At 48.8% G+C, this 140,314-nt stretch overlaps 6 protein-coding genes across 21 annotated transcripts in view; 1 reads left to right on the top strand and 5 right to left on the bottom strand.

Annotated features, from left to right (window-relative positions):
* Positions 1-21,282: 21,282 nt before the first annotated feature.
* Positions 21,283-52,288, bottom strand: Ciroz (ciliated left-right organizer protein containing ZP-N domains). The gene is made up of 12 exons (XM_075945278.1): positions 52,263-52,288; positions 44,359-44,459; positions 41,625-41,723; positions 38,100-38,227; positions 36,914-37,057; positions 32,033-32,071; positions 30,609-30,746; positions 30,018-30,102; positions 28,616-28,812; positions 28,258-28,381; positions 23,597-23,790; positions 21,283-23,142 (listed from the first exon to the last, which is right to left on the bottom strand). Exons 1-12 carry the CDS (start codon positions 52,286-52,288, stop codon positions 22,120-22,122), a joined length of 2,298 nt encoding a protein of 765 aa, XP_075801393.1. The 3' UTR covers positions 21,283-22,119.
* Positions 52,289-69,264: 16,976 nt separating this feature from the next.
* Tardbp (TAR DNA binding protein) lies at positions 69,265-82,717 on the top strand. Of its 14 annotated transcripts, none has more exons than XR_012907530.1 (8): positions 69,265-69,388; positions 70,503-70,754; positions 73,390-73,553; positions 74,026-74,166; positions 75,475-75,645; positions 76,026-76,143; positions 77,106-77,245; positions 77,963-82,717. XR_012907530.1 is itself a non-coding variant. In XM_075946449.1 (7 exons), exons 2-7 carry the CDS (start codon positions 70,517-70,519, stop codon positions 77,159-77,161), a joined length of 888 nt encoding a protein of 295 aa, XP_075802564.1. In that variant the 5' UTR covers positions 69,447-69,551; positions 70,503-70,516; the 3' UTR covers positions 77,162-77,942. The 14 variants fall into 14 exon arrangements, 7 of the variants coding, with proteins under 7 accessions (XP_075802561.1, XP_075802564.1, XP_075802567.1 ...); XR_012907528.1 differs by having other exon boundaries at positions 76,026-76,152; XR_012907526.1 differs by having other exon boundaries at positions 76,026-76,170.
* On the bottom strand, positions 80,237-93,728 carry Masp2 (MBL associated serine protease 2). Of its 3 annotated transcripts, XM_075946443.1 has the most exons (11): positions 93,699-93,728; positions 93,389-93,617; positions 93,108-93,285; positions 92,450-92,578; positions 90,616-90,812; positions 90,197-90,344; positions 89,258-89,376; positions 85,418-85,496; positions 82,938-83,069; positions 82,378-82,452; positions 80,237-81,122 (listed from the first exon to the last, which is right to left on the bottom strand). In XM_075946443.1, the coding sequence occupies exons 1-11, from the start codon at positions 93,701-93,703 to the stop codon at positions 80,359-80,361; spliced, it is 2,055 nt and encodes a 684-aa protein (XP_075802558.1). In that variant the 5' UTR covers positions 93,704-93,728; the 3' UTR covers positions 80,237-80,358. The 3 variants fall into 3 exon arrangements, with proteins under 3 accessions (XP_075802558.1, XP_075802557.1, XP_075802559.1); XM_075946442.1 differs by lacking the exon at positions 93,699-93,728 and having other exon boundaries at positions 93,389-93,690; XM_075946444.1 differs by lacking the exons at positions 80,237-81,122; positions 82,378-82,452; positions 82,938-83,069; ... (3 more) ...; positions 90,616-90,812; positions 93,699-93,728 and adding an exon at positions 91,950-92,110 and having other exon boundaries at positions 93,389-93,690.
* A 9,543-nt stretch (positions 93,729-103,271) lies between these two features.
* On the bottom strand, positions 103,272-106,680 carry Srm (spermidine synthase). The gene is made up of 8 exons (XM_075946784.1): positions 106,413-106,680; positions 106,005-106,125; positions 105,618-105,710; positions 104,447-104,600; positions 104,094-104,177; positions 103,869-104,014; positions 103,663-103,785; positions 103,272-103,579 (listed from the first exon to the last, which is right to left on the bottom strand). The coding sequence occupies exons 1-8, from the start codon at positions 106,577-106,579 to the stop codon at positions 103,559-103,561; spliced, it is 909 nt and encodes a 302-aa protein (XP_075802899.1). The 5' UTR covers positions 106,580-106,680; the 3' UTR covers positions 103,272-103,558.
* A 7,020-nt stretch (positions 106,681-113,700) lies between these two features.
* Positions 113,701-136,525, bottom strand: Exosc10 (exosome component 10). The gene is made up of 25 exons (XM_075945033.1): positions 136,382-136,525; positions 135,246-135,382; positions 133,564-133,687; positions 133,053-133,157; positions 132,642-132,807; positions 132,367-132,481; positions 131,756-131,831; positions 131,481-131,591; positions 131,089-131,232; positions 130,038-130,228; positions 129,358-129,514; positions 126,857-127,005; positions 126,670-126,720; positions 125,743-125,854; positions 122,786-122,836; positions 122,566-122,644; positions 122,362-122,468; positions 119,496-119,591; positions 119,219-119,293; positions 118,698-118,779; positions 116,979-117,055; positions 115,582-115,753; positions 115,012-115,073; positions 114,332-114,408; positions 113,701-113,823 (listed from the first exon to the last, which is right to left on the bottom strand). The coding sequence occupies exons 1-25, from the start codon at positions 136,490-136,492 to the stop codon at positions 113,793-113,795; spliced, it is 2,658 nt and encodes an 885-aa protein (XP_075801148.1). The 5' UTR covers positions 136,493-136,525; the 3' UTR covers positions 113,701-113,792.
* A 1,552-nt stretch (positions 136,526-138,077) lies between these two features.
* The window catches only part of Mtor (mechanistic target of rapamycin kinase), a 111,632-nt gene continuing 109,395 nt past the window's right edge, over positions 138,078-140,314 (bottom strand). Inside the window, exons 57-58 of the mRNA XM_075946393.1 lie at positions 139,488-139,593; positions 138,078-138,998 (exon numbers count right to left, since the gene is read on the bottom strand). Of these exons, the coding sequence (XP_075802508.1) occupies positions 138,983-138,998; positions 139,488-139,593 (122 nt within the window). The 3' untranslated portion in view covers positions 138,078-138,982. The remainder of the gene's footprint in view (positions 138,999-139,487; positions 139,594-140,314) is intronic.

Genomic DNA, 140,314 nt, shown 5'->3' with positions numbered 1-140,314 from the left:
CAAATGACCCCCATTCTGTCATTGTGTCCCCAAATACTGGTCCTAGGCCAGAGAAGAGAGGCTCCTACCTCCTCTACTCAGGATGAATTGTGGGAAGGGGGTGAGCTTAGCCAAGCCATTCAGAAGGTTCAGTGAGATCAGAAAATGCTTAAATGGGGCACAGAAATCACCCGCCTGTCTCTAGCAATCTCATTCTTAACTCTAACTTCCTTAGTCCTCATGGCAGTCCTGCCCCTCCTCACACAACCTCTGGAAACTTCTTCTAAGGGGTTCTGTAAAGCCACGCCTCCCTCTGTCCCTGAGAGCCTACAGAGCACTGTTGAAAGCCTCGACCTAGGCACTCAATGGCTGGGATTACAGTCACACATCACTGCATAGGACTTCCGCGGTGCCGCAGTGGGCAGGAAACCACCTTCACTGGTGCCCTGAGAAATCTTCAGTCTGGACTGGGGGCAAAGTTTAGTTGACAGGATTCCTTCATAGCATGCACAAAGCCTGTGGTCAGTCACCAAAACAGCATCAACTGGTGCGGTGGCAAACGCCTGTAAACCCAGCACTGGGGTGATGGGGGCAAGAGGATCATAAGTGCACACCTTCAATCCCAGCATTCGGGAGGCAGAGGCAGCAGATCTCTGTGAGTTCGAGGCCAGCCTGGTCTACAAAGAGAGTTCCAGGACAGGCTTCAAAGCTTCACAGAGAAACTCTTGTCTCGAAAACCATAGAAGAAGAAGAGGAGGAGGAGAAGGAGGAGGAGAAGAGGAAGAAGAAGAGGAGGAGGAGGAGGAGGAAGAAGAAGAAGAGGAGGAGGAGAGGGGGGAGATTGGATAACATAGAAACCCTCAAGGCTATCCTGAGCTACATGAGATCTTGTTTGAAAAAAATAGGGGGGAGTGAAAAGGGAGTGAAGGAGAGAGGGGGAGAGGGAAGAGGGGGAGAAGAGAGGAAGGAAGAAAAAAAGGAGCTCATTTCTATTCCACAGACCAGGAAGCTGTGCTCGAAGGAACATGTCCACCACATGGGGAGCTGGGAAGCAGAATGAAAGGCTGATTGAGACCCCGCCACCACCAGCAAGTGTTCTTTGCCCGTGCAGAGACCAGGTCCCTCAAACACCACCCTCTGCCCGAATGCCAGCCCCAGCTGCGCCTCGGAATAGTGCTCCTCAAGCCTCACACTGGCTGCACCTGCAACTTTACTTAGAGCCATGAATGTCCAGATTTGAGATTTTCTGGGTGCTGCTCAGGGGCAGGGAGTGTTTTAAACATCAGGTGACTCTAACGTTGGGTGTTGAGCTCACTAAACTTATCCTACCGAAGCTTAGCACTCTTAAGGCTCTCCAGCCATGATGTACATACAAATCAGAGGTCTTTTTCCTTTTTATACATCCTTTTAAGGTTACTTTACTTTTTATTGTTTTTTATATGTGCGTGTGTGTGTGTGTGCGCGCGCGCGCCTGTGTGAGTTTAAATGGGCAACTACCCATGGAGGTCAGAGAACACCAGATCCCCAGAACTCAAGTAACAGACTGTTGTGAGCTGCCTGATGTGCTCACTGGGAACTGAACCCGGGTCTTCTGTAAGAATGGCAAGCCCTCTTAACTGCTACACCATCTCTCTAGGCCTCTGTGGGGTTCCTAAGGCCCAGATTCTGGGCATGAAGCCCCAGGTTCTATCCCCAACGCCACATGGTGAGGTAGTAATACACACCTGTAATTCTAACACTGGGTAGGTGAAGTCAGGAGGGCCAGAAGTTCAAGGTCATCGTCAGCTGCATTTTGTGTTTGAGGCCATTCTGGAACACATCAGACCCTATCTCAGAGAGAGAGAGAGAGAGAGAGAGAGAGAGAGAGAGAGAGAGAGAGAGAGAGAGAGAGAGAGAGAGAGGGAGGATAGAAGGAGGGAGGAAGGAAGAAAAAAGGACATTGGGGCACACATCTTTAATCCTGGCTCTCAGGAGGCAGAGACAGGAAGATCTCTGTGAGTTGAGGACAGACTGATCTACATATCAATCCAGCCATGGTTACATTACAAGATCTTGTCTCAAACAGGCAGGGGGCGGGGGAAAGCTGGAGAGATGGATCAGCACTTCAGAGCCCTGGCTGCTCTTTCTGAAGACCCAGGTTCAATTCCCAGTTCCCACAAGATGGCTCACACCCATCTTCCCTGCAGTTTCAGGGATCTAACACACTCTGCGGGCCCTCCTCAGATGAAAGGCATGCACGTGGTATACATACATATATATATACATACATACATACAGGCAGGCAGGCAAAACATACATATAAAATGAAATAAATAAATAAATCTACAAAAATATTTAAAGGAGAAAAAGAAGGAAAGAGAATAAAGTGTAGGCCCTGTCAGTGTGGGTCTGGACGGGAACCTGTGATTCTAGCAAGTCTCCTGTCATCGATTCCGATGCTGTGACCACAACACGCCAGGTTTGTCTGAATGTTCCAGTCATCAGAGGGATTTACAGGTAGCAGTGTTCCAGCCCAGAGACACTGATGGCATTTCAATGGGAGACCAGCAGTTTTCAGACGTGGGTACGGGTATGCTAGTATCATTTTGGTGGCTGGTGAAATGGCTCAGTGGGTAAAGGTTCCTGTGCCCAAGCATGGCAACCTGAGCTCAATCCCTGGAACTCACATGAAGGTGGGAGAAGGGATCCAGCACTGCAAAGATGTCCTCTGACCTCTACATGTGTGCCTTGGTGCATGTGTGTGCACACACACTAGTAATAATAATAAAAAGTCTTCCACGTGTTTTGAAACAATATCAACACTACCAGTACTAAGGCACATACATTCCTTGCCCGGTGTTTTGGGGAGTTTATTTTATTAAGTACCCAGGTGATTCTAAGGGAAAGTGAGTTGAGCAACACAGCTCTGAACGGTACCCCAAACCCTGAAAAACTCAGGTTTCATTCCCTTCATCAAAGGATTCAGATACAACAGATTTGGGGTAGAACCTGAGAATCAGCATTCTTTTATCTAAAAAATACGTGTGTGTGTGTGTGTGTGTGTGTGTGTGTGTGTGTGTGTGTGTGTGAGTATTTGCATGGATGGATGTATACCTGGTGCCCTTAAAGACGAGAAGAGGGTATCTGATCCCCTAGAACTGGAGTTACAGTTGGTCGTGAGCCACCTCATGGAGCAAAACCAATCCTCTAGAAGACCAGCTATGACTCTTAACCACTGAGCCATCCTGCCAGGCCCTAAGAGTCAGTATTCTTAAACTCCACTGAGGAGGCTGTAGCAGCTCGTCCTCATCCTCTGGTCTACAGCCTGCATCAGTACCATCCACCCTCCATCTTGTAGGGAATCCTCACAGGCCTTGGGGAACTCCACAGGGAAAACATAGACCAGAGGGAAAACTGATGTGGCCCAGACCACAACCTCCAGCCACCTCCCTGTGGCTGAACAGCTTGGCCCAGGGGACAAGCAAGAAAACAAGAGTCCTGGTTTCTTAATAGCACGGGGTGGAGCAAAGCCTGGGAATCCAGGCAGGAGACTTCTACACAGCAAGTTCCTCGCTGTGGCTCCCTGGGCTACCCACCTGGGCAAGTCAAGACAGCACCGCCCCTGCGTGTCTCCATGTCCTGATCTCTAAAGTGAGAGCATCAGCTCGCCGCACCTCACCTTGTGTGTGTGTTCGTGTGTGGTTTTTATTTTTAGATTAAAGTCACTGCTCAAGGCAAAGAACTCGAGGAGATCAGAGGCGCTCACAGCGAAACTCTCTTTTGGAAATAACTCTATTCATCGCTCTGCGTGTGTGGCTCCAGACATGCACTTTGCATGTGCAAACAAAGGTCTGTGTACATTTTCGTAAACGGACTTGCGTGGATTGTTGCGAGTTGCTTTTAACATTTCGCCATGCGTCGTGGAGTTCTCCCTCGGCTCGCCATAAATATCGGCCTCGTTCTTTTTGAAGTCTGCATAGTATTTCACAACGTGGACGGACTTTTTTTAAATCCCACCATATTTATTTATATATCTATCTATCTATTTATTTATTCTACCATTCTCCTGTCGATGGATATTCAAGATATTTCTATCCCCCCACCATAAAAGACAATATAGCAATGGATGCCCTTGCACAGGAGCCTTTGAATACATCTTTGTGGGTGCGTGCGTGCATGCATGTGTGCGTGTGTGTTCAGCATATGTGTGTGTTCCCATGGATGTGTGCCCATGCATGTGGTTGCTTGAGCCCTTGCGTGCATGTGACGGTCAAAGGTCAGGTTGACATCAGCTGTCTTCCTCAGTTACCCTCCTCTCACCTCTCTTTGGCGGGGAGGCTCTTCCTGAGAAACTATTCATCTTCTTTTTCTGGGCACTGAACTCAGAGCGCCACGCGTGTTAAGCACATGTTCCATCGCGGGGCTATCCCTCTCCTGCCAGGCCCCTGGAATCTTGATAGGCGTTGAATCGAATCAACAGATTTGGGGGTGGGGCAGTATAGCTTTCTGTGTTTGCGCGCGTGCACATGTGGAGGCCAGAGGCTGACATCAGGTGGTGCTGAGCTCGCTCCAGCTTTTTCTTAGCTGCACTCATTCACTCCTTCACGCCTCCACTTATAGAAGTGTGCGCATGACTTTGTCAAGGCCCGCACGTGGAGGTCAGAGGGCAGCTTTCAGGGTCGGTTTTCTCCTCTCACCATGTGGGTCCTGGAGCTGAACTGGGGTCTTGGGCTTGGTAGCATGTACCCTTGCCCACTGAGTTGTCCCCCTAACCCTCCATCTAGATTTTTTTGAGAAGGGTCTGTCCCTGAACCTGAAGTTCATCTGTTTGGCTAGGCTCACTGGCCAATGAGCTCAGCAGATCCTCCTGTCTCTGCCTCCCAGCGCTGGGATTAAAGATGGACACCAGGCCTGGCACTTTAATCCCAGCACTCAGGAGGCAGAGTCAGGTGGGTCTCTGTGAGTTTGAGGCCAGCCTGGGCTACAGAGTGAGTTCCAGAATAGTCAGGCCACATATGAGACCCTGTTTCAAACAAACAAACAAACAAACACCCTGTATTGTGGAACTCAGGGTAGGACTCAGTGGTAGACCAGTTGCCAAACATGTCCAAAGCTCTGGGGTGAATCTCCAGCATCAAATGGGGTGATACCTATATCTTCTTGCTCTATCCAGCAATCCTGCATTGTTTTATTATGACCTAGTCAAGCTTCAGTACCTATCTCTCTCTCTCTCTCTCTCTCTCTCTCTCTCTCTCTCTTTCTCTCCCATTCTTTTTGATTTAGGGTCTCATTATGTAGCCCTTGGCCAGCATAAGTATACCATCACATCTGGTTCAGAAAAACCCTCCTTAAAACAAGCTTCCAAGCCCAGTAGTGGTAACACACGCCTTTAATCCCAGCACTTGGGAGGCAGAGACAGGCAGATCTCTGTGAGTTCAAGCCAGTCTGGAATACAGAGTGAGTTCCAGGACAGGCACCAAAGCTAGACAGAGAAACCCTGTTTCGAAAAACAAAAACAAAAAACCAAGCTTCCAGCTCTCGATTAACTCCATCTTGGCCTCCTCACTCAGAGGCCCTCCCAGAGCTTGCGGAAGTGATGTTCCCCTTGCCACGATCAGCCATAAAGCTCAGTTGTGTTTGCTGAATGACAGCACAGGAACTATTTACAGAGCCATCACTTGACAAGACAAGAAGAAAACAGCAAAGACATATGTCCAAACTTCATTCATTCCTCGTGCATGTGAGTGGCACTTGGCTGAATCAGATGATGGGTTTTACATCCGGAAAGAATAGTTCCTTGATAGTGTGTGTGTGTGTGTGTGTGTGTGTGTGTGTGTGTGTGATATGTGTGTGCTTGCTTGCATGCTCTGTTCAGAGTGAACGGCTTCAGGGACAACACACTTTTAAATTTCATCTGCACTGTCCACTTCCCCTCCACTGATTTCTCCTGTCTAGACAATAAGCAAAGCAATCAATCTAACTCAGATTTGTGGCACTGCCAATTTCTCCGGTGTAAATACTTCTACCATGGCCCACATCAGCCTGCCAACATGCAGTCTGCGCCAGAGCTGAGAAAAGCTGCCCAGTGGCACATCTTTCCGTGGGGTTCTTGTCGTTACACATCAAAGACCAGTATCCAGAGGGGATGAAGACGTAGGGAATAGTCTCAAAAGAACTCAGAGCTGAGGAGTTCATTGGCTTAACTGCCTGCTCACAAAGTTTCTAAAATAATGTCTTACTTTGTTTCTCGGGACAAGATTTCTCTAGGTATCCCTAGCTGTCCTGGAACTCACTCTGTAGACCAGTCTGACATCGAACTCACAGAGATCTGCCTGCTTCTGCCTCCTAAGTGCTGGGATTAAAGGCATGCACAACCACCGCCTGGTTTTGCAAATCTCACTGTATGTAAATATTATTTCAGTAACCCTATAGCAAAAAAGAAATGGGGATGAGCGGCCCCGAGAGATGGTTCAGGGTTAAGAGCACTTGCTGTTCTTCCGGAGGACCAGAGTTCAGTCCCTAGCACGCATGTTGGACTGCTCATAACTACAAATCCAGCTCTAGGGGATCTGGAGCCCGCTATGGGCTTCTGAAAACACTCATACATACATGCGCGACACACACACACACAGAAACACAAACAAACGAAGCTTTTTTAACTTTATATTTACTTTTCAGTTGAAATGTGGGGTGTGGACCCACTGTCTTAGTCAGTGTCCTGCCGCAGAGCCAACACTCCACGGCCAAGGCCATTTATCAAAAGATGTTTAACGGGGCTTACAGTTTTGGAGGGTGTGTGTCCACGATGACGGAGCAAAGGCATGGTGGCGGGAGCAGCTGAGAGCTCACTTCTGGATCTGCAGAGATGGCACATGGAGAACGGGGGAAGTCTGGTGACAGATCTCAAAGCCCACCACAGGTGACAGATCTCCAGTGGAACAGCTCTGCTCCTTGGGGACCAAGTATTCAAATAAATGAACCTACAGGGACCATTCTCATTCAGACCACACTCTCCTGACTCACACGTGGAAAATGGCCAGGCACCCAGGGCTGCTTTGATGGAGAGACTTCAGCTTGTCTCTAAGCACAGAAAAGACAATTCAATCACAACAGGTGTCAGGATGCCCCTGCTATGACCCACTCCTTAACCACTTCCTCTGGTGTCTGGTTGTAACTCTACCAAGTTCCTGCAGGAGCTCGTCAGCACCAAGCCATCCCAGGGACTCTTTCAAGTAAAAATCGTAGGCTGTACCTGATTGGTAGAGGCTTGGTCACATGAATCTAGCCTAGCTGCAAGGGAAGCTGGAAAAGAAAGACAGTTGTGGATTTCTGCTTTGCTCCTTGGGAGAGCATAATGTGAGAGGCGACTCAAATCTGAAGTATCAGGGGGCCGCATGGTTATGAAACTGTCCTCTGGATGACCACTGGTTTCTGTCACTAGCATATCAACACTATGTCATGATATTTCATTTATATTTTAATAAATAAAACTTGCCTGAGGCTCAGAAAAGTAAAAGAGCCAGCCACATTGCCCAGTCTTACAGACCAGGCAGCAATAACACATGCCTTTAATTCCAGTAGCCACACTAGTTGCCATAGAAACCGGGTGGTGCATGCCTTTAATCCCAGCACTAGAGAGGATTATAAAATGGGAGGAGGGAGGCGGATCTCTGTGAGTTCGAGACCAGCCTGGTCTACTAGAGCTAGTGCCAGGACAGGCTCCAAAGCTACAGAGAAACCCTGTCTCGAAAAAACTAAAAAAAAAAAAAAAAAAAAAAAAAAAAGAAATGGGAGGAGGGGACTGGAGAGATGGCTCAGTGGTTAAGAGCATTGCTGATGCCAAAATGTAGGTGGTGTTTTTCAGAATTCTTGACCAGGACTTCAGAGGAGGAAAGACATTGTAAGGGCTCAGGAGAGGAATCAGTCCATCAAGTGCTCGCCTTGTAAGCCTGAGGATCTGAGTCCAATCCTTAGAGCCCATGAAAAGCTGCTAGGCCTGGTGGTACACACGGTGCTGAGCTGGCAGAGGCAGGAGGATGGATCCTGGGGTTCACTCCTAGCTGGGCTAGTGTAGTCAGGGAGCTCTAGGCCAACAAGAGAACTTGCCTTAAAGGAGGTAGACACCATTCCTCAAGATGACACCTGATTTGTCCTCTGGCCACCACATGTTGATGCGTACACATGTATCAGCCCAACACATACATGAACATGCACATACATCTGTACATGAACATGTATGTTCACATGCACTCCTAATAAAAGTGGAAATATGCTTTATGTTCAAACAGCATATATTCTGTACTTACCCATGTAGACATGCCAGGATGCTTACACATGGCAGCCTCGTAGCTCGTAGCTGTGTGCCACCACACCCAGCCTATGCAGTGCTGGCGTGGAATCCAGGGCTTCCTGCATGCTTGCCAAACTCTACCAATTGAGCTACATCCCCAAAGTGCCTTTTTTGTAAGATTTAGGAGGAAATGCTGACACCTGCCACAACACAGGGAGTCTGGGGGATAGTTCCCTAGGTGATACCGTCCAAACACAGAAGGTAGGGACTGTGACTCTGCTGTCATGAAGTGTCCAGAGTGGTCAGGTTTCACCGAGGCAGAAACTAAAGCAGCGGGCTGAGAGGGGCAGTGGGGAGCGAGCTCTGCCCTGGGCAGCATTTCAGTGGCAGACGGAAAGGAACTAGAGACAGACCTTGGTGGCGAGCCCACAGCAACGGTATCGTTGATGCCATTGAAATGTATTCTTCTTTCCTCTTCTTTTCAAGACAGGGTTTATCTGTGTAGCTTTGCAGCCTGTCGGAACTTGCTCCTATAAGACCAGGCTGGCCTCGAACCCCAAGGTTGAGAACCATCAACTTAGGAGGTGAAGTAGGAGGGTTGGAGGTTCAAAGTCATCCTCAACTACATAGCAAAAAGGCCAGTCTGGATTCCAAAAGACCCTGTCTCAATCAATCAACCAATAGACAGAGCACAGAAAGACTGGGCTTGGCAGTGCACATCTATAATCTCAGCACTTAGAAAGTAGAGGCTGAAGGATGGCTTCAAGTTCAAGGCCAACCGATCTACACAGTGAGTTCCAGGCTAGCCACAAAACCCTGCCTCAAAACAAAACAGCAACAAAACAAAACAAAAAAAAACCACAAAGAAACAAGAAAATACACTAAGAGCACTGGGAATCCAGATTGGACACGTGATCCAACCTAAGGACCCAAGAGGACTTCTTGGAAGAAGCATCTAGAACCAAGCACAGAACCTAGACTCTCAGGCCAACCAGCAAGGAACCTTCAATACCAGCAAGCGACTAGGGTGAGCACCTGAGTCCCCCAAGAACCCCTACAGAGGCAGACAGAGGCCAGGGTGGGAGGTCCCTGCCCTGCCCCACGTCCTGGAGATTGTCTGTGGGGCAGGTTGGGAACAGTATCCTTCCCACCCCATCCCACTCCCCACCCCCAGCTGTGGCTTTCCTTGCCTGTTAGTGACTGGTGCTTTGTCTTAAGCTCCCAATGCCACTCTGGGCCAAAGGTGGAGATAGAGTGGGGGTGGGGCTGAGGATGCCACAGCAGGCTTCTCCCTCTCCCCTTCCCCCAGTCGCAGCTTGGAAGGAAAGGGAAAACATCTCCCCCTGCAAGAGCCCCCAACCCTAATCACATCTGGTTCCCATTGGCCCTGTTTGGTTCTAATTGACTCACTTCCTGCTACCACCTCTGGGAACCCCCATTCTCCAGCTGTGGGAGCGGCTCCCCCTCCTTCAGCCTTTAGCGAGTTCTGCACCGTGGGGTTCCCAGTGACCTGACCTTGCTTCTTGGCCCCCACCAGGAACATGTTTCATCTTGTTGCCCCTCAGACCTTTACTGTGGTTGCTTTCCCGAGTTCTTGGGGTGTCCTGGACTTTCATGGTGTCCACTACAACCTTCTAGGTCTCATCCAGACCTTCCGGAACCTCCTTAGCCTGGCCCCTCCACTCCATCATGGGAGCTTCCGTGTACCCTAGGTGGATAGCATGTTGTGTTACTTCTGTCCTCTCCCAGGTCCTGGGAGAGCAGCACAGGGGTGTGTCTACCTGAGAGCTGTCCAATTTAAAGTCCCAGTGGTACCCTCAGGAACCACAGGGCCCTCAGGAGCAGAGCAGATGGTCCTGGGATATGGACGGCATGTGGACAGTATGCAGATGGGGTTGGAGAGGGTCAGGGAAAAAAATGACAGTTCCAGAAGGCAGGAAGGAATCAGTGATGGGAGAAGGGACCCGAGGCCCATGTGGACCCAGAGAAGCGATGGAGGGGAAGTTAGAGTCTTCACCACTGGGTATGGTAACAGTCCCCCGGCAGGCAGCTCTCTTCCGTGCAGGTTCATGTCCTCAGTCCTGGTCCAATGGTAGGAGGGTATGGTTATAGTGACAGTTAGACTCCAGCTCTCTGAGCAATAGGGATGGGGGTGCCACAGGGCTCCTGGGCCCAGACCCTGGCTTTGCTGCTTATCTGTTGTGTGACCTTGGGTGATGGATGTCCCTCAGGACAGTCACAGTGTGTCTCTTAATTATGAAGCTCTGTTCTGTGTAAGTGGAAGGAGGGATGCTCTCCAGTCCTCACAGCCCTCTCCCTAGGAAAGAGTTGAGATAATAAGCACTATTATTATTATTATTATTATTATTATTATTTATTAATATTCATCTTACAGAGTCAGAATGGCTAGGGCCGCAGCATGGTTAGCAGAGTATTTGCCTAGCAGACCCAAAGCCCTGTGTTCTGTCCCCAGCACAAGGCGACAGGGCTTATAATCCTATATCCCACCTCTACTCCCAGCACTCAGGGGTAAAGGCAGGGGGATAAAAAGTTCAAGATCACTTTCCTCTACCTAGTGAGTTTAAGACCAGCCTGGGTAATAAAAGACACTGTCTCAAAACAAACAGATAATAAAAAACAAACAAATCCCGATCCAAGGTCACACAACAGGTAAGAAGCAAAACCCAGAATCTGAATCCAAGAGCCTCTTGTCATCTGTCCCTGCTGTTCAGAGGCCAGAAATGTCCCAGAGACGCGGGATCTATTCTGCGGTCTCATCCCTCAGGCTTTGGACCAGATTCTGGACTGTCTGCTCATGAACAAGGTTCATCTGTGTCCCCCAGACAACGGCATTAAACACCTTGCCCCAGCCGCCAACCCATAGATGAGCGTCACCTGGGGCCACATGATGAAACCCCCTGAGCTTCAGACCCCTCGTCTGCAGAATGGGACTGCAGCCCAGAGCCAAATGTTCCCAGAAGAGCAAAAGGGACCCCGTGCCATTTTCAACTTCCTTGTGACACATTCATAGGGAGTAAAAGGAACCTTTTGGTGAAGCTCATCTTAGAAACATTTTAAACCCAATAGTGCATATTGTTTCCATTTCCATGAGAGGACTGATGTAAATATGACCAATGAACTATGCCACACCCTTCTGTCATTATCAATGCATGCCGAACTCTCAGGGACATGTCCATTTGGTCTAGCCCCGGGAGCCACTCATGACCATCATCCTGAGCCCTGCAGCTCTTGACTGAAAGGTTCTATTCAGTGTGCGAGCCATCAGACCCCAGGCTGGCCCACCGTGGGAAAGCATGCTGACGAAGGATCTCAGTCACCTTGGCCCTACCTGACAGATCTCCCTTTAGCTACACAGGGGCCCCTGCCTCGCGCTGCTTACTCCACCAGTAGTCAGGGCTCTCTGGGCACCCTGGGACCAGGTCTGGGGCCCTGTCTTCCTTCTGGGAAAGAGGAGAAGATGGGGAAGGACAGGCTGGGGCCATAAGCAGCGAGCTGCTGCAGCGCCGGGCATGGGGACAGGGTTTGTTTGCACGCCTTTGAAGCTGGGAGATGAAAGTGGGGGCCCACATGGCCTGCCTTTGATTCTTTCCTCTCCGGGCCCCAAGCAGCTGTAGCAGGGCCAGCGCCCAGCCCTTCACTGCCCTGGGGGACAGAAGGGGCCCCGGCCCAGGGCTGTTCTCCCCTGAATGACTTGGGGGTGAGTGGACAGACTCACCCAAAAGGAACTGAGGGGGCAGCAGGTGTGACACTTAGAACTGCGTCGTAATTCTGCTGGGGACAGCTTTTCGGCAGGAGATGGAGCACCCACCGTCAGCAACCATTCCTGGGACAGAAACACGAGAGGATTATGATCGGCCATTGGTGGTCATCCGCCCTCGATAAATCATTGTACTTCAGTAACTGTGTACGCATGTATGCGCGCCTGTAGGGGCCAGAGGTCAACGTAACTCTTCAGCTTACTTTTTGAGACACTATCTCTCACTGAACCTGAACTTAATGATTTGGCTAAACCAGCAAGCTGCAGGCCTCCTGCTCTCTCTACCTCCCCAGCTCTGGGATTCCAGCACTCTGCCACACCCGACTTTTCCTCGTGTGTACTGGGAGGTCAGGTCCCCATGCTTGTTCAACAGCCGTCTACTGACCGAACCATCTTCCCAGTCCTAGTGAATCTTTTGGGGGGGTTACCATGTACCAGACACTGCTCTGGATTCCCCCCTTGAGTGATATAGGACAGAGAAAAAAAGTGTCACATTGGAATTGTCTGGCCACGTCACCCCAACACCACCACCACCGTCATTATCACCACTTCTTCAGAATCTACTGACCACTGGTGACCGTTGAGGAAAGGGATCAAGCTCTGGGAAAAGCACTCACTGCCAAGACCTCATCAGGTAAGTGAAGAGGAGGGGGAGGGCACTGGCTGTTGAGGGCCGTAACTCAGAGCTGGGGCACTATGCCTAGGCTCCAGGGTGTAAGCAGTTGGAGGTCATGGAAGGCCCACAAAACTTTGGAGCCAGCAAGGGTGAAAGCAAAAGCAAATCCTTGATAGAGTCCTGCACAGCTTTTGTAGTCCAGGACCTCTTTCACCTCCCACGGTGTAGGTCAATCACCCCAGGCCAAACACCTGTCTGAATATCTCAGGTCTGCCCTCAGGCCGTTCAGGACCGGGGGAACCAGCCCTCTGGCCTTGCTCTTCTACGCCCAGCTCTTGCTGCCTCTTGTGGAGAAGGCAGGACCCATGACAAAGCCAAGGCCGGGGACAGAAACAAGGTAGCTCAGAACGAGGGTCCCAGGCTCCCAAACAACCAGAAGCTGACAATGGCCCTCTCTTGCCTCACTGTCTCCACCCAATGCTGCTGCTCCCGCATCACTAAAGCCCTGAGACTCTGGAACTCACCCACAGTAACACTCTTAGGAGGAAGCACAGCCAGGACCGCAGCCAAAGTCTGTTCTTTCCACCGAATTCACTGTCTGCAAGTTTGGTCCTTTTCCTTGCTGCACTCAGAGCAAACCCAGGCCTGAAGCCTGAAGGCCTCCAGACCAGGCCAAAGGAAGAAGAGTGGTGACCATCAGGTGGTCAACTCCATGACATCCCCCCACCACCAGACATGGCAAACCCACGGGGCTTCATACACCCCAACTTCAGATGGAGCCCCAACACAAAGACATATTGCGCAGTCCTCAAGTGTTGCTTTGTCAAAAGGCTGAACGCACTTAGTGTCTACACTATCCTCTTCAGGCTGCAGAGACGGCTCAGCAGTAAAGCTGCTCCCACCGAGCCCAGTGTCCTGAGGGTCCCACATGGTGGAAGGCAAGACCTGACTCCTGCAAGCTATCCTCTGGCTTCCATGCTCCCCTCTCCAAAATAAATAATTTTTTTAACTGAATTTTTAAAAATTGTCTTCTTTTCTGAAAAAGGGCACATATTTGTACTGATTTACCTGAAACACACATGGCAATGGTGTGACTTTAGCGTTTTCTTTTCATTTAAAAATTACAGTGTGTGTGCGTGTGAAATATAACTGAAATACTAAACTGACCATTTGCTTGCTATTTCTGCTTAGGTTGAGTCTGTGTGAGGGGAAAAAGCTAAGTACCTAACAGCACAGGATGCTGGTGGGTAAGGCCCACAGTGTGCAGGCGTGCAAAGGCCAGTGTCCTCCTGCCTAAACGAAGCACCTGATGGGAGGGGTACTGAGACCCTGTACTGCTGACCATGGCGAAGACCACGCACAGGTAAGTCTGTTTGTGAGAAAACAGTGGAAGTCGTTCACAACACCCAGGCCCCGGTCCATATCCACCCAAGCGCCCGTCTGCATCCTCCCAGGCCCTGTCTGCATCCTCCCAAGCTCCCATCCATATCCACCCAAGTGCCCATCCGCATCCCCCCAGGCCCCGTCTGCATTCTCCCAAGCTCCCATCCATATCCACCTCCCAAGCCCCCATCCATATCCACCCAGGCCCCCGTCTGCATCCACCCAGGCCCCCGTCCGCATCTACCCAGGCTCCCGGCCACATCCATCCAGGCTCTGTGTTGGGGAGCCTGGAGGCCACATTGCCGCCTCTCCTCCCTGGGCTGCGTGGCCCCGCAGCTGGCTGGTGTAGAGCACACATGTTTTGACTGAAACCCCCCCTCCACCTCTTGAACACGCCAACATTAAAGGGAGCGTAGCTTTGTAAAACTGAAACTATAAAACGCTTCTGAAACCCAGCCCGGGGGATTAAAGAAACCACATGAAAAGGGACTCGGGACGACCTGGACGCTGACTTCCTGTTCAGAAGTTCGTTCAACATGTGCCTCCCACCCGGGCTGCTGGTGTGGATAAGGAGGACGTGGAAGGAGGATGGCCAGGGCTGGTGGAGGCATCCAGGAGCCTCCAGTAGTCCAAAGACTGACTAAAGGGCCTGCCCTGGTGACCTCAGCAGGGCCCTTCCAGGCCTCCAGCCTCCAGAGGTTCTGAGAAGGGCAGACACTGACTTTGGCTTTGAGACCCTGCCCTGTAGTAACAGGCAGACCAGGAGTCATCCTGTGACCGACCGTCTCCCCAGCTTCTGCCAGTCTCCTCTGCTGTCACACTATGGTGTCCACAGGCCTGGATAGGAAGTCCCTGGAGCTTCCTCCTGGTTCATCCTCCTGTCCGGCCACAATGAGCCTCTCTGCCAGGGGCTAGGGAAATGGTTCATTGAATAAAGTGTTTGCCATGCAACCATGAGAATCTAATTTAGATCATCAGACCCACGGGGGGAAAAAACCTGGGTATGGGGGCTAAAGAGATGGCTCCATGGTTAAGGGTACTGACTGCTCTTCCAGAGGACCTGAGTTCAATCCCCAGCACCCACAGCAGGTGCCTCATAGCTGCTTGTGATGATCCAGCATGCCTGACGCTTCTGGCCTCCACAGATACCTGCATTCATGCACACACACACGCACACACACACACACACACACACACACACACACACACACACACACAAGTCTCCACTAGCCACAGGAGCTGACTGCAGATTCAAATATCATCTCTGCTACTTCTCGACTGTGGGTCCATTCCAAGATCCTAAAGCACTTACCCTACAGTGTTACTTAGGGGAAAGTGGCCAGCTAAATGCCAGGTATGTGGTAAGAGCACCACAGGGGCAGATGCCTGCCAATGCTTCTCACATTATTGGGCAGGGCAGGGTTAGGACAGCCCTGTAGGATGCTAGGTCCAGCTGGCACAGGCAGAGCCTTGGGCTGGAAAGGGAAGAAAGGATGCTCCACACTCTGGCCTCACAAGCCCGAGGTTTGAGTTCTGTCTTGCTTGTGGTCCCTCTCTGAGCCCAGGGCATTTGGTCTTAGAAAAGGCGGGAGATGACAAGCTGCTCAGAGGTCTCCTCGGGGTCAGATGTTCCCATTTGGGGCTGGAAAACAAAGGGGGCTCTGGTCTGCCTCCTTCATAGATCCTTGATTTAGTGGCCAAAGAAGGGCCCGCAGAGATTGCTGGTCTCGAGGCTGCACGCATCCTGAGTTCACTCCCTATGGACACAACACCCACACCCTCTACATCCCACACACACATAAAATGCAGCCCCCTTACACGCCACACACCACAGGCCACTTGCCAGCCACTCCCAGCCCCCAGCTCACTAGAGCCCTCCCTGTGTTCCATAAACTCCCCGTGCCCTCCAGTGTCCCCCGCAATCACTTACCTAATATTAGGATATTAAAAAATATGGCAAGATTTTAAGAGACTTATTAAAATGCAATTAGCAGCATGTACAACCTAAGCAGGGAGATTATTTTTAAAAATGACTTGATTGTGCGGAATACCGCGCACCTTTCTGAGGCCGTAAACCTGCCAATCACACGCTCTCAGACGAGAAGTTTCCCTTGCTTTCTCTTTGTCCTTCAGGATTCTCTCACACTTCCAGTAACTATGAAGGCGGTGCCCCCCCAACCCGCAAAATCTGCCCCAAAATCTGCCCGTTTACACGTAGTTACACTAAGACCATCTGAGAGACCCCATGGAAGGAAGTCAAGGGTGAGTCAAGTCCAGAGCCAAACCTGGAGACGCTTAAGTCAGCCAGAGGGTGAGCAAGAGATGGAAAGGCCCCTACCCTCACCGCTACTGCTTAGATGAGGGCGCAAGCTTCTGCTTATGGGAAACTATTCTTTGATAGGAAAAAGTTGAAGACAGAAACGAGGAGGAAGGCGTTCTGCGGGGAGAGCTACGGCTGACCTCTTCTGAGGGTTGCACCCCAGAGGCCTTCCCCACACCCAAGCCCCCCTACCCCCTCCAGCAGCCACGGGTCAAGTTGGAACAGGGTGTTATGCTGCCCTCTGCTGACTGCTCCCCACATTGCCACTCTGCTCTTAGGACCTGGGGACCCAGTGGCAGGCTGTCTCCTTGGGTCCGGTGTCAATCATTCTCACACAGGTCGGGCCACGAGGACCTCCCGAGATCTCTCCCATGACCTGAACCTGCAGGGAAACACGAACTGGAGTTGTGTGAGGACTTCTGCCAGACCACGGCCTCCCATGCCGCCCCGCCCGGCTTAAGGAGTTTATCAAATGTGCTTGCTACTTCCTGGCATTAGGCTCCCCCTGGCACTTTTATTCCAGCCATAAAAAGGCTATTTCATTGAGAAATAAAGTCCCATCTCCCTGACGTGTAACTCCTTTCAGCACTCTTACTCAACTGCCAGGCAAAATTTATGCTTCCTGGATGCTCTCTCTCGTGATTACAACTGGAAACCGGGCAGAAAGCTGGAAGGCGGATCTCCTTCCTGGCCAAGGGACGTGTGTTGGTGTCTGTGGTCTAAGAATCCTGAGAACCCAAGGTGTGCTAGAAGGATTCCTTGCCTCAGAATAACAAGACCATGGTCTTCCAACTATGTGACCTTGGGTAAGATCATGAGCCTCAGTTTCCTCACCCATAAAATGGGCAGAAGCATTTCTTACTCAAAGGGAGTGGTTCTGCATGCAGACGGAGGTGGCCAGTCTTTGGAAACAGAATGTCACCTTTATTCTGGAGGCAGGGGAGTTAGGTCTCCTTCTTTCCCTCTCTCCCTCTCTGAAGCTTTTGTTTTCAAGTGTGCAACGGGGCAGTCGAATCCTCTAGAGCCTTGTTAGAACACAAACTGCTAGACTGGACTGACTGAATGTCTCCATCTGTCATCTGGGGCGTGGTCCAATTTGTTCTCTTCAGCAGTGGCCATGCTAGACAGTGGTAACTGAGGTACATTCCCAGCTTAAGAATTTGCATTTTGCCAGGCACTGGTGGCACATGTCTTTAATCCCAGCACTTGGGAGGCAGAGGTAGGAGGATCTCTGTGAGTTCAAGGGCGGCCTGGTCTACAAAGTGAGTTCCAAGAGAGCTAGAGCTGATTCACAGAGAAATCCTGTCTCAAAAAAAAAAAATGCATTTCTAAGCTGAGCATGGTGGGGAGTGGCTGTCATATATCTCATCGACTGGGAGGTGGAAACAGGAGGATCGGGTTTCAAGATCAGGCCTCTGCTACACAGTGGATGCAAGAGTAGCCTGGCCTACATGACACCCTGTCTCAAATAAATTAGTAATTTGCATTTCTAGTATATTCCAGGGAATGCTGATGTCGCTGGCTGGGAACCTCACTGTGAGAACCATGTCTGAGGGCCATGGCGCTGGAAAGAGGTGTGGCTCACCCTAGGTCTCAGGAGAGGAGAGAGGAGAGAGGGCTGAGATGTAGTCCAGATGGCAGAATTCTTGCCTAGCGTGCAGAAAGCCTTGGGTTCCATGTCCAGCCTTATGTGACCAGGCTCAGGAGGAGAGGCAGGAAGATCAGGGGTTCAAGTTCATGCTAAGTTACATAGTGAGTCTTAAGACTGTCTTTGGATATTTGTCAAAGAACAAGCTGGGGGAGGAAAAGGAAGTGGTTATGGAGAAAGGAAAAGGTGACCTCTGGCTGGGTCCATGAGAACAACCTTCTGTCCCTGTCGTCATCCTCCCTGCCTTGCCCTGATGTCTGTAGCAGCACACAGCACACTTACACGTATGCACTCACACACACACACACACACACGCACACACACACACATATATATATAGCAAGACCTGAAAGAAGCAGAGGCATGGGAACACGGCACAGCCTGGCCTGGCAAGGCCAGGGACCCTGCACAGTGCCTTCATTTCTACCAGCAGACGACCAGCCTTATCCTAGATCAGAGATTCCAGCCATCCTCCATCAACACTGCACAGCGGATCCAGGATCCAAGTGAACTGACCCGCTCAAGGTCACACCAGTCCTGGGCGTGACCAATCTGGTCCCCTGACAGCCAGAAGAGCGCTCTCCCCAGCACACACACAGACTCTCTGGTTACTCGGTAATTTGGAGAATTACTGAGTTGATAGCTACAGCGCCAGTTTAAGTAAGAGTCAAATACCCAACAGAGACTCGCGGCCAACCCTAAAAAGGCGTGCTGCGACAGAAACCATCACAGGAAGCTTTGAAAATCTGAGTCCAGAGTCACAGGCTTGGAGCTCACAGAGGCAAACCCAGGCGGGCCCTGGCCCTGTGCTGACCACTCCACTGAACAGACAGGGAGAGAAATACAATGCATGCGTACTAACTGTGGACTCCACATAGTCACTGGGGAGAAGATGAGAACCCAAGGCACCTATGATGTCCTATCACATCGAAGAGCCTGGGCTGGCTAGGACCCCCAGCCCCAACCCTAGTACAAACATCCCTTCCAAGACGTCACGGCACATAGATATGTCAGGCATAAACAGATGCTTGCAAGGCCTGGGAGGTCTCAGTACGGAATTAGATGTCCCCAAGGCAGGGGCAATGTTCACGAATATGCCTGCCATAGCCCCAGCATTGGTCATGGGTACCATTCTGGCCGTGGTACATCAAGAGTGGGGGAGGGGGCGCAGAGTAGGCGTTATCACATGTTAAAAGAGAACAGGAGCCCTGCGCAGAACCCCAAGCACTTTCTAATTAAAGAAGACTGTCCCACTTCTGAGGCAATGAGGCGAGGGAGGCAAGGGGCAGGGAAAGTCTGCCTATGGTTTGTTCTGGCGGCAAAGGGCACCCAGAACCAAGTCAGTTCATGCCTAGGCTCCTCCCGCCTTGGGACTTCCTGAACCATTTATAGCGACTTGCTTTGATTTTACTATTTAGACACAGTCTCGTCTATCACACTTTGGTCATTGGTCTCGAATGTGCCAGGTAGCTTAGAAGGACCCTGAGCGTCCACCTCTGGAGGGCTGGGATTCCAGGCGTGTGCCACCGCACCCAGTTATCCACTGCTGGGGATTGAACCTACAGCCTCATGCTAGGTGAGGCCACTACCTACTGGAGCTATATCCTCACCCTAAGCTGGATGACTCCATTAACTCCATCTCCTTCGTCTAGTGTCTGAGGATGCAGGTGGTATCACGCATAGAGGACTCGGGAGAGAGCGCTAGTTCACAGATCTGCAGGGTGTGCTCATGCCTTGGTCTGTGATGTCCCAAAACTAGGTGACCTTGAAGTGGAGAAGAGGAAGAGTGAGCGGTGGCAGAAACAGAGTAAGGCACAAAATGACTCTGAGGAGTAACACTGTAGCAAGGGTGAAGATCTGGCAGATGCCCTGTTTCTTAGCAGACACATCTCATGCCTGTTAGAATACAGGAGTGGCACAGGATCCACAAGGGACCTTGGGAATCACTTCCCTCTAGTAGGGCAGGCATGTCCTGAGCTAACCCCTGATCTCCATGCTCCTGGCTACTGCTCTTGTCCCTGTGACCAACCACCTAGTAATGGCCACCTTTATGAGGCCCCTACCTAAGGCCATTTGTCTCCTAAAGGTCTAGATTCATGAGATGCCCACTGAGGGCAGAGTGGAACTCAGTCTCCTTCTAGGCATCCAAGCCCTGCAGTTCCTTCCCTTCTTCACCGTCCGCTCAAATGCCTTGTCCAGTGACCTTTCTGTCCCCGGACCATCTCAGCGCCCTTGTCATTTCTGTCACTTAGCCTAGATGACCTCACCGGACTATTTCTATTCTTTTGGCTGTGGGAAGGATTGTTTGTGCTTACCATTTTTGAGATAGGCTCTCATTTTGTAGCCCCATGCTGGCCTCAGATCCTGAGGGCTAGGGTCAGAGACCTGTGCCACTGGGCTGGCTCCCCTGGCTCTTTCTGAGTTTACCTCTGACCTTCTCCTTAGTGCGTTCTGTCACTCAATGCAAGCCCCACCCCCAGCTGTTTGCTTGGTTCTCTTCTGAGCACTGGGAAACATCTGAATTTGCCCCATGTGGTTATTGCATCTCCAACCCTAGAAGAGAGAGAGAGAGAGAGAGAGAGAGAGAGAGAGAGAGAGAGAGAGAGAGAGAGAGAGAGAGGACTTTCCCCTGTCAGGAGGATCTCCTTGCATCTGGAATAGTACCTGGTACAGAGGAGTGGCTCCATAGACATCTGTGAAGGGATGGAGTCTTGAACACACATGGTAGGGCAGGGGGCATTGTCTGCAGAATGACCGAGAGCCCAGTGCATCATGCTGGGCTCTGAACACTGACCTCACTAGCACCTGAAGGTCTGCCATTGTGGGATCCCTGTGAGCTGACATAGACCCAGGAGAAGCCAAGACCACCCAGTGGTGTGTTCAGGATGTGGGACCCGGGCTGCCTTCTATTGGCTTCCCCCTGTAGGTGTCAGGCTTGCCTTGGCACGGGGGCCACCATCCCTGGGCAGCAGTTACCCACAGGGGGCGCGCCTCGTTGGGGGCAGGGGAGGGGGCTGGCCTTGGAGTCACGGTTCAGATTCAAGAAGGGAAATCATCCGAGCTTTTAAAAAATTAAATGGAGTCAGTAATTTGATTTCAGAGAGAAGCTGAAAACCCCGTAATGGCAGGAGCAGCTCAATTCCGTGGTGAAAAGGAAAAGCCTTAAATGGGGCTATTAAGCTTTTGCCTGGGATGGATCTGCCCGGAGAAAGAGGAAGGAGGGGGGCACGCAGGGGGGAGAAGTCATCTTCGAGGTAGGGACCGTTTATCAGCCAAGACAACCCTGATTATTTATTTATTTATTTAGTTCGCGTTCTGGGCGGGCACGGCTGCCCGGCCTCCTCTTCTTGGCTGCGTTTCAAACCCCACTTCCAGCCACAGTCGGCCTGGAGGGGGTGAGGCATTGCCCTCGCAGGGAAGCACGGAGTGGGGTTCCGGCCCAGGCCACAGCTGGGCTCCTGGGCCACTGAGTTTGGGAGCTCTGGGTCACTGCAGGTCAATGGGTCTGTCCAAGCCAGAAGGGTACCAGCTGCTGCCATAGAAACCATAGTTTGTGCTGACACTCCATCCTCCCTCCCCAGGGATTCCAGCATGCTTGCTCGGGGCTCGGTACCCAAGGCTTTATGTGATTCTTGTTCACCTCCTTCAATAACCCCACCAGGGAGGAATGAGTATCATTTCCCCTCCATTGATGAGGAAACTAAGGCTCAGGAAGGCTAGTGCCCTGCTAAGGTTACAAAGCTAATGAGGAGACAATGGGGCCAGAGCCCTAGACACGGGTGGGCCTGGCTATAGGCCTGCACGCTGCCCAGATGCCTTCCCAGATTTAATAGTGAGATGTGAAGTACAGCTGGGCCAGCTCAGGGAGGCCGGGGGGCTCTGATCCTGTCGCAGCCGCCTTCTGAAGGGAAGTAGGAACATACCAAACCGCGTCCTCCCTTCCCTTTGTGCCTCCCCTCCCTGGACACTCTGACTCACTGCTGAAGTCTCTAGAAAGGCTCAGCACAGGGGCCTCTTGAGCACCCCCCTCCACATGCGCTAAAGCTCAGGAAGCTGATGGCTCTCAGGGGTTGGGGCCAACCTGGCCTCCATCAACTCCTGACCTTCAGGGAGGGGGAATCCAGCCTCACTGGGGCAGAGCAATCTGTTTTCTGGGGGAGCCAGAAGGCTTTGGGTGTGTGGAGGTAGGGGGCTGGCTGTATGTGGATGGCCAGGCCTCAGGCCATGTAGGCACTGACTCAAGCTGTAGGGTACTGTCTGCACTTTCAGAAGGGGTTGCAGGCTTCTCAGAGGTGGCAGTCAGAAGGTCCCTGGGAAGTACTATCTGAGGATCTGCTGAGCCCACACTGTGCCTCCCAGGGAGCTCTGAACTGGAGGTCTCCAGGTGGGCACTGGCATCTGGCTGTCTCCCTCTTTGGATAGTGAATCTGACATCAGTCTCTGGCAAGACAATGAGTCCCAGCCCTTCTGTGCCCTGCCTTGGTTCTGAGGTTGACAGATCCAGGTACCCTCTGACCCCTTCTCCAGATGGATCTTGCTCATTCTGCAGTGGCTCCTCAGCCTTGGTTATTGGTAGTATCTCCTGAGGCCTTCTGGGAGCACGGTGGAAAATCAACCCCTCTTCATCGAGGCGGCTCCTGAAGGGCCTTGTCCATGGTGGAAATTCCTCGCCGATGTGGGCAGGCTCCCTTGGGGTGGGATCCACAGGCTCTGTTGATTTCACAGTCTCCCTTGACAATTGTGCCAGTGGGAAGGGACTGCCTGACGGCTGGGCAGAGTCCTGCTTAGTCATCATGACTCTTGGAACTTTGGTTAGGGGAACAGATGGTTGAGAACCCAGCAGCGTTTGGGGCCCATCAGATCGCCAAGAAGACCACAGAGGAGAAGGGACTTCTGAAGACAAATGTGTGGTCATGGAAGCGTGAGACAGGAAGACCGCCTGTGAAGGTCTGGGGCCAGCCTGAGAAGCTTCCATGTGCTCTGAGGAGAGTGTAGCAGGAGCCCAGAGATGTGGAATTAAGTCTGCCTTTTTTGAAGGAGTCTGAGGACCACGATGCTCTTGGCTTGCACTGGTGGAAGAGAAGGCAGTGGACATCCAGCTTCCTCCTTCCGGTGGAGCCGTTTGCAAGAACGGTGCTTCTGGTTCCAGCTGCACAGAGAGGAAAAGCATCAGAAATAAAAGCGTATGGCCCTAGCAACCCTGTGAACCTCAGCCTAGAGAAGGATGTGGGGGCAGTGGCCTCAGGCTGAGCTTCTAGGCCTGCCTCCAGGACCCCCACCTCCACTGTTTGAGCATGCCTGCCTCAGTTTTCAACCCCCTTGTGAATACAGCAGCTGTTTCTACCGCTACCTTCTTCAATGTGAGCCAAGCAGGACAGATGCAAGGGCCCTACCCAGAGGTGGAGCACGTTAGGTCCCTGCTTTCCCTGGGAAACATTCTGAGTTTGAGGAAGAAATGTGACCAGGGGTTGTCAAAGTGTAGCTATCTGTGAATAAAGGGTAGTAAGAGAAAGGGCTTAGGCCCCATTAAAGCCATCCCCGCCTCGTGGGGACCAGACCCTTGGGTAGGGAACAGCATGCAGAGCACACGGCTGTGGATTTGCCTCGGTGGTTTCTTTAGCAGACTGGTGCACAAAACGCCGAAGGGGCTCATCCTGAGCAGCCACTCGCGGGATCTGGAACTGGGGAGAGGCAGCAGGCGGCGGCACTTCCGCTGAAACGGTGTCCCATCCAGGGGACAGGGTGGGTAGAGTTGCCCTCGGTGTGGCTGTTGAGACAAGTGAGTCTTCTCTTGACCCTTCCAAGTGGAAAGCAGAAGTCAGCCTTCCCCCTAGGGAAGTGAAATCTTCCTGCCACGGAAGCATTGATCCGTTCCCCCAAAGAAGAGAAGCCTGGTGGTCAGTGCCCAGCCCTGGCTTAGGAGCTGTCCTCACGGCTGAATCTCTCAGAGCTTTGAAATTAAATTATCTGTGCTAGAAACGCAGCTAAGTTGGCGGAATGCTTGCTTAACATCACAAGTCCCTGAGTTCAGCCTCCAGAATGATATAAGCCAAGTACTGTGGTTCACACCAGTAACCCCAGCAAGTCAGAAGGTGTTGGCAAAGGGATCAGAAGTTCAAGTTCATCCTTGACTAGAGAGCAAGGTCCTGGCTGGTCTGGATCTGAGACTCTGTTTCAGTGAACAGAGACTAATGAACTTAAAACACATAAACCCAGGTTTCTGCAGAGATCTCCTGACTCCATTCACTGCCCAGCCTGGATGCTACCAGCTGGCTTCATCGGAGAGCTATCTCCTATTTTGAGGTTTAATACATTGATAGGTCCAACCCCAGAAATCAATCAGAAATGGGTAATGTTGCCTGCTTGACCATCCTCAGGTTAGCCAGCCAAGCACTGCTGATATCCTAGACCAAACCATACTGTACCATGTTGGGGGGTGGAGGCATCTTGTACATTTTAAGATGGTCAGCAGCATCCCTGGCCTCTGGGGACCAGGTGCTGGTGGCATTCTCCCAACACTTCTCATCCACAGGTCTGGTACAACCATTTAGTATCCTTGGGGCAGGCTGCAAGGTGGTTAAAATGGTGAGATTTTGTAGGGATGTCGTTGTGTGGTTATATCTGAGATAGGCTTCCCATAAGTAGCCTAGGCTGTTCTTGAACTCAGCCTTCCTCCTGTTCAGCCCCTCAAGCTCTGCAAACGCAGATGCTTCCCCAGAGAAGTCAGGCCTGTCTCTTTGTGGGGAATCTGTTGACTCCTGCTGCCTGAACTGCCTGCCACTCCTTCTTATCCTAAACCCCACTGCTGCTTTGCCCCCCTTCCCCTGGGTCCTGGATGCCCTTACCCTCACTGGTTTATGCTTCTTACCTGACCCCCACCAGCATTTCCACCCAGCTCTTCTCACTCACATCTTGAGATGTTTTATCACAGGGAAACTACACATGCCACACTGCAGAGGTCAGAGGTCACTTCTTCCCTTTTGTTACATGGGTCCTGGAGATCAAACTCAGGCTAGCAGGCTGGGCAGCAAGCACCTTTACCTGCTGAGCCATTTTGCTAACCTTCACCCAGTCTTTGGAAGATGAAGGCACCCCTCACTGCCATGGCTACACCCCCACTGCCATGGCCACACCCCCACTGCCATTGACTTTTCTTTTCAGGGGTGGGCACCCTGCTTACTCCATTGTTCTCAGAAGCTGCCACCTGAAACTGTTAGGATGCTCTTGAACACCCTTTGGGTTTGGTTGTCATTTTGTAAGGGAGAGGGAGATTTTAAAAAATCTGTATCCTGAGGCTGAAGAGATGGCTTGGTGGTTAAGAGCACCTGTTGCTCTTTCAGAGGACCTGGGTTCAGTTCCCAGCGCCCACATGGTCTGTCACAACCACCCGTAACTCTAATTCATGGAGAGCTGATGCCCTCCTCTGACTCAGAGGGCACCAGGCATAAACATGGTATACAGACACACGTGCGGGCAAAACACCCACCCGCAAAAACTGAAACGAACCAAAGTCTAAAAGAAAAGTCCCAGAACTGCAGGCACGTAGGCGACCCATTCAGAGTCTGACTCACGAGTCACGGATTGACAGAGGAAAGACGTTTTGTAAAAATTCCTGGTGAAAATCGGATCTAACCGGTACTTGTAAGTAAGTGGTTGCTAAAAGCAAAAGCTGAAGAAGGAAAACTGTATGAGCCGCAGCCCCTGATCTCCACCCAGGCTTCTAGACTGCAGGGAAAGGCAGGAGCGAAGAGCAGAGACTATAAAAAGAACAGAAAGCTCTGGAAGCTGCAAGGAGGTACAGAGGAGGTGCACTGGGGACCAGGGAGGGGAGAGATTCATTCCGGCTGCTGATATGAAATTAATAAAACCAGAAAGGGAACATTCTTTCCCCGTGTAAATCTTTCCAGGGAGGGAGAAAAAAAAATCCTCCTAAAATGTTTTTATTGCTGTTGCTATTTTCGTATTTTATTCATTATCTCCCTGTGAACAACCTATCTACCCTTCCGAGGCTATAACAAAGTCCATCTCATCGCTGGCACCTCCTCCTGGGTCCACCTGCCCTCCACAAGGCTCCAGAGACACCTCCTATCTCCCCTTACAGGCTACTGGAGAGACCCCATCCGGTGGCCTCTGCTCCCTCCCTGCTCTCTCACCCATAGCCAGTGCCTGCTGAATCCTGGCCGGGTAGAGTTCCAACCCCCCCTTCCAAAATCAATATCAGTGCCGCAGGAAACTGCTAAAACAAAAGCAGCCGAAACATGTAAAAACTTTCGAGAAATATTTCCATTTTTAGCAGCCGGTTAGAACTCGACCCCGTCCTCACGCCCCACCCCCCAACCCATCCCGCCTTTGTCTTTGTTTCTGAGTTTGGGGCTAGATGTGGTAGGCAGTCCCCCTTTTAATCTTTAAATATAGTTCTGAATATAATTACATTTTTATGCAGCACCGAGACATCATATCCTGGTAACGGGGCATTCTTGCACTATTAACATCTGAGTTCAATCTCCTTCCCGTCTGTCTTCTATTGAGGACAGTTAGGAAGTCCTGAGATGAAAGTGATTGACATCATTTGTGAATTATGTGTATTTCCTCGTGCTGGATCTGAATGGGTTTTGCTCCTGGTGGTTTTGCATGTGTGAATACCAGGTTGCCTGGTTGTCCAGCATTCACCGAAAGCCCCTTCAAGACAGGGCGGCGGCATCCCTCACGCGGGAGCTTGCACGATGTTTATAGGGCAACTTGCCTCAGATGAAGGACACAGTGCAGAGGCTCGGGCTCGCTGCCAAGCAGTTGAGGCACTGGCCGACCTGAGGCACTGGAGCCCACACAGAGACGGTGGGACACACCAAAATGGAAATGGGACATCCTGTACCAGGTTCTCTCTGCGTCTAATGCAGCGTTGTGACAGGCTCTAGGATCCTTAGGTTCCAGATTGGAAAGAAAAGCCGAGGTGGGAACTAGGGATGTAGCCCAGTGGGCAGAGTGGTTGCCTAGTACAGGAAGCCTGGGTTGATCCCCAGTGCTTCATAAACTCAGCAGAGTGGCCGCTTCCTGTAACCTCAGCTCTTGAGGCCTGGAGGCAGAAGGGCCAGAAATTCAATGTGATCTTTGACTGTGTAGGGAGTTCAAGGCCAGCCTGGGCTAAATGAGTCTCTGATTGTCTCAAACAAAACAAAACCTGAGACAACACTCAGAGAAGTGGTACGCGCCTGCAAACCAAGCACCTGGGAGGCTGAGGGAATTTAACACCAGCCAAGGCTACACACTAAGACCTGGTCTCAAAATTAGAAACAAACAGGGCAGTGGCAGCGCACGCCTTTAATCCCAGCACTTGGGAGGCAGAGACAGGCGGATCTCTGTGAGTTCAAAGCCAGCCTGATCTACAGAGTGAGTTCCAGGACAGCCAGAGCTGTTATACAGAGAAACTCCATCTCAAAAAAACAAAATTAAATAATTAATTAAAAAATAAAAAGAGAGATCAATCAGTAAGGCGTTTACCACAGCAGAGTAAGAATGATCTGAGATCAGATATCTAGATCCCTTGTTTGAAAAATAAAAATAAAAAGGCCGTGGAGCCAGAGAGATGGCTCAGTGGTTAAAAGCACTGACTGCTCTTCCAGAGGACCTGGGTTCAATTCCTAGCACCCACATAGCGGCTCACAACTGTCTGTGATTCCAGTTCCGTGGGACCAGAGCAACTCCCTGTGCACCAGGAAAAAACATGCAGGAAAAACACTTAGGCACATAAAATTGAAAAAAAAAACAAGCAAACAAAAACAAAAAAAGTAAATGTTCTTAAAGCCCTGTGCACCTGTAATTCTAGTACTAGGGGGACAGAGACAGAAGATCCTTAACGTTTGCTAGCTGGTCAGAGCAGCTGTCAAGGTAGGCTCGAGGGCCAGTGAGAGACTGTTGAACGAGTAAGGTAGACACTGGACATTATCCTTTGGCTCCCATATCCATGTGCACACACACACACACCTACACATACACACACATACACATGCACACACATACACACACAGTCGAGGCTGAGCTGGGAAGCTGATGCACTTCTGCCTCTGTCTCCCTTTGCACCACTCAGGACCTAGGCCTCTCCAGTTCCAGCAGCGTACTTAACAGAATCACTCAGTTGCTGAGATGTGGGAGCTCTCGGTCCAGAGAATGAATACTGCCAAAGGAGAATGAAGCCAGGGCAGGGAGCGAGACCATGGGTGGCATGTACCTGTCACTAGCAAGTGTGTTTTCAGGGCTCCTCACTTACCCACACACTGGAAAAAGTTCTCCACTCTCCAGTGTACTGGGGAGACCATCTCCACAAAGGCAAGGCTCAGGTCCACCCTGTAGAACGCTTGTGTCCCTGGGGATTCTCTGGCTTCTGGGCATGGCTGTGGGACAGCAAGGCATTGGTTCCATGTGATGAGATACATCCCTTGTCCTCTGACTGTCCCTGCTGGGGCCACCTCCTAAACAAAGCAAAGCCTCTAGGACATAAACAGTAAGGCCAGCACAGAGCCAGCCCCCAAAGACCTGCTCTCTGAATTTCTGACTTCGGGCTCAACCAACAGCCCATTCAAGAGGTCTCTGAGGAAGAAGCAAGGCCATAACACCAGGATGCTGACCTGGTACTGGAGCAGCAGCGGGGCTGGGATGCTGACGACCACGAAGTCTCTGTCCTCGGTCACCGTGAAGGTGTTGGACTGGTGCACCCGCAGGAACCTGGGGCTCAGGGACTCTTCCACACGGAGTCCTCTCCTAACCAGACCCAGTCTCTGCTTGGGGATGTAAACTGAGACCTCCGACCCTGGCTGGGACGACACTGGAACCAGAAGGAAACGCGACCCAGAAAATGAGCTACAGGGATGCAGGGTCTTAGCCAGAGCCACACCTAAGGCCAGCCCACACACGACTCAGTTCACTTGGACTCTGGAACTTGATGTCCCAAGAAAAGAAGGAAGGTAGTGAGGGAGGAAGGAAGGAAGAGAAAGGGAGGAAGGAAGAGAAAGGAAGGAAGGAAGGAAGGAAGGAAGGAAGGAAGGAAGGAAGAAAGGAAGAAAGGAAGAAAGGAAGAAAGGAAGGGGAAGGGAAGAAAAGGGAAGGGAAGGGAAGGGAAGGGAAAGGAAAGGAAAGGAAAGGAAAGGAAAGGAAAGGAAAGGAAAGGAAAGGAAAGGAAAGGAAAGGAAAGGAAAAAGGGCCACCCTGTCTAGCTCTCGGAGAATACTGCCATTCGAGAAGGTTGCTGGAAAAGCAGTGCCAGGAGCAGGCTGGCAAAGGCCAAGACTGCAGTTCATGGCCCTGCCTGGCGCCCCTCCCATGGCAAGCTGCTGGTAGGGGACAGCCTGTATCAGTTGTTTACACTTTAGCAAGAACTTTGTTGTACCAGCCCTCTCATAAGGTGTTCTGAGCTGGCTCTGGAGTTGCTAAATGAAAAGCATTTGCCTCCAAATAAAGATATTTCAAATAGTACCAACAGGGCGGGAGTGTGTGGATTTGGCAAGGACATCCCCCAAGGCCGCTGGACTCCCCAGAGTTCTCATTCTGAGACTTACTTCATGATAAAATTCTCATCAAACCTGCCGTGTTCCTCATCTCTCACCTGCCCTCACAGGACAAAGCCTTTGATCCATCTAACTGTGCAGTGAGAGCTTTAGCCTTCAGATTCCCTGGAGGTCAGCAGAATGCTTCCAGATTCCTGGCCTCCTCACAATGAAGAGGTGCATGGGAAGGGAAGGTATCGCCTCAAAGTCTTGCAGAATATGACCACAGACCCTAAAGCCTGCCTGGGGCCCCCAGAAGTTCCCAGATCCCAGATTTGCAGCCCTCAGTAGATAGCACTGTTCACAGTCACACTTCACACTCCACTCAGACTGCTCCCACGTCCATAGTCACACTTCACACTCCGCTAAGAAGAGAGGCGGCAAAATGGGGCAGTGGGGACAAGGTGTTTGGCAGAGGGGAGAAAACAGGAGTTGACAGATAGTGCTAAAATCAGAGGTGGGCCTCAGGGGCACTCCTATATCTTACCCAGCGGGCACGCAGCCTTGAGGGAGTAGGCATAGGAACCGCTCACCAGCCAGAGTGGCAGGAGCTCCAGGGAAGTGTTCCATACCTGGGGAAGCAGGGAGGTCCCCACTGTGGCCACTGTTCCTCCTAGAGGCACTCTCCCTCCTTAAGGGCCTATCCTCTCTACTCCACCCTTTCATCTCATCTCTGAACAAAGCCCCAAGCGTCAGGGCCCAGGCCAGGGCCTGTTGCTCCAGCACAACCAGGAAATATTATTTAGCCAGGATATTTTTAGCAGGAAGCAAGCTCGGAGCAAATGTCATGTGAGCCGTCTTCTCTTACACGGCAACTTTGGGCTATTTAAAGAGATGGCAATTATGATCCTGCCACCATGATCAGGACGCGCTGAATACATGATTGCCGGAGCCCCTCATCTGCCGAGAAGAGCACTTTACGCTAATGGGGCCCAATTTTCAAAGCCGCCTGCCTAAATCTGTCCAGTCTCACAGGTGGACACGTGAACTGGCACTGCGGGATGACAAAGTGCTCCTGGGGGTGTGCCAGGCTGTGGGGACCCCCTCAAGCCCGGCCTGGCCATTGTCCACCACTGACCTCCTGTCTCTGAAGAAGTTCTTGTCGTGGGCTTTGGACGGTGACCGTGGTGGCACCAATGTCCACATCTAATCCCATCAAGCTGGCGTCCTCCAGAGAAGCCACCAGCTCCCCTCGAAGGGACAGCATCCACGGGGTCTGATGACATAAGGCAAAGTCACAATCCAGCTGACCAGGAGACATGCTCATTTGGGGTCAAGGATCATGGGTACTTGGGGGTGGGACTCAAGATAGTGACGAGGTCATGGAAAGGCTCAGCTGACCAAGGGGTAGAACGGCAGCAACTTAAACATGCTGATGCTCTTATATTCCAGGGAAGCCGACCTCTTACAGGGGTGTTTAGAGCACAGATGAACATACTGGGCCCCCGAGAGCAGGGCCAGTCACTCAGCTTCTGTACCATCCAGGCCAGCGTAACTGACGGCCTGAAATGGGACACGATCAATGGGGGCTATGAATAAAGATTGGTATCTAATGACGCGAGAGGTTTGAAGAAGAAGCACAGCCCAGTCCAGACTGAGGGAAGACTCTAAGACAAATGGGATGCAAGGATTCCAAAGACTCAAAGGGGTGTAAGGGAGGCTCTCCCCAGGTGACTGTGAGAACCCCTAAGACCAGGAGAAAAAGTGGGTGCCTGGTGTAATGGTGTGATGGCTGTGTTCCTAACACTTGGGAGTGTGAAGCAGGGGGATTTACATGATTTAAATGACAGCCTAGGCTATGTAGTAAAATCTTGTCTCCAAACAATAGAAACTAGGGACTGGGGCATAGCTCAGTTAGTAGAGTAATTGCCTAGCACACCCTGGGTTTAATTCCACTTCCCGCCCAAACTATTAAAAAAGAAAAGCTGGACGGTGGTAGCAAATGCTTTTAATCCCAGCACTCTGGAGGCAGAGGCAGGCGGATCTCTGTGAGTTCAAGGCCAGCCTGATTTACATAGAAAATTCCAGCCAGTCAGGGTTATATAGTGAATATGTGTGTGTGTATATATATATATATATTCTGCCTCAAAACTAAAGAAGAGGAGAAGAGGAAGGGAAAGGAAAGAGGAGAGGAGTGAGGGAAATACAGAGGATGGCTGTGAACCACACAGGACGGCTGTGAACCACACAGGACTGGGTGGCCTTGCTAAGGATTCAGCTCCTGCCACTGGGAACCTTTCAGAGAGAATCTTACCATGGCAGGACCCGGAGGCTTTCTACCCCAGCAGGGTGCCACCAGATTCTTTTCCCCAGACAGCTTCAGGCCTCTGTGTGAGAGGGTGCCAGGGGGAGTTCCCATTCTGCCATGACCCAGGCCCACAAAACTACTGTCCACGGACATTCTCCACAGAAGGACCATGGAAGCGGCAACCTCCTGCCTCAGAGCCTCCCCAGCACCAGGCCTAGCAGAACCTTCCAGAACAATGCCCTTTCCTCACCTACCTGTCCACCGTTGATCCTTGGAGGCAAGGGCCTAGAGACCTGCGAGGAACAGAGAGGACGCAACAGCTGCAAACTGTGAGCAAAGGTGACGCTTCTGCAATCACCGCAGCAGGAGTCCAGCGAGAGAGTCCTGCCGCCCGACTGTTTGCTCATTAAGACAAGAAAATCATTTCTGTTCTGGGACTCAAGTGTCAACAGACCCAGGGAAATGTCGCCTCAGCTGCTGCCCTGGGCCAGGCCAGCAGGACAGCTAGCATGTGGCGCACAGCTGGCAAGGCAGAGGCTAGGTGTGCACATGACCCTGATGCTTGTGGTGGGCTGGTTCCCAGGCCTACACCTCCCGCCTCATCTCGCCCCCAGTCACCTATCTCTTATCGCCTTTCCTTTACCTGTGGACTCCAAGGAACAAAGGTAGAGGCGTGTGTTCACCCAAGTGCCATGCTTAGGATGCCCAATCATCTCGGGCTAAAATAAGGATGCTCTCAGGCAAACCCGGACAGCTGGTCCCTCACTGCACCTGAACCTCATGATGCCAGCAAGGGAACGGCCTGGGCCCCAGCTGCACCCATCTGTGCTCTTGCCTACACTTCCTTTATTGTATTATTTATGTATTTATTATATCAGTGTGTATGTTGTGGGCGTGCATCTGTCACGGTGTGCATGTAGGGGTCCAAGGACAACTTAGGGGCGTCATCTCTCCTCGGCCGTGCAGGTCCTGGAGATGGAACGCAAGCTGTTAGGCTTGGGCAAAAGTGCCTTTAGCTACTGAGCCATGGCACAGCCTCCTCTTACCTCCCATTGCCTCGACCCACCCTCACTCCCTTTGCCTTTGCTGCAAGCATGGGCAGGGATACTGAGGCACAGGACAGAATCATAGACCAACAGAGAGCAGCTACCCCCTCCCCTCATTCCTTAAAAGCTAAGAACACTGAGCCTCAAAAGACTAATGAGTCTGGACACCTCTCCCACATAGGGTTGTCTCCCCTTTCCCCGGCAAGTGCAGAATTCATTCTTCCTGGCCCAGAGATAAGTAGGTGGAGTTGAGGTAGCCTCTATCCCCTCAATCTTGCCAGTGCCTCAGCTCTGCTGCCCCTGGCCTCAGAGAGCTCAGCACCCCACAGAGAGCTCAGCACAGCCCACTGGGAGTCTGTTGTGTGAGAGCCGGTAATTCCCTCACCTTGGAGATGCTGCCTTCACTTAGGGAGCAGAGAGGAAGGAGACCAGAAAGGGATTCAACATTTCCCAGGTCAGCACCAAAGCCTCCCTCCAGTCTCTCCACCCCAGCCCCACAGCAACAAGGCAGCCCTGGAGGCTGCGCTCTTCTGTGGAGGGAGCCATTTTGTAGAAAGAAGGGAAAGGACGTGGGACCACGTGCACAGGCCAAACGCGCCATGCCCTTTAAATGGCCACGAGCAGACTATATTTAGGGCCTGCAGACATTCAGCAGGACCTCGGGTAGTCTTCCCTGGGAGCAATCGCTAATCACTGCATTGAGTTTACCGGTGCCCCTGGGCACACTTAACCCAGGGCAATGAATAGTTATTGCACAGCCTCCCTGCTCGGGGCTTGTGGGCACACTTAAGCAAGCTCGCAGATCGCTGCAAGCAGGGCATGGCTCGGGTACACCCTTGGGCACCCTGTGCCATCAGCGGGGAGAGGCAGAGTATTAAATATCTATGTGCCCTGTGCCCGCGGCTGCATTTAGCCAGGGGCAAGGCTGGTGTAACGGCTTTAATTAAAACTTGATGCAAGTTCAAGGTGCAGCCATGGAAGCGGCTGCAGAAGTCACCAGGAATGAATCAGTCAGTTCGATGAGGTGATGAGGTTCTATGATGGGTGAGAGAGAAACAGAGGAGATGGGGCGGGAGGCGGGTAAGAAGGGTGGCAGCTGAGACTCTTGCTCCCATACAGCCCAATTTTCTGCGACTCTGCCCAGGGAAATGGGGGTCCTGTTGTCCTGCAGGCCCCAACACCTACGCTGGGGAAGGATGCTGGGGACCTGAGCAGGTCAAAAAGGACAAAGTTGGCGCTTGACTGACCACTAGCTCTGCTCCGCTCCGGTTTCTGTCCAATGCTGTATGACAGGGGCAACCTTGTCCCCTGGTGGCCGCTCCCAAAATTACAGGCCAGTGTAAAGAGACGTGACCACCCCCAGACTGTCAAACCCACACCTCACTATGACCATGTTTGGGGATCTTTAGGAAGAGGCCTGTGACTCTCAGGAACAATAGCACTTTGCCTGACATGAGCAAAATGGGCCCTAAACATCCCTTGGCCTCAGGCGCTGCCCCTGAGCCTGTGCTCTGTTGGGTAGCAGAGAACTCCAGAGGCAAGATCACAGGGGGCAGGCACAGAGCTGGGGTCCCAGCCTCTGCTCAGCAATCCCTGTCTCAGCACATTTGCTTCAAAGGCCGGGACAGATGAGAATGGAACGGAACGCCCCTCCCGAGGCAGACTGGTGTCCGTGCAGATCTGATCATCGGCACCAGCACAGAGCTTGGCATCCAGCATGTGCTTCTCACGGATACTTCTCAAATGGATGGTTGCTGTCATCTGTAGGTCTTTCTCTCCATCCTCCCTTCAAGCATCTCCTCTCCTTTCCTCCTTTCTTGTGGCATCAGGCAACATTGAGCACTTGGGTTTTTAGCTGTTTGGGTTTGTTTTTTTTTTTATTTGTTTATTGTGTGGATGTGTGCATGTGCAAGGATCATGGTTCATGTGTGCCGGTCAGAGGGCAACTCACGGGAGTCAGTTCTCTCCTTCCACTACGTGGGTCCCAGGAAACAAGCTCAGGTTTAGCAGCAAGCACCTTTACCCATTTGCTGGCCAGGGCTGACTTCAAACGTACGGTCCCCTTGCCTTAAACTGCCTGTGTTCTGGATTCCAAGTGTGAGCCATCAAACCCAGCTCAACCTTCAACATCCTGTTTGGTGGCATGGTCCTTTCAAAGTTAAAGGGCATCGCACTTGTAACCCTAGCACTTGGGAGATGGAGGCAAGACAATCAGAAGTTCAGCCAGGCCATGGTGGGCCACGCCTGTAATCCCAGCACTCGGGAGGCAGAGGCAGGCTACACTAGTGCTCTACCACCGGACTACTTTCCCAGCTGAAGTCAACTCTCTAAAGTGTAATTTCACATGCAACTACAGATTTCCTGCTTCTCCTTTAAAAGCTGAAATTTCTAGCAAGATGAGGCAGAGGTTGAGTCTCTGCTCACCGAAGGGGCCTGTTCTAGGTTGGCCAGGGCCCGTTACACTTCCGGCTCCTAGCTGCATTCTGCCACTACCAGCCATGGAACCCTAGCAACTCACGTTTTGCCCTCTTGTCCACTCTGTAGCATGGGGTCATAGCAGCACTTCCTCCCAATGCTGCTGTAAAGGTGAGACAGTCGACATCCGCAGAGCAGGGGCAGGGACATGGCTCAGTGGCGGAGAACTGGCCTGGAATCTATCAGTGAGGGGCCAGGGGTGTGGCTCACGGACAGAACGGTTGCCTAATAGATGTAAAGTCCTGAGTTCCATCCTTAGCGCCAAAGTAAATAATTTACAAAGCAGCAGCCATAGCTATGCCCGGTGCAGCAGGGTGAGTGGGAGAGAAGCTTTGCTGAGGAAACGGAGGCTTGAGTTCAATTCCTTACTCCTTTCTCCGTCTGACACGTTCATTTCTGCTGTGAGTTTGCAACCCTCTCCTGTTCCCCGGTCAAGCCTCTCTCTAGTCCAGAGCTACAGAGGAACTTGAGTTTAAGGATGCCACCAAGCAATGACACACTGGAGGACACCATAGGCCTGTGTTCTTCCCAGTGAGGATGGTGCATCGCTCCTCGGTGCCGGGGATGGAACCTGGGGCCTTGCTCACCCCAAACCTGAAGGCTGTAATTCTTTGACATGATCTGGGTTAAATCAGGATCCAATGCTGCTGAAATTGCTCCGTGGATAAAACGTTTGCCTCAAAAGGGTAGGGAACTGAATTTGATCCTCAGAACCCCCACAAAACCAGATGCAGTAGCTGGAGTCTGTCATCTCAGCATGCCTATAGCAAGACAGGAGGCAGCGCCTAGAGGCTCCACAGAGGTGCAAGTGAGAGGCCCTGTCTCAAAGAAAAAAAGTTGAGAACTGACTGCTGAGGCTATCCTCCAAGCCTGACACACAAGGAACTCATCACATACGAGAGAGAGAGAGAGAGAGAGAGAGAGAGAGAGAGAGAGAGAGAGAGAACAGGAATGGGGAGAAGGATGAGGAGAGACTAGACTCTGATGTCAAGTCAGCAACTTTTCTTCTTTTTTTTTTTTTTTTAATGGTTCTTCGAGACAGGGTTTCTCTGTAGCTTTGGAGCCTGTCCTGGAACTAGCTCTTGTAGACCAGACTGGTTTCGAACTCACAGAGATCCACCTGCCTCTGCCTCCCAAGTGCTGGAATTAAAGGCATGCGCCACCACTGCCCAGCCTTTTTACTTTTTCTTTTTGCCAGCAATTTTCCTTAATCCAGAGAGAAAAACACAGAGAACACACTACACACTCCTGCTGTTCTGACGTTCACTGGATGACTTAAAGAACACAACGGCAGAGACTTTAGTTGTCACCACCCCTTGTCCCAACACATGACTCAATGCCCAAAAGCCCAGAGGGAGGTGATATCCAGTCAACACTAAATGTCCACAGAGAATGGGCCTACCCTGTGTCTCTAGCTGTCAGCTCTGCTGGACTACACCCCAAAGCTCAGGAACCACAGTCATCTCCTGGGCCTTTGAAGAGAAGCCAGCCCCCCCATGACCATCACCACTGTCGGAACCCTCCTGGACCCTTCCTGGCCCTCCCCACCCTTCTCCGTCCTCCCCAGTTCTCCCCAGCCCTCCCTGACCCTCCCAGGGCTTTCCAAGCTGTTACCTGAATGAATGAGGGGTGGCAGCGGACCCTCTGTTCACCCAGCCTCGACGTGATCACGGGACACTTCATTATGCAGAGATCACTCTGCTTCGACCTTTTTGTCCCTTTTTGAAACATTCTGATTTCCAACCTGTAATTTGCTTTCTGGACGTCGGGCAAAATTCACACGTTCAAACGAAAGAAGAACAAGCAGTTAATAGGCCACGATTATAGGTCAGCCTCCGCTCATGGCGGGCACCATGAACGCGGGCCTCCCAGAAGCCTGTCTCATGAAAGAGCTAAGAAGCAAGCCGAAGGGTCTCTGGCACAGGGGACCGTGGCAGATTCTGGCCTGTGACAGTTCAGCCCTGACAGGGAAAGTCCCTGGGGATGACCCCGGACCAGGGGATTGCTCTGTCTTTCAGAAGGTCACCCTTAAAGAGACAGCATGGGTTTTTATCTGCTCATTCCTGACAACAGACATATTGTTTCTTTCAACCCCAGTAAGAAATCCCTTGGTCCCATTCTACAGCTGAGGCAGTTGCGGCTCCGCACATGTGAGCAACTAAGCAAACAGCACATGGCTGTTTCTGCAACAGAGCTGCAACATGCCAGGCCAAGGGAACCCTGCAAGAAGCCCGAGTGTGAGCCCTGGAGTGGGGGGTGAAGTGAGGTACATGGGGGTGGGGGTGAGGGACTGTCAAGGAGGGCAGTGCTGACAAGAGAGGGGCAGGGGAGCTGCTGGAGAGAAGAGGATAAGCCAGGCATGGGGATACACACCTAGAACCCAGCACTCAGGAGGCTGAGGTAGGAGGAGCCAAGGGCTGCTTGGGCTACAGAGTGAGTTCGAAGCCAGCGTGTGCAGAGAGAGCCTGCCTCAAAATAAGATTGCTTTTTTTAAAGGGTGTGTGTGTGTGTGTGTGTGTGTGTGTATGTGTGTGTGTGTGGAACTGGTGGTGCACACCTTTAGTTCCAGCACTTGGGAGGCAGAGGCAGACAGCTCTCTGTGAGTTCGAGGCCAGCCTGGTCTACATAGGTGGTATGTTCCAGGCTAGGGTTCATAGGGAGACACTGTCTCAAAGCAACAACAAAAGAAGCTGGATGTGTAACTCAATAGCTGTTCACTTGCCTGTCATCCTAGCATACATGAGTTCTGACCCCTGAGCTCTGACCCCAGCACGGCAAAGCAATAGTTTCCCAAACCCACCTCTTTCTGCACAAAGCAGCCCGAGTACAAAGCTCGGAAGATGAAGAAGCCGCCCTCCTGAGCAGGACGCAAGAGGAAACCACATTTGGTAAGAAGAGAATCCAGGTGGTTGGGGGCCCTCGTGGTGCCTGTGACAGAAACAGACAGGACCATGGGAGAACAGCGGAGGCCAGGTCAGGAGCGTCCAACACCCAGACATAAGCCCATAGCTGCTCTGTTCTGGAGCGCGGGAGAACAGCAAAGATAGGAAGTCTGTTGTTTTTGCCAGATACCCATGCAGACGCTCCCATCCGACCCACCTCCCAGCTCTGGGCCCAGCCTGGTCTGTAGAAGCTGCCTTCTCATTCCTCTCCCACTCCTTCCCTCCACAGCAACCCACAGAGTCCCATTCAAGCCTGCCACAGATGGCTGTGCTCTCCATTCAGAGCCCCATGTGAGACACACCTCACTGCTCTTCCTCTGCCTTAGCCATACTGGCTGGCCTCCCTGTTACTTCTAATGCATCCTGGATAGACCCGGGACCTTTTCACTGGCAATATCTTCCGCCTGGACCGCTCTTCTAGATACCTGTGTGGCTCAGTCCACCACTCTCAAGTCTTTAAGTCAATCCCCCTTGTCAACAAGTCCTCTGCCAGCCGAGGCTCCATCACCCCCTCTTAACCTCGCCCTGCTCTCAGACCCCCTTTCCGCATCACAATTACCACCTCGCCTGCTGAAAAAACGTCTAGGACTACAGCAGTGGTCTTGTTGCCCTCCACCCAAATGCCAGCCCCATGGCGCCAAGAGTATTTATCTGTTTTGTTCTTCGCCGTATCCCTAGCGCCTTAAGCTGCATCTGGCGCGTAGAGGGTTCTCAGTAAACATTTATTGGATGAGGAAAACACAAAGAGGAATATCACTGAGCAGAGGGATTACAGGCAGTTTTCATTATCGTCTTTAGATTTCTTCTGTTTCCATAATTATCTTGTGTTGCTTTTGAGGTGATTTTTTTTTATCAAGTCCCCCACCCTCCCGCCCCAAAGCCCACACTTTTCATTCCCAGATAGTTGACAGAGGAGGAATACGCCCTTGCAGGAGACAGCTCCGGCAGCCTGGGTGCGGGGGGGGGGGGGGGGGGGACTCTCGGGTGACATGCCTCCCTTCTAAGGGCGTGCAGCCTTCACAGCTATCTTTAGCAGATCAAGGCCGAGCCTGTGGCTCTGAAAGGCACATCACTGGGGAAATAAAGTGTCTCAGCCTAGATGTGCAAATTGACCCGGGTCCCTTTAGTTCCCCATTCACGTCTGCACTTTGTAAATATTTGCCCGCATCCCCGCTGCTCGCACCTGCTTGCTGTCCCTTCAACTTTATGGAAGGCAGCAGGCAGCGTCGTTTCTGCATCCCCACCTGGCGCTGCCGACTAGAAGAAAAGCGCTTCCTCCGAAGCCACAGGTGTCTCTGACAGCGTCTAAAACTAATGGCCTGTGGCTGGCTGCTGTGACTAATTCCCTGATTATTGACTTTATGATTTTACACTTAAAACTTCTTTATAATAACACACAGAAGTGTTTAATGGGCTCTATCCAGAGCCATAAAAATTACTTATTGAACAAGCGTTTTAAAACTATTAATCTATTGTTTTCCATTAATAATGGCTTTCCAAAGAACAGGCGACAGCTTAATGTATCCTCCGCGTTTTCTCCTGGAAAAGTGGCCTTTTAATACACAAAGCCACTCCGGTTCCAGAGGCGTCGCCGGCTGACTGACCATCCCAGGGCCAGTTCAGGATTCAGGATTCAGGACACAGCAGTCCCAGACAACACTGTAGAATCCCAGACTAAGCCAGGCCTGATGGCTCACAACTCTAATTCCAATGCTGGAAAGACTGAGACAGGACTGCCGTGAGTCTGGGGCCAGCCTGGACCACATAGGGCAGCCTGGGCTACACCATATGATCCTGCCTTAAAAAAAATAAAGCAAGGTCAAAAAATCAAAAATAAGGAAGGGTGCCGGGCGGTGGTGGCGCACGCCTTTAATCCCAGCACTCGGGAGGCAGAGACAGGCAGATCTCTGAGAGTTCGAGACCTGCCTGGTCTATAAGAGCTAGTTCCAGGACAGGCACCAAAAGCTACAGAGAAACCCTGTCTCAAAAAAACCAAAAATAAATAAATAAATAAGGAAGGAAGGAAGGAAGGAAGGAAGGAAGGAAGGAAGGAAGGAAGGAAAGAAGGAAGGAAGGAAGGAAGGAAGGGGAGGGGAGGGGGAAACGAAGGAAAGGAAGGGAGGGAAGGAGAGAGGAAGGAAGAAAGGAAACAAGGAAAAGGCATTCTGAGATGGGAAGGCTTCCCTCCTTGATTTCTTTGTTTTTTTGTACAAAGGAAAGGAAACATTCTGGTGTCTTCCTTGCAGCTTCTGTGACCAAAGGCATCACAGGCAGTGCGCTTCAGGCATGTTTTCTCTATTCTGGATCCTTCCAGACATTTCCAGAAGGTCTTCCTCCTGGAAAACGGGAAAGCTCATGGCTCAAAGTTTTCTGAAAGCCATAATTTGCCGTCCATTTGGCTGTTTTAGGACTTTAGGTGAAAGTCCCCACCAAGCATGAGATAGTGGTTCCAGCGGGTAAGACCGTGGACCAGGGACTGGAGAGTGTACTCCGTGTCTAAGAGCCCCAGCTGCTGCTCTTCAGAGGACCTGGCTTAGCTCCCAATATTCACAGGGTAACCCACAACCATTTGCCACCCCAGTTCCAGGAGGCCGACGCCCTCTTCTGGATCCCACTAGCCGTGCAGGTACATGGTACAGGAACCCACATGCAGTAAAATGCCCATACATGTGCAATAGAAGTTTAAAGAGAAAAAAGAAAAGAATGCATGCCAGCAAGAAGGCTCGGTGGATAAAGGCACTTGTCACCAAGCCTGATGACCTGAGTTCAATATCTGGGATCCTCGTGGTTGAAGGAGAGAACCAAATCCTGCAAGTCATCCGCTGACCTTCCCATGCTCACTGTAGCACATTTCTGTAAACACTGCATTTTAGTGTGCATGCAAGCACATGCGCACACACACACACAACTAATGAAATAAACAGAAATTTTTAAAAATACATTTTTTAAATTGCCCCCATTAACTTCACAGTGTGATTTAAGTTTAGGGACATACTAGCACCTGATGGGCACTTCAATCCAAGCTTGGGGCCATTTGTTCACTGAGCAAATGTCTATTAGGAGTCTCCTAAGCATGAGACAGAGTCCTTAACCCTGGAGGAACCGTAGCTATCAACACGGAGCACATGGGCTGTGCGTGCTCCCTGTGACCTGCTGGTGGCACTGATGACAAGCATGTGAACAAGAGTAGGTCATTTTAAGTAGGAACCAGACTGAGAGAAACGGTGATGAGTGTGTGACCTTGGAGAAGGTCAGGGCAGGCCTGGGAAGGAGCAAGCTTGTAGCCCAACGATGCCTTTCAGGGAACTGCAGTGCCCGTGCCCTGGTGTGAGAAACGCATTGGAGAACGGGAGGGGGGGGGGTTGGTTGAGAAGATAGCTTACCCGGCGGGTGCAGGACCCATGCCAGCCACTGCCTCAAACCCTGCACGTGGCTCCTTGGAACCTGCAGGGTCATGTAGTCTGAGAAGCATTCGACCTTCCCTGTGGGGTAAAGAAGTTACTGCTGAGGAGGAGGAAGGACAAAAGGGAGAGCGGAAGGAAAGGAAGAAGAGTGGACAGGCTTCCTTCCAAGCCTGCTGCAGTGAGCAGCCAGGAGGGGCTCACCCCTGCATCTAGCCACAGTGATCAGCCAGGAGGGGCTCACCCCTGCATCTAGCCACAGTGATCAGCCAGGAGGGGCTCACCCCTGCATCTAGCCACAGTGACTGGCCAGGAGGGGGCTCACCCCTGCATCTAGCATCAGTGTTTTGTTTTTTGTTTTGTTTTGTTTTTGTTTTTTCAAGACAGGGTTTCTCTGAAGCTTTGGAGCCTGTCCTGAAACTAGCTTTTGTAGCCCAGGCTGGCCTCAAACTCACAGAGATCCGCCTGCCTCTGCCTCTCGAGTGCTGGGATTAAAGGCGTGCGTCACCACTGCCCGGCTTAGCCAGTGTCTTATGGGGAGACAAGAAGCACTGTGATTTCCTGGTGAGCACAGGCACCAGAGTCAGAACATCTGGGTCTAAAGCCCTACCGTGCGCGCGTGTGCGTGCGTGTGTGTGTGTGTGTGTGTGTGTGTCTGTCTGTCTGTCTGTCTGTCTGTCTGTCCATGTGTCTGTTGCTTAGTCAGTTTCTTCCTGGAATTGACTGTATAACAGTGATGATAGGGATATGGACAATGACGACCGAAGGTGACAGGGATGGTAGTGATGGTGACATGATGGGGACTCTGGCCTGTGTTCTCTCCCAAAGCCTGAATTTAGTCTTCATCTTTTCTCCAGGATGAACGGTAACCGCCAGCAAAACCTTTCCTGAGGGCTGAGAGTCCCTCTAGGGGACAAACAAACCTGAGGGTCCCACCCTGTTCTTATACATCCCCTCTCTCACGGATAAGCTCAATAATGGAAAACCTGGCTGAGAATGTGGCTTAGGGGACAAGAGTCCTGCTGAGCAAGCATGAGGATCTGAATTCAAGTCCCCAGTACCTATGTAAACAGCCACGCGTGGCCATACGCGCACCTCCCACTGAGTACTGGTGGATATAGAGACCAAGGTTGGCTGACCACCAGCTTAACTCCAGGTTCAGTGAAAGAGCCGGATAACTAACACCCTCCTCTGGCCTCCGTGTGTGAAGGGGCACACACACCCAGACACATGCATCTATCATACACATACACACAAAATAAACCACTTTGTAAAAGGGGGGGGCGGTGAGATGGCTTAGCAAGTACCTAGTGCTTGCCACCCAAACATGTTGATCTGCCAACCTCATTTAGATCCTCAGAACCTGTGTGCCGTAGGTTCCTGTCGCTGTGATAAAAGACTTGGTTAAAGGAGACTTGGGAAGGAAAGGGTTTATTAAATATAGGGCAGGAGTCTAGAGGCAGGAACAAAAGCAGGCCATGGAGGGAGGGATGCTGCTTACTGGCTTGTTGTACACACACACACACACACACACACACACACACACACCAGGATACCATATAAAGAGCGAAGGAGAGAACCAGCTCCACAAAACTGTCCTCTAGCAGGGCGATGGTGGCACACGCCTTTAATCCCAGCACTCGAGAGGCAGAGGCAGGCAGATCTCTGTGAGTTCGAGACCAGCCTGGTCTACAAGAGCTAATTCTAGGTCAGGCTCCAAAGCCACAGAGAAACCCTATCTCGAAAAAAAAAAATGTCCTCTAAGTATGCCATGGCACGTGTGCGCCCCCACTGCATACACATATACGCACACATGTACACTAACAATAATGAATAAAATTAGAAGTTATTTCTTTTTTAAAAAAAAATCAACAGGGAGTGTGGGAGAGGGCCACAACATAGGGCGTGGCCCAGGATGAATACTCAACAAATATCTATCTGTTCCCCTTGTAATGTCTTCTGTGTGGTGAGGGGCTGACGGTGGGGGCCCAGGGTTCTGCTGCCTGGCTGAAGTCAGGGCTCTTCTACTCATTGCTGGGGAGAAGACAAGTCCCTCACCCTTCCGGACTCTGATGTAAAAATGAGTTAGATTTCCCTGTGTGGTGGTACACATCTTTAATCCCAGCACTTGAGAGGCAAATCTCTATGTATTCAAAGCCAGCCAGGTCTGTATAATGAGTTCCAGGCCAGCCAAGGCTATATATTGAGACCCTATATCAAAACAAACAACAGCCGGGCGGTGGTGGCGCACGCCTTTAATCCCAGCACTCGGGAGGCAGAGGCAGGCGGATCTCTGTGAGTTCGAGACCAGCCTGGTCTACAAGAGCTAGTTCCAGGATAGGCTCCAAAACTACAGAGAAACCCTGTCTCGAAAAACCAAAAAAAACAACAAACAACAAAGGTCATAAGAGCAAAACAAATCAGTGGACCCCAAGACTGCATGCCAAGCCTGGTACGTGAGCCCGAGCCCGTGACGGCTATTTCAAAACAAGGGCTTCCTCAGTGAGAGGGAGCCCGGGCTCTAACTGAAGCCATCCCTGGGAACTCAAGCACTCGGCCAGGGCAGAGGTGGCAGAGGGGTCTGCCGTCCGGGCTAAGCACTGGCTATGAATGCTTCTGACTTCCATGTAACCACAGCAGGCAGGCAGGTTATCAGTCTGAGAAGAGGGGAACCGCCTGAAGCCTGGTGTGAACCAGAAAAGCGTGATTGATTTACCTGTCAGAGCTCCATGTGCCGGGCGAGGCCTGTCCTTGTTTGACCCGAAGGGGAGGACCCACGGGAACACAGCAGGCTGAATACAAGCCAGACAGATGGCCCTGTGAGGAAGGGAGAAGGGTGTGGAGCGGGTGCCCAGCCCAGCAGGGCTGCCTAGCCTGACTTTATTCACTCAGGCAATTATACCTCATCTCTGGTTTTGTTTTCTTTTACTTTTTATTGCTGTTTTGTCATGTTGTGTTTTAGGACAAGTTTCCACCATGTAGCCTAGGCTACCTTAACCTCACCATCTAGCCCAGACTGGCCTCTAACTTGTAACCCTCCCGTCTTTGCCTACCACACGCCCAGATCACAGGTGCACAATATCTCCGCTACACTTCATTCAGTCAATTATATTTATGCATCTATGGATTTTATTATTTTTTATTTTTGCTCTGCTAGGGGTCAAATCCGGGCCATTAGAATGCTAAGCAAGCGCTTTACCACTGAGTTACACCCTCGCCTTAGAGAGATATATCGTTTGCATGGTGCCTACCGTGGGCAGCAGCCAGGACAGAGACCAAGCAGCAATGTCAAGGAAAAAATGAATAGAGGAATCTCCCACAGCAAACACTGAAGCAGAAACAGGGATAAGACTCAGAAAGCCGGAGGTGGGGGATTGGGGGAGAGTGTTTCCTGGAAGATCAATGTAAAAAGATAATTTCCAAAAAGACAACATTGTGGTTCTCATACAAATTTTGTTTTGATTTTCTGTTTTTTTGTTTTTTCGAGATAGGGTTTCTCTGTGTAGCCCTGGCTGTCCTGGAACTCACTCTGTAGACCAGGCTGGCCTCGAATTCACAGAGATCCACTTGCCTCTGCCTCCCGAGTGCTGGGATTAAAAGGAGTGTGCCACCACCACCCTGCTCATACAGAATTCTTAAAATAAATCTGTCTGAAAATTTTTATTAAATAATTATTAATGAAGAAACCCTGCAGATTTACAGCCAGTTCAAAGGAGAGAGAGAAAAAAAAGAACAGGCATATTTTCTAGATCCAGGATGTCGGAAGGAATTTGCAAACAGACTGGAAACCAGCTCAGTCCACAGGAGGCAGAATTTCTGAATGAAAAGAGTCCTGGTCACATGCACCAGTCCCTGACAAGAATCCTTCGCAGGCCCCAGGGCTGTCCACAGCTTAAGGCTCCACAAGGGGTTGGACAGTCGGCTCCATTGGCTAAGTACCGGCCAGGCAAGCATGAGGACTTGAGTTTGGATTCCTAGTGTCCATGTTAGAAGCCAACCAGGGTGATACACGCCTGGGATCCTAGCACTGGGAGGAGGGGGCGGGGCTGAGTCATGTGGCTCTTATCAGCTCCCTGGCCAGCTCGTCTGTCTGGATTGGTGAGTCCCAGGTTCAGTGAGAAAAGGGGCCAGGTGGTGGTGCTGCATGCCTTAAATCCCAGCACTTGGGAGAGGTAGACGAATCTCTGAGTTCGAGCCCAGCCTGGTATACAGAGCAAGTTCTAGGACAGACTCCAAAGCTACACTACAAAACCCTGTCTCAGAAACAAAAAAGGGGGGGGGGGAGTATAATAGAAATCCCTAAATGCCTATATTCACAGTTTGCAAGTTATGGATAGCCTCAACCGAGGAATGGATAAAGAAAATGTTGTATTTGCAAATAATAGGATTTTTCATTGTTTCTCAACCTGACAAATAAGAAGATTGGAAGACTGGAAGATTGTGTCATTTGCAGGTATGGATAGATCAAATAAATCAGAGTCAGAAAAAAAAGTGAAGCCAGTATGGTGGTCACATCTTTAATCCCAGAACTGGGAATCAGAAGCAGGTAGAGCTCTGTGGGTTCAGGGTCAGCCTGGTCTGTGTAGTGAGTTCCAGTCCAGCCAGAGCTACATAGAGAGACCCTGCCTCAAAACACTCATAAAATAATTATAATAATAATGGCAATAATGAAGCAATGAGGAGATGGAGAATAATAAATAGATAAATAAATAAATAAATAAGCCAGTAGTTATGATGCACACTTTTTATCCCAGCACTCAGAGGCATGGGCAGAGTTCAAGGTAAGCCTGGTCTACAGAGCGAGTTCCAGGACAGCCAGGGCTACGACGAAGAGAGACCTTGTCTCAAAGAAAAAAGCAAAAAAAACAAAACAAAAAAATACAAATAAATAAAATAATGTGGAGAACAATAAAGACAATAAAGGAGGATCTCAGTGTCTACCTCTAGCCCCCCCCACACACACACAAGTACACACATCACCTCCATACACACTCTTGTATGTGCATGCCTCCCTTGACAAGGTATATTCACACATGTATACGCATATGTAACACATAAGTAATAAATAATAAAATAATAACAAAGCATCACAAACTAAGGAATGCTGGAGTCAGAGAGAGCAAATGTCAGCACTAAGCAAGCCACTTCCAACAGACAGAGCCTGCAACTGTTAAAAGTCTCAGGTTTGTGAGCCGGCTCATGGGGGAAAGTGCTCGCCACCAAGTCTGATAAACAGAGTGGGATCCCTGGAACCCACGTGGAGGAGGAGAGAACCAACTCTACAAAATTGTCTCTGACTCCCCCCCCATGTGTGCAGTAGCATACGGGTATATGTTAAAATATCAATAACCGATCAGTGACATAAATCAATGTTAAAAACAAATAAATAAGGCCTGAAGAGATGGCTCAGTGGTTAAGAGCATTGCCTGTTCTTCCAAAGGTCCTGAGTTCAATTCCCGGCAACCACATGGTGGCTCACAACCATCTGTAATGAGGTCTGGTGCCTCTTCTGGCCTACAGACATACACACAGACAGAATATTGTATGCAGAATAAATAAATAAATATTTTTAAAAACAAAAAAAACAAATAAATAACTCTTTCTGCTTATTTCAAAGTTTTTACATCAGATAAAACATCACTAATCGGGGCTGGAGAAATGAATGGCTCAACAGTTAAGAGCACCAGCTGCTCTTCCAGAGGTCCTGAGTTCAATTCCCAGCAACCACAGGGTGGCTCGTAACCATCTATAATGAGATCTGGCGCCCTCTTCTGGCACAGAGCCACATATGCTCATATTCAAGATAAACCTTCAAGAAAAATACCATCAGTTAGCTGTGGCATTTGAACTAAGATGGGCAGCAAAGAATTCCAGGTTTTCATCCAGAGAGGCATATTCCAGCCAGAGAGAGCAGGTTTTCATCCAGAGAGGTATATTCCAGCCAGAGAGAGCAGGAGGCACGAACCCACAAGCATGGGGGAACGATCTGATGCTTTCAAGGAACTAAACACAAAGGTCAGTACAAAAGTCTGACAAAGGGCCAGACAGCAGGCGTGTGGGGAGGGCAGATACACCCTAGAGCCAGGAGTACCGAGATTTGAACTTAGAGTAAATATCAGAAGTTCTGGAGACCCTAGGTGGGAAGGCAGAGATGCACTTCAGGGTTTCTCTCTGTAGCCGTGTCTGTCCTGGAACTCACCCTGTAGACCAGGCTGTCCTCGAACTCAGAGAGATCCCCCTCCTGCCTCGTCTCACGCATGCTGGGATCGAAGGTGTGCGCCACCACCTCCACATGATTTTTTGGCAGCTAAACAAGAGTGTGTAGTACTCTCGCAGAGGACTTCAGTTCCTGGCACACTCCCACACTGCGTACTCCACAACCATCTGCTCCAGAGACTCTGTGGCCTTCTTTTGACCTCTATGGGGTCTCATATTCACCTGCACATATCCCTACACAGACACACACACATAGGCAGGATCTTTTTAAAGATAAAATAGATGGGCATGGTGGTGCTTGCCTTTATTCCCAGCATTTGGGAGGCAGAGGCAGCTGGATCTCTGTGAGCTCTGCAATGTTGGGGATAGCTCTCAGAACTCTGTACAGTCTAGATAAATACTGCACCAACCAGAGCTACAGCCCTGGTCTCCAGAGCAAGCTTCAGGACAGCCATGGCTACATAGTGAGACCTGTCTCAAAAAAAAAATACATAAATCTTTTAAAAATGTATTTATTATGTATGTAGTGTTCTGTCTGTATGTTTGCCTGAACACCAGAAGAGGGCATCAGATCCCATTATAGATGGTTGTGAGCCACTATGTGGTTGCCGGGAATTGAACTCAAAACCTTTGGAAGAGCAGGCAATGCTCTTAACCTTTGAGTCCGTCTCTCCAGCCCTATAAATAAATGAATCTTTTAAAAAAGGGTGGGGGGGCAGTTTTGAAGGACTGCATCAAGAGCCTAAACACTCCTGAAAGGCAACCTCCTTAAAGTGGCATTTGAGAAATAGCCCTGGGGTGAAAGACAGCACCTGGAAGAGCTGGCAGAAGCCAAGCCAGCGAGAAAGCTCCAGCTCCCAGAAGCTAGGAGATAGGTCCAACCCACCACTTTCAGAAGCCAGCACCATCTGAGGCTGCTCCCACTGCAGCCTGTGACCAGCAATCTCGTTCCAACAGTGTCTCGGGCACGGTGCCCAAAAAGGCATGCATGAGGCTGTCCACAGAGCAAGGCTGTTTCCTCAGACTGGAAACCACCCAAATGCCTATCAGCACGGGAATGGGTGCACTGGGACCTGCTCACTCTATGAGATAGCAAAGCACAAGAAAAGGCAATACGCCTCACATAGTACATGTTCCGCTGAGAGACGTCAGACATGAGCGAGCATCTATCTCTCCTGTGACTGTATTTATAGAAAGATCAAAAATAGTTCTAGATGTTGCATTGGTGGTGCAGATAGTGGCTCCTCTAGGGAGGAAATCGGAAGTCACTGTGTGTGTGTGGGGGGGGGGTTCTAGTCATATGGGTACTAGAATAGCGAGTGTAAAGGAAAAATTGAAAACAGCTCCTGAATGGACCCTCCAAGTCACTATGCTTCTGCAAAAAAACTGGGAGTTCTCTAGAGTGTTACTCTTTCATTTTCTGTGAGGTATCACTGGAGCTATGGAGCTCTGAGCACTGGGAAAACTGTTCTGACCCAGAAAAATGTGAGAGGGTTTGGAGTTATAGCTCCATTTGGTAGAGTTTTCATCCGGCTTGCATAGAACCCTGGAATCGAACCCCAGCACTCCAGAACACCATACGTGAATGCCTGTAATCCCAGATCTTGGGAGGTGGAAGCAGGAGGATCCGAAGTTTAAAATCATTCTCCTCCACCTCCACATGACACATTTAAGGCTAGCTTGGCTACATAAAAAAATGTCTTTAAAAAAAAAAGTACATTATATCCAGGTGCAGTGCCGCTGGTTGCTGATCTGTGGCTATGGTCTAGGTGCCGTTGGTTGCTGATCTGTGGCTATGGTCTAGGTGTCACTGGTTGCTGATCTGTGGCTATGGTCTAGGTGCAGTTGGTTGCTGATCTGTGGCTATGGTCTAGGTGCAGTTGGTTGCTGATCTGTGGCTATGGTCTAGGTGTCACTGGTTGCTGATCTGTGGCTATGGTCTAGGTGCAGTTGGTTGCTGATCTGTGGCTATGGTCTAGGTGCCGTTGGTTGCTGATCTGTGGCTATGGTCTAGGTGTCACTGGTTGCTGATCTGTGGCTATGGTCTAGGTGCAGTTGGTTGCTGATCTGTGGCTATGGTCTAGGTGCCGTTGGTTGCTGATCTGTGGCTATGGTCTAGGTGTCACTGGTTGCTGATCTGTGGCTATGGTCTAGTTTCGCATCCATTAAGAGAACTCATTTCAACATTCTGGACTGCCTGTATATGTATCTGCTCTGGGGACCTCTCTTTTGTACTGAAGACAACATTTAATAAAAATCTCAGCAATGTGCTCCTATTTCAATTTGGTTTCTTCAGGGCTGGGTAACAGACCTTAGGACCTTGCACACATGCAACCAGCACAATGCCACTTTACGTTCCCAGCCAGAGACTTCATTTTTTTTTTCAAGTAGAGGGCTTCAGATGTAGCTCGTTAGTACAGCGCGTGGCATGTGCAAACCCCTGGGTTTGATCCCTAGTGGAAAATATATGTGAATTCCTATTTGTATATAGTGGATATAGGCATATATGTGAATGTGTATGTCGAGACAAATGTTTAAAGTTATATTTTAAGTAATTGATCCAAGTGTGTCTGCATACACCTCTAAATCCCAGCACTTCAAAGGCTACGGCAGGAAAAATCTGAGCTTTAGACCAGATTCATGGAGAAATTCTGTCTCAAAAACAAAAACAAGGGACTAGAGAGGTGCCTTGGTGGTTAAGAGCACTCGCTGCTCTTGCAGAGGACCAGGGTTTGGTTCTCAGTCACCCACGTGGCGGCAGTTCCAGGGAATTCGTTGTCCTGTGAGCACTGCATGCACTTGGTGCCCTTACAGACATGCCGGCAAAACACTCGTATGCATGGAAAACAAGTAAATAAAGTCTTCAAGGCAAAAACAAGATAAGAAAGGACAGTAGGTGTCCATCAAAGGCTGCTGTCACTGGCTCCTCTAGTTCTTCAGTATCAAATGAGCTGAGAGCCAAGGCTAGCATGCCAGTTAGATCAATTGCCAAGGCCCTCAGTCTTCCAGACTCGGTTAGCAAAGAAGGGCTAAACTGGTGCTTCTCAACCTTCCTAACGCTGTGACCCTTTAATACAGTTCCTCGTGCTGTGATGAACCCCGACCATACCATTATTTTCGGTGCTATTTCATAACTGTAATTTTGCTTCTGTTATGAATTGTAATGTAAATATCTATGTTTTCTGATGGTCTTAGGTGACCCCTGTGAAAGGGTCATTCGACCCAAAGGGATCACAGGTTGAGAACCTCTGATCTAGCCTGGTTCCCTAGCCTGTAATCTGAGCTGGGCCTGCCAGATTCAACTGTCTGCTCTTCATCCACCCAGAGTAAAGCCAGGCATGGTGGCACAGCCCTGCAATCCCAGCACTCTGGGAACAGAGGCCAGAACATCTGGAGCCTGAGGCCATGCCTGAGCTACACACCAAGACCCCATCTCAAACTAAAACCAAGCCAGAGAAAGACCCTCTCTCTAGAGACAACCTGGTGGCCTCGTCACCCCTGCTCCGCGTACGTACGTCTACCCCTGCTAGAGTATCCTCGTAGCTCCCAGCAGGGGGCGACATTATCATCATTTGATTCGTTTGCAAAGCAGAGGCTTTTACTGCCCTGTAGCCAAAGTAAGATTACCCCAAGGCCAGGTGAATCTGGGAAAGGAGAAACAAGCTGCTTTGCTGATGTGTGGTGCCATCCTCTCCTCATCCATGCTGGTATACAGGAAAGGGCATTACATCCGCCTTGCCAGGGCCAGCTCAGCCTACACCTGTGCAATCTCCTCCTCCAGCCCCTACTAGGAGCGAGATTCCAGTGTGGCTTTTATGGATCCTAAACTTTCCCTTCACGTCCCAAAGCTGAGCTCCACACTGAACAGCCATGAAAAGCGGGTGGCTCCTGGCACAGGACCCAGACCTCCAGCTGGCCCACCCCACCCAGCTTGTCCATCGCCCTCTTTGTCCACAGATCTACAAACGTCACAGAGCACACAAAAGCCCTGCAGTAAGGAGTCCAGGGCCAAGTGCCAACTGCTGTTGACCTTCAAGCTGGCAGTGGAGGCCTTGCTCCTGTTCTGAGTGGGTTTGTTCTGTCCTTCAGTGGTACTGGGGACCAAGCCCTGGGCTTGCACACTCTATACAAGCGCTCTCCCTGGGACAAGGGATGGTGACGGTGACAGTGGCTCTGGCCAGGCCTTCATTGAGAATACTGGCTTCTCCCTTCTTTCTGTCCTCAGGCAGCTACAGAGCTGACCACCCACCTCTTTCTCTCAAGACATGAAGCTTCTGGATTCTGGAAGAAAATATTTGGTTTCTGCTCCAAGCAGCATAATAGAAGCTCGGGGTTCCCCTAGTCCTCAGTTCTCAGGAGGACCAGACAAAGACCCTCTTGGGAAACTTGGGTAAGGGCACTTACCAGACAACTGCCAGGGAGCCCCACATCTTCAGCCTGGAGGCTCTCTCCTCCCCTGGAGGAGTTTATCTAGTGGCACTCCTAGGTCATAAGTAAAAGACCAGCCTGTCCCCTTCTCTTGGTTGCCAAGAGCCACTCAAGTACCAGCCAGGTGCCAGAATGGACAGACAGGTGTTAACACCTCCCGACTGCTTTGTGCCTCCTGGGGTGACAATTAATTGCTTTATCTCTGAGACCTCAAAATAATAGGGTGCTGTTCTTTGTTGTTGTAGAAAACACCACAACCAAAAGCAACTTAGGAGGAAAGGGTTTATTACATCTTATGCTTAGAGTCCATCACTGAAGGAACACGGAGCAGGAATGGGGGGCGGGGAGGCAGGAGCTGAAGCAGAGGCTGTGGAGGAATGAGGCTTACTGGCTTCACTGCTTAGCTTGCTTTCCTACACCACCAGGGACCACCAGTCTAGGGACGGCACCATCCACTGTGGGCTGGACTCGCCCACACTGATCATCAGTCAATCAAAAGAGAAAAGAAAAGGAAAGAAAAAAATGCCCCCATAGACACAGCCACAAGCTGACCTGACGGAGGCAGCTCCTCCGTTGAGGTCCCCTCTTCCCAGATGGCTCTAGCTTGTGTCAAGTTGACAAAAATCACTATCAGATATGCTGAAGGATGCAGCTGAGCCGAAGACAACTTGCCTACCGCATGGAAGCCTTGGGTTCCAAGGAAAAGAACAGGAGGAGAAAGAAAAGAGAAAACAGATGGGGAGAAACAGGAGGAGGGGAGGGCGAAGGGGAGGAGCAAAATAAGGTCATCAAGAACTTTGTTTGGAGATAGTAGTTTGTTTGTTTGTTTGTTTGTTTTTGACACAGAGTTTCTCTGTGTAGCCCTGGCTGTCCTGGAACACGCTACGTAGACCAAGCTGGCCTCAAACTTGGAGATCCACCTGCCTTTGCTTCCCAAGCGTTGAGATTAAAGGTGTGTACCACCACCACCTGGACAAGAATATTTTAGTTCAGTGGATAAAAGCACTGGCTGCTCTTCCAGGAACAGAACCTGGGTTCAATTCCCAGCACCCACATGACAGCTCACAACAGTCCAGTTTTTAGGAATCCTAAACCCTTATACAAATATACATGCAGGCAAAACAGCAATGTACACAAAAAATTAAAAAATAATAACTTATTTTAAAAGAATATTTTTAAAAACATTGACTTTTTAAAAATTCATAAAGGTTTATTTAATCTTAATTATGTGAATGTGTAGGTGTCTGTGTGTGGGTGTGTGCATGAGGGTGTGGGTTCCGTGGTCAGGAAAATCAGATCCTCTGGACTGGAGTCCCGGGTGGTTGTGGGCCATTGGCATGGATGTTGGGAATCAAACAAACACGGGTCCTCTAGAACAGGAGCATGTATCCTTTTTGGGGGGTTTTTTGGTTTTTTTTTTTTTTTTTTTTTTTTTTTGGTTTTTGGTTTTTGGACACAGGGTTTCTCTGTGTGACAGTTCTGGCTGCCCTGGAACTTGGCGCGCATATTCTTCACTGCCCCCCTAACTCCAGTCCTAAAATCTGAATTTTAAAAAGATTGTTGCATTTGGGTGGTGGCACACGCCTTTAAACCCAGAACTTCTCAGGGCAGAGGCAGGTGGATCTCTGAGTTCCAGGCCAGCCTGGCCTACAGAGGGAGTTCCAGAACAGCCAGGGCTACACGGAGAAACCCTGTCTCAAAGAAAAAAAAATTCTTTTCCGACTTGTTTTATGTATATGATTGTTTTGCCTACAAATATATGCACCCCATGGGTGCCCGTGGAAGTCAGAAGAAGCCATCTGAGCCCCTGAAACTGGAGTTACAGATGGCTGTAAGCCACCTTTGGGGCTGAGAACCAAACTCAGGTCCTCTGCAAAAAGAGTCAGTGCTCTTAACCACAAGGCCATCTCTCCAATCCAAAACTCTTGATTTAGCCAGGCGATGGTGGCGCACGCCTTTAATCCCAGCACTTGGGAGGCAGAGGCAGGCGGGTCTCTGTGAGTTCGAGACCAGCCTGGTCTACAGAGCTAGTTCCAGGACAGGCTCCAAAGCCACAGAGAAACCCTGTCTCGAAAAACAAAAAAAAAATACCAAAAAACAAAACTCTTGATTTTTAGCTGTTATATTTTATCTGTAGATATTCTCTCTCTCTCTCTCTCTCTCTCTCTCTCTCTCTCTCTCTCTCTCTGTGTGTGTGTGTGTGTGTGTGTGTGTGTGTGTGTGTGTGTGCTATCCCCAGTGGTGGGCATAGAACCCATGGCCTCACACAGACTCAGTAAGTGCTGTACCACTGAGCCACCCAGCCTGATAAACCACTGTTAAACCAAGTCAAGGCTGGAGCCTAGCAGCACTGGCCTATAATCCTAGCACTTGGAAGGCAGAAGCTGGAGGATTAGGAATTCAAGATTGCCCTCACGCTGGAGAGCTGGCTTCAGCAGTTAAGAGCACTGCCTGCTAGGTTCAGTTCCCAGCATCCACATGGCAGATCACAATTGTTTAGAATTCCAGTTCCAGAGGACCTAAGAAACACATATATACAGCCAAAACTTATATACAAAAAACAAACACTTAAAATTAAGAAAAAACACCTTCAGCTACCCAGTGTGTGTAAGGCTAGCCTGGACCACATGAGACCTTTTCTCAAAGAGAAAAAAATTTAAATTGGGTGTAAGGGTACATGCCTTTAATTCCACCCTTTGGGGAAGCAGTCAGGTGAATCTCTGAGTCTACAGAGCAAGTTCCAGGACAACCAGGGCTGCAAAGAGAAACCCTGTCTCAAAAAAACCAAAAGAAAAAGGAGGAGGGACTTGAGAGCGGCTCAGCAGATCCTGGTTCCTGAAGGACCAGTGTTTGGACTCCAGCATGCTCCCTCCGCTCAGGATGTGGAGTTGACCCAGAGCTTCACATATGCTAAGCAAGTGGCTGTCTGTGTGTTGAGAAGGGCCCTGCGTGGCTTTGAACTCGCTCTGCAGCCCTGCTGGCCCTCAGCTTTCAGTCTTCCTGCCTCAGCCTTCTGTGTGGCTGGGGGTCTGCACCCTGGGCCTGGCTGCATTCGTCATTTTAATTATTTTAATTAGACTAGTAGGAAATTATGCCAGCTATCTCAGAATCTGGGGATTTGGGAAAACTTTTTTTTTAACTAGAGCTCAATTCACTTACATTTTAAAAAGACACACACTCTCTCTCTCTCTCTCTTTCTCATATACACACACACACTCTCTCTCACACACACAGATACAGACACACTCACACATACAGACACACACACACACACTCTCTCACACACAGATACAGACACACTCTCACACACACACTTTTTCTCACACTCTCTTACACACACTCTCACACACGCACATCTCTCTCACACACATGCATGCACACACACTCACACACATTCTCATACACACTCTCTTACACACACTCTCAGACACACAAGCACTCTCTCTTACACACACACACACACACACACACACAGTTCGTGTAGGTCAGAGGATATCCTACAGAGTCAATTCTCTCCACCCTGTGTGTCCCAGGGCTCTAGTGAGTCAGCGGGGCTGATGGCAAGCATCTTTATATACTGAGCCATTTTACTGGCCCTTTCCCCCATTCTGTTATGAACACTCTTGGACCCGTCTTCTAGAATCTGCTTTCTTTGTTGGTGTTTATCTCCCTTCATTTAGACCGTTTCCTTAAGTCAACTCTGGTGGCAGCTTACTCTTGAATCCCACACTACCCTGGGTTTATTCTGTGCCACCTGAGAAGACAGGGATGGAACCTGTACCTCAGTGTAGTTCTCGAAAACTTGTTATCCATGGGCCCGTTCACACACAGGTGGGAGGTTCTCGTTGCACCAAGCAGAAGCACCAAGATTGGAACACACAGCTGGCTAAACCCTCACAGGAACCCTTGAAGCCCCCGCTTCAGAGAGTCCCACACAGGAATGCCAAGGCCAGGTCAAACATCCTTGGTACACAACTCACTCACCCTAAGAGAACCTGAAAGGACCCCTGAGGCTCTTGTTTAAACCTAAAGAGAAGCAGGGGCTGCAAGATGGCTCAGTCAAAAGACACCTGCCGCCAAACCTGACTACTTGAGTTCAGTCCCTGGGACCTAGATGGAGGAAGGAGAGATCAATTCTTACAAGCTGCCCTCTGACCTCTGTACAGGTGCCATGGTACATTTGTTTCTTATACACACATACTCACACAGGTACATAAATAAATAGAATTTTTAAAATTTTTAAATAACACAGAAAAGAAATGAGAAAACAAATTCTCTTCCCTTTAGACAACATAAACCTCATTCCACACACACACCCCTACAGATATAATCACATGCCTTAACACACATCTTTAAACACATCTACACACACACACTTCTGGAATATTCTTAGAGAAGGCAGTCTCACTGGGGTCTTTATAAATGAGCTCAAATTTCATTTTTCCAACTGGGAAAACACACATTTTCAAAATTGTTTCTCCTCACTAACAGTTGAGAACTGGCCAAGTCCCAGCACCCCCCACCGTGACTTCACCACAGTTTTATTTATGAACAGCCTCCTTTCTTGCAAACGAGAAATTGCATCTATGCATCTAAACTGTGGGCACTGCTGCCCACAAAGCTGGTTTTCCGAAAGTACAGCCACCAACTCACTCACGGGTCTCCTTTGACACTTGGAGGTCAAAGATCAGTAAGAAAAATATTAACTCCAGTTGCCACGCTTCCCAGGCGTTTTCAAGTTCACCCACTTCTGCAGAAACCCACGCCATTACCACCGGGCTTACCAAATGTCTACCTGGTTAGTCAGTTATAAGATATGCAAAGCGCCTTATTGCATCCCAGCCTGGGAACCAGGAAAGGGACATCTGGACATCGTGATATGGAAGTGTAGTATTTTTCACACGGCTGTCAATACTGGGGATTAAACTCATGGCCTTGGGCATGCAGGCAAGCGCTCTACCAATTGAGCTATAGGCCGCCCAACCCAGTTTTTGTCTTGAGAGCTGCCATTCATCCAGAATTTTCTCTGAGTTAGACAGGGTCTGAGGCACTGGCACAGCCATCTAATCTGGGTCCACCCTCAAAGGCACCTATCTGTATAAAAATTCAGGAGTTCTTGATCTTGAATGGGGAAAAATATGTTCTTACGTTCACTAACATCTACTTGAAAGTTAGCGTTTGACCGTCATGAAGAGAATAAATGAGCCACAATATTATTTGCCCCTAAGAGAAATACCATGCATTTTCTTTCTTTCTTTTCCATTTATTTATTTTGCATATATGTATGTGAGTGTACATGCCACTGCATACATATGGAAGTCAGAGAAGAAGTTGGGGAGTAGGTTCTCCCCTACCAGGTGGGTCTCTGGGATTGAAACTCAATCAGACATGGACACAGGCACCTGTACCCACTAAGCCATCTTACCGGCCCTAACCCCGTGTGTTTTTATTAACAGCCACCACTGGTTTTTGCCTGTTTGCTTGCTTTTGGTGTTACTGGGGCTTGAACCTGGAGAGCTCTACACTGGAGGCAAAGGGCTCTGCTGCTGAGCTCCAGCCCCAGCTCTTCATCCCTACCCTAGACCTAAGGCTGTGAGCAGCTACCTCTGGCCATCAATCTGTCACCAAGAAGAGCAGCCAGTTTTCCTTGTGGGAACTGCCTGCTCACAAAAACAACACGGAGACTTAATATTGATGATGAAAGCTTGTCCTCAGCTTAGGCTTCTTCTCAACAAGCCCTTATAACTTTTATATTTATCTACATTCTGCCATGTGGCATTACCTCACCTCCGTACTGCGCAGCCTGCTTCCTCTGAGTCCGGCTGGCGATTCCTGCCTTTCTTTTTCCCAGAGTTCTCTCTTTGCCTGGAAGTTCCGCCTACACTCTCCTGCCTAACTATTGGTCATTTAACTTTTATTATACCAAGCACAGAAATACATCTTCACACCTTGTACAAATATCCCACAACAAAGAAGTGCTTTTATTACAACATTGTGGATTTGTTTAACACGTTAATAATTGGTTCTTGTTAACAATGGAGTATTTGGGGCAGAGGGACGTTTATATCAATTATTTCATTGTAAGTGATAAAATACATACGATAGGCCGGGCGGTGGTAGTGCACCCCTTTAATCCCAGCACTCGGGAGACAGAGGCAGGTGGATCTCTTTGAGTTCGAGGCCAGCCTGGTCTATAGAGTGTGTTCCAGGACAGCCAGTACTGTTACACAGAGGAACCCTGTCTTGAAAAACTAAAATCAAAAAATAAAATAAAATAAATAAATGTATCAGAATAAAAAAATAAAATACAAATGAAATATCAAAAAAAGAAAAAATAATTATAATTATAACTAATTCACAGAAATTAAAAAAAAAAGCTAAAATCAATCAACCACACAATAGGGTCAGAGAGATAGCTGGTGCTCCTGTCTCAGGCTCCCAGAGACCTGGGATCACGGGCATATAGTCAGTCACCTTCTCAGTTTATTGTATTTCTGTAGTTTTTTCTTTTTCTTTCTTGTCTTTTTTGAGGTGTGGTTTTGAGACAGAGTTTCTATGTGTAATCCTCACTGTCCTGGAACTCACTGTGTAGACCAGGCTGGCCTCAAATCTGGAGCTCTGCCTCTGCCTCCTGAGTGCTGGGATTAAAGATGTGTGCCACTATGCCCAGCTCCTCCCTCTTTCCATCCCTGTTTTCCTTCCTCTGTGTGTGTGTGTGCGCGCGCGTTGGGAGTTCAAAGGACAATTTCAAAGCTCAGTTCTCACTTCCACCTTGTTGAGGCAGAGTACGCCAGGCTAGCCCACCCATGAGCCTCCCAGTGATGGCCATGCCTCTACCTGCCTCTCTCCCATTTCACTATAGGGGTGTGGGCTTGTGGGGCTTGTGTCACCGTACCCAGCTTTTTTATGTGGGTTCAGGGATCAAACTCTGATTGTCAAACTTGCCTAGCAAGCGTTTTTTCCCACCCAAGCGGTCTCTCAGCCCCCATCGGAGTCTATGAAAACCTTTTTTTCACCTTGTTTAGAAAATATACTAGTTTGATTTCAAGAAGCAAATTAACAGTTAAGAGCCCAGATTCTAGAACTACTCCGACTCTGTAGATATGAGAGAGATGCAAATCAAAGTGACATTAGGAGGGAACATTTTACATTCATCAGAATGGCAAAAATTAGGGAGGCGGGAACGAGGAAGGAGGAGGGCTGGGGAGCTGTGCAGAGGTGGGCGGGGAAGCAGCATCTTTCAAGCTCTCCGGTGCCTGAGAGGGCTGGGTAGGCAGGGCCACGGCCTGTGCTTCTGCCTGGCTTCTTACCTGGACCATGGGGAAGGTATCAGCGTGCTTCACAGACAGAGGATCAAGCAATTCTTGACGTCAATTGCTAAGATGGTAGCTGTACCAAAGAAAGGGTCTGTGAACACAGCCCTGTAGCTATAAGCTCAGGCGCCAGGGCCTTTGTTCCTTTGTGGTATCTTGGATCTCTGGGAGGATGAGCAGAGATCGCAGGTGAAATAGGGTGGTCTTTTACTGTGGGATTCCCCTCTGTATGCTGTGAATATGTTATATTAACATTGGTTAATAAAGAAGCTTTACTGGCCTATAACAGGGCAGAATATAGCATGGCAGGAAACTCAAACAGAGATAGAGGAGGAAAGAAGGCGGAGTCAAGGAGATGATGCCCTGTAGCTACCAAAGGAGAAAGATGCCAGAACCTTACCAGTAAGCCACAGCTTTGTGGCAATGTACAGATTTATAGTAATGGGTTAACTTAAGATATAAAAGCTACCAAGGAATAGGCCTGAGCCATTGGCCAAGCAGAGTTGTAATTAATATAGTTTCTGTGTGATTATTTGGGTCTGGGTGGCCAGGAAGCAAAAGCCCGTTCTCAGTCAACAGTTTACCCAATGCTGTGAGCATTTAGAAGTGATGGACTACAGGCTGGTGAACTTTGCCCTAAAGAATATACAGTAAACACTTCTGGCTTTGCCAATGATACTATGAATATTAAATGTTACAACCTCAGAGGATAGACAGAGCGAGCATGGCTGTGTTCTAATGAAACTATCTATGGGGTTGGAGAGACAGCCCACTGGGTAAGAGCATATTGTTGTGAAATATTTGTTTAATTAGGCAAAGATGTGTTGCATTTATTTAATTATATAAAGACGTGTTGCTTTTGTTTATGTTGCAGAATATTTGTTTAACTGGACAAAGATGTGTTATATTTGTTTCATTATGTAAAAATGTGTTACTGTTTTACCTTGTCTGCCTAAGGCACCTGACTGGTCTAATAAAAAGCTGAACATCCAATAGCCAGGGAGGAAGTACAGGTAGGACTTCCAGGCAGGGAGAGTGAGGAGGAGGAGGAATTTAGGCTCAGGAATGCTGTGGGATAATGCTCTTGTACACTGTAAAGATTTGTCACACATACTGGGGTGTTTTTTTTTGTAATTTTATTGATTTTTATTGAGCTCTATATTTTTCTCTGCTCCCCTCCCTGCCTCCCCCCTCCCCTTCAACCCTCTCCGAAGGTCCCCATGCTCCCAATTTACTCAGGAGATCTTGTCTTTTTCTACTTTCCATGTAGATTAGATCCATGTATGTGTCTCTTAGGGTCCTCATTGTTGTCTAGGTTCTCTGGGATTGTGGTTTGTAGGCTGATTTTCTTTGCTTTATGTTTAAAAACCACTTATGAGTGAGTACGTGTGATAATTTTCTTTCTGGGTCTGGGTTACCTCACTCAAAATGATGTTTTCTAGCTCCATCTATTTGCCTGCAAAATTCAAGATGTTGTTTTTTCTGCTGTGTAGTACTCCATTGTGTAAATGTACCACATTTTCCTTATTCATTCTTCGGTCAAGAGGCATTTAGGTTGTTCCAGGTTCTGGCTATGACAAACAAAGCTGCTATGCACATAGTTGAGCACATGTCCTTGTGACACAATTGAACATCCTTTGCATATATACTCAAAAGTGGTATTACTGGGTCTTGAGGAAGGTTATTTCCTAATTTTCTGAGAAATTGCCACACTGACATCCAAAGGGACTATACCAGCTTGTACTCCCACCAGCAATGCAGGAGTATTCTCTTTACCCCACAACCTCTCTAGCATAAGTTGTCATCAGTGTTTTGATCTTGGCCATTCTTACAGGTGTAAGATGGAATCTCAGAGTTGTTTTGATTTGTATTTCTCTGACGACTAAGGATGCTGAGCATTTCCTTAAGTGTCTTTCAGCCATTTTAGATTCCTCTGTTGAGAGTTCTCTGTTTGGGTCTGTACTCTATTTTTTTATTGGATTATTTGTTCTTTTGATGACCAATTTCTTGAGTTCTTTGTATATTTTGGAGATCAGACCTCTGTCCGATGTGGGGTTGGTGAAAATCTTTTCCCATTCTGTAGGCTGTTGTTTTGTCTTGTTGACTGTGTCCTTTGCTTTTCAGAAGCTTTTCAGTTTCAGGGAGGTCCCATTTATACAGAGCCAAAGATATACAGAGAAACCCTGCTTCAAAAAACGAAAAATTAGCCGGGCGATGGTGGCGCACGCCTTTAATCCCAGCACTCGGGAGGCAGAGGCAGGCGGATCTCTGTGAGTTCGAGACCAGCCTGGTCTACAGAGCTAGTTCCAGGACAGGCTCCAAAGCCACAGAGAAACCCTGTCTCGAAAAACAAAACAAAAAAAAAAAAAGAAAAATTAAAAATAAAAGAAATGGAGAGAAAAGTCACATAAAGATGGAAAATACACAGAGAATCTGAATACTGTATGCTATTGTATTGTCCCTGAATTGTTTGACTGCTGAGAAAGGAACAAAAGCTGCTTAAAGATATTTGATTACAAATGCTGCTGAATTAATTCAACCTATATATTTTGAAAATGCCTTGACTTCAAAATTTAAGTCAAAAGCTATGTTACTTTGGAGAAGAGATTTTGCTTTTGTTTCCACAGGAAATGAGAGGTTATGGATTCATTCCAGGTTAGGAAAAATAAAGTTTGATCAAGGAAGACCCCCCTGAAAAATCTCCAGTAGGAGAAAATGGCCCAGATTATCCAACGTTTTTAGAGCAGCGCTGTAGCAGTTTCCTCTGAGTTCTACATCCAGAACAGCTTCAAGACTGCTGGCTGAGATGATCCAGCCTCACAGAATACTCCAGTCAGGACTTGGCCCGAATCTTAAATTTTCTTTTAGTCCCCATAAGATTACTAGTGCCCCCTCAATCAGCAGGAAGTAGCTTAGAAAACTATGCCCACACTTCAAAAACAATGGATTATGGATATTTGTCTTTGTTTAGTGTGTTTGTTACAAGTTGTTATGGATAATGGTCAGGAAAAAAGCTAAACAATGAAGATTAGATAAAGGGTTTTGGCTCTCTTTTCCATCTTCCTCTTGGAGAGGCAGCTTCACTTCTGCCTCTCTTCCCACTTCTCTGCTTCCCCCCTTCTCTGTCTCTTTCTCCTCTTCTCTCTCTCTCTCTCCTCTCTCCTCTCCCTCTCTCCTCTCTCTCTCTCTCTCTCTCTCTCTCTCTCTCTCTCTCTCTCTCTTTCTCTCTCTCTGTCCCCCCTTTACCCTTCCTCCTCCATAAGCCCCTGAATAAACATTCAACCTCACCCTGCATGTCATGTAAAAAAAAAAAAGATAAAGGGTCTTGTTTTAAAAAAAGGGGAAGAACTGTGAGAAAATGCTCTTGTACTCCTTAGCTGCACCCTCAGTCCCCAATTTCTTTTTTTTAGAGATTTATTTATTTATTATGTATACAACATTCTGCCTCCATGTATGCCCGCATGCCAGAAGAAGGCACCAGATCTCATTACAGATGGTTGTGAGCCACCATGTGGTTGCTGGAATTGAACTCAGGACCTCTGGAAGAGCAGTCAGTGCTCTTAACCACTGAGCCATCTCTCCAGCCCCAGTCCCCAGTGTCTAACCTGACACATAATAACTGCATATATTTATGGGGCACAGTATGACAATTTGACACATGTATACAATATACAATTGTCAAATGAGGTAGAGCATTTTTGTCTCTTTAAACATTTGTCATTTCCCTGTGTTAGAAAGATCTGAACTCTCCTTTAGAGCTTTTCAAAATTTGCACTAGGGCTGGCCAGTGGTGGCACACACCTTTGATCCCAGCACTCGGGTGCGAGGTCAGCCTGGACCACAGAGTGAGTTCCAGAACAGCTGGGGCTATACACAGAAACCCTGTCTCAAAAAACAAAGAAATAAAATAAAATATGCACTAGGACTGGCTCGTGGAAGCACACACCTCTGATCCAGCATGAGGCAGAGATAGGAGCATCTCTGGAGTGGGATATTTGTAAAAATGTATTGCTGGAACTGGTGTAATAAAAAGCCCAACAGCCAATAGCTAGGAGAGAGGTATAGGCAGGACTTCCGGGCAGAGAGAGAACTCTGGGAAGAAGGGCACCAAGGGGACATCAAGGGGACGAAGAACAAGTCGCAGATATGGGACTGAGGAAAGGTAACCAACCCATGTGCTAGAACATAGATTAGTAGAAACAAGTTAATTAAGCTAATTAGGAAAAAAGCCTAAGCTAAAGCCAAACTTAATAATAAGTCTCCATGTCGATATTTGGGAGCTGGTGGTCCCAGTGAGGAAGTAAAACTCCAGATCTCTATGATGATGAGTCCACCTTGGTTCACAGAGCTAGTTCCAAAACAGCCAAGACTACGAAAACCCTGTCTCAACATAATATATATTGAGCCAGGCATGGCAGTCCATACTGTACCCCCAGCACTTGGGGATGGAGGTAGGAGGTAATCTTCAGCTACATAAAGAACTCAAGGGCACCCCAGGTCCTCTCAGACCCATTTCTAAAACAGTAAGAACAACAAATGGATTTGAAAATGTTTAGACCAAGCTTGGTGGTACATGCTTGTAATTCCAACATGACAGAGACTGTGGCAGGGAGGTTGCCGTGCGGTGGCCATCTGAACTATCTACATAGTGAGTGCAAGACCAGCCTAGGCTAAGTACCAGGACTTTGTCTCAAAAGAGCAAAGGAAGAAATAAATTATTTATTAATATGGGACTGGAGAAATGGCTGAGTAGTGAAGCCCAACACCCAGACAGTAGACAGGGCATTTCAGAGAATGCCTGCAGCCCCTGCTCTAGGAGGAGCAGAAAGAGAAAACCAAAGCCCCAGATTCAGGGAGAGAACAGGGAGAGACTGATGTAGTCGTCTGGCTTGCGTGTGCACATACATGTCCCCCCCCCCCCGCATGCACATATACTCACACTTAGACACACACACAAATAAGTAAATAAATCTGTTTTTAAAGTAGGAAAAAATCATACATTAAATATGTACATAAATTTTCCTTGTCATCATCCCCTAAATAACTCAATACAACAACTATTTACATAGCATTTACATTTTATTAGGTATTGTGAGGAATGCAGAGACGATTTAAAGTATATGGGGTCATTTGCATAGGTTATATGCAAATACTATATTATTTTATAATAGAAATTTTAAAGAGGGGCAAGGTACCTATGCCTATAATGCCAGTGCCTGGAAGGCTGAGGCAGGGGAACCACTGCAGGTGAGGCCAGCCTGGTTTGTTCAGGGTTTTGTTATTGGCGTTTGCATGGATTGCTTTTCTTGTAACTGACTTATATTTATTTTTTATTCATTGTTTTTGAGAAAGAGTTTCCCTATGTAGCCCTGGCTGTCCTGGAACTCATTCTGTAGATGAGGCTGGCCTTGAACTCACAGATCTGCCTGCCTTTGCCTCCCACGTGCTGGGATTAAAGGCGTGCACCACCACTACCTGGCTCTTTTTTTTTTTTAGATTTATAATTGTATCTATGTGTATTGTGTAGGTCTATGTGCATACATCATAAGGATGCAGTGCCCATGGAGGCCAGAAGAGGGCATGAGACTCCCTGGAGCTGGAGATACAGGTGGCTATGAACCACCCAGTCTTTGTTTTTCAAGACAGGGTTTCACTGTTTAGCTCTGGCTGTCCTGGAACTTGCTCTGTAGCCCAGGTTGGCCCCAAACTCACAGTGATCTGCCTGCCTCTGCCTTCCAAGTGCTGCTGTGTTGGGATCCTTTGGAGTCCTGGCCTCCAGCTGCTCTTCCCCACTAGTGACCTTTTCTTGCCCTTTTGATTTGAGCTTCTGAGAGCTCTGTCAAAGTTGTTTACCAGCCCTGCTTCCTGGGCACGCAGTGCCCTGGCCTTGATCAAGGATCAGGCGGTGAGGTCTTTACCTGTTGGCCCACCTGGCTGGGTTAGGTAGAAAACCTCCGTGGTGCCGTTCAATAAAGGGCTTCTTCTACCAGCAGCTAGAGAGGTGTATGTCTGTTCAATCCTGACGTCCTTTGCTAGGTTTCGGTTCCAGGCCGTGCAGGCAGGCGGCACTGCAGATTAAAGGTGTGGGGTACACCACCACTGCCCAATGAACCACCCAGTCTTATAAGGGCGCTGGGAACCAAACTCCTTTCCTCTGGAATAGCAGAAGGTGCTTTTCCAGTCCCTACAAAAATGACTTTGAAAACCTAAGGCCAACACAGGGAAGTATACCTTTATTCTGGCAGGTTGTAGGCAGGAAATAAAAAAAAAAAGCCTATCACAATGAAGCCAGACTTTTTTTTTAAATCTGGATACTGTTTTACCTTTCAAATATGCCTGAGACCCTGTCTCAGAGTGGGGGTGGGGAAGAGGAGGAGAGGAGAGGAGAAAGAGAAAGGAAAAGACAAAGAAAGAAACAAAAATAGGAAGGGAAAAAAAGCCAAGTGGTGGTGGCATACACCTTAATCCCAGCACTCAGGATGGAGGATACAGAGGGAGGGAGGTATCTGAGTTCAAGGCCAGCCCGAACTACAGAGTGAGTTCTAGGACAGCCAGGGCTACACAGAGAAAACCTGTCTTGAAAAGTCAAGAAAGAAGAGGAAGAACAGGAGAAGGAGAAGGAGAAAGAGAAGAAATGTCTCCAGTAGGCTGGAGTTGAGTAACTCCCAAAAGGCTTCATTTTATAGTCTAAAGCCACAAGGTGGGGCAAGCAAGTAAGCAAACAAAAGCATTCTTGGCAGGTAGCTTGGAGGTTGACAGACTGTAAGCTGAAGAGAGGGCAAGGACCTAGTATTTCCACTGTGTCTCCAGGTCGTAGCAAGTTAAGTCCTGCTAGGCGACAGGCAGGGCTTTAAGGGAATCACTAGGTAAGTCAATAAAAAATAAAACAGTAACTAGTCATTGATCTTTTCTACCTTATTCTCTCCTTCAGTGCCTTAGCCTCCTGAGTAGCTGTGACTACAGCCCAACTCCTAGAAATGGTCACAGAAGTCATGTAGAAGAATTTCCTTGTTTGGGGGATAAGAGGGCTGAACGTGGCCTAGGTGGGGGACGTGAGAGCTGGCTATACACAATCATAAACAGATATTACAAAATATGAGCCAGTTACTGAGGGGTCTTTGTGGACTCCGCAGCCAGCAGAGAGATGATCCTAGAGAGGCAAGAAGGTAGTTCTATTCAACACGGTTCAGGAAGGTAGTTCGATTCAACACGGTTCAGAAAGGTAGTTCGATTCAACACGGTTCAGTTGGTGGTAGTTCTTCCAAACTTCAAGCATCTGATCCCAAGTGGTTTTTTTTTTTTATTGTGTTATTTATTTTGGTTTTTCGAGACAGGGGTTCTCTGTAGCTTTGGAGTCTGGCCTCGAACTCACAGAGATTCACCTGCCTCTTCCTCATGAGAGTTCCAAGCAGTTTATTTTACACACAGCACAATTTGGTGAAAATTTTTCTGGTGATAATTAACTCAGTCTCATGTGTACAACAAAGCATACATCATGAATCTCTGAAGAACAAAGTAAGCTGAATCAGAGATGACTACGTCGAAACTCTTTGTAAAAAGTACATGGGACACTGGCCATAAAGATAGGTTCTATAGTAAACTGAGAAAAAGCAAGCTCATTAGGGGTCTGGAGAGGGCCTTGGTGGGGTCGCAGCTAGTGTAAAGGAGACCAGGCTAGAAAGCATACCCATTCCCAGCCTTCTAGATGACAACAGGCCTTGCCTTCCTTCTCTTGAAGTCCCTACTCTGAGTCACTAACATTCCAGATTCCTCTAGTGCTTGTCTGTGAGCACAAATACCTCCGAGCCTCCCCCCCAGGGCTTACTTATGAGTGGCAGCTATGCTGGTGTGCGCTGTATTATTACTTCAACTGTTCCTTATGTCTGAATGGGTCTGGTTTTTCTGAGACAGGGTTTCTTGGTGTAGTCCTGGCTGTCCTGGAAATCACTCTAAAGACCAGGCTGGCCTTGAATTTAGAAACCTGCTTGCCTCTTTCTCCCTAGTGCTAAAATTAAAGGTGTGATCACCACCGCCCAGCAACAAAATTAACTCTTAAAAAACAAACAAACAAACAAACCCAACTAAACAAAGTCAAGCAGGAAGTGTGTGTCACAGGAGTGGATCTCTTTGAATTTGAGGCTAACTTGGTCTACAAAGTGAGTTCCAGGACAGCTAGAGAAACACAGAAACAGAGAAACACAGAAACCTTGTCTGGAACCCACCACCCACCCATAAAATTTGTTGTGGGTCTGGGGTAAGAACACTGGCTTGATCCACCGCACCTCAGCAAATAAATAACCGAGTCAGGAGCTGGACGTGGTGGCCCAGGCCTTGACCTTCAGCCTTTAATTCCAGCAGATCTCTGAGTTGAAGGCCAGCCTGGTCTACAGAGGAACTTCAAGGACTGCCAGGGCTACAGAGACCCTGTGTCTTGAAAAATAAATAGAACCAAAAAAAAAAAAAATCACCTTTTGGCAATCGGCCTATGTTGTTGGGTATTTTTATTTTTCCACTCTATTCTTAGGGGCTTGCCACCAGCTCCCAAATAATTCACACAAAGACTTATTCTTACTTAGGAATGCCCAACTTTAGCTTCATTTCTTTTTGGTTTTTGATTGTTTGTTTTACAATAGAAGGTTTCTCTGTGTAGCTTTGGAGCCTATTCTAGCTCTCTCTATCTCTAGGTCCCTCTGTAGACCAGGCTGGCCTCGAACTCACAGAGATCCACCTGCCTCCGCTTCCCAAGTGCCGGATTGAATCCAAGGGATTGAAGGCATGTGCCAAAACCATTGAGCAATTTGGCTTATTTTTGCCAGTTTTTCTTAAATTATGCCATCTATCATTTGCCTCTGTGCAATCTTTCTCTATCCTATACACATTTCTTTACTTCCTCTGTGTTTGCTACGTAGCTGGGTGCCTGGCCCCTGACGTCCTCCTCTCCTTTTTTTCTCCCAGTATTCCCTTCCCAAATTTCTCCTTCTATTTATTCTCCGTGCCTGCCAGCCCCGCCTGTCCTTTCTCAGTGCCTCAGTTTCCTTACTTATAACATCAGATTCCTAGGACATCAACACTTGGGAGGCTGTTGATAGGGGAGGGGGAGCCATAATGAGTTCAAGGAAAACCTGGGCTACACAGTGACTTTGAAGTCTCTGTCTCTAAAACAATACAAAGACTCTGAAAACTACAAGGGACGAGCACAGCCCAAGGTCAATGGAAGAACACTTGTCTACGACTCACAAGATTCTATTTTGTTTTGTTTTTCCCTGGAGCCAGACGGGGCACAAAAGTACCTGATACAAAGTAGTACTTAGGACAGCTACCATTTGTGTAGACCAAAGCTAGGGTTTCCACGGTTGGAAATTACCGAGCAATGGCAGAAGACGTCTGAAGACCAGCAAAGTTTAGAGCCGGGAGCCGGGGTTCCCAGCGAGATTCCCTCCCCGCCCCCACCCGACCCTCTCGCGCCCCGCCCGCCCCGGCTCCGCCCCTTCCCTTGAAGCCCCGCCCACCGTCCCCGGTCCCGCCTCGCTCTTCCCGGCCTTCCGCCAGTCTCGCGCACTTTCCGTGAGCGCGAGCTGCTCTGCTGGGGTCGGCGGTTGGTTGGACGGAGCCACGTGCCACGTCGCGTGGGGGTGGAAGCTAAAGCCTGCGTAGCCGCTCTGTGTCTCGGGCTTCGGCGTCTCCGGCGCGGCCCCTCCGCTCTTCGCGTCCTTCCATTCCTTTCTGCGTGTCCGGGCGCCCGCTAGGATCTGAGCCACTTCGAGGAGGGAGCGCCTGAGCCTCCGCGAGGTGAGCGCCCCTCCTGACAGGAAGCGGGTGGGAGCGGCCGAAGGCGGGCGGGGGCGGGAGGCGGCCCTAGCGCCATTTTGTGGGCACGAAGTGGTAGCTCGGCTGAGATCGGGTCCCTCGCTGTCGCCGTTTCCTCGTCGTGCTTTCTGGTCGCGGCCTAGCGGTGAGTGGTGACCCCAGGGCTGCTCGCGGGCTCCGGATGGGGCTCCGCGGGGAGGTCTCAGGCTACCTGCGCGGCGGGAAGGGCGCTCTGGAGCGGGGCCTAGCTGGCCTCGCGCCGCCGCGTCGGTAGGGCCTAGCGCGGGCGGCAGCCGGGGCGGGGCGCCGAGCCTGCCGGGCCGTGCGGGCGGGGAGTTTGGCGCGGCCCCGGGGCTTCGGCGGTGCGGACCCCTTCGGGGGTCCGAGAACAATCGGTGCCACCGTGGGCCTTGTACTCCGGCGGCCCCACCCCAGGCCGAGTGGGGGGGTGGTTAACGTCGTTCATCGCGCAGGGCCTTCTGGGAAGTGGTGGCCTACATCGCGGAGCCACTGTCGTTCCTGCCCTCGACGCCCAAGTTTAGCTCTCCCTTCCCGAGAATGAGGAACAGGAGACCTCAAGTTTCCGAGCGCCGCCAGCCCCAGATGGAATTCTTTGTGGATTTCTTCCACCCGCTTAAAGCACGTGCTAGGCCCAATGTAGGGTCTCAGACCTTGGAATAAAACTAGCTCAGGATGGCCAGAAAATATTGTAGTCTGTAGTTTTCGCTCCGGGTAAGAAAACTGTTTGCAAGAAAAAAAAGTCGGAACAGAAACAATTAGTTCTTTAACCCTTTATTTTTTATCTGGTTTTGTAACCAACAAGCCAGGTGGTAACACTTCCGGAATTTTAGCACCTCAAGCATATAGTAAGCCCTGAGAAAACACTTATTAAATAAGTGAGTTGGGAACAAAAAGTTTAAAGTCTTTTTTTTTTTTTTATCTCTAAAGAATACTCTTCCTCAGTTCTCGGGGATGGCAAAGGAAACATTAGGTTTCAAGTGGCAAGAGTCTTTTCAGGAAGTGGGAACAGTAGTGGTGGTGGCTAAATATAAAGAAATAACTGCTATTATTCTCTTGGTCATTCATCTCTCTTTAGAAAATTCGACAAAGATGTCTGAATATATTCGGGTAACAGAAGATGAGAACGATGAGCCCATTGAGATACCATCAGAAGACGATGGTACAGTGTTGTTGTCCACAGTTACAGCCCAGTTTCCAGGGGCATGCGGCCTGCGCTACCGGAATCCCGTGTCTCAGTGTATGCGGGGTGTTCGGCTGGTGGAAGGAATCCTGCATGCCCCGGATGCCGGATGGGGAAATCTGGTGTACGTTGTCAACTATCCGAAAGGTTTGTTACTCGTTTTGTTTTTTGCCTTATGGCTGACTACAGTTAGGCTTGTATGCCATCCTAAATTGTAGATTATTTGTGTGGGGGAATGAGGAGTGGTGCCGCTGTGATGTCCAGGGCTTCATGTTTGCCATGCAAGGACTGTTAGGCTCTGTCCCCGGGACTTGGCCTTTGTGGCAAATGTCTTCTACAATCCAGTTCTTTTAAACTTTGCTTAGACTACTCTGAAAGGTCCCTAGTCTAAATAGTGATGATTGGAATTGTAGGGCTATTTTTTTATAGGAGTATCTACTTAAATGTTAAGCTGTTGGAACAGTTATTGCCAATCTGATGCTAAATTTAGGCTGTTAAAACAAAGTGCCTTGGGATGGAGTGATGACTCTGGTTAAGAACAATGGCTCTTAAGAGAACCCAGATTCAATTCCCAGCATCCACAGGGCAGCTTACAACTGTCTGTAACTGGGATCAAAGGTATGTGCCACCAGGCCCGGCTTTCTCAAATTTCTGCACTGTGTGTGCCTGATGCAAAAAGGGCATCCAACCATCTGAAGGGGACGTTGAATGGTTGTGAGCTGCCATGTGGTTGCTGAGAACCAAGCCCTTAGCTCTGCAAGAGCGGCAGGTGCTTTTAGCCTCTTGCTCCCCTGTTTAAATTAACCTCTCTTTTCCCCTCCTCAGAGAAGCCACAGTTGCAGTGGCCCAAATCTTGATTTAGTACAGAACTACCTTGATTTTAAGGTTGTGGTCTTATTTTCCCTGCCTCTTATGAGAAAGCCAGGCCTCATGTCACACAGCTTTGACTCAAGCACTCGAAAGCTGAGGGGAGTCAATCTCTTGAGTTTGAGACAGCCAGGGATAAACAGAGACCCTGTCTTCAAAAGAGGATGATTGCCTGGGAATTGGTACGTTGTTACTTTTAGTATAATGATATTGCAACAAAGTGCCACACATACCTGTAATCCCAGCATCAGCAGGGGGTATGAGGCAGAAAGATCGTGACTTTGAAGCCAGTCTGGGCTACATAGTTACAGCTGAGCCTGATTGTATATAGCAAGACATCTCAAACAACTGAGGTCAGTCCACAAATTGTTCAATATGCAAAGACTAATATTTGTCTAAGACATTAAGGAGGATCTGCTGGGCAGTGGTAGCACACACGTTTAATCCTGGCACTCAGGAGGCAGAGGCATCCTGGTCTACAGAGTGAGTTCCAGAATAGCCAGGGCTGTAACACAGAGAAAGAAAACACTCTACTACTTTATATTTCACTGTGTCCTCACAGTGATCTTCAAATCTGTAATATGAAGATCTCAAAATTGTAAAAACAAAAAAAAAAATTAAAAGGACACTTGGTGTTGTTTGGGGGTGGCACACACTCGAAATTGAAGGTTAAGAAGCTCAAGCAGGAGAAACTCAATTTCGGGGGAAGGGGGTTTCCGAGAGTATTTCTCTGTAGCTTTGGGGCCTGTCCTGGAAATAGCTTTTTGTAGACCAGGCTGACTTCGAACTCACAGAAATCTGCCTGCCTCTGCCTCCCAGGTCCTGAGATTAAAGGCACATATGTACCACCACCATTTGAAGAGCGCTGTGGAGACATGGTAGAATACTGTGTCTAAATGGACGGGAGCTGGAGCTAGAGCGTAGTAAAGTGCTTGTCTGGCCTTTGAGGTGACGTACAGCCAATAATAACTGCAGGAAGGATGAGGAAAGAGGGTTCTTGTGGCCCACCACCACAGGATTTCTCTGTGGCTTTGGAGCCTGTCCTGGAACTAGCTCTTGTAGACCAGGCTGACCTTGAACACACAGAGACCCGAGTGCTGGGATTAAAGGCATTTGTTACCACTGCCCGACCAGAAAGAGGATTCTTTAAGACCAGTTTTGGTGGCATATGTAAACAGTATCACTGCATGTTTGGATAAGACAGAAAGCACCCAAATTTACACGTGGAACTAAAAGTTGCTAGTTTTCTCTTTTTTAATATATTTAAAAGTATGTATGTGGGTTTTGTAAGGTTTTTTATTGTTTTTTGGGGAGTTTTTTGTTTTTTACACCATGTGCATCCCAAGAGGGTGTTTGATCCCTTGGATTAGTCAGATAAATTTAATGCCACAAAATGAAAATGAAGTAGAATTTTGTTTATGTAGATACCGGTTTTGAGGAGAACATGCAGTTGGTTTTATAATCTTAGATTATTCAAAACTAGGCCAGGGAGATAGATAGCTGATAAATGCAGTAAAGACAACTCTCAGCAAGCCAGGCCACCTGTCTACCTCTGGTAGCTGATTTCTGTGGGGTGCAGCCTTCCCCAGGAATAACAAGACAGAAGGCCAGAAACTGCTTACAAATGGTATACTCGGCACTTTCTCAAATGTACACGAATCAATTTTCAAAAAGATAATACCAAACTAGAATTGAGATTCCTCTAATTTGCACCAGAAAAATACTCCAGCCTCTTAAGCTACATTCTGTCCTAAGAAGGATACAAGTTTTCCAGTCTCTTCACTGTTTATAGATCTGGTCTTGTTGGTTCATTGTATTTTGTTGTTAGATAGACCAGGCTGGTCTCAAACACAGAGATCCACCTGCCTTTTTTTTTTTAAACTGCTAAATATGGGTTTCTGTTTGCCTTGTTTAGATAACAAAAGAAAAATGGATGAGACAGATGCTTCCTCAGCAGTGAAGGTGAAAAGAGCAGTCCAGAAAACATCTGATCTAATAGTGTTGGGTCTCCCCTGGAAAACAACAGAACAAGATCTTAAAGACTATTTCAGCACTTTTGGAGAGGTTCTTATGGTTCAGGTAAACTTAACTAGCTAATTGCTTTTGTTGTTGTTGCTTTATAAATAATACCATTCAAAATTTCCACTTCCCTCCCACTCACCCCCCCAAACCCCATCCCCTCTTTATGCTGTTTGTATAGGTCATAACAGTAACAAAATTAATAGTTACGAAGTAGCAACAAAAATAATTATGTGTGGGGTCACCATAGCATGAGGACCTGTATTAAAGGTTGCAGCATTAGGAAGCTTGATAGCTACTAGTTTAAAGGAAATAGGTTATATTAGATCTTCTTTGTGCTCATTCTAAACATTATTAGAGTCCAAGTTAGTCATTCTCTACTGTTCTCTGATTTTCTGCTGTTGACTTTGCCTTGAGCTCTATTGACTTTAATGTGCTGCTTCATTCAGTTGAAGCCATTCAGAGTTTTATGTGATCTCTGATTTGTTTATGTGTGGTATTAGTAGAATAAATTTCAATCGTCCTTTCTTAGGTCAAGAAAGATCTTAAAACTGGTCACTCAAAAGGGTTTGGCTTTGTTCGGTTTACGGAATATGAAACCCAAGTGAAAGTAATGTCACAACGACATATGATAGATGGACGATGGTGTGACTGTAAACTTCCCAATTCTAAGGTATTTTGCTCTTTGTTTTCCTGTATGCTTGGAGAATCTTTTCTTAAAAGACCTTAAAATATTAAATGCATTTGGAAACATGGCAAGGAAAGTTTTAGCCTTTCAACTGTGTAACCTTGGCTGTCCTGGAACTTGCTGTGTACTGTGTATATCAGGCTGGCTGTGAACTCAGATCTCCCTGCTTGCCTCTCCCGAGTACTAGGATTGTTTGTTTGGGAGGGGGATTTTTGGTTTGGTTTGATTTGGGGTTTTTTTGTTTGTTTTTTTGTGGTTTTGTTTGTTTTTTCCGAGACAGGGTTTCTCTGTGGCTTTGGAACCTGTCCTGGAACTAGTTCTTGTAGACTAGGCTGGTCTCTAACTCACAGATATCCGCCTACCTCTACCTTCCCAGTGCTGGGATTAAAGGCGTGTGCCACCACCGCCAGGCGGGCTTTTTTTTTTTTTGCTTTTTGTTTGTTTTTCTCAGACGGGTTTCTTCTCTGTTTGGCCCTGGCTGTTCTGGAGCTCATTCTATAGACCAGGCTGGCCTCAAACTCAGGTCAGCCTGCCTCTCTGCCTCTTGAGTGCTGAGGTTAAACCACTACCTGATTCTTGAGACCTTTGCTACTTCTACCAAGAACCCACATTTTTTGTTTTTTTAAAGAACGGGTTGTGATAGCATGTGCTTGTAATCCTACCCCTGCAGAGGGAGAGGCAGGTGATCCATGGAGCTACCAGCTACCAGTCTAGAAAAATAAAAGTTCAGTGGGAGACCCAGACTCAAAAAAAAAGGTGGAGAATGACTAAGAAAGATGAGTAGCATCAACCTCTATCCCGAATGTGCACATAATGGTCTCGTGTGTGAAGGAAATTAAAGCTGGGCATGATGTTGCATTCCTGTAATTCAGGTTGTCCTCACTTACATATCAAGCTGAGGGCCATCCTGGGGTACATGGAGCTGTCTTAAAATCCCAAGGAGGTGAGGTTGAGAACTTAATTAGTAATTATTTTTGGAAAGGTATTGGTTCAGTTTTCAGCACCTGCACAGCAGCAGCAACTAACTACAGTTTTGAGTGATCCAATCCCTTCTGTCCTAAAAGGGCACCAGACCTGGTAAACATAGATACAGGAAGGCAAAGCATGCCTTTCCCCCACCCCCCACAAGGGGCCGTAAATCTTGTCACACACCTTTAATCCCAGCACCCAGAGGCACAGGCCAACGAAGGATACACAGACTTTGTCTGGGGCGGGGGGGGGGGGGGCAAAACACCAAAGAAAGGGGAAGTATGCCTTATATATTTATTTCTGATGTTCCTTTCTTTTGACCAGCAAAGCCCAGATGAACCTTTGAGAAGCAGAAAGGTGTTTGTTGGGCGTTGTACAGAGGATATGACTGCTGAAGAGCTTCAACAATTTTTCTGTCAGTATGGAGAAGTAGTAGATGTCTTCATTCCCAAACCATTCAGGGCTTTTGCCTTTGTTACCTTTGCAGATGATAAGGTATTTTTCTTCTTAATACGTTTCAGGGCTGGGAATGTATCTGGTTTGGGGCTACTGTATGTGCCCAGCATGATACAGTAGGTGCTAAGCTCAGTCTCCAGCACTCAAAATGATAAAAGTGACTTGTTCCAGCTGATTGTCACATTTTCAGAGTAGAGTGTATGGGTTTAGATAGCAGTAAGATGCTCTTCCGATGTTTTTCATTATGTGAGCTTTGGGGCTGTTACACATATTTTAGTTACAGATGTTGCCAAAGTGAAACTAGCAATCATTGCTTATTTTCCTTCTACTTAGATGGGTTATACTAAGATTTGGTATTGTATTGCTGAGTTGGTACGTGAGTTGGTTTAATCACCATTTACATTCCTTATTTCTTATAGGTTGCCCAGTCTCTTTGTGGAGAGGATTTGATCATTAAAGGAATCAGCGTGCATATATCCAATGCTGAACCTAAGCATAATAGCAATAGACAGTTAGAAAGAAGTGGAAGATTTGGTGGTAATCCAGGTGGCTTTGGGAATCAGGGTGGGTTTGGTAACAGTAGAGGGGGTGGAGCTGGCTTGGGAAATAACCAGGGTGGCAATATGGGTGGAGGAATGAACTTCGGAGCTTTTAGCATTAATCCAGCGATGATGGCTGCAGCTCAGGCAGCATTGCAGAGCAGTTGGGGTATGATGGGCATGTTAGCCAGCCAACAGAACCAGTCAGGTCCATCTGGTAATAACCAAAGCCAGGGCAGCATGCAAAGGGAGCCAAATCAAACATTTGGTTCAGGGAATAATTCCTATAGTGGTTCTAATTCTGGTGCCCCTCTTGGTTGGGGGTCAGCATCAAATGCAGGGTCAGGCAGTGGTTTTAATGGCGGTTTTGGCTCAAGCATGGATTCTAAATCCTCTGGCTGGGGAATGTAGGCAGTGCTGGGGGAGGGGTGGTCGGTTGGTAGGTAGGTAGGTATAGAATGGTGGGATTCAAATTTTTCTAAACTCATGGTAAGTATATTGTAAAATACATATGTACTAAAAATTTTCAGATTGGTTTGTTCAGTGTGGAGTATATTCAGCAGTATTTTTGACATTTTTCTTTAGAAAAAGAGGAAAAGCTAAATGAATTTTATAAGTTTTGTTATATAAAGGGTTAAAATACTGAGTGGGTGAAAGTGAACTGCTGTTTGCCTAATTGGTAAACCAACACTACAATTGATCTCAGAAGGTTTCTCTGTAATATTCTGTCATTGGACTTGTTAAATGGATTCTTTGCATGTTCAGTATAGAAACCATTGGTTAGAACTACATTCTTTTCTCATTTTAATTTGAATCCCACCCTATGAATTTTTTCCTTAGGAATATCTCCATTTGGGAGATCATGATGTCATGGTGTTTGGTTCTTTTGGTTTTGTTTTTAACACTTGTCTTCCTTCATATACGAAAGTACAATATGAAGCCTTCATTTAATCTCTGCAGTTCATCTCATTTCAAATGTTTATGGAAGAAGCACTTCATTGAAAGTAGTGCTGTAAATATTCTGCCATAGGAATACTTCTGTCTACATGCTTTCTCATCCAAGAATTCGTCATCACGCTGCACAGGCTGCGTCTTTGACGGTGGGTGTTCCATTTTTATCCGCTACTCTTTATTTCATGGAGTCGTATCAACGCTATGAACGCAAGGCTGTGATATGGAACCAGAAGGCTGTTTGAACTTTTGAAACCTTGTGTGGGATTGATGGTGGTGCCGAGGCATGAAAGGCTAGTATGAGCGAGGAAAGGAGAGAGCGCGTGCAGAGACTTGGTGGTGCAAAATGGATATTTTTTAACTTGGAGAGATGTGTCACTCAATCCTGTGGCTTTGGTGAGAGAGTGTGCAGAGAGCAATGATAGCAAATAAACGTACGAATGTTTCGCATCAAAGGACATCCACATCTGTTGGAAGACTTTGAGTTTTGTTCTTAGAAAACCCACTTTAGTTGAATGTGTTCAGTGAAATACTTGTACTTCCCTCCCCTCTGTCAACTGCTGTGAATGCTGTATGTGTGTTCTCCTCTGCTACTGAGCTGGAAGTGTGGGCACGTGAACTGAAGCTGATGGGCTGCGAACATGGACTGAGCTTGTGGTGTGCTTTGCAGGAGAACTTGGAAGCAGAGTTCACCAGTGAGCTCAGGTGTCTCAAAGAGGGTGGACGTTCTCATGTCTGTTAGCTAACATAAGAATGCTGTTTGCTGCAGTTCTGTGTCCTGTGCTTGGATGCTTTTTATAAGAGTTGTCATTGTTGGAAATTCTTAAATAAAACTGATTTAAATAATATGTGTCTTTGTTTTGCAGCCCTGAATGCAAAGAATTCATAGCAGTTAATTCCCCTTTTTGACCCTTTTGAGATGGAACTTTCATAAAGTTTCTTGGCAGTAGTTTATTTTGCTTCAAATAAACTTATTTGAAAAGTTGTCTCAAGTCAAATGGATTCATCACCTGTCATGCATTGACACCTGATACCCAGACTTAATTGCTATTTGTTCTTGCATTGTCCAAAGTGAAAGTTTTTCCATGGGTTACTCTGTTTTTAATCTAGTTTTTCATAAGTCTGGGTGACAGAACCTAAAATGGTAAGCAGTTACCCTCCAGCTTGTTCTGAGTGCCTCTGTGCATTTGAGTGATTTTTCTATTGACATGGCTGTATAAGTCTCCGTTGGGAACTCATGCCTTCTAAAAATACTATTTGGGAGGGGGCAAAACAGTTGTTTCCAAATGCTTTGTAGCAGAGCATATCAATGGGAAAGAAGAGATGATAAACATCATTCTGGGGGATTTAAAAGTGGAATTAATTGCAATAGGGATGAAGTAGAAGAAACCATGTGCCTGAAATCCATTCAGAAGCCTGATAGCTTTAAGAACTAGTAGGGTGGGTTGTCTATCTGTGGCAGTCTTTAAGTGAGATGGGCTTGTCCCCTCTGGGCTGTAGGGGCATGAAGTGACAGTGCTCACAAAATCAGATTAGACTCTCACAATGCATTGTTAAGAATGTAAAAGCAATAATACCTTGATTGTTGTACTTTCCTGTAACTACTGAGAACTGGGGAACTCCTTTTCTAGCTGGAAAGATGTGACCATTTTTGTTGGTAGTTTCCCCACTGCCCTTACCTAAATAGATGATGATAAATAGGCTTGTCATTTTGCAAATTGCGTGTTTTGAAATTTTATATCCTCTAGACTTGTGAACACGGTGTTTCATTATTAAGTATCCTCTGTAAAAGGATCTTGAGTTATTGTAAATTTTTTTCTCTGCATCTAAATCTGCATGATTTCCAAACCCTGTACATCTGAATTTTGCATTTTAGCACTTGCACTATTACTCAGCAGCAGTAACATGGTAACATTAAAATGGTTTTCGGGGACCTCCAAAGACTAAACTGGCAAGCCGTCCAGGAGTCCTGGGGTAAGTTACTTGTCGATGGCATGGTTTTGATCCCTTGTTTGCACCTGTTAAAGAGTTACTGGTCATCTAGAAGGCTTTCAATGTTGAGTAGCCTTTTAATATGTTTATGGTATGATGTAGCTGTAGATAGTTATTTGCCCTACATGAAGTTTTAGAAATAAACTACTTGGCAAAAATTTGGTTTTGAAAATCTATTTGGTTATCAAAATGCATTCATTCTTAAACAATCTTTGAACCGCAGTTGAATAAAAAGTTTTCTTGCCACCAACAGTTTAGTGTCTGGAGTCTTACTGGAAAAAAAACATTTTTCATGACAAAAATGCCAGAAAGTTTTAACAGTGACTTCTGAGGGAAGGTGCAATATAGCATTTTCATCCATTAAAAATGTGAGTCTCCAGCTGGGTGTGGTGGCACATGCCTTTAATCCCAGAAGTTGAGGCATACACTTCAGAGTTGTGGGCTAGCTGTTGCTCCATAGTGATACTGTCTCAGAACTCATTGGAAGAGCCAAGTACAATCAAATGTGACATTTTAAGATTAAGGCAGCATCTTAGTGGGAGAGTAGCAGTTGCTTTGTGAGTTACCATCGTTTTTGTTACATAAGTTCACTGTGTGCAGTTTTCTGCTGGTGTGCTATCTGTGATCTGTTTGGGTCATCTGTGCCCAAATCATGCTCACTTAAGAACAGTCCAGATATAGTGGCATACACTTTAATACCCAGCACTTGTGAGGCTGAAGCAGAATTGTAAATTTGAGGTCGGTCTGGCTGGCTACTAAGGCTGTCTCAAGGGTTAGGGTGGGTGGAGCAGGATTCAGAATGTTATCTTAGTTGGCTTACCAAGCTCGCATATCCAAAACCCAGGTTTAATTGTCAGCACCAGATAAAAGTGAGGTGTGGTGGCATACACCTTTAATCCCTAAGCATTTGGCTGGTAGGAGCAAAAGAAAGAGGTTGGGTTGTCTGCTACATTAGAGTTTTAAGGCCAGCCTAGAACATGAACCCATTGATTATGAAAATCAACAGCAAGCCTTTAGTTGTTCAAAAAGGGAACAGCCAATAGATTGTAGAGAATTGAACACGACATGGTAGGTTTGTGTGCAGGGTTGGTAAAAAAAAAAAAACATTGTATTGAACACCATGAATCGACAAAGTTGACATTGGCAAGTGCGTGTAACAGTTTAATCCGGTTTAGTTTAAGGTGGGCCATTGATGCTCCTTGGGTTCTGTTACTGCTAAGAGCCTTTCCAGGTACTTGTAAGAATAATTCACAGATTGGAGGCATACAAGTTAGAAGTTACTCATTATGTTCTGAATCCAGGAAATATAGTTTATGACTTTGGTATAGACCCCATACTGATCTGCCTCCCCACAATTAATGGAACCCCAGGAAACTATTCCTCCCACAAACCATCGCTGTGTTTTATTATCTAGAAACACTAATGCCCCCCCACTGTCACCTCTGCAACTGTCCTTGCCACCAGTTTGTAAGCCAGCACAGAGCATGTTAGCGGTTACCCTTCCTCCTGGGTAGAGCTTCTTTGCGTATGCAGAAGTGCATTTTTGATGGTCGACAATTGGTATGTCCACAAACATTAGGTTTCTAGCAAGAAACCCCTTCTGGGTTAAGCCCCAGCCAGCCACAGTTCCAATGGTATCTGTCCTCATTAAGGATGCAGCTTCTTTTGTTGGCAGGCAAACAGGCATGACACTTCCATTGATGGTGACTTTGTTCTTGAGTTTAATCAGTGCTATGTCATTGTCAAAACCAGCATTGTGATTGTAACCTTCATGTATAAAGACAGCCTCCGGCCAGGCTTGGGTGTAATGAGGTGAGAGCCTTTTGAGGATACCCATACGAATGTCCAGGGAAGACGCGTCCTCTGCTAGCCCATACACAGCATGAGCAGCTGTTAGGATCCAGTTGTCGTGTAAAAGAGCCCCTGCTGCTATGGTCTCACCCAGTAGTAAGACTTGCCAAGGAAAGTCACCAGTCTTTGCGAGCTGCCCTCCAAATATGCGGCCTCTTGTAGAGAGTGTGGACAGCCCACAGACTGAGGAAAGAGCAAAAGCAAGTTGAGTGTCAGTAGTTCTGTCCCGTGGATTGGTGGATAGGTAGGCATCCTCTCTGTTAGGCAAGTGAGGCTGTTCTTTTTCTTTTTTTTCTTTTTTTGGTTTTTCGAGACAGGGTTTCTCTGTAGCTTTGGTGCCTGTCCTGGAACTAGCTCTTGTAGACCAGGCTGGCCTCGAACTCACAGAGATCCGCCTGCCTCTGCCTCCTGAGTGCTGGGATTAAAGGCGTGCGCCACCACCGCCCGTCTAAGTGAGGCTGTTCTAGTTTCACTTGATAGTCCTTATCTGGTGCTTAGCTCCTCAGGATCAGTAAGATTTCACAGATTCTTATGTTTTGCTTTATGAAAACAGATGAGGGAAGCTGTAGACAATACGGACGGGAGTTGTGTGAACAAAGACATGAGCGCCACATACAGGCGAAAGGTCAGGACTCTGCATTGCTTGCTTTACCTCTGAGTTCATTAGGAACTCTGGGAAGGCAGGAATTAAGGTTATGGTTTGCAAAATTACTGTTGCCTTTGAATGTAAAAATGTAGTAAATCATAATGTAGCAGCAATGGCCAAGATGCTTCTGGTTCTAAAATTTGTGTTTCTGGTCTAGTTGAATCATCCAAACATTAAGTTTGCAGTGTCTCTGTTGCAAGCTAATTACTCAGGAATGCAGCACATGTTTCTTATTGTGGTCTTGTACTTTGATTAAAACTTAGAAGCAGCATGTAAACCAAATACAGGGTTAGAAAACTAATTTAAACCAGCTAACATGGGGGTAATGAGTGTATTATTACCTTTAAATTTTTTTAAAAGCATTCTCAACTATTATTATTGGAGCCAATTCTGGTTTAAAAAAATTAAATACTATTAAAAGGCAAATTGCATTAATGTTGGAAAACGTATATGTTGAAAACAATTGCTTAGGGAAATAATGAAGTTATTAGCTTTGGGTTTTAATAGCACTTTTACAGAGAAGAAAAGTAACTCAGCAAGAATTCGTGTTTATAAGTGTATAAATCGTTTTAGATAATTTAAAAAATCATTTAATTTTTTACGCTTGCCTAATCATAAGGTCAAAAATAGTCAAATGAGTGGTGCAGCTAGCAGCCTCTGTTTGCAGAGGGGTAATGAGAACACGCTTGGGAGTTATGTTGGCCTAAGCCAGCCTCTGAGCCCCCTGTCTGCCTGTTATCTTCCATCTACTCTGTGTCAGCTGTGATTCTCTTTTATAAATGCGTCCATTACCAGGCTTGCAAACCGGGAGGGATTTTTCTCCTTTGGAGCTCATCCAGAATCCATCAGCTTCACACACATATTTACCTGCAAATCGTTGGAAAAGCAAAAATGTTTAACTGTGGTTGTCATTTGCTTGAATAACCCCTTGAAAAATGTTGATTCTTGAGCATCCATGGTGGGGAGAGGTGTGTGAATAACCATTTTACATGATTTCATAAATAGCTGTCTGCATTACCATGTTTGCTTGCAAAGTGGAAACCTTTTAGATGTGTAACTTGAATATGTATCAAGATCTCAAGTGCTTAATGATAAGGTTTTTGACTTGTTAAATTAAACCATTTGGAATATATTGTGTGTTTGTGGTAGTCATTTACTAGATAAGATCTGTTTTCAGATTCTTGCAAATTGACATTAAAGTCACTTCAACTGTAATATTTCACTTAGCACGAGGGAGAAAGGCCTTTTAATCCTTTGTCTCCCTTAGCCAAAAAGTCTGCCTCAAGTTTATATTCAACCTTAAGGACTCAAGTTCCAAGTACCACCCGCCCCTCCTTGAAGAAAGTACTTACCATCACTGCTCATTGTGTAGAAAGGCTCTTCACAGCTGTATTGGATGACAGCCTTGTAGGTGGTCACTTCAGGGCCTGTGATGTATTTCATGTGGCCATTGGGTAGGTCATCGGGAGGACCACAGTCAACAACTAGTAAAGAAACAGTAGGGAAGAAGAACCCCTTTGTTTATGGATTGGTGGAGTACATATGGAGAGCCAAGTGGGCCTTGTGCTGGCCTCTATTTCCTCTACATAGTGCATGGCAAGAATAGCTTCAGTTTGGTAATGCTAACTGAAGGGACTTCCGGAGAGGAGTGGGTGAGCTCTCCAGAGAAGGGAATTCAGAAACACTGAGAGTTACATAGCTCCTACAAAAGAAATGGTCTACAGGAGAACACGGAAGAAAAGCCAGTGTTATTGTGTGACATAAACCAGTGGACTAAAGGTCCTCTTTACAGTTATACAGGGGCGGGGGGTGCTTGAGACAGTGTCTCTATACATAGCCCTGGCTGTCCTAGAAGTTGCTGTGTCCTCTGCCTCAAAAGTACTGGGATTAAAGGTGTGCTGCCACTACTGCCTGGCACAGTTTTATTTTTCAAGATGGGGTTTCTTGCCAGGCAGTGGTGGCGCACGCCTTTAATCCCAACACTCAGGAGGCATAGGCAGCCTGGTCTACAAGAGCTAGTTCCGGGACTGGCACCAAAGCTACAGAGAAACTTGTCTCCAAAAAAAAGATGGGGTTTCTCTGTAGCTTTGGAGCCTGTCCTGGAACTTGCTCTGTAGACCAGGCTAGCCTCAAACTCAATCCACCAGCCTCTGCTTCCCAAGTGCTGGGATTAACATGTGCCACCACTGCCTGGCCTCTCGCTGGCATTTTGTCTGCATGTTTGTAAGGTATATGTGAGGGTGTCAGAAGCCCTGAAGCTGGAGTTAGGTGGATGCCGGGAACTGAACCTGGGTTTTCTGGAAGAGCAGCAGCCATGGCTCTGCCGTGCCACAGGTGAAATAGCTTCTGTGTCTAGAACTACAAGCAGTAGCAGGACCCAGACCACTGGTTGCCCAGATACTCTCTCAAACCTTGAAGTTTGTTTTCAAATATGTGGACTCTTGTAATGAGAGAGTACTAAGAGTGTGTGATTCTTGAGAAATTTCTTAGTTTTCAAAATGGGAATGTGCCATTATCCCTGTATGTGTGTGGTAGGTGTGCACACTGCAGAACTGTCCTCATCCTGCACTTACAGCGTGCCTGTGTGTGCCCACAGAGGGGGAGTGGGGGGGTGATAGCAAACACCTTTAATCTCAGCACTCGGGGAGATAGAGACAGGTAAGGTCAACAGAACTAGTTCCAGGACAGCCAGAGCTAAACAGTGAAATCGTGTCCTTTTTTTTTTTAATATTTATTTATTTATTATGTATACAATGTTCTGTCTGTGTGTATGCCTGAAGGCCAGAAGAGGGCACCAGACCTCATTACAGATGGTTGTGAGCCACCATGTGGTTGCTGGGAATTGAACTCAGGACCTTTGGAAGAGCAGTCAATGCTCTTAACCTCTGAGCCATCTCTCCAGCCCCTGAAATCGTGTCTTGAAAAACAAAAAAAGGAAAGAAAAAAGAACAGGAGAGGCCTACTCAGCAGCATCACACTTCTGTAGGGCGATAGGAATTACGAGGCTCAGATGGTTCCCTACATTTCTTTGGTCTGCAAGAGCCTCATTTTACACTTCTTACACTCTGAATTACTTCAGAGAACTCTGCCTTTCCTCAGTACTTCGGTTCCTCTTGGCCCATAGACTTGAGTAGAAGGAAATCTAGAATTTGTGCCCTAGTAAATGATTCATTTGGCAGGGGAGGTGGGAATGACAAGTCACAGAGTGATTAGTGGTGGGCTGGGGAGCGTGCTTTCTGTACAGGCATAGGTCCTCAGCACCCAGGTAAACCAAAGATGTCAGTGTACTTGCTCCCTAAGTAAGATGAGGGGGTGGGGATTTATAGAGAATGCCAGGCAGCCCGTAACCCAGTGGTTCTCAACATATGGGTCCTGGCCCCTTTGGGGTTGAAGAACCCTTTCTCAGGTTGCCTATAGACCAATGGAAAACATTAATTTCATAACAGTAGTAAGGCCGGGCGGTGGTGGCGCACGCCTTTAATCCCAGCACTCGGGAGGCAGAGGCAGGCGGATCTCTGTGAGTTCGAGACCAGCCTGGTCTACAGAGCTAGTTCCAGGACAGGCTCCAAAGCCACAGAGAAACCCTGTCTCGAAAAAAAAAAAAAAAGAAAGAAAAACATAACAGTAGTAAAATTACAGTTATAGCATAGCAATGAAAATTATGGTCTGTGGGTACCACACGAGGGACTGTATTAAAGGGCCGCAGCGCTAGGGAGGTTGAGAAGCACTGCTCTAACTCTACATGTGCATTCTCATGTGTACACATGAAGGGACAACACAGAAACGGTACAGGTGGTAGCAAGGGAAGGGGCTTGTCACCATATGACCGTACTGCTGCACTCTGGTATTGGCCGGTCCCAGGATCCATCTTTCTGACAGACAGCAGAGAATGATTTTAAGGACACAGAACCCTGAAGAGAAAATTCAGAAAATGAGCTCCTTGTTAACAGGTCCCTCCCTCAAACCTCAAGTGAGAGCAGTAACTGTGGGAGGCCTTGTTTCATGTGCACATTTGCTGCCAACAGCTCTGCTGGTTTATGTCACCTAGTCCGTGGTGGCATTGTACGCACTAATAACTGCTGCAATTCTTACATATAGACTGCTTCCCAATGCACCCTAGAACTCATCTGGCCAGAGTTCCTGTCAGTGCTCCCCTCTCATCCCTTCCTCTGGAGGGGTTAGCACCCTGCCCCTTCCACCATTTATTTTTATGAAGCCCTGCTGTCCTGGAACTGTGTAGACCAAGACCAGGCTGGGTTTCTTTGGTTTTTCGAGATAGGGTTTTTCTGTAACTTTGGAGCCTGTCCTGTAATTAGCTCTGTAGACCAGGCTGGCCCCGAACTCACAGAGATCCACCTGCCCCTGCCTCCCGAGTTCTGGGATTAAAGGTGTGTGCCACCACTGCCAGGCCAGACTGATTTTTTTAATTCACAGAGATCCACCTACTTCTGCCTCCTGAGTGCTGGGATTAAAGGTGTACACAATCACACATTTAAAAGAAATTTTGGTTTTGGTTTTCGAGAAAGGGTTTCTCTGTAGCTTTGGAGCCTTCCTGGAAGTAGCTCTTGTAGACCAGGCTAGCCTTGAACTCACAGAGATCCACCTGCCTCTGCCTCCACCTCCCAAGTGCTTGGATTAAAGGCGTGTGCCACCATCACCTGGCAAAAATTAAAGAGTTTAGATTTGTTTTATGGGTTTGAGTGTTTGGCGTACCACTGATGTGCCAGATGTCTATAGAGGACAGAAGGTGGCCTTGGACCCCTTGAAACAAGTTAGTGAGGTTGTGAGCCACCACGTAGGTGCTCGGAACTAAATGCCAGTCCTCGGTAAGAACAACTAATGTGTTCAATCATCTCTCTAGGCTCTTCCGCCATTTATTTATACTAAGTGCCAGACGGGGTCAGGGCCAGTGAGATGGCTCAGCGGATAAGATTAGCTGCCAAGCCTGACAACCCTGAATTTGAGACCTGTAATCTGCATGGTAAAAGGAGAACTGGCCTCTAAACACTAACGTGTATGAAGCCACACAAATAAATGTTTTTTTCAAAAGGAGCCTGGCATGGTGGTAGTGCCAGTGACCCCAGTGCTCAAGGAGGCAGAGACAGACAGATCTCTCAGTTCAAGGCCAGCGTGGTCTACAAATCAAGTTTCAGGACAAGTCAGGGCTACACAGAGAAACCTTGTCTTAACTCTGCCCAACCCCCTCCATAAATGTTTGTGAAAAACTGCAGAGGTCAGTTACTAAAGTCAAACATTAAGCTGAACACACCTTTAATCCAAGACAAGACATGTCCCTGAAGTAATATCAACCACTGAGCCAAGTGTGGTGGAACAACCTTTAATCCAAGGCATGCGGATCTCTTGAGTTTGAAACCAGCCTGGTCTACATAGTCCAGAGAAAGGGAAAGTATGCATTAAGGGAAGAGGGTGCCATTTGCAAAAGCTATAATGTTTCAAAGAATATACATTTTTTTCAGTTAAATAATAAACACAGGATGGGGGCTGGAGAGATGGCTCAGCGGTTAAGAGCACTGACTGCTCTTCCAGAGGACCCGGGTTCGATTCCCAGCACCCACATGGCAGCTCACAACTGTCTGAAAATGCAGTTCCATGAGATCTGACACCTTCACACCAACGAACATAATAAAGTTAAATAAAAAGTTTAAAAAAAAAAAATAAAAAAAAAATAAACACAGGATGTATAGAATGCTTTACTAGCATCTTCGAAGTCCTGGGTTGGGTCCAAAGCAACACATACACTGGGCGTGATGGAACATGCATTAATCCCAGCACTGGTAAAGTAGAAGCAAGAAGACCAGGACAGGACAAGACTATCCTCAGCTACAGAGCAAGTTCAAGGCCAGCCTACGCTACATAAAACTGTTTCAAAACAGTTGAACAAATTTGTGATCTTGCACTTAAGAAACAGTGGAAGAGCCTGACCAAGAGTTTTGCAAGGTGGGGCTTTCTCCAGTTTGCCCCTCCACAGACTGGACTCCATCCCTAGCTGTCACTCCAGGGTTATTGCTTTTTGCCACTGGGATTCAGTGACAATTTTGAAGAACACAGTGAAGATGAGTTAATCTCTTACCTGTGTCCCGAAGCAATGCACTAAGCAGTTTTTAAAATTATCTTCCCTCTCCCTTAACAGTGAGCACTATTTATAACTTTGCAGAATGTACTCTTTCCAGGGCTGTCTAAGCTTTGTGGGGCCAGGGGCTGTTCCCCAGAAAGGTTGTCAGCTGACCAGGGAAGACTTAATTTAACAGGAGCTCTGCAGAGCTCGTGGGGCAAGGTGCGCGCACCCCTTTCTGTTGTCTCAGCCCCTTTCCAGAGAGCTGCTGCATTGTGCAGATGAATAGAAGTTCTTTCTCTAAAAAGAGGCTTCACAGCAGACAAGGCTGTGGGCTGTGCAGGCCGTGACGCAGACAGCATACTTAGTGTGAGAGTCAGGCCTCAGCACCAGAAGTAGAACCCTCTGCCAGGTGTGACCATGTACACCTATAATCCCAGCACTGGAGAGGCTGAAGCAGGAAGCCAAAGAGCACTTGGCCAGTCTGGTCTACATCTTGAGCCATTGTCTCAAGAAGTGACTGCCGAGCCAGGCAGTGGTGGTACACGCCTTTAATCCCAGCACCTGGGAGGCAGAGGCTAGCAGGTCTATGTGAGTTGGAGGCCAGCCTGGTCTACAGAGTGACTTCCAGGGTATCCGGCACTACAAAGAGAAACCTGTCTCAGAAAAACAAGCAGAAAGGGCTAGCGTGGCAGCTCAGTGGTTAAGAGCACCAGCTGCTCTTCAGAGGATCCTGGGTTTAATTCCCAGCACCCACATGGCAGCTTGCACCTGTCTTTAACTCCAGTTCCAGGGGATCTGACACACACATAGACCTATGCAGGCAAAATATCAATGCACATAAATTAAACAACAAACAAAAAATCGGAAACAGGCTGTGCAGTGGTGGCACATGCTTTTTAAAAAACAATTGGAAAAAAAAGTAATTACTTTTAAAAGGTACGACTGCTTGTAGCGCCACACGAGCGTATGCTAATCATCCCAGCACTCAGGAGGCTGAGGCAGGAAGGTTGGGCTTTTTGTTTGTTTGTTTGTTTGTTTGGAGACAGGGTTCCCTGTGTAGTTTTAGAGCCTATTGTAGAACTTGCTCTGTAAACCAGGCTGGCCTCAAACTCACAGAGATCTGCCTACCTCTGCCTTCCAAATGCTGGGATTAAAGGTGTGTGCCACCAACGCCCAGCATGAAGCAGAAAGAATTTGAACTTGAGGCCAGCCTGGACGACATTGTTTTAGGCAAAAACTGCCTCAAAATAAAAATGAAAGGCAGGATTCCCCTCCACACACACCATGGTCCCCCAAAAAGATTCTCCTATTCCTCTTTGCTGCAAACTTACTACTACTCTGATTGTTTTCTGCATACGTAAGCACTTCCCATTTTTTTCTTTTTTTTTTTTTTTCGAGACAGGGTTTCTTTGTAGCTTTGGAGCCTGTCTACTAGCTCTTGTAGACTAGGCTGGCCTCGAACTCACAGAGTTCTGCCTCTGCCTCCCGAGTGCTGGGATTAAAGGCATGCACCACCACTGCCCGGCACACTTCCCATTTTCATCTCGAATTTCAAAGGCACCATGATCATAGGCACTCAGGTTTTTAGTGACTCACTTGGAGAAGCTCAAAGCCAGGCTTGCAGAAGACGGAAAAGCTGTCCTTCAGGATGTACTTGGCTTGCACGGGTGAAATGTGACCATTAGGTGGCGCCGTTGGATCAGGGCAGGGCTGAGCTGTGCAGAGGAACAGGTTTATTTTTGACGTCTGTAACAGCCAGGACTGAATTTAGCAATCTGCAGTCTTGGTTATAAATTAAATACAAGCCAGGCAGTGGTGGCGCTCGCGTTTAATCCCAGCACTCGGGAGGCAGAGGCAGGCAGATCTTTGTGAGTTTAAGGCCAGCCTGGTCTATAGAACAAGTTCCAGAACAGCCAGCGCTACAAAGAGAAATCCTATCTCAAAAAAGAAAAATCACAAAAGTAAATAAATAAAATAAAAATAAAAAAGAGGAAAGAAAAAAGGTAACCAGGAGCCGGGGCTGGCAGCACACACACCTTTAATCTCAGCACTCTGGAGGCAAAGGCAGATGGATCTCTGAGTTCAAAGCCAGCCTCAAATTACAAAGTGAGTACAGATGCGGAAGGGAACAGGTGAGTGGGTGGGTGGCTCCTGATGGGGCCAAGACAGAGGGAAGCATGGACCTGGAATCTCAGCTCTTGGGCAGAGGCAGGAAGATCCGAGTTTAAGGGCTGTTTTGCTATAAGACAAGTTTAGGGGCCTCTGACCCACAGAGTTAGACACTATCTCAAAATACCAGAACTGAGGGAGGTTGCCCAGGAAAATGGTTGCCTGGGTGAAGGGATAGAGGGAAGGAACGAGACGATTGCTATCACTCCGTCTGTCATGGAACGTCATGTGACAGGCCACGCTGCCCCATCTGGGCTCCCTTTCTTGGCCTGGCCAGGAAAGAGTCCAGTGCTATGTAGTCTGCTGATGCCGCACAAGGGACAGAAACCGTTCCCTTTGCTGCCTGCGCCCGAGCCGCTTGCTCACCTGTGCTTGTGTAGCGTATCTTCCAGCCTGTGTGGTTCCCCGAATCATCAGTGGCAAACGTGATGGTCACGTTGTTGCTGTTCGTTTCAATCCTGCGGGGCAAGGTCTTCCCACAAAATGGGCCGTATTCCCTCTTCTCCGTTTGGATCTGAACAAAGAAAACCCTAGGACTTGCTGCAGGGGTCTGGCCTGTGTTAGAGGGAAGCGCACCAACTGAAAGTGGCTGGGGCAGGCTGGCACAACAGGGTGGTACCCCGTTCTTCATGCGGAAGCCACAGCTGGCTTAGATCCCTCACAGAAAGGTTGGAAGGGACTCGCTGGGGGGACAGAAAACAGGGGGCCAATAGTTGGAAGAAATGGAGGGTTGTTGGGGGGGCACAACAAGGGAACACAACAAGGGAAGGGTGTAAGAATCAGACCTTGAGGGAGTCATAGGGGCACTGGATCTCGGGGTGCATCTCCACATCGAAGGACTCCACGAAGTCCACGATGACCCTGAAGCCCTCCTCCAGGCGGATGCTGTAGGTGCAGCTGGTGAGTTTGGGGTACGGCTGTGGGTATTCAGGGCTACTGAGCTCCCCAGACCTCCCAGTGAACACCTGGCCTGAACATAGGGCTGGGAGAAGAGAAGACAGGATAGCTCGAACCAGGGACAGCACTCGAGAATGGGGAAACACCAGGGACACCTATGTCCTGGGCTTGGCCAAGGCCCAGCTCTTGATAAACCGCAGAGGCAGGAGGGGACACAGACTCCACCCTAGACGATGCCCAAGGACAGAAAGGAACTCTGTTGCCCTCGGGCGTTAGCTGAAGAAGGGTAGCGGCAGGGATAGTTTGCCAGGGCCCAAGCTCCTACCCCAGGGTCAGAGTACCAGCTGGTGGAGAGCAAAGGAAGGGAGGCTTGGCCAGAAGGAAGTGGGCCCTGGAGAGAGGAGGCAGCCCACATCCCCAGGGGCCTTAGGAATTCAGGGAAAGGAAGGAGGCCGCCCCTTGAACTCAGTCAGGGCTTTTCCCTGCTTCCGAATCATTCCAGTGCCCACCTCACAGTTCCCAAGCGTGTCCACAAGGGGGCTCCCAACCAGCCCAGAGCCCTGGATCCTAGGGAACAGCCTGGAAATGCTTTTCCCAGGCCTTCCCTGTTCTTAGAAGTGGCCCTGGGGATGGCTGAGGGAAATTTACGTCACCAGTGTGCACACAGTCTGCCCTCCTTTCTCAGGCTGCTAAGCTGCTCTGTAGGTGATCAGGCGCCGCCTCTTTGAGAGGTTCTTCCCCCATCCCCACTCAGGGTAGGGGCAGACGGGTGGTAAGATGGCTAGTAGGAAGTGAAGACTCCACACTGCCCTCCTTCCCTGAGGCTGCTTCCTACTGCTAGAGAGATTCCCCTGGATGCAGGGTAACTAGCCTGATCCCTTGGCGACACCTTCCTCGGTCTCTCTGTTCTGAATCAAGCTCCTCCAGGTCAGGAAACAAAACCCTGCATTGCCCTATAAGCAAGAACTGGCTGAAGATGTCCTGAGATCAACTTCAGAAGTGGTAACAGGACGGTCTCCCTGTGTGAGCTTAGGCTAACCCTGCCATTCAGCGCCCCATCCACAGGATAAGGGACTTAAAGCAAGCCCTTTGCAAGTGCCTAGGACCCTGGAGGAGGTTCCCGCCATCAGGCTATGAGGCAAGGAGGGTTAAGATGAAGGCACCAGGTGGCTCAGCTGTCCCTAACTCTCCCCCACTCCCCACAAGAGACACACAGCCACAGTGGAGACGGAGGCAGGTTTATTGTTGTTGTGCGCATGGCGGATGGTTGCTGTAGCTGGCAGCCTTTCCAGCCCCACGCAGAGCTGCAGGGGGTGGACACGCTCTGACATCTGACCCCTTGGGGTGGGCAGGCTGGAGCTGAGGGAGGTTAGAGGCTCTGCTCTGGAAGAGAGAGGGGGCATCAGGGAGACTGAGGAGAGCAGGGCCAGGGTAAAGGATGAAGGAACAGGGAGGCCAAAGCAAGCATCCAAGGGCTGGGGTCAGGAACAGTGGCACTGAGCCTGCCGGTGCCGCCCCCCTACCCTGAGGGTCTGTGACAGAAGGGAAGCTCAAGGTGAGCCAGGCTTAGCCAGAGATGCCAAGCCTACCCAGGAACCACGCAGGAGGGAGAGGTGATTGGCTAGGGAGGAGTCAGGCATGCTACCAGGGGAGCAAGAGGCCAGCCTCCTGAGCCTTGGGGAGCTGGAGCAATCGGTGCAGAGGGGTAGCCCACCCCCTCACCTGAGCAGGTGTGTTTGTTCTGGTGGAGAATGTAGCCCACTCTGCAGGAGCAGTAGTAGCCGCCCAGGTAGTTGTGGCAGTAATGGTCACAAGGGACTTCTTCCAGGGACGCTCGGCACTCGTCCACATCTAGGGGGCCAGGCAGGCAAGGGGGATGAGATGGGACAGAGCTCAGGCCTTGGTGGCCCGTGGGAGGAGGCTGCAGCTTGGCAATTCACAGCCCTAGGGCAGAGATGCAAACAGCACCCTTGCTAAACCAGTGACAGGCTACTCAGAGCCGCCCAGACAGTGTGATCAATCAACCCAGTGGCGAACAAGGTGGACGAGGTTCCACGGACCCCGTACAGCAGCAGTCTGGGTATAGAGAGGCTGTGCCTCTTGCCTGAGTTCACACAGATAGTCCCTTCAGGGACCAGAGTGTGCAGTCAAGTGTGAAGCCACACGCCTGTGCAAGCGCTTTGTGACCTGACATCTGTGTGCTGGGGCATCATTATGTCATTGGCAGCTACCGGGCCCTGTGTCATTACACCCCCATGGTGGCTGACGTCAGGCGATGGCAGGACTCACCTTTCCTGCTGGTTTGACCTAATCCAGAGCCCCAGGAGAGGTGGGAGGCAAGAGACCCCAAGATGGGCAGCCTGGGCCCGGGAGTGCTCACCCTCCGTTGCATAGAAGGCCTCAAAGCCTGTGAATGGCTTCTCATTGGAGTAGTCTGAGTGGAAGGTGACCTCCAGGTGAGGGCCCAGCGAGTAGAAGGTGTCGTTGCCCGGTGCCTGCTCAGTATCCGTACTCTCCTGGCCACACAGTGTCGCCAGCACCTTGTTCCCTGAGCTCAACTGTGGGGTCAGAGGGAGGGAAGGTAAGAGCCAGGCCTGCCTTCCTGTCAGACTTTGCCATGCCCCATGGCCCCAGCTGTGCCCCCTGTCACCTGCCAGGTACCTTGACAAAGTCATACTCGCAGCGGTAAGAGAGTTCCAGGTTGAAGTGGGTAAAATAGAGGCGCAGGCGGTAGCCAGGGGGTGCAGTCAGCTTCCAGGACCGATCCTGATTGTTGCCATACGTCTCTGGGAAGCCAGGGGACGCCAGGCGTCCGAATACAGGCTCAGGCCACTTTGAAGCCCAAAGTGTGGTCACCAGGCTCCACAGCAGGCCTAGGAAGATGAGTAGCCTGTGGGCAGGGAAGGCACATGAGGGACCGGGCCTAATCCCTCCTGCTCCCCCAGAGGCCATGGGTCACTCACTCACCCACCTCATGATGTGCCACCAGCTCTGCAGGCCCAGCTTGGCTCACCTTTGATCTGTTTGTCCAGCACCCGGCCCTGCCCCCAGCCTCCCAGACCCAGGGATTCTGGGAATCCACCCATGGCTCCTGCCTGCCTCACTTCCAGGCAGGAAGGTTAGGTGGCTCTGGGGGGGCGGGGGTAGAAGCTTGACTAGGCCACAACCTGGTAGCAATCCTCAATTCCACCCTCACCCACCCTCAGTGTCCTATTTGGTGGGACCAGGAAGGTCTATTGGGCCCAAGTTTCCGCCACAGTCACGTGGACTGCCTAGACAGCCCCCTCAACCCAGGGAGAGGCAAAAGAAGAGATTTGAGCAAACCCGAGAACCCAAGAGGAGAGGGACCACAGGACAGAAGACAAGATGCGGCTGCATCTGGGAAGATGAATGGTGGGTGGTGGGTGAGGGAGAGGCTGCTGGTGACTGCTGAGCCCAGAGGGGCGGAGTCAGGGAGCTGGGTTCCTGGTTCTGGAGCTGGTCTGCAGGGAAAGTTACTCATTTGAAGACAGAGGCTCTCTCACCCTGACTATGTTGCACTGTGTAGACCAGACTGGCCTCAAACTTGTAGTAATCCTCCTGCTCCTAGCTCTGGGGTGCTATGGGGAAGGACCTTGCAGTCCAGCAATTGTAGAAGTAAAAATTGAGACTCATGGGAAGGATTGGTCTATGGAGAAAAGAATGGGCCTTTGATTGACCTGTTGGAGGAGCCTGGGGTCTGCTTGTTCTCATTAGTCACTAGGACAGCAAGTTTTTAGATTGTGCATGTGTGTGCATGTGCTTGTGTGTGCGCGCACGCACGCTCTGCCTTGTGTGTTCCAGTGCTTTTGGAGGCCATAGAGAGCATTGGATCCGCTGTAGAGTTACAGGCAGCATAGAGTTTGGGCACTGGGAACGGAACTTGAGTCCTCTGGAAGAGCAGCAAGTGCTATTAATTGCTGAACCATATTTCCAGCCCCACGGATAGCATTTTGAAGAATATTTTTTTTTGGTCAGGCATGGTGGCACATGCTTTTAATCCCAGCACTCAGAAGACAGAGGCAGGCAGATCTCTCTGAATTTGAGGTCAATCTGATCTACAGAGCAAGTTGTAGGACAGCCAAGGCTACACAGAGAAATCCTGTCTTGAAAAACCAAATATTAAAAGTAAGAGAGAGAAGTCTCTTGGGTCAGACTTTAGCAGCTAGTCCCAGCCAGCTGACCTCAACAGGCCAGCTAAACAGACACGTTTAACAGTGAAAACCACAGGGGCTTATCCAGTGTGGCTGTGTGGGGAAGAACAAAGAGTCTGGTGAGCTCCCCATTGTCTGTAGGGTCCTGGCCTGAGGTTTAAGGGGAGAGTGAGGGCTAGGCATAGCTAAACAACACTCCTCAGAATGTGGTCCTGTCCATCACTGTCTCGGCTGTCAGAACTGGGTGAGATGCATGCCTGAGAGACAAGTTCCTCCTCAGGCAGATGCTAGACCTCAGCCTTTGCCTCCCCCCTCTCCCCCGGGGCACAAGATGTCTGGGAGAGTCTAATGTCGCGGCACCCACTATTTCAACAGTTAAGTCAAAAGAAGGGCACAATGTCCCTTTAAGATAGCTTCCCTCCTCCCAAGATGGCTGTGCTCCCATGTGAGCTCCTCACCAGTTTGTCCTCAAGGACATGCTGGCGATACCTTGCCCTTGGTGGGTTTCCACCTTGTGAGAAGGAGATGGGAGATGGGACCTGCACACTTCCTGCATTGTTGACAGGCATTTCACACGTCACGAGAGGAAATGTCAGTGGACAACTCGTTATGGAGGAGAGGGCACAAGAAGCCATCGTCTCTTGTTCCCAGTGCTAGTAGTACAGAAGTTGCTCTCACCAAAACTCCTTCCCAGTGATGAGACTAAATAAAATCTATGCCTCCTCCTCCTAAGGTCCCAAGGACAAGATTCCAGCAAAGTTCACTTTGGGAACTAATGAGTTTGGGGGCTCATAGGTGAGGGTTACTTACAGCGGCATGGGTGCTCCTCCCCAAAGGCTCTGTGTGGAAAGCCTTTACCGGCACAGAGAAATGCTCTCCTCCCAAGTCTCCCCCAGCCTAGTTACTCTAGCCCTTCCCAAGGCCACCTTCAATGAAGGCAGAGTTCATTAGTCAGGTAAGGGAACAGGTGGACACTCAGGCAAGGGTCTCGTGACCCTCCTCAGCCCTCTGTGGTAGGGGGTGTTGTTGGGGAATATCGTTTTAAGGTGTGTTGTGTTGTTCATGCTGTGGAACATTTATTTAATGTTGTAAAGGTGTGGTACTTTTGTTTAGGCTGCATTTGTTTAACTCTGTGAAGCTGTGGTTCTTTGCCTAAGACACATGATGGGCTAATGAAGAGCTGAACAGCCAATAGGAGGCAGGAGCAAGGATAGGCGGGGAGGGCAGGCAGAGAGAATAAATAGGAGGAGAACCAGGAGAACTGAGGAAGAGGAGGAGCAACGAGAGAATGAGTGGAGGAGGGCTGGGAGGACTTTGGGGCCAACCACCCAGATAGCCATGGGCGGGCTAAGAGTGAACGTCAGACATACAGAAGTAAGAGAAGAAAGAAGCACAGAGGCAAAAGGTAGTCAGGATAATTTAAGAAAAGCTGGCAAGCTGGGCAGTGGTGGTGCACACCTTTAATTCCAGTACCTGGGAGGCAGAGAGACAGGGGGATCTTTGAGTTTGAGGCCAGCCTGGTTTACTGAGGGCGTTCCAGGACAGGCTCAAACTACACAGAGAAACAAAGAAACAAACATAAAGAACTTAACTCCGCAAAAGAAGAAAAGGGGAACAGGGCTACTTCCATTGTGCCCCACCCCCACCCCAGCAGAAACATCGCTCTTGGGCAGAATGGTAAAAAGGAGGGTCACTGACCAGGTAAGGACACATCATTATCAATTGCTCTGCTCACCAATCTGGTGGCCATGCAAATTTCTGTTTTCCGTGCTGGGGAATAACCCCTGGACCCTTTCATGCTAAGTATAGACTACAGAGCCACCCCATCATCCAGCAAATGGGCTTTTTCATTTTTCTGGGAGGTATGACAGAATGGCCTACACATTCTCTCTCTCTCTCCCTCCCTCTCTCCCCCGTTCCCCCATCTCTCTCCCCCTCCCTCCCTATCCCGTGTTCTCTCTCTCTCCCTTCCTTGTCCTCTCTCTTCTCTGCCTGTCCTCTCTCTTTCTCTCTCTCTCCATCCTCTCTCTTCCCGTCTTTCCTTCCTCTCTCTCTCCCTCCTCTCCCCTGTCCCCTCTCTCTCCCTGTCTTCTCTCTCTCTCTCTCTCTCTCCCTCCCTCCCTCCCTCCCTCCCTCCCTCTCTCCCTCTCCTCTTCCTTCTCCTTCCCTCCTTCCCCCTCTTTCTTTTTCTTCTGTCTCCAAAGATAGGATCCTTGAGGCTCTATAAGCAGACTTAGCCATGTTGCTCACGGTAAGAGTGAAATGGACAAGCCCTATTTTGTATTCAAACCTTCCACTTCATCACCGTTTTAGGCTCACTCTGTTCTCTTCTGTGAGGCAAGGTCTGTAACTTCCTCAACCAGAACCTGCCTCCTAAGGTTTTTGGAGCCTTCAAAAACAGCCTGTCAGCTGCGGGGCCTATTATCCAACACAGGAGTCTGTCTGGACCTTTTCTTTTCATATATATATATTTGGTTTTTCGAGACTGGGTTTCTCTGTGGCTTTGGAGCCTGTCCTGGAACTAGCTCTGTAGACCAGGCTGGTCTCGAACTCACAGAGATCCGCCTGCCTCTGCCTCCCGAGTGCTGGGATTAAATTATATATATATTTTTAACTGTATGAGCTTGCATGTATGTAAGTGAACTGTGTGTGCACCTGGTACCCTCAGAGGCCAGAAGAGGGCATCAGATCCCCTGGAACTGGAGTTACAGATTGGCTGGTTGTAAGTTATGTGGGTGCAGGAAATTGAACCTGGGTCCTCTGCAATAGCAGCAAGTACTCTTAATGAATGAGCCATGTCTCCAACCCCGCTGTGTGTGGGACATTTTATATTTAAGTCATGACTTTGTGTGTATGTATATGTGTGTGTTCTTCATGTTTGAAGTTTACCCCACAATCCTGAAGTAACTGGTTCATATAATAGGGCACATACCCACACGTTTTAGCACCAGGAGGCTGAGGCAGGAGGACGAGTTGACTCTAATATAAAAATCCTTTCTTTATTGCCTCAAGTCCAAAATTAAAGACAGTCAGCGGTGGCAGTTCAGCAGCACAGCGCATGCTTGGTCCCGGCTGTGCTCCTCGGCACCCAGTGAATTAAAAAAAGGTCGGAGAGAGATAGATCATCTAAAGAATTCTGCCATTTAATGTTTACTTGGGAAGAGCAGAGCATTGCCTTGGCGATGCTCATGCCATCATAAATTATGGGCGTAGTCACAAAGCTTGAGCAAGAAGTTTTACAGATAAAGATGCTGGCATCGGATATTTTAAAACAATAGTCCTGGCCACAATGACTAATAACAAGAGTGACGAGGATCTAAGCAGGCAGCTGCTGCAGATGTGTGAAGTTTTGGGTAGGGTCACGGCCTCTGCAAGTTTGTGTCTCTGGGAGTGTCTTCAGACAACCACAGTAAGAATGTTTCCTACGAAACCTCTGAAGTTCATTTGTTTTTCCTTCTCTTTCTTTTTTTCCCTTCTTTCTCTTGATTTAGATACAGCGTTTCTCTATGTAGCCCTGCCTATCTTGGAACTTGCTCTGTAGACCAGGCTGGCCTCCAGCTCATAAACATCTGCCTGCTTCTGCTTCTCAAGTGCTGGAATTAAAGGTGTGCGCCACCACCTCCCAGCTCCACCAAATCATTTAAACTACCTTTGTCTTTATCATTCATTGTGTGTGTGCATAAATAAGCATGAAAGTGAGGACAGCTCGCCAGAATTGCCTCTCTCCTTCTGCCATGTGGGCAGGGCGCAGAGCTGTCTACTCCAAAACACAGTGGTCGGGCGCAGAGCTGGAGTGGAGGGCTGAGGGACAAACCCGAGCTTTATCAGGTCATATGCCTATTAGGCAACGAGAAAGCTGCCAACCATATCTGTCATGACCCTAACCAATGGCTGCCATGGATTGGGTGCCAGGCCCTGTATACGTATGCTTTCACCCAAGCCCTGCCCCCAGGAAGTGAATTTTCTTGTTCATCTATTTTCAGAGGAGGAGTAACTAGTGGCTTCAGGTCACCAAGTGGAAAAACCGAGGAGTCAGATTCAGGGAATTTGATTCTGTAGCCAAGTTCATCTTCACATTCTGCCCACTTTACAGTTGTGAAGACTGAGGATAGGAGCTGTCAGGGCACTCCCATCATAGAAATGAGAGATGGTACAGCAGGTTTGAACCCAGGGCTGCCGCTGTCTCCTCTCTGTCTCCCAGGGGGAGCACATGTCTTTCTGCTCTGGTCTGGGGACCTCAGGTCTCAGCAAGGTCTTGAACACAACTACTGTAATATTTCCACACGTTTTTAGGAAAGTCATCGCCAAGAGAGCTGGTCTAAGCCAAAGTTCACATTCAACTTGGTTGCACTTGAGATGGTCTGAGTTGACTACGACCTGCCTCAGGAAACCAGAGGGACCAACCAGCCCCAAGGAGGGAGAGTCACACCTCGTCTCCCTAGGACAAGATCCAGGGGCAGGACTAGTGACTTCCCCTGACCCAGGTCCCCAGGTCATCCAGTCTCTTCCGCAAACGGCAAGACCGAGGCTCAGGCAGAGGATCCCACAACTGTGTTTACTTCACAGCATTGCTGTCCTTTCGGCCACTTCTCTTCTGTCCCCTTCCTGCCATCTCCAGGTCTTCATTTTGCAGCTGGGCACGTCGGGTGACAGCTGCTCTTGTTGGCAACCTCAGCCACATCTGGCAGATGTGTCAGCAGGATGCAGAAGGGATGTGTGAGTAGCCTTAATGTGATGTGGGGAGCAGCCGTGGGCAGAGCTGTGCCTGAGGAACCGGCTTGATGGCCTCCCCCTTCCTGATTTTCTTGTCTCTCCCCCACCTCTTCTTTTTTTTTAATCTCTTCCCATATGCCATGTTCCCTGACCTCAACCCTTACTGGTACTTCTTCCTTTTATACTGGTCCCAGTAATTTACCATTTTCCTTTATCTTCCCATCCATGACTGCTGAGAGGGAGGGGGTAGTTTATCTTTTTTTTTTTTTTTTTTTTGAGACAGGGTTTCTCTATTTAGCCCTAGCTGTCCTGGAACTCACTCTGTAGACCAGGCTGGCTTCAAACTTGGAGAGATCTCCATCTTCTGCCTCCCTGACATTAAAGGTGTGCACCACCACTGCCCAGCTTATCTCCCTTCTAGACCAGAATATAGAAGTCAAGATTTGTAAGGCCCAGGGAGTTTAAGCTCAGTCCCTGGGCCTCTGCCCTCCCAACAATGAGGGAAGAACACAGCCCTGTGGGACAGGAAGGCCAGAGCTGGTGATCCATGCTCTTGGTCTCAGAGAGGATGTTGGGAGGATGTGTCTCCCTTGAAGCTTGGACCTGGTCTCAAACCCAGCCTAGACTGTGAGTCTCTGAGCTCCAGCTTAAACCCCTCCCTGCCCCGTGCATGGGGTCAGCCCAGGGTCTATGACGTTTATAGGATGTAAAACCAGAGAAAAGGAAGTAGAGACAGAAAAAACACAACCAGGCTGTTCCACAGGGACCCAGGCACAGAGGACTTCTCCCCCTGGGATTCTGTGACTGTCATTTCTGCACTGGGACAGAGCGCTTGGTACTGGGTGAACCTGAGTGCTTTGATGTCTGTGCTGCTCCCTGGAGGAAGTTGTCTGACCTCACCTCCAGCTGTCTCATGGCAGCCATGACTGTGATGCCGGCACTCAGGAGGCTGAAGCAGGAGGATCCTAAATTCTACGCCAGCTTGGAGTACATATCGGGATAGGGCATTTAAAACAACAAAGCATGCCAGGTGGTGGCACACACCTTTAATCCCAACAGACAGGAGGCAGAGGCAGGTGGATCTCTGAATTTGAGACCAGCCTGATTTACAGAGTTCCAGGACAGTCAGGGCTACATAGAGAAACCCTGTTTTGGAAATAAAAATTTAAAAACCATGGGAAAAAAAACAAGATTAACCAATCAACATCCTAGGGAACTCACTTGGCAGGAGATAAAGCCACAGTGGGCTACTTCCTGTCCCAGCTGTAAGCATGTTCTACATGAAAGCCAGCCTACCAAGGTGAGCAGGCAGGCAGAAGGGAAGGAGGGAGTTAAATCTTTTGTCTCCACAGTGCTGGGATGGAAGCCAGGGCCTTGCTCATGCCAGGCAAGTGTTTTACCCCAATCCTTGGAGAAAAGCAACTAATCAATGATGGTAGACATGACCAAGCCCAGGAGTTATGTGGATTTGTTATTTAAGACATAACCGATCATCTACAGGCACAAAGGGTCGTTCCCACATTAGCCTGCCCAACAAGTGTGCTGGCGGCAGATCTGGGGAGGCAGTTTACAAGACTAACTTCATTTTGGACAGCAGTTCCATAGAATGACTTGTCATCTCTACCCGTGACTTTTTTGAGACAGGGTTTCTCTGTGTGGCCTTGGCCGTCCTGGAACTCACTTTGTAGACGTGGATGAATTCGAACTTGGAGATATGCCTGTCTCTGCCTCCTGAGTGCTGGGATTAAAGCTGGCACACAACCTAGGTCCCTCTGGTCATTCCCAGGCTTTAGCAACTTCGACTCTTGGAGGCCAGAACAAGTCTTGCACTACTTACCTGATGACCAGGGTGCAAGGCTGTGTCCCACCCAAATCACCTCACTAGCAAAGTCAGGTGTCAAAGGAACCCATTACAAATGACATAATAATCCCATCAAGAGATTCCAAAGGTTTTAGTACCTGTGACTGTAATTAGGGACAATGACCAAAAGCTATAAAATAAGCAGGAAGTGAGATGACTTCCCAGATATCAACTTGGGGGTCACTGATTTTTCTGAGCAGCCCAGGGGACTATTGGAATTTTTTTGAGACAGGGTTTCTCTGTAGCTTTGGAGCCTTTCCTGGCACTCACTCTGTAGACCAGGCTGGCCTCGAACTCACAGAGATCCGCCTGCCCCTGCCTCCTGAGTGGTGGGATTAAAGGCGTGGCCGACTATTGGAATTTTTTTAAAGATTTATTTATTTATTATGTATACAGTGTTCTATCTGTATGCTTGCTGGCCTGGAGAGGGCACCAGATCTTATTATAGGTGACTGTGAGCCACCATGTGGTTGCTGGGAATTGAACTCAGGAGAACTGGAAGAACTGGAAGAGCAGTCAGTGCTCTTAACCTCTGAGCCATCTCTCCAGCCCCCGACTATTGGAATTCTTAAACCAGGACATGGCTAATTTACAATTTTAAAACTCTAGGCAAAATTTCCATCTGGGTGTGGTGACACAAGCCTTTTAATCTTAGTTCTTGGGAAGCAAAGGCAGGAGGATCTGAGTTCAAGGCTCGCCTGGTCTAGAAAGAGTTCTAGGACAGCCAGGGATACAGAAACCCTGTCTTGAAAAACCAAAGATTTCCTGTTCCCCAGTACAAGCCAGTCTGAGCATTCTGTGGCTCAGACTCCAGGCCTCTCCGCGGCTGCAGGGAAGGCTCAGTAGGAACAAGCTGTGCCGGAGAAGACAGTTCACAGAGCTGATGGATGTGGCTCTTTGGGAACCCAAGAGCTAGGTCTGAGCTGGAGACGCCACCCAGTATTTGGTACTCAGAGACTGACTTCCTGCTCCCTGGTGTCAAGCCCACAGCAGAGCAATTCTGCCCTCTACTTGGCTGGGCAGACAGGAGAGCTTTGGGAAGGGCACCTAAGCAGTTAGGCTGAGGCCAGGACAGTGAGGCCAATCAGCTCAACAGCACATGGTCTGAGTGTGCCAGACCTTGGGTCCCCACAGTCCAGAATCACTCCTGTCAACACAGCGCACTCGGTGACGCTCAAGTTTGGGAGTCTGTCGTGTCACTTCAATAGCGGAGCAACAGCGTTGGTGCCCCTGCCAGCCTATCATCTTCCTACAAGCTCCCCTCTCCCTTGGCTACAGTGGGGCATGGTTAACTCCTGCTCTAGCAAGCTTTCTGGGTCATTCCTGTACCTGGCTCCTCTCTCCAGAGACCAGAGCCCTGGTTCTGGTGAGAGGATGTGGTGAGGCTGAGAATCAAGTTCAGCACCTTGGAGAGAGAACAGCGTGCCTTTGAAACTGAGGAGGTGGATTTGAACTCAGGTTTTGATTCACAGGAAAAGCATTATGGGGGTAAGCAGATGTGATTAAACATGTTCCAGGTCCTTGCCAGTCCCTTCTGGGATTGCCTCTAGTGCCAGGGTGTACCCTGCCTCAATTCTGCAAGATGCCCACATTCTGAACACTCCGGGGCAGTCCAAAAGTTAGAGCCCCCAGATTTCACTATCTGGATCCTCTACCCGACACTACTGGGCCTTAGAGCAGGTTCTCTAACACCTTGGTGGGTGCATGATTAGCCAAGGGGCTGGGCTTGTGACTGCTGGGTCCCCAGAGACCACAGGACTCCCACATTCATCAGTACCACTGGTGGGACCAGAAAAGGTCGGGGTCATGACTGAGTTATTATAAATACACATTTTTTGTTAGGTGACAGAGGGCATAGACGGTGCTGTACAGAGCTGGTTTAGGCTTGGGGCCAAATGCCACAAAGACAAAGACTGAGTCCACCCAGCAGGGCAGGCCAGGCAGCATTCTGGGGCCTGTAACACTTGGTTGGTCGGTAAGAGTCACTGGGAGTCTCGTTCAGGGCTGGCGGGGCCCTAGACACCTTGGAAGCTCCTTGGTCCAGTCCGATTGAGGTCGCGGGTGGTGTTGCAGTGGCACCTAGGCTCAGCTTATGTCATTCAGGGCCTGGTGGGACATGAGGGCGTCAGGAAGATGTCTAAGATGTGCAGGACAAGGAGGCACAGCAGGGAGACTGGCAGGCCACTCACCTTGCGGGTGAACTCGGGCAGCACAAAGGCTGCGCGGTGCATGTCCGTGTTATAGTATTTCAGCTGCATCTGCTCCACCTGGGCCTGTGTCAGCTGTTGCACAGGCTCCCGGAAGTTGGTGCTCTGGGGACCAGGGACCAAAGGGTATCAAGAAGGGGCTCTCTGCGTCCACCCACACCCTACCTTGCAGGTGACCCCCAGCTCACCGGGTTTTTGCTACATAGCATGAAACCAATCTGGCCGCTTGGGTAGGTGGGGATGGTGCAGTAGGCATAGCCCACCACAGGGAAGAGAGATTTGCAGAAGTGCCTCATCTCCTTGATGAGGTCCAGGTGCAGCCACTGGCACTCACCTGTGGGGGAGTTGTGGGTCAGCCTTGCCACAGAGAGAACAGATGGCCCAATCGTGCATCCCACTGTGCCCATGCTCACCCTGGCAGCAAAGGATGCCATCCTCCTTGAGTGCTGTCTTCATGAGCTGGTAATAGGACTCCTTGAAGAGGCTCTCAGCGGGGCCTAGAGGGGCAGAGACCTCGGCTAACCTGGCTGAGACCTCCAGGCCAGTCATCCATGACCCAGCCACACGGTTGCTCAGCGCCAGAGATGGTGTTGGACCAAAGTTTGGGGATTGTGGAGCCTACTGCTTCCACCTGGGGGACCCTGCATTTAACCCCCTCCCACATCACACCCCACCCCACTCTCTTCAGGTCTCCATCTCTGGTGGCAAGGGAGAACACAGCTCTGGCTGGGGGGCTGCTGCGGGTATGGGGCTTGCCCTGGCTCACCCATGGGGTCCGAGGAGTCGGTGATGATGACGTCGAAGGCATCTTGGTTCTGTTTCATGAACTCAAAGCCGTCACCCACATGGAGGGTCAGCTTAGAGCTAGAATAACCGATGGCCATACCCGGCAGAAACTTCTTAGAGACTTCAATGACATCCTGGGGAGGGGGACAGGAGGGACTGTGCTGGGTCTGAGGTTAGAGACTCCTGGTTGAGTCTCCTTGGACAAGCCCTTCCCTTTCGGAACCCCACTTCCCACAGATCTGTAAAATGGAAGGGACTTTGGAACTTCAGCTATTCAGGGGCTGACTGGTTCTCACCTGGAACTCACCATCGTGTAGACCGAGTGTCCCGTGTACAGAGCAGGGCTTTGAGACAGAGTTTTTCTGTGTAACAGCTCTGTAGACCTCAAACTCAGATCCAGTTACCCATGCCTCCCAAATGCTGGGATTAAAGGCGTGCACCACAACCGCCTGGGAGACCCTTTAATATTTTTGAACCAGAGTCTCATGTAACTCAGGCTGGCCTTGAACTTCGTTTTTTTTTTTTCTTTCGAGACAGGGTTTCTCTGTGGTTTTGGAGCCTGTCCTGGAATTAGCTCTTGTAGACCAGGCTGGTCTCGAACTCACAGAGATCCGCCTGCCTCTGCCTCCCAAGTGCTGGGATTAAAGGGGATTAAAGGTGTGCGCCACCACCGCCCGGCTGGCCTTGAACTTTGGATCTTGCTTCCATCCCCTAAGTGCTGGGATCTAGATGTGTGTGGCTACAGAATTTCTTATGGCCAGGACCCTCCTTCTATCCCTAGCTAGCCTTATCAGGTCACTGCAATGTCTCCTCCAGTCCAGAAGATCAGCTGCACACTCAGGACTCACCTGCCCATCATCCCAGAACCTTGGACAACGCTCAGTACAATGCTCACTAAAACCACACAGGGCATAAAGGGTAGATGCCTTAGTTGCTGGCGATGTCCCTGGCCCTGCCAGGGCCTTAAGGCAGAGACCAGCTGTGAACACACAGAATTAACATCCACAGTACAATGTGTGCCAGGCTTTACCTGGTTTCCCTACTGAATCATCTTTTCAGACTGAGGAAACAGGAACATTGAGCCATAGGGTGCAAAGTCAGGAAGGGACAGAGCTGACCCTGGGGACTCAGGCCTGTCCTACAGCACCCACCTCATCGATCTCACACTGGACCACAGACTCCACAGACGGGTGCTTCACCACTTCCCGTAGGACGCCCCCATCTCCACCCCCGATGATCAGCACCTGGGTGGAGGAAGGACAAGTCAGGCCTGAGCAGGTCCACTCCCACAGAACCTGGAACTGTCAACGCGCCTCCCAGCTACAGATCTCTGACTCATTTTCTACCTTCCAGAGAACCCTTCTGTCTTGGAAGCCCGGGTTTCCCCTCTGGGCTTCTCAAGAGAACCCCCCTAGGGGCTCCACTCATCCGGACTGGCAATTTCTAACAAACATCTGGGTGGCATCTGGCCCCAAACCTAGTGCCAGACCTGTTTTGGGACCCTGAGCTCGGGGCCGAACCAGGGGGGGATGCGGTACCTTCCGCGGGTTAGGGTGGCTGCAGAGCGGCAGGTTGGCGATCATCTCCTGGTAGGAGAACTCGTCCCTCTCGGTACACTGGATGACGCCATCCAGAACCAGCACGTTGCCGTAGGTTTTACTGCGGGCAGAGTGACAGTCGGAGATGTGGGTCCAGGGGCAAGGGGAGAACGGGTCCCAGCCCGCCCTGGGTGCGCACCGTGGCCGCCACGGGGTCCCGGTGTGGGCCGTCGGGGTGACACGTGGCAGGCCGGCCACGAGTGGGGGCTGGGTGGGCCTCGGGGTCCCCTCGGCTGACGTGTCCTGGGAGTGACACGTGGACGCGGGGCCGGGACGCGGGCTTAGCGCGAGGGAGCCGGGCCTAGCGCAGAACTTCTGACAGCTGTCCCGGCGCGCGGCGGTCGGTACCTGCGGAAGACGAGGATGTCTTGGTACCGCGAGCGCCGGTGGTGCAGCAGCTGCTCCACCTGCAGCGACAAGGCCTGGCCAGGCCACAAGCTGCAGGTCTCTCGGAACCAGCCCTCGCGGATGGCGGCGGGGCCGGGCGCGGCTGTGCTGTCGGGGCCGGGATCCATGGCGGGCGGGCGGGCGGGCGGCGCGCGTCGCAGGCCCGGGACTGCAGGCCGCGCGGAGCCGCAGCACAACGGGACCAGCTCTGCCCGCCGCCCGCGCCACAACCTAACCCGTACGGGGGCGGGGCCTGCGTTGAGGGGCGGAGCCCTGGCCATCCAATGGCAGCGTGGGCTGGCCCGCGGCTTCACGGGTGCTCATTGGCCGCCGGGTCGCAGCCAGCGATGATTGGCTAGGGCGAGCTGTCCGTCAGCAGCAGCAGGGTAGTGCGGCCGGCTGCCGGGCCACGTGGGGCCGAGGGGCCCTGGCGGCAGGAGGGTTCCGGGGCGGGCGGCGCCGGCGCAGGGGTTCAAGGGCCGGGGACTCATCCTTGGCAGCTCACTGGGTTTGAGATCCTGAGTTTAGTCTGGGCCCCTAAAGTATTTTTATTTACATGAGAGGATTGTTGCGCCATTTGGCTCCTTTGCTTTGAATTGCGAGCCAGGAGCGGGTAGCTGCGGAATAAGAATGGGGCTCTTTCCAGAAGAGTTTCTAAATTTACCCGCAGATCCCAGGAAGAGTCCCTGCACATTCATATTCAGAACCAAAAAAGACTGGCGCGCATTTTTTTCTTTTTGACAAACTGAGTCTTGCTCCTTGAAAGGTGGGAGGGAACGTGCTGTTTTTATGAAAATGTCAAGGAACTTATCAGAATCACATTAAGCATGCTAATTACCAAATATTAAATGCTAATTGCTCCATACACAATTTGAATACCAAGGAAGGAGGATGAACCCGGAATAAGCAATTCCTGACACGGTGTCAGGGATGGGTCTTGACTGACATTAGCGGCCTCCACCTGGAGCGGGAGCGTGCTCCCTTGTCATAACAACGCCCTGGCTGAAGCGCACGGGCTGCTGTTGCTGGGGGCTGCAGCCTCAAATCTGTCCCCCCCTTCCCCCCCTCGTTGCTGACTTCAAGCTCCTAAATGGAGGAGCAAGGAAGGCAGTCCTAGAAAGTTGCCACCGCATCCAAGTAAAGGATCATAGTGGGTCAGATGGAGGGAGATAGTGTGTCCAGTTTTACAGGCTTGACTGGGATAGCCTGTACTTGGTAAAGTGTCCTGTACTTGGTAGAGTGCATGGCAGCTCGGCCTCTGGGCTATAACTGGGTGTTCACTTGCCAGGAGCTCTGAGCCAGAATGCAGATTGCCACAGGGGTAGGGATGGTTCCTGGAGATGCCAGCCCCTGATGACAGGCTGAGCTGGGTCCGGTCCATCGCTCCCCTGGGAACAAGGGTCCAGCATGTACCCTCCAGGCATGTGCCTTTCAGGTTTAGGAAGATGGAGGTACTGAAAAAACTGCAAGTAAAGCCAGGCATCGTGGCATACATCTTTAATACTAACACCGAAGAGTCAGAGGCTTGAATCTCTCGGAACTATCTATAGAGGAAAACCAGAGATCCATAGGAGACCTTGTCCCAAAGAAAACAAAAACAAACCAAAAAACCAAAGGCAACCAACCCCCCCCCCCCAAAAAAAACCCCAAAAACATAAAGTAAATAAAGACATGCAAACAAAACCTCCCTGAAGCCGGTGGTGGTGGCAACACACTTTTAATCCCAGCACTTGGGAGGCAGAAGCAGGATACCTCTGTGAGTTCAAGGCCAGCCTGGTCTATGGAGCGAGTTCCAGGACAGGCTCCAAAGCTACAGAGAAACCCCGTCTCAAAAAACAAAACAAACAAGCCAGGCGACGGTGGCACACGCCTTTAATCCCAGCACTCGGGAGGCAGAGGCAGGCGGATCTCTGTGAGTTCGAGACCAGCCTGGTCTACAGAGCTAGTTCCAGGACAGGCTCCAAAGCCACAGAGAAACCCTGTCTCGAAAAACCAAAAAAAAACAAAAAAAACAAAAAAAAAAAAACAAAAACAAAACAAAAAAAAAAAAACAAAAAACAAACAAACCCAAAAAACAAACGAACAAAATCCTCCCTGAAAGCACAGCGACCGAGAAGCACCAGCCAGCTGGTAACCAAGAGGAAAAGCTGTGGTTCTGCTTTTATTCTCACTACTCAGTCCACATTAAAGTGATACTGAAAATCAGATGCCAGGCAGAAAACAGACCTCACTCCCAGGTGCTTGTGGACAAAGGGAGAGAAGGCAGGCTGAGGCAGTGGCAAGGTGAGCCTGTCAATGAAGAGTGGCTGGCCATGGGGGCTGCCACATGGTGTATGTCACTGTGGAGACTGGCTAGATCAAGAGATTGGTCAGCTTCTCCATCCTGAGTGCTGGGGTTAAACACATGTGCCATTCCACACAGCTTCGGCGAGTCTTTCGAAGCACTGGGTTTAGCCAGTAAATGCTGCGGCTGAACGGGGGCAGAGCCTATTTGGTGGTTGAGAGGCACCTGTGAGCAAAGGGCCTTCCCATGCCCCGGACCTAGCTTCAGCATGTCAGGGTCTATACCTCCTGCTTTCCTCCAACTTGGTCATCCTAGGTCTGTTCAAGTGATCACCCCCCTGCGCCTCGGCTTCAGCGGCCTGAGCTACAGCTGTTTTCCAATCTGTCAGGGCTCCCTCCCCACGCCCACCTTTTGTCCCAGAAAGGAAAAATTTAAAAATTTATTGCCTGTGCTGGGTAGCTATCTAGTTGACACAGCTGGAGACATCTGATAAGGGGGAACCTTAGTCAAGAGTACTCTACCACCAGATTGGCCTGTGTGATATTTTCTTTATTGACGATTGCCAAGAAAGGGCCCAGCCCACTGTGGGTGGTCCCCACCCTGGGCAGGTGGCCCTGGGTGTCTAAGAAAGAAAGTAGGCTGAGCAAGCCATGAGGAGCAACCAGTGGGCATGTTCCTCCACTTTAGTTCCTGCCTCTTCTTCAGGGTTTTCTTATGTAGACCAGGCTGTCCAAGACCTCATGATCTTCCTGCCTCCTCCTCCTGAGGGCTAAAATTACAGTCACCAGGCCTGCTTCTTCCTTTCCACTTACGGGCACAGCCCAGTGCCCTTCTGAGCATCCCCTGCCCTCAGTCTCTCTATGGAAAGTGCCCACCACTGTAGTTAGACTGCCATGGGTTAGCAGATTATGTGCTCCTTGCTCTTCAACGCTCACTGTTCTGGGTTATCTGTACACTGTGTGAAAATGTATTGCTGTGATTGACGGAACAAAAAGCTGAGCGGCCAATGGCTAGGAAGAGGTTCAGCAGGACATCTGGGGACAGAGAGTATATGCTGGGAAGAAGGGAGGAGATGCCAGGAGACACAGAAGGGAAATGGGAGATGCAAGATGCAAGAGAAGTAACACCATAGATCATAGTTTAATACAAATTAGTTTATTTAGAAATAAGCCTAAGCAATTGGTTGAATTTCTTTCCGGTTGAGCTTTCATAATTAATAAGAAGCTGGGCGGTGGTGACACACAACTTTCATCCCAGCACTTGGGAGGCAGAGGCAGGTGGATCTCTGTGAGTTCGAGGTCAGTCTGGTCTATACAGTGAGTTCCAGGACAGCAGCAGGGACTGTCGTTATTTGTGGGCTGGCAGTCCCAATGAATTTCTTTTCTTTCTTTTTAGTTTTTCAAGACAGGGTTTCTCTATAGCTTTAGTCTGTCCTGACTGAGCTAACTGGGCAAAGGAGTCTACCAGGCTCTCTAGCCCAAGGTAATGATGAAATTGATCAATCATTAGTAGGAAATGTGCTAGAAGCCTCTGAGTTTCATAAGAAACACCAAGTTAATAGCAAGGGTTTGAAGAAAGAGTTTTTTCCTATCACTTGACAACAACCCAAAGAAATTATAAGGGGATGTCCTACCTGTTCTTTGTATAACCAAACACCACTACCTGCAGGAAATAAGCCTCAGGGTACTCAAAGAAATGTAATTTGGTAAATGGATGTGTTTTATTTGGTAGAGTTTAGAAAATTAAAATATGTACATCATACCATAGATTCAGGATTTCAATGGGCAACTGCTTTGAATTCTGAATAGGCTGACTCTGTAACTCCACATTTATTAGTTACCTGTACGAATTCAGACTGACAGTGCTCCAGCATGTCTCTAGTAAAGGACAACAGAAGCTATTACAGGTATGCCACACAATTCTACAGGACAAGCAAACTCTAAAGGATAGGCTTTATAAACAGAAAGGGGTAATAAAGACCCCCAGAGATAGACTGCTCAAAATTTATTAACTTTAGGGCTAGAGAGATGGCTCAGAGGCTAAGAGCATTGCCTGCGCATTGCCTGCTCTTCCAGAGGTCCTGAGTTCAATTCTCAGCAACCCCATGGTGGCTCACAACCATCTGTAATGAGGTCTGGTGCCCTCTTTTGGCCTGCAGGCACACACAGACAGAATATTGTATACATAATAAATAAATATTAAAAAAAATTAACTTTAAATGTTCAAAATGCTATGAAAAAGGAACAGCAGCTGTGGAGAGACACTGGATGGTAGGAAAAAACCTGCTGAGCTAAATTAGCCTGTATACTTAAAGAATGTGCTGAATTCAGAATGGAAAACAGTTAAGTGTTACGTTGGGGAAGAGGTTTTGCTTTTATTTCCACAGGAGAAGATAAGCTATAGAAACCACCAAAATTGATAAAGATGAGATTCAAACAAGAGAGACCTCTTGATTAGAAGGGGCTATAGTTCATCAAACAATGTGGCCATTCAATCTAAAGTAACTTATAAGACTGGCAAACGTGTTTCATTTGATCTGATATAACCTGCCAAAAAGGGAAACTCTTCAAAGTTAGGGCTGGGGCAAGGTTTTGTTTTTATCTTTCCAGGAGAATAAAGTTTTTGTTTTTATCTTTCCAGGAGAATAAAGATCCAACTAAGGGATCTGAAGACCATTGGACAAATGAGACACCTGAAGAAAAAGGACAAACCCTGCAGAGAAAATGTCCTAAGAAAAGGAATAAACCAGCCTAATGATCCAACACATTTCCAACAGGATCAAATTGCATAAGTCTTCCCAAATGTTTGCTTTGCTTTTCTCTACAGAGATATAAGTCAAATGGTCTTTTTTTTTGTTTTTCGAGACAGGGTTTCTCTGTAGCTTTAGTGCCTGTCCCGGAACTAGCTCTTGTAGACCAGGCTGGCCTCGAACTCCCAGAGATCCGCCTGCCTCTGCCTCTGGGATTAAAGGCGTGCGCCACCACCGCCCAGCTTCAAATGGTCTTTTTTAAAGTCCCAGTTCAATTAAAATTAAAGCAGGGGCTGGAGAGATGGCTCAGAGGTTAAGAGCACTGGCTGCTCTTTCAGAGGTCCTGAGTTCAATTCCCAGCAACCACATGGTGGCTCATCTGTACTGAGATCTGGCACCCTCCTCTGGCACGCAGGCATACATCGAGGCAGAACGTTGTATACATAATAAATAAATCTAAAAAAATAAAAAAAAATTTAAAAAAGAAAAAAAAATTAAAGCAGGCTTTGGAGTTAGGGTGTGGCGCTCTCCTTCTCAAACCCCAAGCATGCTTGTTAAAGGAAAATCCAAAATCTCTGTCTCATGTCAGAAAAGCCACCTGGTATGGGACGGAAGAAAAACCAAAATTAAGGGACTATTATATTGCCACTAATCTCATAATGCTTTGGTTCTCTTCTAACATACAGGTAGGTATACATGCAGAGCATTTATTAAAAAATACTTATCTATATATAGATATATAACACAAATATATAAAATCTCTCTCTCTCTCTCTCTCTCTCTCTCTCTCTCTCTCTCTCTCTCTCTCTATATATATATATATATATATATATATATATCTAGAAAAGCCTTTTGCTTTTAATTTTTTTTTTTTTCGAGACAGGGTTTCTCTGTGGCTTTGGAGCCTGTCCTGGAACTAGCTCTGTAGACCAGGCTGGTCTTGAACTCAGAGAGATCCGCCTGCCTCTGCCTCCTGGGTGCTGGGATTAAAGGCGTGCGCCACCACCGCCCGGCTGCTTTTAAATTTAAGAGACCCACCTACCTCTGCCTCTTGAGTGCCAGGATTAAAGACACGTGCCACCACCGCCTGGTTTACATTTATTTTTCAATTGACATTTTTGCCTGCATGTATGTCTGAGCAAGGGTGCCAGATCACAGACAGTTGTGAACTGCCATGTGGGTGCTGGAAATTGAGCCCAGGTCCTCTGGAAGATCAGTTGGTGATCATAACCACTGGGCCATCTCTCCAGCCCCCAGAAAAGCCTTTCAGTATATTACGAATACTACAAAAAATGTCCCAGCACTCAGGAAATGGAGGCAGGAGAATCCAGGAGGAGTTCAGGGTCATTCTTGAATACACAACAAGTTTGAAGCCAGTCTGGGCCTTAAGACTCTGTCTCAGTTGGTAAAGGTACTTGCCACCAAGCTTGGCAACCCGAGTTGGATCTTCAAGACCCACATAGTGGAAGGAGAGAACCGATTCCCATAAATTGTCCTTTGACCCCCACACTAGACTGTGCAGACACATAATAAATAAATAGTGTTAAAAAAAAACCAAGATAATGTCAAAGGTCTAGGGATATTCCTCAGTGTGGGCCACTTGCCTAGCAGTGTGAGACCCTAAGTTACACCCCAGCCTGATGAGACCTGGCTGTGGTGGCACACGCCTGCCATCACAGTGCTCTGAAGGCTGAGGCACAAGGGTAGCCGGTGAGTTTGAAGCTAGCCTGGGCTACAAAGTGACACCCTGCCTTAGAGAGAAGGAAGAAACAGTACTGCTAGACATAGTGGCAGATACTTGTGAGCCCAGCACTCGGAGAAGGAGGCAGGACTGTAAGTTTTATGCTAGCCATGACTAGATGACAGAGTGAGACCATGCCCCAGACTTCCGCTACCCCTGCCACCCAAGTCAAAAGCTAAAGGAGAGGCACAGTTGGCCCTCCCAATAGTACTTCCTAAGTAGCTGAGGCAGGGCTGCCCCATGGCCACACTGGCCACCAGCAGCTCAGAGCCTCCCAGGTGCAGAGAGGGCCCACCATCTGGGTAGCACTCCTTTGTGCGTAGCCTTGGGTTTCCGGGAACCCTATTTGGGTATGCTCCTCTCCCAGTCTCTGAACAGGGTGACACTGTTCTTTATGCCAGAGCTGGGTTGAAATGAAAGCAAACCAAACCAAGCCAGGCCAAGCCAAGCCAAACCAAAAAAGCCAGAACCAGCATTCTATCAGTAGGAATGGATTTTAATGATTCTAAAATTAAAATGGGTTTGTACAAAGTAACACTGCCTGCAGCCCCAGGAATCTCTCCAACACTATCTCTTTGGCCAGTTGTGCCGGAAGCCTCTGCGGAGATAGATGAGAACAGGGTTACTTCCTCGGGTTTAGGTGCTGTGCAGATCTGAGTAATACACCGCAAAGGAGGGCCGAGCAGGAGAGCAGCAGGAGCTTATGCTTGGGCGCTGAGCTGTGTGGGTGCTGTGGCAGCAGGTCTGTCCTGCTTCCCGTGTGGGAACCTGAGCTCAAGGTCATGCTATGAAAACACCAGTGAGACCCACTTGCTGATTTCTCTCACCCCTAAGAAACACGGTGTGGGAAAAATTCCCACCCATGTGCTGAAGTGAGGGCACCCAGTGAGAAACTACAGTCTAAGAAAGGAAAATGGGAGAATGCTGGAAACTGAGGTCTGGGATGCAGGACATCATGTCATGGGAGAGTGACGCTGGCACGGCGCAGGTCATGTGTGTTCCTGCTTTCTGGGTGACAGAGCAGTCTCGCTTCGGCACTGCTGGAAACCCTGGTGCTGCACTCTCCTGCTGTTCTCCCAGGTACAGTGGGGCCGACTGTCACCTACCTGTCTGACTTCCCAGCCAGAAACGACATGCTTTTGTTCCCCATCGACTGTTTACATTTCTTGGCTGTAACACATTTCTGAAAGAGAAGAGTTATGTACTCTTACACCGACCTCGGCCACCAGCCCTGGGGAAGACACCTGAGCATGGTCAGTCAGTTCTCACCCCAGCATGCGGTTGGCAGGCTGAGCTGACAGGGACAGGAGGGCTCTGCACAGTCCTGCCCACTACTTACTAAACCTCAAATTCAGCCTGGTTAGCACAGACCTGATGTAGCCAGCAGTTACCCACACAGCCCCTTCACTGTAGGGCATCACCTCGGGGACCCGGTGGCAGATGGAAGGACTCCATTTCAACAAAGGGCAAAACATACTATCCCCACCCGCACCAAAAAGGTGACCTGCACTAACTATAGTGTTCATTGTGTTTTTAAAATGCTGACACAGGAGCCAGCAGGACGGCTCAGCCACACAAGGCCAGTGACTTGAGAGCCTCGGAGCCCACGGTGGAAGGCCAGACAACCCAACGCTACCCTGACTTTGGCGCACTTGTCACATTAACAATAAAACAGTGATTGTGGGACCGCTGGCAGCACTGTCTAGGAGGGAAGGAGTCTCGGCTTGCCACTGTGGTCCAGGAGGACAAGAGTACCGCAGGCAGCAGGTTCCATCTGAAGCCTTACCTTGCCAGAAGGTGCCGGCTTATTTGGGTCAAACTGGGAGGAGGGCTTGGATTTGCTGTCCCCTGAAAGCAAAAGCGATCATGGCAGTGAGCGAACACAGGCTGACAGGCCAGAGCTCTGGCTTCAGGAAGGACCTTTTCCCTCTGCTCCAGAGACTATGCCACCCACAGGTCTGTTCCCAGGCTAGTAGGGGCAGGGGTCAGCGTCACTATGACCCAGGACAATGTGGGCTGAGGCAACACTCCTGACAGCGTTCAGTGTGTGACTGTCCAGTCTGCTCTCTCACTTTTCCAAGCTCTAGAGGCTGCTACAAAATCATGAGTGCCACACGCACATCCTTCACATCACAGGGACCTCAACCTAGATACTATGGATGTGGGAGGGGAACCTAAATAAGGGTCACAATGGAGGACCCCCTGCTGAGCCACAGACAAGGGCTACTGAGATCTGCTTCAAGGAGAGCAGGCAGCTTCTCTCTCCTGTGTCCTGGGCGGGGCTCACTCTGAGGAAAGCTGTACTCCCTGCACCTCAAATGGCCATGCGTCTCCTTAGTGTTCTCTCTGTCCTTACCAGCAAAGGCCCTGAAGTCTGACTGGTTGTAGTCGTAAGGTGTGAAATCCTTTCCTGGGGGTTCTGGATCCTTGGGTTTCTTGGAGCTTTTCAACCGTTTCTTCTCCTGCTTTTGTTCTGTGGTCCTCAGGTCACTTGTGGCTCTCTCTCTCTTCTTAGTGGCATTTTCTAGCTGCAAGGTGAACAAGCAAGGAGGGCTGCATGAGAATGTGCGAGCAGAGATCTTGCACTTAGACTGCATCACTGGGAGGTCCAGCCCAGTCTAAATGTGAGATTCACTTAGACATACAGCCTGCAGACAATTCCATGCAACCTCGAGTACTTCTGGACAGAAGTTTCCACTTGTGGTCAGCACTAAGAAAGTTATTGAAAGTGGGCATTTCAGATATCAGGTATCAGACTGGGATGTGCGATGCTCAACCTGTATGAGCTGGGAACTCAAGCTGCTTCAACAGCAGGGAAGAGAGCTGAGGCTGGAATTTAGGGACAAGTTCCTAATTGACAATGCTATCAGGTCAACTAAGGCAAGAGTTTAAGAATGGAATTAAGAATGGATTAAAGGGGTGGTGGCACACACCTTTAATACCTTTAATCCCAGCACTCGGGAGGCAGAGTCAGGTAGATCTCTGTGAGTTCGAGACCAGCCTGGGCTACAGAGCCAGTTTCAGGACAGGCTCCAAAGCTACAAAAAAACAAAAACCAGCCAAACAAAAAAAGAATGGAATTCTAGAATGGTCTGGGTGTGGTAAGAATAAAGAGGTCTCATGAGGCGTGGAGGTGCACTCCAGAGGCTGGTGGATCTCTGAGTTCAAGACCAGCCTGGTCTACAGATGAATACCAGGACAGCCAGGATTACACAGGGAAACCCTGTCTTGGGGATGATGGGGGATAGGGGATAATGACACCCACCCAATCCCTCCCCCCTAGAAATGAAGAAAAAAGAGGCTTCTCTAGGGTAGACTGGGGCACAGCAATGTCCTCTGCCAGGCCATAGCCCAGTGCTAAGAGGGTTTACCAAAGACACAAAGAAATCTTAAGAAAATTCAAGGCCGGGCGGTGGTGGTGCACGCCTTTAATCCCAGCACTCGGGAGGCAGAGGCAGGCGGATCTCTGTGAGTTTGAGGCCAGCCTGGTCTACAAGAGCTAGTTCCAGGACAGGAACCAAAAAGCTACGAAGAAACCCTGTCTCGAAAATCCAAAAAAAAAAAAAAAAGAAAAAAGAAAACTCAAGATTCAAGTATCACTTAATTTGAGAAGAGAGTGGGCGCCAACTGATAAGACCAAGTCAGCTGCAAAAGAGATTATTCAAGCTCGGATGTAGAGAGAGCCCTCTGACAGTGGTCCAGGAAAACCCCCAAACATGACTACATCTGAAAAGGGGAAAAGGTAGCACTTACTGCGGCCTGTTGCCGCACCGGGATGGCCTGTTCCAGCGCAGCAGCCTCAGACTCCTCCTTTGCCTGTTTCCGGGCAGCTGTGAGAAAGAACCACGTGTGGACTTCTTGCCATTTGTCCACCCAACCTGGGCACAAGGGTCAGCGCTGCTGTCCACTGGGCTCAGCTCAGTGCTCTCTGGCCTCAACTGCAGCCTCTAACAATAGGCTCACCCTGTTTGTGCCTCTCAGGAGGCAGGTCAAGCACCTAGCAGCTTCCCTGACTCAGTGTCAATGGCTAGGTGTCAGGCCTCATTTTAAAGATGGACTTCTCTCACAACCTTAACCCTACCTTGCTAGCTGTTCAGAACCAATTCTGCCACCTATACCTTCCTTTCCCATGTCTCACCCAACTTACCAGAAAGCCCTGGCTCTAAGAAAGGATGAGGCCAGGCTCTGACATCAAATCTGTCACCTATTCCTGTTGTGCTTCTCAACTAGGCTTTCTGTCCCTCTTCTTTGTATCTGCTGGATCTCTCAGCTCAGAGCCCTGCCAAGTCACTCTAGGGACCTGCCAGCCAGTCCTCACGGAGCCCTGCCTACTTGCCCATCTCTTCCCGGGGGTACTCTGGGCAGTCCTGCCTTGCCATGCTTTGGGCATGCCAGCCGGCTACCACACGGGAGCTTGGACTCTGTTTCAGTCTCAGTCTACATTCCCCTGGATCCGTGCTGGTCTCTTTCACGTCAGGAGACCTAGGCTGCCTTTTCTCACCAGCATCAGAGTCGCATTCTTTGCCTCTTTCCTCTCTACACACAGCACCCTGCTTTACAGGCACAGAACACGCAGGCAGTGAGTGACTGGGCGCCATCCCCAGTAGAAGCTAAACTGCACGAGGCTGGACCTGGGCCTGTTCTGCCCACTGCCCTGTCTGTCAGTGATCCCTACTAGACACCATCATTCAACGTCCTCAATCAGAATGATGGCTAGGGCTGTCCCTTCGAAGACTTTAGAAGAATTTAGAGAGCTGCTGCATCTGGGGTGGACATTAGAGTGAACAGCTGTTTTCTAGAAGGACATGGACCTTGAAGATCACTGTAGTAAAGAGCACAGAATCGTGGAAAACAGTGATTGCTTTCTGAGGGGGCGTTGCAGCCTTTGCATGACTTTGGTTACAAGACAACTCGGGCACACCTCAGGCACTTGGATTATCAAGTACTGCAAATGACACACAATAAAGGACTAAAGTCACGAGGGCAAGTGATACATTCCTTTAGAAGAGACACGTAGATTAGATTAGGGACTTTGGTATGAGGAAATACTTCATTTAAGAAACAACTTTGCCTGCCTGCCTGGCTAGGGTGCGAGTCTTTAATCCCAGCACTCAGGAAGCAGAGGCAGGTGGATCTCTCTGAGTTCAAGATCAGTCCGGTCAACAGTTAAGTCCAAGACAAACAGCCAGGGCTGTTACAAAGAAACCCTGTCTCGGGAAAAACAAAAACAAAACAAAAAAAAACCCCAAACAAGCAAACGAACCCAAAAAATCCACAAACAACTTTGTGTAACCATCAATAAATATGCATTTGTATGGCTGTTCAGTTAAGCTCATCAGAGGGTGGACCTTCCTGCTGAACACAGGCCTTAAAATTTCATCTTGGAGCGACCTCTTTCTCTGACCTCCCTCCCCCCACAAAACACAGAGCACCCGACACAGGAGCCCATGTTTACAAGGACTGGAACACTACCTGTTTGCTCAGCAGCCTTCTTCGTTGTTGCTTCTTTAGGTTCTTTCTGGACCTGGCTGGCCAGCTTCCAGCGGTTGCTGATCTATAATGAAAACAGATAATGATCAAAACAACCTGCCTAAACGCAGCTACGGAGGAGTGCCTACTTGTTCAGAGGCAAATGAGGCGTGCCAACCTTAGAATGACACACATCCTAAGCCATGCACCCCGAAGCTGAACACACCATCTTTTGCAGGCTTTATGTGGTGCTGGGGGATCACACCAGGGCTCCACATAAGCCAGGCAAGCACCCTACTAGCTGAGCTTTGTCCCCAGCCCCAACCCTTTGTTATAGAGATCCCCAAAGGTTTCTGAGGACTGGGCTACAGTTAAGTCTCTTCCTAGATTATGCTTAGATGGAAAGGGCCTCTCCTCTGTTCTCAGAGGCCTATAGAGGATCTGAAGCCCGTAAGAGCCTGGAGCCCCACTCAGGTCAGGAGCCCCTTGAAATCAACTGCTCCAAAGCTTGAAAAACTACTTACTTCATAGATTTTTGAAGAAGGATCAAACTTTGCTGCTTGAGAAATGTGGGCCTTGTGTTCCAGAGAAGGCAGGAACTGCGGAAGGGGAAACAGTCACTACAAATGCCAAGAGCAGGCACCTCGCCCATCAGAGGCACTACTATTGCCAGTAACTCCAGAGTCTCGACCAGGACACCATGGACGATCCCTCCACAGCCCTCTTTCCTCCCAGGGGAAAGGATGTGTGGCTGCAGAATTCCCTGCAGCTCCTGCTGGCTTGTGCAGCTGCACTACTCACCATTCTAAACGGGTTTTCAAAGGACTCCATTATGTTCTGGGCTTTTTTCTGTGCCACCGTCAATGGAGTCTTTCCATTTTCCTCAGCACTAGGTTCCTGCAAGGACAAACCAAAACCCATCACTTCTAACCATGATTATGTTGTACCATCAGGACACCTTCTTGGGACCACAACAGGGAAGATTAAGTTCCTGAACTGATAAATTCTTTGTTTTTTTTTTTTAAATATTTATTTATTATGTATACAATAGTCTGTCTGTGTGTATCTCTGCAGGCCAGAAGAGGGCACCAGACCTCATTACAGATGGTTGTGAGCCACCAGGTGGTTGCCGGGAATTGAACTCAGGACCTTTGGAAGGGCAGGCAATGCTCTTAACCACTGAGCCATCTCTTCAGCCCCAATTCTGTTTTTTTGAGCTGTGTAGACTAGGATGGCTTCACACTCAGAGGGCTCCACCTCTTTCTGGGATTAAAGGCGTGAGTTGATACACCAGCAAGTTAATGAACTCATATTGCCTTCATAGCCTACAAGGCCTGTGGTATTTTCACCATCTTCTGCTCTTGAAGAGCCCTGTCACTAAGAGGGGAAAAGCAGGAATAAAAACACAGGTCTGATACATGAAATATGAAATGTAGTATTATACATTTTTTGACAGGGAGCCAATGAGCACATACAACAGAATGTTGTTTTCAACTGGATTCAGAAACTCTATAGAGATAGTACAGTCTTCTTCCAGCTAACAGATTCTCATGTCAATGAAGCCTCAAGTTCACAAAAAACTAGCTAGGAGCAGGGCCTGCAAACCACACCCTGGAAAGTTGAGATAGGAGAAACCCAAGTGATTTTTAAAAATTTTATGTGCGTGAGCATTTTGTTTGCATGTATGTATGTATGTGTATCCCATGTGTGCCTGAGGCTGATGGAGATCAGAAGGAGGTGTTGGATCCCCCGGAACTGGAGGTATAAATGGTTGTGCGCTGCCATTGGGTCTGGGAATCAAACCCAGGTCCTCCGCAAGGGCAACCAGTGTAAACTGCAAGCCTAAGGCCAGACTGGGTTACAGAATGAGATCCTGATTAAAAAGAAAAAAGGAAAGAGGCTTCACGAATTTAGTTGCTGAAACGTGACAGCTTCTGCCAGCTGCTGCAACTCCTGGACCTTCTTCATGAATCACCTCGGAGGGTGGCTGGAGAGGTGGCTCAGAGGTTAAGAGCACTGGCTGCACCTCCAGAGGTCCTGAGTTCAATTCCCAGCAACCACATGGTGGCTTACAACCATCTGTACTGAGATCTGGCGCCCTCTTCTCGCGTGCGGGCATACATGGAGGCAGAATGTTGTATACATAATAAATAAATCTATAAAAAAAATAACTGCTTAGGAATCCCATTAAATCTGGATATTCTTTAAAAAAATCACCTAAACTTAAAACATTTATTTGAGATATGTTTCTCTGTGTGACCTTGGCTATCCTCCAATTCATTTTGAAGATCAGGCTGGCCTTGAACTCAGAGATCTACCTGCCTCTGCCTTCCAAGTGCTGGGGATTAAAGGTGTTGGCCACGATGCCTGGCTCATTCAGGACTTTTCCTTTTTTTTTTTTTTTTTGGTTTTTCGAGACAGGGTTTCTCTGTGGCTTTGGAGCCTGTCCTGGAACTAGCTCTGTAGACCAGGCTGGTCTCGAACTCACAGAGATCCGCCTGCCTCTGCCTCCTGAGTGCTGGGATTAAAGGCGTGCACCACCAGCCACCACCACCTGGCTCATTCAGGACTTTTTTTTTTTTTTTTTAGTTGTTGCAAAAAAAAAAAAATTCCGCCTCCTCCCCGTTTCCCATTTCCCTCCCGCTCCGATCATTCAGGACTTTTTAAAATGTATATATGTGTATTGTGCAGCGGTCAAAGGACAACCTCTTGTTCACCACTTTGATTTCCAGGCTACTTGGTCCATGAGCCACTTCCCATCTCACCACAGGTACAGTGGGATTGCAGAGGTCTGTTACAGCGTCTGGCTTTTGGTTTCTGGGAATCCACACTGTAATCCTCACACTTGCATAGCAAGTCCTTTGGGCCTGGCCGTCTCAGGGAACCTAGAGTTGCTATCACAGGCAGAAATACGCAGCCCAGCGATATCAGATGGAGAGGCTATATCACAGCCATGTTCCAGGAACGCCTCAGCTAGGCAAGCCACACAGGCTCTCCAGAATGGACACTCTCCCTAAAGCCCGCACTGGCTGCTGACGTTTCTTCTAGTGAGCTTCAGTGCAGAAACTGTGTTTCAAGGGCCTTTCTTTGTCTCCCCCAAAAGCACATGCAGGAGGGTATACATGGCACACGCTCCAAGTTCAGGAGAGCGAGCGGTCTGTTGAGCCCTGCTGGTCCTCTGCCATAGCTGGACCTGCTCCTGTCTGTCAAGTCAACCCAGTGTCTCCTTATCAGGTACTTTCCCTTGAAGCCTGTGTGCTGGCATTAATGTCCTGTGCTATCATTGCCGTTTTTTTTTTTAAAGAGACTTATTCATGTGTATGAGTGTTTTACCTGTGTGTATATTTATGTGCACTGTGTGTGTGCCGAGTGCCCACACAGGTCAGAAGAAAGCATCAGCTCTTCTGGAACTGTAATCACAGATGGCAGAAGCCGTCATGTGGGTGCACGTAACCTCTGAGCTATGGCTTTAGTCCCTCCTCCAGGGTTTCCTCACACCCAGTGCTCAGGAGATACCCCCCACACACACACATACTGATCCACACCTCTCTCTAGCTTTCCTTCTGGCCCTGGTCTCAGAAGGACATGCACATCTCTAGGCAGACAGCCCATGTGATAAGAGCACCCAACCCCAGGAACCTGAGTCCCCCTGGTTCTTGCTACTCACACTAAAGATAGTGATGACGGCTGTAGCAAGAAGGCATCTGGCATCCACAGAGGTCTCTTCTTCGCCCTCAGCAAAGAGGCTTGGCTGTTTCTGAAGTGGCACAGACCCTAGAGACACGGAAGTCGGCAAGATCTAGACATGTGGAGGTCTGGGCCCAGAAAACTTCCTCCAACTCTCTGGAAATTCAGAGGGCCTCCATCTTACCATCAGTTGGGGTGATCGAGTAGTTATCTGGAGGGGCATGGGAACAGTCATGGGGTCCAAAGAGCTCATTCTCCAATCTCTGCATCAAAGAGAAATCAGCAGACCACATGTAAAATTCAGAAGCCAGCCAGGAGCTCTTGGCCAGTGGAACAGCACTGACCTGTCAGGGACTGTGGTCTCCACCCCTCCCATAGGTGAGACAGCAGCTGTGACACTGTACCTCGGCGCTAGGCAGTGGTCCGCTCTTCTTCACTCCAGCTGCAGTTTCAGACTAAGGAGGAAAGAAGAGTAGGGCCGGAGATGTAGTTCAGTTGGTAGAGTGTTTGCCTAGCATGCTGGAAGCCCTGGGTCTGACTCCCCAGTGGGTGTGACTGCACATGCCTATAGTTCCGGTACTCCAGAGGTGGGAGCAGGAGGACCAGAAGTTAAGGCCATCCTGGGTTACTTGAAACTCTGTCTCAAAAAACAAACAAACAAACAAAAAAAGAAACTGAGGAAAGCTGTGTAAAGTTAACAACACATGCTTACTCAGCAGACCGCCTCCTAGGGCCAGGAGGAGACCTTGCATCCCTCCCTCCTTTCAGCGCGGGCACTGACACTATGATGTGCTCAGGCACGATGACGACAACGTGGAAGATGAGTTTCTGTCAGGAGGTGGCATGACACGATGGCTCAGAGAGCCTGGCGTCGTCTCAGGCAGCCAGCATGCTTTCTACTTATACAAACCACAAAACTAAGGAAGCCTTTGTGTGCGCATATGTGGTGCTGGGATACCCAGGGCCTCACACATGAGCGGCAAACACCCTCCCTCTGAGCTGTTACCAGTCTCAGGAGAATATTCCCCAACCCAAACCCTAGGAGACAAGGTTTCTCTGTGTAGCCTTTGCTGTCTTGGAACTCGCTCTGTAGACCAGGCTGGGCTCAACCTCACAGATATCCACCTGCCTCTGCTCCTTGGTGCTGAGATTAAAGACGTGTGCCACCACTGCAGAAGGCTATCTTAACATGACAACTGCAGCACACTTTCTTCTTTCATTTTAAGACTTTTCAGTCAATAATCTTTCAACGTATGAATCACATATTTATATCACTACCAAGTCAGCACATTCGAAGTTATCCTAAGAAAGGTGGATGTGGTGATGCAAATCTAATCCTATTTATTTGGGAGGCTGAGGCAGGGGACTGAAAGTACCTGGCCTGCCTGGGCTACAGGGTCACACAGTTGATCAAGGTTGACCTAAAAAAGACTGTATGGGAAAACTCTATTTCAAAAGGAAGGGCAAGAATTAGAGCAAAACCCCCCAAAAAACCATGTAAGCTGAATTTTAACAAGCTTTATTGCCTACATAGAGAGCAGACATTCCCACAAAGTACATGTCTGTATTTCTTTTTTTTATTACATCCATTCACTCATTTACTCATTCATTCAAACACAGCCAACAGGCTGGAGGGTAACTTAAGGGTGCGGATTCTCCCCTTCAGTGGTAAGGGGTTGAGCTCAGGGCATCACACTGGTGGCAAGTGCCTTTACCATATTATTTTGACAGTTCTTTGTTTTTCTTTTCTTTTTTTCTCGAGACAGGGTTTCTCTGTGGCTTTGGAGCCTGTCCTGGAACTAGCTCTGTAGACCAGGCTGGTCTTGAACTCAGAGATCCGCCTGCCTCTGACTCCCGAGTGCTGGGATTAAAGGCGTGCGCCACCATCGCCTGGCTAATGTGTAGCCCAGGCTGGCCTCGAACTCGTGATCCTCCTGCCTCTGCCTCCTTCAGCAAATCCTACCAGTGTGCACTACCACAACCGGCTGTTTTTCTTTTGTCTTTTAGAGACAGGGTTTCTTTGTGTAGCCTTAGATGTCCTGGAACTCACTCTGTAGATTAGGCTGTCCTCAAACTCGGGAGATCCATCTGTATCTGCCTCCCAAGTGCTGGGATCAAAAGCATGTGCCATCATCGCTTGGCGATAGGGTTTTTTTTTTTTTTCTTTTTGGAGACAGGGTCTCATGAAGCTCAGGCTAGCCTCACACTCATTAGGTAGCTGAGGATGACTTTGCACTCCTGACCCTCCCCACCTCCGCATCCAAGTGCTGGGGTTATGGGTGTGTTCTGCATGCCCAGCTATGCCTCTATTTCCTGTGGGAGGTCTCGCTTCCATCATGTTTATAAACACTTCAGTATTTCCTTAACGAAAATTGATTTTTCTGAATTCCCGTTCTCCCATCACTTTCCTCCTTCCCCTCTTTGACTTCAGAGTTTGTGGTCCTGGATCCTGCTCCCACTATCAGCAAATCTAATCCAGGTGGAGGGTTCCTCCACAGTCCTTAGGCTCAGCAATAATGGGAAGCACTTCAGACCACCTGCAACTAAATACCAGGAGCCTTCCCTGCCAGCCCTCTCCATAAAGGTTCAAACACAGCTCTCGACACCAGGACCCCTATTCCAACTCCTCTACCCACTTAACTGCTTTACCATAACCATTAAATGGCCCAAATTGCTATCAAATTATCAAAAAGGCCATAAAATATAAAGGATAAGGCTTAGTTTATGACTGTCATAAAAAAAATGCAGTTGCTTGTGCGAGGGCTCTTGCTGCCAAGTTTGACAACCTGAGTTTGATCCCCAGGAACCACGTAGTAAAAGGAAAGAATTGACTCCTGCAAGTGTGTAATCTGGTCTAGACAAGCATATTGTGGTATACACATGCCTACATGCATAAATAGAGATACATAAAAAATTAAAGCCGGGTGTTGGTGGCACATGTCTTTAATCCCAGAATAGGAGACAGAACCAAGTGGATATCTGTGAGTTCTAAGCCAGCCTGGTTTACAAAGTGCACTCCACAACAGCCAGAACTGTTAAATAGAGAAACCCTGTCTAGAAAAAACAAAATATATAATTAAATTAAAATAAATTTCATGGGCTTGGTCAATAATTCATCAGAAGAGTACTTGTGTAGCATGAGGAAGCCCTGAGCTTGAACCCTATCATCAAAAAATAAAGCCACACCTCAAAACCCCAAACCCCCAAACGAGCACAGCTACATCTAACAGGGCACACCCAGTAGCTTCCCAGCTGTCATTACTCCTCAGGGCGGTTGAGAAGAGGAGAGCAGCTCAGAGCTTTAGGAGGCCACAGGAGGAAAGTGCTGAAGAAGAGGCCTGCTGGGTGACACACCGCATACCTTGAGCAGGGGCATCTCTCGAGCCTGCTGGATTAAGAGATGCATCTCATTGATCTGCTGCCGAACAAGAGGTGGGACCGGGTTGCAGCAAGCTATGATGCCTTGAGGTTCCCTGAAAACAAGGACAGAAACTCACCTCACCATGGAGACACAGCCTTCAAGGTTTCCCAATAGCAATGAATGGGCTGGAGTTTGGGTAGCAGAGCACTTGCTTGGCACGCTCAAATCTCGGGCTCCAACCCCAGCACACCATCACCAAGAACAGCATTTGTGACACGGAAGTAGGAGGATAACAAGTTCAAGGTAGTGAGGCCAATCTTGCTCATGGAGTGAGGACCCCTCGGCCTAGCCCCCTAACCCCCAAAAAAGGCCACAGAAGTTCTAAACGATTACATAAACCAGTCCAGGCCAGCCACCTGCTCATGCGATCTTCACTGCACCAACTTTTAGCCCACTCCTCTAGTTGTCTTACAAACTGCGAGAGCTGGAGACAAGCCTCAAGAAAAACAGGTTTCTAATTTCTTATTCCTGTTTATGCTCCAATTAATACAACACAATGCTTAAAAGTTTTGAGGCTTTAATTTAGAGAAAGATCCAGGACAGGCTCCAAAGCTACGGAGAAACCCTGTCTCGAAAAACCAAAAAAAAAAAGGAAAAAAATTTAGAGAAAGACACAAAGACACAAGAAATAATGTGGGACAGTTCCCTCAAAGGGACTGCAGCAGACTTGGCACTAGCCATGAGATATACCAGTTCAGAAGTTTTAGTTCTTATCCAGGAGCCCTCAGGCAAGGACTGTGGCTCCCTTCCAAGTTTGGGGTACTAACCTCTGAGTACAGCCTCAAGCAGCCGCAATCAGAATGCCCGGCTGTGAAGGACTGAGAGTGACTGAGAAGAGAGAGCGTGTTACTCAGCTCTGAGACTTACTTAGGCAGTTCCTCGGCTATCTTTAGCATCATGTGATTGGGTAGAACATATCTGGAAGAAAACACAATGGGCTCACATTACGTTCAACTAGTAAGCTCACTAAACACTATAATGAAGGAGACGGTAGCCAGACTCTACAATCAATTCTGCTGGGCCCATAAGCATTAAAGGAACCCCACATCCTCACCCGTAGCTCTCATCCTCCCTGCGGGCTGTTTTATCCCTCCAGGAAAACAGCAGCTGAAAGGCCGCCAGCTGCTGTGAGTTCAAATGCTTTTTCTGCTTTCGATACAGCTCAAGGTAGGACTCATCCGTAAAGACAGGCTTGACAAATTTCTGCAAAATGTTAAAGAACATTCACGATCAATGAGCATAGGGAAAGGCTCAGTGGTGGAACACTTGCCCAATGTACATGAAGCCCTGGCTTGATCCTCAGCACTGTAAAAAAGCAAAGACATCAGTGGGGTAAAAAACTGTGCCCTGGGCTCTCTAAAATGTTTGGCTCTTGCACTACAGGATAAAGGTGGAGCTAGGTTTGAGGAGCTAACACAGGAGGGCAACAAGCGAGAGGCCGGGCTGGGTTTCCTGGTGAGACCTTGTCTTAAAAAAATTGAAACAAGCTGGGCAGTGATAGTGCACGCCTTTAATCCCAGCACTCAGGAGGCAGAAACAGGCAGATCTCTGTGAGTTCGAAGTCAGCCTCGTCTACAGAACAAGTTCCAGGACAGTCAGAGCTGTTACACAGAGAAAACCTGCCCCGAAAAACACAAAACAAAACAAAAAACCAACAAACCACCTGAAACAAAGGCTGGATATAGAGCTCAGTGAGGCAGTGCTTGCCTATTGCATGTGAGGTTCTGAACTGAATTCTCAGAATGCAAGGAAACCAAACCAAAACAAAATGCAAAGTGAGTATGCTCGTGGTAGCAACACACACACTGACATTGTCACGACACAAAGGTTCAGATGGCTTCTGCATAAGGGTGACGCCCAAAGTCATGAGCATTCTGTACTTCTAAGTAACTGAAAAATTGAAACACCAAAAACCCACATCATTTCATCAGTAAACAGGCCAGTGAACTGAAAAAATTCTCAAAGAAAGAAACAGAAATAGTAAGCATTTAAAAAGGTGCATAAGAGTCTTTTCCATTAGGAAAATGCAATTTTTTCTTATATGCGTTTGAGTATTTTGCCTGTGTATCTGTGTATCATGTATGTAACTAGCACCCATAGAGGTCCTATGCCATTTGGGTGCTGGAAACTGAACCAAGGTTCTCTGGCAGAGCAACAGGTGCTCCCTCCTATCCCTAACCCCGAGAGAGGGTCTCACTATGAAGTCCTGCCTGTTCTGGAATTCACTGTGGACCAGGTTGGCTTTGAACTCATAGCAATCTACTTGCCTCTGCCTTTAGTGTAATGGGATTAAAGGCATGCACCACCACACCCAGGACTACTTTTTTTTTTATTTGTCTTGTTTTGTTTTTTTTTTTTTTTTGTTTTTTTTTTTTTTTGTTTTTTTTTTTTTTGTTTTTCGAGACAGGGTTTCTCTGTGGTTTTGGAGCCTGTCCTGGAACTAGCTCTTGTAGACCAGGCTGGTCTCGAACTCACAGAGATCCTCCTGCCTCTGCCTCCCGAGTGCTGGGATTAAAGGCGTGCGCCACCACCGCCCGGCTTCTTGTTTTGTTTTTTAAATGGGGTTCTGGTGTTCACACTGAACCATCCTCTTTGTCTCTGCCTCAGAATGAAATTTTATTCAGCCATAAAGGAAAATAAAATTGTGACACCTGTGGGATTACAGATGGAATCTGAGATCATCATGTTAACACAAGCCAGATTCTGCATGGGTCCTGAGAGCTTTCCCGGATACAGGAACCTAGACTTACAAGGTGTGTGTAGATCATCAGAGAAGTGACCATCAGAGGGGAGAAAGAGATCTTGAGGGAGAAAAGGAAACACACAGTAATAGAAGATGCATGCCATGAAATCAGGAGTCACAGGACGGTGGTGGCACATGCCTTTAATCCCAGCTATTGGCAGGCAGATCTCTGTGAGTTTGAGGCCAGCCTAGTCAACACAGCAATTTCCAGGACAGGCTCCAAAGCTAGAGAAACCCTGGCTTGAAAAACCAGAAAGAAAGAAAGCAGAGTCATTGGTGGGTAGGGGTGGGGGGCCGAGCAGCAAGAGTCAGAAGGACAGGAGAAGAGGATGAAGAAAAAGGATGACAAGGATGTATAAAAGCCATCATAAGAACCAATTTTTTTGGGGGGGGTGTGTGACTTTTCGAGATAGGGTTTCTCTATGTAGTGCTGGCTGTTCTGGAACTCTCGATGTGGACCAGGCTTGCCCCTAGATCAGAGGAGAGCCTCCTATCTCTGCCTCTCAAGTGCTAGGATTAAAGATATGTGCCACACCACCGCCAGGCTTTCTTTTTGTGTGTGTGCACTGGTGTTTTGTTTGCATATATGTTTGTGTGAGGGAGTCAAATCCCCTGGAACTGGAGTTACAGACAATTTGAGTTGCCATGTGGGTGCTGGGATTTGAATCCTGATCTTCCAGAAAAGCAGACAGTACTTTTTACCAATGAGCCATCTCTCTGCCCCAAGAGCCATTAAAAAAAGAAATAAGCAGAACTCAGTCCAAAACAGCAACAGCGTGCTGGGTGTCTGTATAGCTGTGGGGACATGGTACCTTGAGGCATATGTCCCTGCTCCGCTGCCACACCACCTGCAACTGGACAGGCTGGTCGTTGCCTCTCTCCCACAGCTCCAGCCTCATGCGGTCATAGATGTAAAGCAGGTAATGGGTGTCATCCCGGGCGTAGGTCAGCATTTCCTCTGGCAGAGGGCTAGAGTTGCAAGAGACATAGCTTCCATGACTGTCACCACCTTTGTGCTGTGTGAAAAAACTTTTTTGGCTCTCCTCTCACTCCAAAGATTCCTTCCCAATACTATGCTACACAGACACTTACTGCAACTTGGTATAACACACTATCATTTAACTTGGTGCGGTGAGACAGAGGGATGCTAAGGTTAAAACTATGGTGCTGGGGTGACTTGCAGCTCCACCTGTCTGTCCTTACCCTCTCTGTACTTTCTTACCTCAGCTATGGAAAGGGAACACACACTTAAGACTGCTGTGAGCATGACCAAGATGTCGTCCCCGTAGCACCTGGGGATTTAGTGCTGGGAGGAGGGTAAAGGGTTTGATAATGTTTCTTTTAAGACAGGGTTTCTCTGTGTAGCCTTAAACTCAAGTCACCTGCCTCTGCCTCCCGAGTGCTGGGATTAAAGGTGTGCCTGGCACTAATTTCCAATTTAACAGATTCTTTCCCGCACTCACACATCTCCACCCACCACCAGCCGACTGACCGTATCCTCCAATCTGCCAGCTGATACTGCTTATTTGACTCCACACCACAGTACAGTCTCAGCAGATGGTCAAGTGAGTGACGAGCCAGGCTGAGAAGCCGTGCTGCCTGGTGTGTGTCAAACATGTTCACCACATAGAGCCCGAAGTCTTTCTGTAGCCACTCTATGTCAGAGTCAGCACCATGGAAGACCTGGAAACAAAATCAAGACCATGCAATTCACAGCAGCACCAGGCTATTCATCTGTCTCCTTACTTAACCCTACCTCTGGGCTATCAGAACATTAGTAGGAATGGAACCCTGGAACTGCTAGGCAAGCATCCTATCACTGAATTATATCCTCAACCCAGTGTGTGTAGTTTTGTCTTGTTTTATTTTTTTTTCCCCAGACAGGGTTTCTCTGAGTAGCTCTGGCTGTCCTGGAACTCACTCTGTAGACCAGGCTGGCCATCTGCCTCTGCCTCTTGATTGCTGGAATTAAAGGCATCCACCACTGGCAATGTATGTACTTTTAAGTGCTTTTTTTGGGGGGTGGTGTGTTTCGAGACAGGGTTTCTCTGTAGCTTTTGGAGCCTGTCCTGGAACTCACTCTGTAGACCAGGCTGGCTCGAAACCACAAAGACCCGCTTGCCTCTGCCTCCCGAGTGCTGGGATTGAAGGCGTGCACCACTACAGCCCAGTTTAAGCAGCACTTTTTTTAAATTTAGGCCACGGCCATCTTTTGTGCTTATAACCGTATGCTGTTAAGGGCTGCAACTGCTTTTGAACCATGGTATGGGTTAGGAGTCCTATTAGCTCCAGGTGTGTCCTTAAGTTCAAGCAATCCAATTGACTGGGCTCAGCGAAACTCACTACCATGATTTATGTCTCCGGATAGCAATAAGCTACGTGGTAAAGGCCCTTTTGGGGTCTAGAACTAAGCAGTTAGGTACGTAGACCCTCGGGATAGGAGATGACATGGCTTTTCTGTCCACGGGTCTAGGTGGAAAGAACAAGATGGTAGACTGGGAAGCACTGCATTCCCACCTCGGGCAGGGGGCAGGATGGCTGACCTTAACGATGGCCGGGTCTGTGAGGCTCTCATTGAGAATGTACATGTCACTTCGAAGCTCTAGGGTGTCAATGATGAAGTCTTCCGTCCGGGTGGAAATTTGCATCAGGCAGGTCAATCCTAGGAAGCTTCTGTATGAGTGATGCTAAACCAAAGAGAGGGAGTGTAGGGGAAAGGGTTAGTACATATTCCTTCATTTTTTTTTTTTAAAGTCAGCTATAAAATTACATGACTAATTTTTCGGAAATTTTTTTTTTAAGGCAGGAGGATGTATTCAAGGCCAGCCTGGACTGGTGCAATACTTGTTTCAGGCCCCCGAACGTAAAGACAAAAGAGATTGTGCTAACTTTAGACTTTGCAAGTAGATGAAGTCACAGGAAAATTACAAGGTACCTCTAGATCCACTGCAAACTCCTGACAACCCAGGAGCTTCTCATTGAGCTCCACGAGTTGGTCCAGGGAGGATACAAAGTGGCAGGGTGTCTCTTCCACAGGTCTGTACAACTGGACCAAGAAAGGAGAGTGTTACATGCCGACCCTATGTACAGGATGAACTCTAAGCTTGAGGAATGACCCCACACCTCAGCCTCCCAAAGCTACTGCACCAAACTAGCCAACGCTTCGTTCTTCCCAGGTTTGCAGCTTTGGAATCTGGGCTAGGCACCAACCTGTGGCCGCGGCTTCTGAAGCACTGACTCAGGTGGAGTGAAGTGATCGAGTTCATACTGATAAGGATGTGCAAACCTGAGTAAATACAGCAGAAATCCTGAGATGAATTTCATCATTCATAAGACACATGGCTGCTCAGATACGATGTGTGTAAACAAACATGGCGGCTGTGCTGGGGCTCTGTTGCTACAGTGCTTGTCCAACACAGCCTCAGTACCAGATAAACCTGGGGATAAGGACAGACATCTATAATCTCATCGTCTGGGAGGTGAAGGCAGGAGGGTCGTAAGTTCAGGGTCAGTGTGAGGCCAGGGTAAGTGTGAGGCCAGCCTGGGATATGTGAGACCATGTCTTACCACCCATACCCCCAACAAGGAAAACTCAGGAATTACACAGGCTGGGTTAGCACAATCACTAAAAGGAGGATAACACACACACTCTCTCAAAAAAAAAAAAAAAAAAAGGCATGAAGGGCCAGGTATGGAGTCCATACACCTGTAATCTCGGTACTAAAAGAGAAAGCCAAGTTCAAGGTCAGCCCGAGACTGACTGTAGACAAAGGGGCTGAATGAGGCGGCAGAAAGGCGAGGAGAAAGCCCCGTGCACTTACATGTCCTGTTCAACCTGCTGAGTCCTCTGCTGATGGATGAAATCTGCCAGGGCAGGGGGCACGTCCAGGTCCTCAGGACGATCCTGTGGACGTTCCCGCCTTTCTTTTGAGAGAGCTGGAGAGCCAAGCAGTGACAAACACACCATGACACAGGAGCACACACTTCTCTGCCTTCCAGTTTGGTAGGAGCAGGAACAGAAGGCAGGAGGAAAGTCCGTTCCCTTCTAATGCATGTGTCAAATGAAGGACTCACAGGCAGCGACTGCACCACTTACCCTGAGGGAGGGGCTTCCGAGCATTGGGCTTGACAAAGATTTTGGGGAGAAAGGGCGTGTTCGAATTATCAATCTTCTCCCGAAATCTGAGCTGAGGTCGGAGGATGTTTTTTGCATGCAGCAGTCGGAAAGTCTCAGATTTTGCTTTTTTCCCATATTCTCCTGCCTACGGCCAACACATATGAATCAACTAAAACATGGCTTGATGAAGCAGGAAAGGGAATCCAACTCAGCAACCAGACACATGGAATGTTACTGCATGTGAGGTTCCAGTGACACGTGGAGAAGGAGGCGGGCTGAGTGTGCTGGGGAGACCACTCAAGGCGGGGAGCACCCCGCTGCATGCAGTGTGCCACAAGAGAAATGCAAACTAAAATGACGTGGGCCCGTGAAACCCGACTGGGAGCTCACCTTCCGGTTCCAGCTAGACACTATTGTTTTGGGGACCTGCAGTCCTGCAGGGAGGACGGGCTGTTGGTGCTTATTCACACCTGAGGCTTCATCCAGTAATATACCCTAAGAGGAGACAAGGCATTGGGTTAGGATCTTAACTGCCTGACATTTGAATAAATACATTTACAAGAGAGAGGCCGGGCGGTGGTGGGGTACACCTTTAATCCCAGCACTCAGGAGGCAGAGGCAGGTGAATCTCAGTGAGTTTGAGTCCGGCCATATACATAAAAATTTTTTCTTTTTTCTTTATTGAGATAGGGTCTTAGGGTCTTACTGTATAGACTAGGCTGGCCTGGAACTCAGAGATCCACTTGTCATTGCTTTCCTAGTGCTGAGATTATAGGCATGGCTACTAGGCCTGGCTAAAGTTATGCCTTACCATGCTCTGTAATGCTGGGGTTTTCCCTTGCATTTTAACATTTGAGCTTTGTGTTTGTTAGTTCACTTATGTGGACGGGGAGACACTCACCACTCTCTCCAAAATCACATCGTTGGCATCAACTAGTAAATCGAACTTGTCCTCCAATTCAGTCACGGTCCTCCGATCTTTAATGTTGCTGCGACACCCGTGGTACTGCATTACCCTACTCATGCTAGAGGAGGAAAGCCAAAGTCAGCGCATGCGCCTTTATTCCACCAATCTATAATATCGGAAAAAACCCAAATGGCTTGTCTTTTTTTTTTTAAAGATTCATTCATTCATTCATTCATTCATTCATTCATTCATTCATGTATATAGAGTTCTGCCTGCATGTATGCTTGCAGGCCAGAAGAGGCCACCAGATCTCATTACTGATGGTAATGTGAGCCACCATGCGGTTGCTGGGAATTGAACTCAGGACCTTTGGAAGAGCAGACAATGCTCTTTACCGCTGAGCCATCTCTCCAGCCCCAAATGGCTTACAGGGTTCCCACATTAATTAATTAATGAACATTCTCACAGCAACCTTTAAGAGACAAGACCCAAAGCCAGGTCTAAGACGCCCGTGACGCTCCCTGGTTTCTTAGAATGCAGAGGTAGGAGGCTTGAACATTCAAGGCCTGGGCCACACAGTGAGTTAGGAGCCAACCTAAGCAATTTAATGAATGAGACCTTTTTTCAATAAAAAACAAACAGCTTCAAGGTAATTTCTCTTAACAATTAACAGATGAGAAAAGTATAGCCTTGGCCTGGAGAGATGGCTCAGAGATTAAGAGCATTGCCTACTCTTTCAAATGTCCTGAGTTCAATTCCCAGCAACCACATGGTGGCTCACAACCATCTGTAATAAGGTCTGCTGCCCTCTTCTGGCCTGCAGGCATACGTGCAGACAGAACACTGTATACATAATAAATATATAAAAAAAAGAAGAAAAGTATAGCCTTGACTGCTGCCCTTCTCGTTCAACAGACCAGGCTGGCCTTGAACTCCCTTGAGTTCTGACTGCCTTTGCCTCCCAAGTGCTGGAATTAAAGGTGTGTGCCACCACCACCCTCCCCCACCAGCAAAAGACTTTTAAAATTAAAAATAATAATAAAAAAGATATTTTGTGTGTATGTGTGTGTTTCACGACCTACCCATACAGTCCAGAGGACAAACTGAAGGAGCGGATTCTATACCCGCTACATCTGAGTCTCAGGGATCACACCCAGGTCATTAGACTCAGCAGCAGGCGCCTTTAGTCCACTGAGCCACCTTGCTGGTGGCCCTTTTTTGTTTTGCTTTGTTTTTTAAGATAGGGTCTCTCTGTGTAACAACTCCGGCTGTCCGAATTCACTCCGTAGACCAGGCTGGCCCCGAACTCCCGAGTACTGGGATTAAAGGTGCGAGCCACCATGGTCCAGCTGTGGCTAATTTATCTTTAACAATCACAGCTCATGCTAGATGTGAAGGCTCACATTTGCGATTTCAACACTCAGGAAGCAAAGGAAGACTTCAAGTCTAGCTTCGTATACACACCGAGTTCCAGCTCCGTAGTGAGCTGTTGTTCCCCCCAGCAACCACAGGCTATCCCTGCTTATAGTCATCCTTGTTACTGCCATTCAGCCAGTACTTCCTTCAGTTTGTCAGTACGGGGGTTCATACCCAGGGACCCCATCACACCTATAATGCCCCTACCACTGAGGCCTTTCTTACCATGGTTTCCAGCCAACATAACATGCAGTACTCACCACTGAAGCAACCTGTCTCCTTGGGTTTCACAAAACGCCTGGAAGGCGGGAAAACTTCGGTAAAAGTCATACTCGTCGCCAAACTGTGGCAGGCCCCCAGATGCCTTGGTCACCGCCACTACTGACCCAAGGGCAAACTGAAAAATTCAGAGGAAAAAAAAAAATTCAGAGGAAAAGACACTTTTAAAACATGGATTTCTATTCATTCATTAAAAAGAAAAACAAAAAACAAAACCTTGCCTCCACCTCCTGAGTGCTGGCATTACTTACAGGTGTAAAACCATACACGGTTTATGTGGTGTCGAGAACGAAACCCCAGGCTTCACATATACTAGGCAGCCACCCTGTCAACTGAGTTATATTTCCATTCCTGATATGAAAGTTTATTATGAACTGTGATTTGAAGAAAGTTTTTTGTTCATACCGACCTTAGTTTACACCTCTGAAAAATGGGCACAGTAAAAGGTAGTTATTGGGAGGATTAAATGAGCTACTACAATCACTTAGAACACTGACTGGCATATGGATGCTATCACTAAGTTCAGACGGAGACGCTTTCTAGAATAATCTACTGTATTTCTGTGGGTCTGATGCACATCCATCAGCAACACACAGTTCAGACACTGCAGACGACCCAGTCGTGCGGTAACGGGAACCAGTCTATAGTGGCTGTCATGTTAAGGTCTAATGACAGCATTGTCAATCTTGTGAACACAGAATTACACGAATCCTTTTATGCTCAAGGAGCACTGGTGAAAGCGCTTTGGCACTTCGAGAGACTCGATGGCAACTGTGACAGGTGACGTTCAACCCAACATTACAGACGTTTGTACATAGTGGGGACAGCACGGGCTCTTCCGCCACGGGCTGCTGGGCCCGAGGTAGCGCAGGGTGCGCCACGTGGACGACAAGGACGCCCTTCTGAGGGCGCGGACACGGCTTTACACGCAAAGCGGCACGCGCTCATACCGGAAGCGCGGTGCCCTCCGCTCCCGCTCGGCTCCCGCTATTCCCGCTGCGCGCCGTGAAGCCGCCGTGGCGGGCGCCGGAAGCCCGGAGGGCCTGCTCCGCAGCCCCAGACCCGTTTCCGGCCAGCACAGGGGGCTCCTGGGGTGTCCCGGGGCCCGCGAACTCACTTTCACGAAGCTGTCTGCGTCGGGGAAGCCAGGCAGCACCATCTCCTCGTCAGGCTTGGTCGCGCTGGTGGCCGCCGCGGCCTGATGCTCCCGGGGACTGGGAGGCGCCATCTTTCCGTCTTAGGGTGGCTCTTCTCGCGAGATTGATCCGGCTGACCGAGGCGGGCTTAGCGCGCGTGCGCACAGGTGGCCTCTCCGCTACCTCCCCACCAGGCTTGTACCTAGTTACCGAGCATGGCTCTCAATAGTAAAATCACACTGTAGCACTAACAGTCCTGTGCTCTACAGTGTGTACTGGAGGATACAGTGTGTGTTTTTTTCAAGACAGGGTTTCTCTATGTAGCCTGGCTGTCCTGGAACTCACTCTGTAGACCACGCAGGCCGCGATCTCAGAGATCCGCCAGCCTCTGCCTCCCAAATGCTGGGATTAAAGGCGTGCACCACCACCGCCTGGTTGAAAATACAGTTTTAATCATAGTTAAAGATAGTTTTTCTCTGCTGGCATGGTGGTCCAGGCCACTAATCCCAGGACTGGGTACTCAGAGATCAGCCTGCCTCAGCCTCCCAAGTCCTGAAACTAAAGGTGTGCATACCACACTTGGACTGGATTTTTCCAATTTAAAATTAAAAACAAAAAACTGAGTGGGGCCGGGCGGTGGTGGTGCATGCCTTTAATCCCAGCAGTTGGGAGGCAGGCGCAGGCGGATCTCTGAGTTCGAAGCCAGCCTGATCTAAAAAAGCTAGTTCTAGGACAGACTCCAAAGCTACAAGGAAACCCTATCTCAAAAAACCACACACACACACACACACACACCCTAAAGCTACAAAGAAACCCTATCTCAAACAAACACACACACACACCCCAAAAACAAAAACCTGGGTCTAAAAAAGCTAGTTCCAGGACAGACTCCAAAGCTACAAGGAAACCCTATCTCAAAAAACCATACACACACACACACACACACACACACACACACACACACACACACACACCCTAAAGCTACAAAGAAACCCTATCTCAAACAAACACACACACACACCCAAAAACAAAAACTTGGGTGGGGAGGAAAGAGAGGTTTCAGTAGTTAAGAACACTCCTTTTTTTTCTAGAGGACCACAGCACCTAGTCCTGAGGTTTATAACTACCTGCAACTCAAGCTGGCAGGGGCAGATGACTTCTGGTCGACATGGGCATCTGATCATGTGCCATACATATACATACATATGTAAGTAAAAATGACATACACATATATACATATATAACTAAAATGACATGTGTCATATATACACATATAAAATTGTTTTCTTTTTTTTAAAGATTTATTTATTATGTATACAACATTCTGCCTCCATGTATGCCCGCACGCCAGAGTAGGGCGCCAGATCTCATTATAGATGATTGTGAGCCGCCATGTGGTTGCTGGAATTGAACTCAGAACCTCTGGAAGAGCAGCCAGTGCTCTTAACCTCTGAGCCCTCTCTCCAGCCCCATAAAAATTGTTTTTTCAAGACAGGTTTCTCTCTAGCCCTGGCTGGAAGGTAATGAATGATATAGACTCCCTTGCCTGGATCCTTTTTTCTTTTGTGCGAGGCTGGGAAACAAACCTTGGGTCACTGCCTATTAGCTAGTGGCCTACCACTGAGTTGTATCCCCAGTGACAGAATTTATAAAGTAATTACTAATAAGAGCCACACATGTTTTTAAAATTCTGATGTCATTTATTGGCACAAAAATTACTCAGATACAACATGGTGTCTAGATGTGGCTTCACTTTATACTTTTGTGTATTTAGTTGGATATTTGCTTTGCTCAGAGTTCCCGACCTGTTCTAGTGTGTCTATCCCTCTGTGATCAGCACGTCCACGACCGCACTTGTGTTGTGAGCCCCTGTTCCAAACACAAGGTACTCACTCATCCCTCTTCCAACACAGCAGGGACGATGCACCCCCTTTGCACTGGGATCCATGGCACACCTGCTCACACGCGGTGGCCTGGTGTCTGAGCAAACTGTCCTCCTGGAAGGTCAGGTCTTGTGACTTCAGCATCATGGGGTCAAGCAGAAGACAGATCTTCTCACCCACTTTGGCCCATCCTGCAAACGTTGCCACTGCTGCCCAGGGACTGGTGAGGTAACAGGATGGGTGGAGTGCTGAAGTCTGCATCACTGTGTTGGAGCCCCTGGTCCGTGTTCTCCAGGCCGCGGGCATACCGGACTGTGCTGAGTCCACTGTCCCTGGGTTGAGAGAATGGACTATATTTTTCTGCAGGAAATGCTTGTGATGAGTTCTCTTGTAAGTCAAGTCAAAACCCGTATTTTTTAGTTACCCATCATCTTTCCCCCCAAAATCGAAGGCTTGGTTTCTGTAGGATTTCTGTGTTTCACTGTCCGGGAACTGAATCAAGCCTTGTGTTTCTGACAGTCTTTTCAACAGCAGCTAGGAGGTTGGTTCAGACCAACTTTGAATATACAGTAGTTCTTTTCATATACAGTTCAAAATATTTAACAAAGTCCAACTTTATGCCCTTGGATTCAGTCCACTGGAAGCACAGACCAAGGTACAAAAGCGTCTGAGGAAATGGTGTGGTTTGCCAGGCTCCGGTTACCAGAAGGGACACCTAGGAAGGGGGACAACAAAGGCAGTCGTCATCAGAGGTCTTCCAAGCTTTAGCCTCCTGCAGGGAGCAGGTCTGATTTCTGCCCAGACACTCCAGGATTCTCAACCTTTCCTCTCGCCATTCTCTCTCGTCACTCCCTGGCTCCTATGCCCTTCTGCATCTCTGGAGCGACAACAAAAATCCAAAAGATGTACAGCCCAATCAGGCGCCCTTCCCACTCTGAACCATGGCTCTCAAAGCCATTTTAACTTCAATGCAGATGTGCATGTCTCAGGTTTCTCGTGTTAGAGAAGGAGCATTCTGAGAGCTACAAACTTGTAAACTAGAGACATTAGCCAGGTCTGACCGCCCTGTATGGCCACTCCACCACACCGTCTTTGGTCCTGACTGTAGCTCTGGCTGCCCTGGCCCTGAAGACATCTGCCTCCCCTGCATCCCCAGTGCTGGGATTAGAGGCATGAGCTGCCACACTCAGCCACTGAAGCTCACCAGCCAATGTAGCACTGGCAGAGGTTTTCATGGGATGTCGCCTGCTTGATGAGCAGCTCCACTTGGGTTGGAACATCCAAGGTGTCGTCATGAGAGAAATCCCGACCTAGCAAGTGGAAGGAGAAACACTGTCATCTGAACCTGCTATCAACAACTGCCATGTTCCTGTGTGGCCCCACTGTCTACGCAGCCACAGGAAGTCAACTCTTGCTGGAGCGGGAAGGTCAGACCACTCCTGCATTGACTTCAGTGTCATCTGCACGCACAGGGGTCTCTTATAACAGAACCCATTCAAAGACGGTGAAGACATCAGAGATATGGCTAATGGAGCTGTTCCAAGATCTGATCTGAAGAGTGAACAAGGCCGTCCAGTTTGAGCCCCACAGGCTGCCATCCGTGTTCCTACTGGACAGTGAGGACACTGGCCTCACACAGACTCTGCAGCCTGGCCAGCCAACACAGCTTCTTTGAAAACCTGCCTGATTTTTTGTTTGCTTTTAAAGAATTTTAAATTTTACGTGTATGAATGCTTTGCCGGTATGTCTGCACGTATGCCATGTGTGCCCTCGGAGGTCTGGAACTGCAGTCACTGATGGTCATGATCCACCATATGGGGGCTGGGAATCATCGGCTAACACATGCTCTTAATCAGTCATCTCTCCAGGCCTAACCTGCCTCTTTTCTTTTCTTTAACACAGAAGTATTTTGTTGTTACAGTTTTTTGAGAGAGATCTTAGGCAGTCAGAGATGGCCTGAATTATGTAGCTGAGGCTGGTCTTGAATGTCCGATTCTCCTGATTTCCCAAGTTGTCCACCACTGTAACCAG

The sequence above is a fragment of the Microtus pennsylvanicus genome, chromosome 13 (genome assembly GCF_037038515.1).
Source record: "Microtus pennsylvanicus isolate mMicPen1 chromosome 13, mMicPen1.hap1, whole genome shotgun sequence".
Classification (NCBI taxonomy): Eukaryota; Metazoa; Chordata; class Mammalia; order Rodentia; family Cricetidae; genus Microtus; species Microtus pennsylvanicus.
This window is presented reverse-complemented; position numbering and strand designations above follow the sequence as displayed.

Coding starts and splice junctions, on each gene's coding strand:
- Masp2 (XM_075946442.1), bottom strand. CDS start 93,679: ATGGCCTCTGGGGGAGCAGGAGGGATTAGGCCCGGTCCCTCATGTGCC. Junction 90,813..92,449: donor GAACAAACACACCTGCTCAG/GTGAGGGGGTGG, acceptor CTCTTCTCCCAG/CCCTATGTTCAGGCCAGGTG. Junction 85,497..89,257: donor CTGGCTTTGAGCTTCTCCAA/GTGAGTCACTAA, acceptor TTTTCTCTTCAG/GGTTCTGTGTCCTTAAAATC.
- Srm (XM_075946784.1), bottom strand. CDS start 106,579: ATGGATCCCGGCCCCGACAGCACAGCCGCGCCCGGCCCCGCCGCCATC. Junction 106,126..106,412: donor GACATCCTCGTCTTCCGCAG/GTACCGACCGCC, acceptor CTCTGCCCGCAG/TAAAACCTACGGCAACGTGC. Junction 104,015..104,093: donor TGGCATCCTTTGCTGCCAGG/GTGAGCATGGGC, acceptor ACTCCCCCACAG/GTGAGTGCCAGTGGCTGCAC.
- Exosc10 (XM_075945033.1), bottom strand. CDS start 136,492: ATGGCGCCTCCCAGTCCCCGGGAGCATCAGGCCGCGGCGGCCACCAGC. Junction 133,158..133,563: donor ATGTGATTTTGGAGAGAGTG/GTGAGTGTCTCC, acceptor GTCTCCTCTTAG/GGTATATTACTGGATGAAGC. Junction 122,469..122,565: donor CTCGATCACCCCAACTGATG/GTAAGATGGAGG, acceptor CCGTGTCTCTAG/GGTCTGTGCCACTTCAGAAA.
- Tardbp (XM_075946446.1), top strand. CDS start 70,517: ATGTCTGAATATATTCGGGTAACAGAAGATGAGAACGATGAGCCCATT. Junction 73,554..74,025: donor GAGAGGTTCTTATGGTTCAG/GTAAACTTAACT, acceptor GTCCTTTCTTAG/GTCAAGAAAGATCTTAAAAC. Junction 74,167..75,474: donor GTAAACTTCCCAATTCTAAG/GTATTTTGCTCT, acceptor TCTTTTGACCAG/CAAAGCCCAGATGAACCTTT.
- Ciroz (XM_075945278.1), bottom strand. CDS start 52,288: ATGTGGGGCTCCCTGGCAGTTGTCTG. Junction 38,228..41,624: donor ATGGGTCCTGCACCCGCCGG/GTAAGCTATCTT, acceptor TTTCTGTCACAG/GCACCACGAGGGCCCCCAAC. Junction 30,747..32,032: donor CAAGGATCAACGGTGGACAG/GTAGGTGAGGAA, acceptor TTATGTCATCAG/ACCCCGTGGATGCTGTCCCT.